Source organism: Thermobia domestica, chromosome 3, assembly GCF_964235325.1.
Source record: "Thermobia domestica chromosome 3, izTheDome1.hap1.1, whole genome shotgun sequence".
Classification (NCBI taxonomy): Eukaryota; Metazoa; Arthropoda; class Insecta; order Zygentoma; family Lepismatidae; genus Thermobia; species Thermobia domestica.
In genome coordinates, this window is record NC_137456.1 from 310722845 (window position 1) to 310867023 (window position 144179).

Below are 144179 nucleotides of genomic sequence, written 5' to 3' on the forward strand. Positions count from 1 at the left end.
TGACATGCACGTAAAAAAAAAAAACACTGTAGGACTGGAAGGGGATGGCGTGTAAAAATAATCGAAAACGATTGAAGCTTTGTCCAATCCATAGTTTTCGATATTGCTAAGATGAATAGTGGCACTCTCAATGCCGTTCAAGTCTAAGATCATCCCCCATCGGCATAATGGGGGTAAGATAGGGTGGAAAATGAAATGTCCAAAATGATCGGGATTTGTGTCGAATCCATACTTTTCGGAGTCGCTAAGCTGATTGGTGAAAGTCCAAGTAATATTTAAGTCTAAGTTTTGAGAAAGTGTAATCAAATAACACAATCACTCTTCTCACCAACGATTGCAAATCTGTTATTGTACGCAGCATACCCCAAAACTCGCCGTGCCATTTTTAACAACATTATATAAATATTAGAAAGTTCATACATTTATTTTTAATTGTGCACGAACTATTCTTATGTTATGATATATTAATATTTGAAAAATAACAATCGATTGATTCGTGCGTAGCTCTAATTAAAAACAGTGGACCTTCTGCAGAGTCGTTCTGATGCGTGATTAGTGCAATAATAAAGATTTGACTAATATTTTCCCGCCTTATGCAGAATCGTTTCGAAGTATGATTAGAGTCATACTAAACAACTGACTACTGCAGGAGACTTACGTTAGTCGAACTCTTTAGTATGGCACTAATCGCGCTTCAAAACGACTCTGCATAAGCAGTGGTGCCCACCCCCTCTTGTCCATGACGCACCCCCCCTCAATTGTCTATCCGTAGGTGTTCTTCCATGAAAAAAAATCTTTTCGATTAATTTTTACACATCCTCAAACATATTTATATAGATTTTTAACCCCCCAAATATTTCAATGACGCAGTTTGCGTCATAGCCCCCCCTTGTGGGCACCCCTGGCATAAGGCCCTTTATGTTTCTTGCAGTAGTTAGGCCTTTAGTATGACGCTAATTATACTTCAAAAGGACTCTGCATAACGCGGAGTAAGTCTAAGCCCGGGATGCAAAATAGCCGTCTGTGCTTCTAAGGCAACTGAGCTACTACTTCAGTGATAAAGAATACGTAAGGATACACTGAGAAAAAAATGTAGATGGCGTACTTACAAAGCAGTGGCGGCGTAAGGCAAACTGGGGCCCGGGGCCAGCGAAGTAGGTTGGGGCCCTTTTTCAAACAATCGTGATTTATACACTTCTATTTTTGATATTCATTTACATAATCATTCTTTCTATTTGCTCCTCCCCCTTTCCCGTTGGTGTGTGTGTTTAGATCATTATAATCTGGAATATATTAAACAAATAGGGCTGACATTCAGCATCCCTGTCTATTTTTTAAATGCTTAGAATCGCCTTCAGTCTGGTATCTACAAATAAAACTGCACCACGATTATCATTGCATATATTTTTTTTTATTATTCATTTTTAAACAAAGGACACGATAGAAAAAGGATTAGGGATACAAGTGTAACGGAAACTACAACCCACAACAGAAATAACCAGTGGCGAAGGGTAATAGTTTCAAGAGGGTAGGCCCAATGTTCTACTACTACTAATAATAATAATAGCGATAATAATGATTATGATAAATAATAACAATAGTAAAATGAAACAGATTAGACATAAATATTTTACTACAGAAATACAAGATGACGAATTCACATATATTTAATGCAATTGTAGTTCATCGACAGCACTTATTCGATCCGGATCTCAATTTTCATAATGAAATTGACGTATGTGACTCATAGATTACCTTAATTCACCATAATGCAATTTAATTGTTTTAATTGGCGTGATTTGGTGGGGAAGATGGACTATCACAATATCTGCGCATCACAAGAAACGAAACACATGACAAGCATTCAATCAAGATATTTTGTGTGTCACTTAATTCCCCTTTGAAAACAGAATCAGACTTAAATATTTTTATACGCTGCTCTTTATTTCAATAGCTATAAATATATACAACTACAAATGCATGCAGAACTCTCTTGTCCTCTGTTTGTTGTATTTTCAACACAGACGTTAATCTTCGTTCCTTAATAACACATTAATTTTCAAAAGACCACTGACATAGAAGGTTCTTTAATAGGAATTATATTGCGCATATTCATATTCTCCACTTACTGACATTTTCTCTCATTCGCTTTTGCAAATGTAAGAAAAAAAATCATTCACAATATCTTAAAAAACACACACTCTTTCTAATGAACTCAACGAGTCTGATTTCGTACAGGTTTGCGCCAACGCAATGGAATAAAGGGGCATTAGTTTGCGATAATAGGCTTAGCGCCTTTAGAATTTCTTGTTCCAGTTTTTGCGTTGCGTTAGAGCCCGCAAAATTAAGCAAAGTTGGAACGGAATGAAGCCCACGTTACCTTGCTCTTTATTTGTTTGATACATCGAATCGAAATCGAAGGTCTCGAGAGAAACTAGTAGGTAGAAACGGAAGTCGATAAGCGCTGAGGCCGGTCTCTTTCGAAGGTTATACGCTGGTGAAGAAAACGTCAGTTCCAACACGTTCTCTCGCGGGATTTTCTGAGTAGCTTGGCGGTAGTTCTACTGCCGCCTGAGACACTGCTCGGTGAGCCTCCCAGCAGAGGTGCCAACCACGATTTCTTTATCGAACTTTTTTTTTCAACATAGAAAATATCATGCATTCTGTGCAAGGAAAATGAATTAATTATAAATTATAATTTCTGAAAGTAAATGGGTAGGCCGGGCCTCAGGGCCTCTTACCACCCTTCGCCACTGGAAATAACAATCCAAAACGTAACAATCAAGAATCCAGAATTTATCCTACACCTATATTATCGTCGTATCAACGCGTACTGTTATTAGATGGAATAGTGGAAGTAATGCTCCTAATAATACAGTTAGAGACAAATTTACGTACAAAACGTAACAATGAGCTGATATTGCAAAAATTGCAAATAATAACATAACCGATGCGATTTTTAAATGTAATCTCTATGTTTTCTAGAATATTTTTGTTCGGTTCTCGCCTTTGGTGTTTCTCCTGCGCGATTTCTCATATGGTTAAGTTTATTCATAGTTTCTCACCTGTCTGAATTTACATTAGATAGGTTTTGTTTGATTAGATTTTTCTTCCTAAAATTAGCCCCATTCACTTTAACATTCGGTTTCTCTCCAATGATAATGTACGATCTATTCAGTCCCGGTGCTTTTGCCGAAATATCAATGAATAGTTAAGCACTAGAATATTTTTCTCCTGCTTGTCTTTTTTACTATTGTTTCCAGATTTCGAACTTGTTTTATGGTTATATTATTTTGTATTTAATAATTCAGTCATGTTTATATTCTGTCACTTATGACTATTTTTGGGGAAATATTATAGATTAAATATGTGAGCACAGAATTCTACTACGGGCTATACAATCCTACTTTTCATTACCACCTATCACCAGTCAATTGACAAATCTTGACAGTTTTTTATTACTCTTTTGGGGGCGCGGGGGCTCAGTGGTAGAGCGTTCACCTTTGATGCTTGGGATCCTTGGTTCGATTCCAGCTCGCACCTTGTGGACTTTGTGGTGGGCAAACACCGTGTTCGCAGGTTTTCTCGGGGTTCTCTCGTCTCCTTCCACTTTCTTCATTCCACCTCTTCATTCATTTTTCATTATCACCGTCCCCTTTAGCCTAACTGGCATAATCGTGGGATGTAAAACAAAGATTTCATTTTCTTTTGGTACTTTTGTATTTTTATTGCCTTTACTTGAAACATGAAATTACTTTCAACAGTGGTTCCACTACCATATTAGCCTATGCTCCACCAACATTCAGAATGATACCTTCCTTGCTTTGGTAGCAGCGAAAGTCGCAACTATATTATCAGAATCCAGTGGATGCTATTTCATTGTCGATAGAAAGAATGGCTAGATTCGTGAATCTGCCCTGACTCATTGTGGAACGCAAGTATGATTTTATCAATTTCATTTTGGTGAAAAACCTTTCACATGATGCGACAGATACGGGCAGTGTTATCAAAATCTGAAGAGCGGTTGCCAAACTTTAGTAAATGTCAAACCCCATTGAAGATATACATATATTTCAGGATACCTTGTGGTGAAAAGTCAAGTTGTTCTTTAGCTTTCTGAGCACACCTTAGTGAACAGATTAAATCCTTACAATCCTGGCCATCCAGGTCTTTCGGGTAGAACAAAGCCAAATCAGAGCAACATTCTTTTAGCCTTTCCTCGCTCTCATCATTTAGCTGCTGCACAAAGTTGGCCATAGATCACAGGAATCCAAATCTATCGTTCAGGTCATGCATCTGAGTAAAATGATCATTTGTTGTCTCATCTCATCTCGAATTTCATTGATAAAGAGCGCTTCACTTCGGCCTGTGCAGTCAGGTTTCATTCTTTGTTTCTCCAAGCATGCATCTCCTTCTACTGTGTGTACCCACAGTTATGTCCCATGCCCTGCAAATTCTTTCAGCTGTGGATATGATTTCCTTGTCCAGCTCAAGTCTCCAGATATTAATGGTGTTAACTAGACTCTGTAATTGAAGAAGAGTTTGATTGAAACTCATATCCTAAGATTGAAGTCATTTTTGGATCCGATCAATATATGAGATATCTGCAGACCAGAAATATAGTAAAGTGATGAAGTTAAATGACTGGATGCTTGCAAGAAGAAGACGAGCATCTCCTGTAGTATCAAGCGTTTCAATCGAAGTGTCACGCAGATCTTTCAACGGATCAATAACTTCATCCAATTGACTAGAAAGTGCCTTTAAAGCTTCTGCTTTTGATCTCCATCTAGTGTCATTTTCACGATTCAGACCAATCTTTACGTGATTTTGCAGCACATTCCATCGGTGAATAGATCTAGAGAAGAATACCACAAACGTTCCATTGCTTCCAACAAAGTCACCACCAGAACGTTAGCGTGCGCAGCATGTAAGCTACAAGGTTCAATGAATTATTGTTACAAGGAACGAAAATGGCCAAAGGACTTATATTCCGTATGAAAGTTTGAACTCCAGAATATTGCCCGGCCATTGTAGCCTGATTATCACAAGACTGGCCTCTGGAATCTTAATACCAAGCCTATCACATTGAAGTTCCTTCAGTATTTCAGCAGAAATACTCTCAGCAGTCTTTCCTTCGACAGAGATGAAATCAATAAATGCTTCCCGAACTTGAACAGAATCACGTTGTATGTCAACAAATCAAATGATTTGTGACAAGTGTTCTATATGAGAACAATCAAGAGTTGAATTAAATATAATGCTGAAGTATTTTGATTATTTGAACACTTGTTTTCTTATTGAACATTTTCTTCACTCTAAGTTTGTGGGCTGAAATGTAAATTCATACGCGAAAAAACAAGAGCAGAAATGGGGAAACCAGCTAAGCAAAAGGGTCTCGCTCGCTGAAAATTCGACTTGTAAAGGACAAAAAAATATAAAGACAGAAGGAAAACAAGTGAATCAGCGACTATAGCGTCTGCACCAAAGAGCTTTTAATTAGGAACAGAATGCTAGTACTCTAATAAAGCATTATATACGTTGATCCCTTCTTTCTACCCTTCTCTTAACTGATATATGAATAAATAAATAAATAAATAAACAGTGATAGTTTAGGAAGCAGGCTAGCAGACGGGTTCCCATTACTTGCATCATAAGACCTTAGAAGGTAAATAACACAATATACTTCGACTTTTCTTTTATTATATTTTAATCTACACTCAGCTTTTCCTTTAAATTTCTCTGAGGTTATTGAACAGAGTGACATTTTTATTTTATTCATATTTTAATCCACATACATTTTTTTTTCTTTAAATTTCTTTGGGACCCTAAGAGAGTAAAACTTTTATTTTACTTATTTTTCACCTACATTCAACTATTTTAAAAATTTTTCTTGTTTGCCCCAAGAAAGTGAAACGTCTGTTTTATTTTTTCGCCTGCATTCAGCCTTTTTCTTTAAAATTCTTTGGGGGGCCCCAAGAGTATGAAACATTTACTTATTTTTCACCTATATTCAGAGCTTTTTTCTTTAAATTTCTTTGGGAGCCTCCAAGATAATGAAACTTTTATTTTATTTATTTTTAATCTACATTCAGTATTTTCTTTTATTTTTTTTCGGGTCCCCAAGAGAGTGAGGCCCGAAGCTTATAATTTGTTTAGCTTGTACGGAAATCCAGCACTGATTAGCTTTATCAGGCAGATATTTCTGTTGTTTCATCCGTTATTTGGTGTAATATTGATTGACAATTAATTGCGTTTACATTTAGGGAAGGTGTGGATTATAAAACTTGACGGCCCTTGTACGGCTCATGCTAACAAGGTTCCTTAGTAATTATTTTTTACCTACCGTCGGGGGCCCCCACAAAGTGGGGCCCGGGGCGGTGGCACCGCTCGCCCCGCCCTTACGCCGCCACTGTTACAAAGATAGGTTACATGCGTAATTCCTGTAGTTTTTGGACTTAACATACAGCAGACGTATAACTGAAAACGCATGTTTTATAACACTTTCTGTATAAGTGTTCCATTTATACATACTTTCCGTATAAAGCAATGTAGGCGGTCAGGATCTCACATACAAATGGACGTATATAACATATAGCTGACGAAGCAAGAGGATACCGTATATTTGTACAATATACCGCTGTCTGAAGAACGGACTTTTTTGTGTCATTATGAGATTTCGTGACACTTGTTATCCCTCAAAGAACAAACAAATCAGGGAAAAGAATTATCTCATTCATGAATAGACACAACAAGGAAAATCTATAGCCATAATTAGAATATCGTCAATGTAGATAAAATAATCAAAATGAAATCGGAAGTTCCTCATAGTACAGAGATGCAGAGGAAAGGAAGTGGATGTAAAATCTCATGATTTTATATTTAGACCACACAAATATACTGAACAACAAGGAAATTTACTCATTTTATGCACTTGATATTTAGTGCCATATCGCTTTCTTTTTATAATTCATGCACTGTGACACTCAGTGGTGTACGCAAGGAGGGTGTCGGGATTTAACAAGATAGTATAGAAAAGTACATATTTATTATACAGGGTGTTTTAAAACAACACCGACAACGTTTGGGAGGTGATTTCTGACACCAAGATAAGACAAAAAGTATAGTCCAACTTGGGTGCACAAATGCTTCCTTTCGGAGTTACAGGCTGACGAAAATATGAAAAAATGAAATTTAAAAGTCCATATCTCCAAAACTATGATACCTACCGTAGTCGGGTCAAGACCACTTAGGAACTAGTATGTGCCCTATCTAAATATCCATGTTTTAGGATCATGCGGTACTTCGGCAACAATTTTCATAGAGGTAGTTGGTGAGTACTTCAGATTATATCCCCGTAGCCAAACTTCCTCCATAAAAATGTTGCGTCAGTACCTTAGGATTCTGAAACACGTAGGGCCTAGTTTTGGATAGCACACATATTAGTTCCTAAGTGAAGTCTTGAACCGGCTACGGTAGACCCCCATAGTTTTGGAGCTATGAAACTTTAAAGTTCATTATTTTTTTCATGTCTTCGGCGGCCTATAACTCCGAAAGGAAGCGTTTGTGCACCCAGGTTGGTCTATACTTTTTGTCTTATCTTGGTGTCAGAAACCACGTCCCAGACGTTGTCGGTGTTGTTTTGAAACACCCAGTATAAGACATAAAAAAAAAAAAAAAAAAAAATCACACTTATTCTGAAAGGATGTAAAACTGAGTACTTGAACACATCCACCTTAACACTTGTTCAGAAGGAAGGAATACAGGTGTTGCTAATCCCATTTGCGTGCATATTCCTTAAGTATTGTAAAGTACCTCCTTCTGTCTCTTAATTAGCAAGAGTGATCACCAGAGACAATGACAGCTTTAATTTCTTGGGGGAGGGGGGACAAACGGAGGGACAGGGAAATTTGAGGAGCAATATTTCCTTTTTAATACCGAAAAGGATAGTTTTCAAAGCGAAGCTCCTCTGTACTCGACTTGGGCGTTCGTTTATCCGGCATTAGGCCGGGACCGGGACAAAACACGAAACCAGCCGGAAATACAGTATATATGGCTATCCCCACAGTGGGTGGGGGGAGTAAAACCCACCCATTCTAGAAAATATGGTAAAGTTTGGGAAATTTAGACTTTGTAGGAACAACTCACTTTTTTATACTATTAAAAAAGACTAAATGAATATTGACAACTCAAACATGCAATATCTATGAATTATCAGGGATCATCAGCGACGGCCTTTACATAGGTAAAATCAGGCACTTGCCTGCGGCACCGCATTTCAGAGTATCCTTTTTGCCCCCTGTTGCGGGCGCCCATGAATGCAGTGTAATTGGAAACACTCACTGACACACAAAAAAAAAAGACCTCGCCATAATCACCTCCCTTCTTATCACAATAGTGGTTTCCTTTCTGGTTACAAATAAACATGCAGGGAAAAGAATTGAGTAGCCTATATAACGACACCTAAAAAATTGTACGATACATATGTACAACGAAAATGAGTATGTATACTATATGAGCTGACCTGGCTCCAATGCTGTACGACCTCCCATTGGTCTAGTGCAGCGTTTCCCAACCTTTTTCAACTTGCGGCACATTACGGGTGTAACTTGAATTCTCGCGGCACACTCATAGATATTATTATTATTATTTGCAAATATAAAATACCATGGTGATTTTTTTTTCTGTGATTACCGATCTCCTCCTCCACAGAGATGAAAGGTCGATTACTGGTTTTCCCCTATGCTAATTCATTGTGCTTATTTTTTATTCTAATTTTAAAACAGAAAACAAATGCAATGAAATACAGAACGCAGATTTCTAAAAATACGCTTTCTTTTTCGAAAACGGTATCCAACCTTTCACTAAGAACGAAGATCACTAAATAACGAACGAACAAACAAACAAATGTCTTGTACTTTTAACTTTGCTGTTTTAACCCAAACCAGTGCATATTATTGCAACCACACAGCTTGCGATACGTCGAAGTCAAAACACAGCTGTTGAACAAAGTATTCTTCTGTCATTCACGTGCCAAAGTGTGTTCTACGAGCGTTCACTTGACGCGTACCGTACAAGTCCTTCTATTTCTCGGTGTTAGTATGACTCTCAATTGAAGCATAACATAGCAGCTAAACGTGGAAATGTGTACGAGCCGAAATACTGTCTGCTACACAGTAATAGATGTAGAATAATATATTACAATTACAGTAATTTTTTCCATGGTAGAAATTCATAGTAATGTGAAATACTACAATGTACATTTTTTCCCTATGTTTTGCAATTTGGTTGCTGTAGAATTAATAATTTTGTTTCGATTTCCTCGCGGCACACCAGCGGTCCATTCGCGGCACACCAGTGTGCCGCGGCACATCGGTTGGGAAACGCTGGTCTAGTGGCTAGCGCGTACACCTTTGGTGTATGTATTTCTGGGTTTCATTTCCACTGGAAGGACTTTTGGAATTTTAAATGTCCTAGATATATTTGAGTCCCTGTCCACTTTGGTAAAGGTTGAGAAAGTCTGTACGAGGAAAACTCGGGTGTTCAGGAAACTGAGGAATAATCGGTTGATCTTTTCTTTTCTCCCTTTTTTTTAAGTACGTAGCACGTGTGACTTTGATGCACGTGGTCTCGGGTTCGATTTTTGGTGCAAGAACATAAAAATTTAATTTTGCACGATTCACTTTCATTAATCATCTGTTTCCTTTATCCTAAAGGACATAACCTTGGTATATTAAACTAAAAAATGATTTCATTTTCGAACGTAGTACAGAAAATCTGCTCCACAACACAGATTGCAGTTCTGTCGTGACAGGAGCAGCACCAGGAAACCCAATTATAGCTAGCCGAAGTCTATGGATTCTCTTTCGACTTTTCACTTTGTATGGTTGACTTGGGAGAGGACATTTCATTTGGACCAACCTAATATTAATGGGTTATCAATCATTGTCATTGATATGAATGAAGTCAAGGTTGGCGCAAATAATTTATTTTTGTCCCAGGCTCCCAAATTGTCTTTAAAGCCTTGACGTTTAATGCATTCATGGCTGTGTGCTATAGACTGCAAAGATTCAGATGCGCTTATTATATGTAGATGACGTCATGAGGAAAACCAACAACGCTCCGTACAAAGCTGTTGACTCACTATGTTCGAAGCAAAAGTTAAAGGATAATCAACGGAGGAAACGACGCAAGAGTTGCCAGTTGTAATCTCCTTACCGTGCATGTACGCTAACTGCAGTCTCCTTACGGATATGTCCAAGTTTAAGAATGCACGCAAAATATGTGGTCCTGAAGAAAATCGGAGAAAATAACTTCTTAACAACATTTTGAAACGATTTCCCGGCGCTCCAAATTTTATTGAGTTGACTTTAACTTCCCGTTCAGCAGCGAGGCTATATAAGACGGGACTTACTGAGTAATGTGGTATCCGAACCACATGAGCTTCCGCCGGGAATCGAACCCAGGTCCCCCAAGCCCAAGGCACGTACGCTAACCGCTTAGCCACGGAGAAGCTCTATCCAAATTTTATTTATTTATTAAACGTGCTCTATACTTACAGCAAATGAAGAATATTTTTAACCCTTTGGTGTTTTAGTACCTGTTTTTAGGTACTAAAGTAGTGCCTTCATTATTCGATTAAAAAGAACCAATAAAACTTTTTGCTTTTATTTTATTTTATTTTTATTTATTATTATTATTATTATTACTATTATTATTATTATTATTATTATTATTATTATTATTATTATTATTATTATTATTATTAGTATTAGTATTATTATTTTGTTAAGACTCTAAATGCATTGTACCAGGTAGAACATGTAACGTATGGTTTCACGCCTTTCTTCAAGACATAGGAAGTGATGACGTCATAACTTTTAAAAACATTTTTTGTTAGGCCTATTTTTATTATTTTATGACGGGCTTACTTTTGCAATAGAAGATTGAAATTTTGCGCAAACATTCAGTCCACCGACTAGTATTTTTTCAGGTCTGTGCGTTAACACAAAGGGAGTCCAGAGGGGCTAAAATGTTAAGAAAAGGGATATTTTAATCAAAAAATTCCTTTTTTTCGCGATTTTTCCCACCTCACGTAGATGATGGGGACATATGAATGATACCGTTTGAAAGGCTGTTTTATTCGGAAGAGAATGAGATACAGAACATGACCTTAGGATAAATAGGGATGTCTCAGGACATTTTTTGCCCGAGATCAGGATCTTTTGTGGTAATCTTTGGCATTGTGGGGATTATTGGTAAACATTTTTTTCCACCCTTACTATTCAAGATAGAAGCTTGAAATTTGGTACACACATTTATTACACCCATTAGTATTTTTCTTTTTTCAGATCTCTGCGTTAACAGAGGGGGATCCAGAGGGGCTCAAAATTTGAAAAAAGAATTTCAGACAAAATCTCAATCTCTCAAAATTTCCCGCTTCAGTGACATGATAGGGAAATGGGAATAGTGCCATTTGAAAGGTTGCTCTATTGTGAAAAGCGAGGTATAAACCATGATCCTACGATACATAGTCTTGACGCAATAGCTGATTGAGTGAAAATCTACAAAATGCCTCAAAACCCCAAAAATTTAAAAGGGTTAATGGAAAATTATGTATATAAGATTTTAAACCACCTTAGTACAGTGGTGGAACTAACCCAGAATCGGGGGCTAGGCCCCCGTGTTTTTTGAGTGAGCAATTATTATTTAAGCAATTATTTATATATTTTTGAAAGTTTATAGTTAACTCATGATATACTTATCATAGTCTGAGTTCTGGCTGCCCCCTCCCAGTTTTTAACTTCTAGATTGACCGCCATTGCCTCAATACTCGTTATACTTTGTAGTCTGCACAACTGATGTTTGGTACTTCCCTTTCAACATTGACACACACGCTCACGCCACATGCAGTAAATGTTTTCATGTTACACTGACAGAAGACGAACTTAACTCTATTTGGATCTGAAAACGAAATATTGCAAAATATTTGTTCGAGTTAAATTTCTGGAAACAATTCTGTGGCAAATGGCACGTTCGGTGCACAAGGGAATCAAGTTCTTTTTTTGGGGGGGGGGTTATTTTGGACATATGTAGGTTAGAAGATTTAGTCCAGATTAGGGACGTCATTTGAGAATGGCATGGGAGTAAATGCTACCTGAGTTTAAGATACGTGCTTTTTAATAAATAAAAAAGTGAAACTTTTATGTCGGTGGATAATCTTTCTGCCCCCCCCCCCCGGGCAAAACTTGAAATGATACTACTGGTTCAGGTATTGCAAATAACTCGTATAACGCTTCGATACCTGGTGGGGACAATCGGTCGAAAAAGTGGAAAAGCTTTTTCAGGAAAGCCATTCTGATTGAGATTTTCCTCATTCACACCAGGCAAATGCCGAGATTGTACCTAACATATAGGTCCCAGACCGCTTCCTTCCTTCCCTTTCCTCGGATAGTGTGATTGCCGAGGGACGTCATCCCTCATACGTGACGGGCTAACTGGTCATAGATGCCGCAAGTCCAGACATCAAATTCCTAATCCTAATTCTAGCGACGGGCTAACATGGTCATTGATGCCAAAAGCCCAGAAATCTAATTCCTAATTCTAATCCTAGTGACGGTCTAATATGGTCATAGATGCCGAAAGCCCAGAAATCTAATTCCTAATCCTAATCCTAGTGACGGGCTAACATGGCCATAGATGCCGAAAGCCCAGAAATCTAATTCCTAATCCTAATCCTAGTGACGGGCTAACATGGCCATAAATGCCAAAAGCCCAGAAATCTAATTCCTAATCCTAATCCTAGCGACGGGCTAACATGGCCATAGATGCCAAAAGCCCAGAAATCTAATTCCTAATTCTAATCCTAGTGACGGTCTAATATGGTCATAGATGCCGAAAGCCCAGAAATCTAATTTCTAATCCTAATCCTAGTGACGGGCTAACATGGCCATAGATGCCGAAAGCCCAGAAATCTAAATTCTAATCCTAATCCTAGTGACGGGCTAACATGGCCAGAGATCCCGAAAGCCCAGAAATCTAATTCCTAATCCTAATCCTAGTGACGGGCTAACATGGCCATAGATGCCGAAAGCCCAGAAATCTAAATCCTAATCCTAATCCTAGTGACGGGCTAACATGGCCATAGATGCCGAAAGCCCAGAAATCTAATTCCTAATCCTAATCCTAGTGACGGGCTAACATGGCCATAGATGCTGAAAGCCCAGAAATCTAAATCCTAATCCTAATCCTAGTGACGGGCTAACATGGCCATAGATGCCGAAAGCCCAGCAATCTAAATCCTAATCCTAATCCTAGTGACGGGCTAACATGGCCATAGATGCCGAAAGCCCAGAAATCTAATTCCTAATCTTAATCCTAGTAATGGGCTAACATGGCCAGAGATCCCGAAAGCCCAGAAATCTAATTCCTAATCCTAATCCTAGTGACGGGCTAACATGGCCATAGATGCCGAAAGCCCAGAAATCTAGTTCCTAATCCTAATCCTAGTGACGGGCTAACATGGCCATAGATGCCGAAAGCCCAGAAATTAATTCGTAATCCTAATCCTAGTGACGGGCTAACATGGCCATAGATCCCGAAAGCCCAGAAATCTAATTCCTAAATCCTCTTATAATGTAAAAAAAAAAAAAGAAAAGAAAAAGAAAGTTAACTTTTCCCTCGTACTTTAAGTATCTTTTTCTCATTATTTTGGTAATTATATTTTGTTCCCTTCTGCTCTAAATGCACCTAATGAAGAAAACAACTATTTTGAATAAGAGAAAAAAAGAAAAAAAACTGTTCGAACTTTCCAACCAAATAATTTGTTCAATACTGCAGAGATGAAGTGGGTCAATGAAAACTTGATTCACGACCCACTGACACTACCACTCACCGTGACCCATGACCCACTGTCCTACCATCCACGGTGACCCACTCTGACACACAACCCACTATGACCCATTACCTATAGTAACCCACTCCTGAGATACTAAATTCTTCGCAAAAATGCGACCCTGTCTCCCCCCTTAGGATATGTATTATAATGAAAGCGATATGATAACATCACAGTTGGGATTAGAACCTAGCGACGAGTAAATACCAAATATCATTTCATTTCCCATTTGGCCGTGATGATCATGCACACATAGTTACATTCAATTTTTATGTGATAATTCATATATTAGAGGTGTTTCAAAAATATATTTTTTCCAGTAGTCAGTTTCTCTAAAGTCGCACAGGCTGTATCTCGAAAGCCAAAGGGATTTAGGATTTAGATTTCTGAGCTTTCGGCATCTAAGGCCATTTAGCCCTTCACGATTTGAGGGATGACGTTTCTCAGCGAGCACACAATCCGGGGAAAGGGAAGGAAGGAAGCGGCCTGGGACCTATAAGTTAGGTACCACCCCGGCATTTGCCTGGTGTGAATGAGGAAAACCCAGGAAAACCTCATTCAGGGTGCCTGGCCTGAAAAAGCGTGTTACACTTTTTCGACTGAGGGACACCAGCGGGAATCGAACCCGAGACTGCTCGTACCGAATCTCGAAAGTCAAGTAGTAAGTCCTATCGCTTATTACAATTACAAATATCAATCTCCAGAAGTGCCTGAAGTTCTTTTTTCACTTACACCATACATACTTATTTCAGGCAAGTAAATAGAAACAAATGAAAAAGGAATAAAAATGGAGGCCTTAAAAATAAAACGTACACAAATTCACCAGTGTTCAGAAGATGCTGTCTACAATGCACTGAGCAGAGTGGGTCGGTAGTACTTATGTGTACCAAAAACGATCAAATTGTTATACCGGTCTAGGATGAGATAAATGTCCATTATTACATTCATTTATACAGTATACTATATGCAAATTCATTTCGAAATAGCAAGGTACATTTAAAAGTTTTGAAGAAGAAATCAGTAGAAACAAATAATTCAAATTGCAGTCAATTTCAGAGAAATTCTTGATAAATAATTCTCTATAAAATCAAATGGGTAAAAGTAAAGATGGCAGAGTATGGAAGCTATTTCATTTTTATTTTTATTTACTTTTTAAAGCTGATTAATCTACTGTATTTACATTTAGTTCACCAAATACGATCAAACTTTGGGAATTTCCTTTTTAACAATATGGCGGTCATAATAATTTTTACGAATCGAACTTAAAGCTTAAGATTATGAGTAATCTTTCAACACTCCATTCATGAATTCTATCACGTAGTTTGGGTTCCGCGAAAAAAATAATTTAAAAACTAGTACACATACACACACGTACATGTACACTCATGTCCAAAATTATTGTCGCATGTCTATAAATATGTTGTTGTTGGAATATAAGTTGATAACAAATTCGTCCGGTATTTCTTATAATGTTAGTAGGTGTATAATCGGCAAAGGCATGTATATGGAAAATTTCATGTGAAACGAGCAGTAAATAAGAACAATAAAACGAAAACAAAACTTTCTTGTCCATTTAACAACATTTTGTTTTACTTATTCTAATTTTTGTATTTATAATTCTTTTCCTATGAACTTTACCACAAATATACATTTCCCGATTATACATATAGTATCAGTATTAAAAGTACCCTGCAAAATCATTATCAAATTATATTCTTACAAGAAGACATAGATATGCGACAATCATTTTGGACATGAGTGTACATTTCTACACCTTTGTTTATAGAAGCGTCACATAAGTGGCGCAAAAGAACGTTGCCACTGTCTTGAAAAAGACTTATATTTCTACACCTTACACCTACGTATGAACATTATACTCTCATTTTCGCCGCAGTAGAGCAGTGTTGCCACAGTCCTCGCTCTGAAGTGGGCTGAAGAATAGTACCAAATTGAAACAAAAAGGCCTGGATTCATTATTTTAAGCCAGTGTAATACATCGCTCTATAACACGAAACTAAAAGAGGTAAAGTTCTATACCCCTCCCACCCCCTCTTCCAAGAGTCCAAATCAAGAAAGTGCTCTTTTTAAACATTGATTTTTAAAAAAACATCCAAATAGGAGGACCCTGAAAGGAAGTAAATGAAACTCTTCTCACACGTAGGAAGTATAACAGAGGCCGTAAATTCATAGGGAAAACAGTTATGATGATCGGTATGTATTGTAAGGAAACGAAATGCGCCTCTATTTCAAGGTGACCAAAAAACCAAAACGGTATTATGGCCATATATGAAAAATATATAGAACGAGGAACAAATCGATCATCTCTGTGTGTAAACATTTATGTTATAATAAAATATTAAAATATACATTATTGCACCTTATTCTCGCGTATTTCACGACCGAAGGAGCACAATAGACGCACAAAGTTTGTAGCGTTATGCGATGCAACGTCAGAATGTTCAACAGCATTTTTTATAAGTCCAAGACACAAGTAACGTGAAATATATGAAATGTGACAACTATTTGTTAAGTTGTGCTGAATTATGGGGCGTTTACACTTAGTCGATTTGCGTTCGATTCAGTTGAATTGACGTCACTTTCAACTTAATCGACCGTGTAAACGGGACTTCAACTAAATCGCTTATTGATCGAAGGCGACTAATCGACTGGCAACTGAATTGAAGGATGTTCTATTTTCTGTGGTTGAAATAATTGAACACATCCATCGATCTGATTCGGCCTAGTTGCTTCGATTTTGTGGCAAATGCAGCGAGTCGATTTAGTCGTGCGACTAAATCGATTTAGCCGTGCTACTAAATCGACCAAGTGTAAACGCCCCATTAGGTAGAATTGTACCAACTTTTTCACAAAAGTGGCTGAAAGTACCAGCGTGCCGATGAATGACAAAAAGAGCTGAATTTGGTACAATTGTACCAAGTGTGGCAACAGTGCAGTAGAGTAAAAACAAAACAAAAAACAACAGCATATTGCATTTGCAATATGCTAGACACTGTTGCCAACGACTGAAAGAAATTTTCCTCAAGAACTATCCCTTAAGACTGACCAAACTCCAAAACAAATTTAAACTATAAAAAAATGAAAACATTGCTCTTACACATTCTCATTTTTCTCCTAGTCATACTTCCCCTATGGCATTGGCTTACTAAAGAGGGCGGTCAACTATGGATGAATGGATAAATATATTTACTAGATTAAGATAGGCTACATATGCAAAAATCAAGTATATACTGAAAGGATATCAGCTTGAGTGTTGAATTCCCCATGATGAAATTCTGTGTTCGGCACGGTCCCAAGGATTACAACCCTCAACCACCCCCGTCGGAACTAAGATAATGTCATGTAACTATTGTGCAGGGCAATGGCGGATCTAGCGCGGGATCGGGGGTCCTAGGCTCCCTCAGTTTTTGAGTGACAAAAATAATTGATTTATATATTTTGGTTAAATCAGATCTCAGAGGGATATCGTTCTTTTTTTTCTTCATACCTACCAAGCAAGTGTTTCTTCAAGCTCGAGTCAGCTCCGCCCCTCATTCCCGAGCAGCATCTCTGATGTTATCTGATCTTGCCCTAGGAGGTAAGACTAACACGTTCCGATTTCAGGGGGGACATCAAAATCAACATATGACATTCAGAAGATGATAATATGAAACTTTAAAACAATATTGAGAAAGTAAACGCATAAAAAAAAAAAAAAAAAACTTTTCACAGCTTTCCTTCACACTTTATTCAGGCTTAGGAATGACAATGTAGTAATTATTTCTACATTGGCGTGTTTAAAAGCTGTGGAGTACTTCTGAGTCTCCTTGTCATATGACTTATATGTACAGTATATACGTACAAAAGCTGCGGATCAGTTTAGTCTCCTTGTCAAAGTCTTTTACAGAAACATATGAAATATATAAAATAGCTGAATAGTTTCCATTGTCATACTTTAGGCCGTCTATGTATGGCCACAGTCGAATTAATGAGGGTAGAAATGCTCAATAGCTCGAAGAAAGTCTTCAAAAAGTTCTTAGTTTGTACTAAATCTGCTACGACATACGTACTCACACAGGAACGATTCTGTTCTAATTAGGCTCATTCTCCCAATTCGCCGTCGCATATCACGCTTTACTCAACTTCAATATCCTTCTATATTCTGGGTATGTGATGTCCTGTCATTAGGGTTTACAAAATATAAACTGTGGTTAACTATCGTGCTGATATCCTAAACGCGCCAACATATTATACCCTCTTCAACAATCAATTTTTATAGTAGTTCCTGGCAAGACATTGTCGGCAATTCGTTTTCCAAAGTTGCAGCATCTCTTCTTTCAACTAATACCATGAAAGTTTGCCGCGTTTCCCTGTCAATACCTCCAACTACCCATCGAGTCTGTGTTATTCGACCTCTGTTATATTTCCGCTTTCCAAAAACACTCGTCTATTTCAATTGTGTGTCATAAGACTCCAATTTTTTGGCTAGTTTCTAACAACCACATTGAAAGAATCTGTCTGAACTCATTCAGCAGTTTGAAGACAGTGTTTTTGTCCAATTGTGTCTCACAACGTAAAATTCACACAAGAAGTACTTCTAAAAATGTGTGAATTTTAACCCGTGTTATTACGAAGAAAGTATCTTGTCGAATAGAATATTTTTTCTGCATCTATATTGGCTCCCTACCTACAAGGTAAATAAAAAAATTTTCATTGGCAGGGTGACTAAATACGGATTTCTTTTTTTCATCAACTTTAAAAATTGAAGCAAGGATAATGTTTCAGAACTAGGTATCCCAGATGTCCCGGTTTATCCTGGACAATCCCGGATTTAATAGTCTGACCCCCAAAAGTTTTTCAAAACTCCAATTGTTCTGATTTTCTTCCAAAACATAAGTTAATATAGTTCGTGAGAAATTTTTAAAAGTCCCGTTTTAATTAATCATCAACATTTACCTAATACGAATAATCAACTTTTTGTCACTCTCTTTGGTGAGTGTTAATCTTGTATTCAATTACATCTGAATAATAAAGAAGTGTATAACTATGAATATTCTTTAAATTTTTTTTTTTTAAATGTCCCATTTTTCTAGTCTTGAAATTTGGGAGGCCTATTCAAAACAGGCTTTAAACTGAACAATTTGTCTTTAAAAATAAGCTGTGAGAGTAAAACTTCTGTATATTTAAGAAAAGCCTACATTTACTTCAGATGTGGCAATTACTTAATACGTGGAGAATAATCAATCAAGAAAACAGAAAGATCAGAGACCTCATTCCGTTTTGGTTTTCGCAAAATTTGTGGATTGCAACGCAGAATAGATAATGCAACAATCAATTATAATCGCTGTGCCAATTATCACTAACTAATACGGAAAATCCCGTCGCTATTGAACATCTGTAGCTTCTCAGCGCAAGAATTTCCCTGGATTTTCACGTTTTATCGAAAATATCCGTTTTTCTCCTTTTGCTAAATTTACTTTGGAAATTTCCATGGATTAGGGAAATTTCCCTCAGACTACGAACACTGCTTAATGTGAGATTCGAGCAACATGAACTCCCTCTAGGGAATCGGAACTGAACCTTCTGCGCCGGAGACTAGTATGCTAACCATATAGCCACGAGCAGTGATAATTTTAGACCCCAGGGGGGTGGGGGTGATTTCAATGTACTAGGGACAGTACCGGATCTAGAAATTTTGGGCCCCCCGCAAGAAAAACTGAAAAGGCCCCCTCTATATTCATTATTTTTTAAATAGTAGATATTAATGACATATTCCTAGTCAGTGTTCAGAGTGGAAAAAAAACAGAGGTGTGTTTTATTACGATTTTGACGACTACCGGGTACCTAAATGTTAAAATACAGTGAGGGTATTTTGCCTAAAAGACTGCATTTCTATTTACATAATGACTGAAAACCATTGGAAAGCTTCTCTGCAGTAACGCGGAGGGGGTGGAAGGGGAGAGACTTTGATACCCTCCAACTTTCTGGAAAAAAAATATCCCCTTATGTTGTATTATAGAGAATTATACGAGTACAAGAAAATGCTCAAAAACCGAATAAGGATATTAATAATTTCCTGCAGGAAAACTCCCGGTCCCCCACTCGACTGTGGGGTATTCCAAACACCCGGAAGGTATACTCCCACAGCAGACAACTTCTAAACCCACAGTGGAGAAGACCCCACAGTTTCAAAACACAGCATTTATATGCATTAAGACAAGATGACACACACATACAAACATATATAATAAAGAAACAATTCAATGCAGCACATCAAAATATAAACTAGGTGAACTTCTTTGCAGACACCTCATTTTAAAAACAAAAGATAGGAAAAAGGTAAGAAAATGTCGGTGTTGTCACGTTAGAAATTATTTCTACATAAGAAATAAAACCTTTTACATGCAAAGTTATTCGTCAATTACTGTGTATGGAAATTGATTTATTAAAGGTATTTGGCATCTGTTTTCCGGTGACGGTATGTTTCAATCATTGGAAAACCAGGGACGGTATGCCTTCATCACTGAAAAACCAGAGGCGGTATGGCATACCACCGCATACCGTCTCACTTCGGCCACTATTCTTAGTATTTTATTTGGTATGGAATATTCAAATATTTACGTTTTACAAGAAATCCTTCCTCCTCGACTTCATTTCTGTAAACTCCCGTATAAGATCTGCCTTTTCAATGTTCGAAGCCCTCTCATGGTTAATTGCCAACATTCGCAAGTCGTTCATTCTCTACTGTGTCAGTGAACACCTTAAATAGCACTTGATCCTCTTTAAAATTGAGAATGACCTCTCAGTGGAAGCCATAGTCACGGGTAAAGTCAGGAATAAAGCACGAGCACTCAAAACTTCACCGGTAATATAATTAGAGAACAGTGTTAATCTTTGAAATATGGTTTCTAAGTTCAGTATGAAAGGAAATTAATTCCAATGGTAGCGATGGGCCAATGTCTTGCTGGTAGTTCCTTTGTAGCTTTCATCCTTAACTAAACTTTCTTCTTCTGAAAGGTTCACAAACTTTTCGGAATATATCAAGAATTGTCTGTAACGATGTAAAACGGCATTGTACGCAATGGCAAATGTCTATTATAAACATTATCGCTGAAGCAAGCCTGTGTGTTCGAAAACTGATGATCTTTTACCAGTTCATCAAAGGTTTTTTTTTTTTTTTTTTTTTTTTTTTTTTTAAACTTTGGGCTGTCTTCTTTTCTACGAACACAGGTTTGACTTTCCACTTCTCAGCAACTGCTGTGGCCTCTTGTTTTATTTGATGGTATTCTTCTCTCATTTTCTTCAATTCCTCTCGGCTCTCTTCAAGAGTGCTTAAAGCTTTCTTAAGGTCAATTTGTTTAGTTTGGAGAAATTGCAATACGATGTTCAGTTGTGACAGTAGCGTAGCCAGGATGTGTTTTTTTTTGGGGGGGGGGGGCAGTTGCTGTTATAGGTACATATAGAAAAATTACAAACAATAAATATATAAACATAAAAATATATAAAAAAAATTACAAACATCAAAGTACATTGTCGGATCTCTTTGGGGGGCCCGGCCCATCTGGGCCCCCTTTCCCTACGCCACTGAGTTGTGAAAATATTTTTGACATCGCCACAGTCAAAAACACAAAGTCGAAGGAATCCATGATTTTCGCTAATCACTCTGCTTCTGCTACCTCGTTAGCCTTCTTACTTGTCAGTGAAACTTTTCGGAGAGTTTTCATTACGCCTGCATACTTCAACCTGATAGCTACAATGGACTGATATCTTGAGGCCCGTCTGATTGGATTGAGCTTTTTCAAAGTGAAATCTGATTCTCCTGCCAACGATAACAGAAAATCCAACCTATTAATACTTTGGCCAAAAAATATACACAAATTCTCGAGCGTTGTGGAGTAACTGGCAACTTCTTTTACACAACCGCGCAGTGAATACCTATAGCTTGTTCCTCAATTTCCTGAAGTTTCTTCTGAACACCTGAGTAAGCAGACTAAGCACCGTTCATCATATCCGTGTCCTCTGCAATTTTTTTCACAGACAATCCCAATTTCTCCCAATGACTTTAGAGTTCAGGTTCAGGTTCAAGATATTTTCCTTCCTTCTCTTCGGAAGTTTGGTTCCTGAAAATAATAATAATAATAATAATAATAATAATAATAATAATAATAATAATAATAATAATAATAATAATAATAATAATAATAAATAGTGAAGAAAATGTACTGCTCTATTTTTCATTTAACGTTTTCCATTTTCTTTTTCCACCATAATTCAAGAAGTTCTTTGGCTTTCCTCATTTCTTTCTCAGTTAGTTCCTTTCTATTTACATTAAAGCCTAGCCTCCAAGCTAACTTAACAAAATTCCCTTCCTTTTTCATGTCATCGTTCTATTTCCATGTTTCCCTTATTTTTAGGGTTTCATCACATTTTAACAATAAGTGTTCTAGTGTTTCATTTTCTTTAAAACATAGTTGACATTTTTCGTTCACTTCTTTAAATTTTTTCAATCTTACCCCTGTTTCAAGGCTCCCTGACCTGGCTTTGAAAAGTAAAAGTAAAAAGCAAGTCCGGATGCAGTTGGATTTCCTACGGGTAAAAATCCTAAGAACATTTCAACAGTGTTGCAACTCTTGCAAAGAGTCATAATGTGTGGATAAGTTTATTTTTAAACCCCTTGAAAGTAAGAGGCATCTCGTGTGTCGTTGTCAGTCCTGGTAGCTCATTAACTTGGTTCAAGTAATTAAACTATTGTAAAAATATCATTCTTTTTCAAGTGTTTTAAAAATTAATATTTAGAGACAAGGTGCAAAGGTACCTTTAAAAGTCCTTGGGCCCCTTAGGGTCCGCCCCTCCAACGCGACTAGGGATGAATAATGTTGCGAAAATACTGGGAATCTTCATTGAGCACTAAAGGATATATGTGGTTATCAGGGAGGTATTTTGTGGATCCTGGGGGAAATTCCCCCTAGCCACCACAAGAGATCGTAACCGGCGCAGGCCGGTAGCCAGCCCAAAAATGTAGGGGGGGGGGGCGGCTGAAGTTGGGGGGGCGGCTGAAGTTAGGGGGGCCCGATCCAACCATATTATAGTTCATTTGCAAGCCTACCGTGAAAATTTTAGGGGGGCAGCAAACATTTAGGGGGCCCGGTCCCCCTAAACCCCTCTTGGATACGGGCCTGAGCCGGCGATCCCTGGAAACATCACTGGTCACGAAAGAGCACAAATGTGGGACGTTAAACTAAATATTTCTTTTTTCTTTCTGTTCTTTTCATGTTTTTTTTTTTTTTTCAAACCAGGCCTCGGAAACAAAGACTTGTTCCAGGTACGTACGCAGGAATTTAGTTCGAGAGGAGTCCAAAGCTTTTGTGTGAATCCAAATTCATTATGGGTATAAATAGGCCTATTAAAATTTATAAAATCCCTCTGAAATTGGCTTAAATTTACAAGGAAGTCTGAATTTTGGGCAGTCCGAATCCCCAGGACCCACCCTCTGTGTACGTCCCTGACTGGTTCGTATCCTCTTATGCAGTATCAATTCTGAAAAGGCTCGTTAAATCCAATTAATCAATCAATAATAAGTCCCGATCTGAAAAGTTCTTAACATCGTCAATCTTAATAGTAACGACAACAAATACTCAGTGAGAATTAAGTGTAAATTGCATGAATTTAATTATCAACCTTCAGTTCTATAGTTCATTAGTAGCTTAATTTGATCTCAAGCTTTGTGTGCAATAGCAAAAGTGTTCCATTTTACCAAAAGCACTATATTTAGTGGAAAAGTAATGAATTTGCAACATTGATTGTAACAGAAACCCTTGGTAAAAGAGAGAGAGGGGTGTCATACACTTTAATCCAGCAACTACAGCTAATTTTCAACTCAAGAACAATGCAAACACAGACAAAGCCTTTCGACTGTAAAACAACAGCAAATTTCAGCGAAGGCCAATGAGATGGAAATGTCTTTGTTGCATGTCTCTAGCGTTGCTTTACTTGATTGGTTGATTTCAAGCAAATAGCATTAAATCTTTGTTTTTTCACCAATAACAACCAGGCATCTTCACTTATCTAATCGCCATTGTTCTTCGATAGTTGGAAAGGTAAGGATGCTGAAGTGTATACGTGGTGTGAAATTTTAAATAATATCTTACTTTATGGGGGTCCGCGTGCTTGATCATTGTTGAAATATATCTAGTTAGTGTAGTTAATAAAAATGTAAAACGTATAGGTGTGACACATGAGAAATGTTATGAAATAAATTGAGAAATTGTTTAGTCTAGTTGCACGTGGTGGCTGGTGGCATATTTGATGCTAATAGAATAAGTACTTGAATATTAGGCATAATATTCTTCGTAATTATTTGAAGGTGTGAAGGTTATTTGAATATACTTTCTTTTACCAGCATTTTAATCTTAGGCTAAAGTAGGATGGGAAGTATAGGTCGGAAAATGACGTAAATTACTGAAAATTATTTGACCTTGGAAAATTGCCGCCATATTTGCAACCTGGAAGAATTTAGAAAATTCAGATTTTTTTTGGATTCGTGTGCAAAGCTTTCAGTTGTTCTATAAAGTATCTGTTTTATTTGATATGTTTCAAACGATTGAGATATTTTTTTTCAATAATCTATTATTCTAGTAATAAAAGCATGGGTAAGGGTTCGGCTCTTGGGTCTAAACTAGGACTTGAGCGATAGGACTGAAATTTGTAGGATTCATAGCTCTTCAGCCTACGATAAAAATGCAAAAGAAATTTTCCATTGGCACATGCAAAGGGGGGACGGGGGTATGACCAAAAGAAAATGTCCAAATGGAACAAAACTTTCAAATTTTAATCTGCGTAACGTCCTGAGAACAGAAGTAACTTAATTTTAATTTTTTTCTATTCCTATTTGGAAGAAAAAAGAAATGTTTGAGTTTTACGTCCCACGGTTATGCCGGCTAGGCTAAAGGAGACGGTGATCATGAGAAATGAATGAAATGGAATGAAGAAGTGGGAGGAAACGGGAGAACCCCGAGGAAACCCACGCACACGGTGTCTATTTTGAAGGAGCATAAGGAGGGGGAGGTATATTTGCTCATAAAATACTATGGTTAAGCTCTTGGGTCCAGCCTAGGAGTTGAGTAATCGAAACGAAATTTGCAGGATTCATGGCTCTAGTCTACAATAAAAATATTGGAAAAATAAATTTTCCATTGAAAAATACAAAATTTTAGCATTTTCATCGTAGGCTGAAGAGCTATGAATCCTGTAAGTTTGGTTCCAAGTACTCAACTTCTAGGCTAGACCCAAGAGCTGTATTTTATGGGGGAATATGCCCCTATGTCCCTTCAAATAGGAATAGAAAAATTTAAAAATTATTTCTGTGCTCAAGACGTTACACAGATTAAAATTAGTAAGTTTTGTTCCATTTGGTCAATTTTTTGAGGTCATGCCCCACCCTCTCTTTCTTTGTATGTGCCAGTAGAATTTTTGTTAGTATTTTTTATCGTAGGCTGAAGACCTATGAATCTACAAGTTTCGTTCCAATCGCTTAGCTCCTAGGGTAGACCCAAGAGAGCTGACCAGAGCGTGTTCATCTTATATTTACTAATGTGTAAAAGAACACGTGTGTTTGTGTGAATATGCATCTGTGGTCAGATTTAAAAAAAAAAAAAAAAAAAAAAAAAAAAAAAAAAAAAAAAAAAAAACTAGATTTTAAACATAGGCAGATCTTCAACATATATAATTGCGTACGTTTGTCGATTTTCACTCGAGGTGATATTGGTGGAGAATGGCAATACGTTCTGAAGATTCAAAAGTGTAAGAGTAACTAAGAAGCCATTCGAGTCAAGCAAAACTACTCTACGATGTTGTAGGTTACATAGTGTTGGGAAGGTTGTAAAATGCTGGTCCGCACATACAGGTAAAGGTGAGTTATTAGTCAGGTTGGTTCCTTTCTTCTTCATCAAAGCTCAATACTCAATTTAAGTGGTAATGCCGAGCGAGCGATAGTGAGTGAAGGTGGGTTAATAGCCAGGTTGATTACTTTACTTTATTTGCTCAATGAATGTGGACCAGGTTATAGAATCCTACCCATAGGGTTCAATCCGTGTGAACGTCCCATGTTATGCTGTACAGGCTAAAGGTGATACGAATAAATGAAATGGGGGAATTAAGAAAGTGGGAGGAAATGGGAGAGCCGCAACAACCCACACAAAGGCCACTTAGGGCGAGTTGGAATCGAACCAGAGACCTCACACACTACAGATGAGCGTTCTATTACTGAGCTACCGCAACTCAAGTCCGTACAGCACTTCTGATTAGTAAATTTAAAAAAAAGATAGAGTAACAATATTACCGGTACGGTAGTTGTGATAGAAATAAGCATTACACAGGAGAACCGGTCGAAATTATGGTATCTGAAATTACTTTAAAAAAAATTTGGTCAACCCATGTTGCGAGTTCTATTGGCGTGGGAGACCCGGGTTGGATTCCCGGCGGGTGTTCATGCGGTTCGGATTCCACGTTAATCAGTAGGACCACGTCTCATAGCCTCGCTGCTGAAAGGGACGCTAAACTAAAATCAACTCATTCTATTATAGCCTTGTGTTCTCATACATCTATATCGAAATGTATAGACGATTTGATTTTGTGTTGGGTGGGGATAAGAAGGATTTGATTGGCTAGCTGAACAAATGAGTTCTTGTTAAGATATATTTAAAAATAGTGCACTTAGTAAAAATACAATGTCATAGATATTGTGATTGTAAAATTGATTTTATTGGAGGGTAAGTGGTTACTTGCAAAGAGATTTTTAGTAGATAATTATTTAATTGAGAAATGGCCAAAATACATTGACATGGTTGACGAAGCACTGTAGGGAAAAGTAGGCTGTCAGTTAAATTTTTATATACATGAAAGCTTGGAATTGATGTTTGGAATTGAGAACTTCATTAGAGCATTTCTGAAGCCCATTTTTATCTAACATCAATGTATCCAATACGAAAATGAGAAAATATGGCACTAAAGATGTTTTCCTTTCAATTACATAGCCTATTTTACATAACAGTATTTTCCTCCTTTTTTTCGGTGGGATCTGTTTGATATTATCGTTCTTTATTTTGTTTTCCGTTATCTTTGGTTTATAGTTCGCCTTTTTCATTTCTCCCACCGATATTTCCCTTAAAGTTTTTTTTTTTTCCCCTGAAGTCCGTTTTCTCACTAATGTGTTGAGAATTTTTTCTTTGAGTATCCCGATGGCAGAACTCTCTTTGACTTTCTGCAATGAGCTTGTAAGTCAGAAATTTTCTGCAGGAATTCTGTAAAAAATTTCTGCAGAAGAAACACTTGTGATTGTTAAAAATACGCTTTACGCGACGTAGAAAACAGTTTAAAATATATTTATGCGAGTCGTCCGTGCATTTAAGACCTATGTATTGCAGGCATGTTTTTATACTTTTCTGTTGGCTTTTTATTATTTATTTTTTAGCTCTGACAAATTTTCTGCGATCACATCGCAGATCGCGGCATGTTCTGCTATATGATTGAGTATAATTTTTTTATCTACTAATTGTTAACATATATTGCAGAAACACGATCAGAGTTTTATATCTTCCACATAATTTTCACGGAGATAGACTGTATTTATTTATTTACTTATTTCTATATTCCATACGTGTTTTATTTTAACTTACTTTTGAAACCCACTGACTGCGTTCTTCTTCAAGAGTTTAGTAATTCGTGGAATTGTACAATTATTGTAATATGATTTTAATTGTTAGATTTTTGTAATTTTACATTTCAATATGAAACAATCAAATTACGATTTACGATTTCATTCAAATTAATAATAATACAACTGTTTATTTCGGTCATTGTTAAATTAATAATTACGGACTGTTTATTTAATTATTATATTTAGCTACATTATTTATTATTTTTTAAAATCTTTTTTTTTCTTATTAGTGTAAAAGATTGCAAATATTACTTATTTCAAATCTTCCTCTGATAGACATTGAACAATGAGGATGGTTGGAAATTAAATTATATTTGCAATGCTATACACTAATAATAAAAAAGAATATAACGAAAATAATAATAAATAATAATTAAGAAAACTTATATTATTATAAATTTGGATGAAACCGTAAATAGGAACAATATTTGATTGTTTCATATTGAAATGTAAAATCATAAAAATATAACAACTAAGATTAAATATTTATTCCGAAATTGGTCGTCCGTTTGATTTTCGACAGAAAGCGTAAATAACAGCTTCGAAAATTTAAAAATAAATTTTTAAAACCGCTTTAAAAGAATGTAAGGGAGTAGGATAAGGTAGAGTCGGACTAGTTTAGGGTCAGGAAAGTTTGAGCCGATTTTGTTCAAATTAATGATGTAATTTCTTGTTTCTGTGTAAGGATACCAAATGCGTCTCTGTACTCCTGCAGCCATGTTCAGAATACAAATACTCGTTCTCGTTACTTTCCCACAATCCAACCCTTACGCGAAGTAGTTTCCGCTTCTTGTCGAATGTTTATAACCGCTTATATTTAAAAAAAATAAATACAATTTCCACTCTCCGTATATATTATTAAGCACACAACGAGCAAATTATCCTTTTCTTCCTAGTAAATTTCCAAAATTTTACTGGCAACGGAACACCAACTTTGGAACTTAACCCTAAGATTATACTACAATAATTGTAATAAAAGCAGTCAGTGCATTAAAAACGCGTGTTAAAACAAAATAAATTAAAGTTGAAATTAAAAAATGATCATGTATTTATTTATTTCCTCGTTGTTTAAAGATAACAAACTTTATTCATAGAGTAGGGACCGTTTTCTTGATAACACATCATGCAAATAATTTGATGAAGAAGTAAAATACGGTCATTGTTAAATTAATAATTATGGACGTTACATTACTATAAATGAAATATTATCGATCAGTTGTTGGTTGTTTCAGGTAATGAAGTTAAAGCAAGATCTCACATAAACTACGTGACACATGCATAGCTTTTTTTTATTTAATATTTTTTATTTATTGTTTAGGGTTTCGATACTATGACAAATTACTCTTACTAATTGTTCCTGAGTCAATTGAAAGAAAAATTGGTTTGAACATTAGTAAGTGAGTATTCCGTTATACTTTTATAATCTGTTCCATACGCTCGACAATTCGATAATTAATTAAAATATCGATGCTATATTAGATACGGTAATTAGATATCGCAGATGATCGCAAATTTCAAATTCAGGTTAGTTATTCTTAAGTGAACCAAAAAATTTGGTGGTAGTTAATAATTTCAGATACAGAAGAAATATTCTTTTTCTGGACATGTTCAGAAAAGGTTCTTGCGACAAGTTCTATTTTCTGAACCATAATGAATGCTACAAAACGCTTAAGTCACAAAATCCCTTGATGGACAATGAACGTTGTAAAAATGGTAAGTGACAAAACTTTTGTGTGCAATTTACTGTATTAATCCAAAGTCTCGTTGTTGACGAGGCATCTTCAATATATCCATGTATTCACAAATACGTTTTTGTTACATTACGGTAATCGTCAGAAGTGAATGTGCTTAAAAGAAAACAATTTTGTAACTACTATACTCACATAATGATGTTCGTTCCAATGTTTTCTCTTTTTAATATTTCAAATAGAATGATTGGGCATTTTTCATCAGGGCCACACAAAGGCTTAACTCGTTTTTATAAGCCAGTCTTGACATTATACGTTTATTACATGGTGAAAATTATGAATATTGCGTAATATTTTCGATACTTTCGGGGCTCCTACTGTCAGGGAAGTCAGGGAAAATTCAGGGAAAATGGTGCAGGTCACGGAAGCTTAGGGAAAAAGACTGGAAATCAGGAAAATTTTATAAAATATATTTTTTCTAACATTAATTGTACACCAATTTCAGCTTAGCCAACCATTAAAAATCACAGTATGGAACGTTGCTCAGATTTTTATGAGTGGTAAGTGAAATGTACGTATGAGCAATTGATTATTATTTGTCTCTATAGAATAAATGTTCACCGTCCGACACCTGTCATAAAAGTCAGAATTTCCTGCCAAAGGTAAGAAAAAGTCAGCGAGAAGTCAGGGAAATAGATTTTTCTGGATCAGTAGAAACCCTGTACTAGTAGTTTTTTTCCTAACACAGAAACTCTATTTCTTAGCTACGTAACGAATTTATGTATATAGATTTTTACATTAGTGCTGCACTAACTTAATTTCTAAGAATATGTTAATTTACGTTTTTCTAGGAATCCTTTTCAATGAATCTTCATATTCATGAATTTCATCATGTCCATACAAATTGAATTAAATTGTAATTTGTGATACAGTGAACTAAATTGGACTAAATTAAATGCTTTAGTCTTCTTATAATTATCCGTTTATTTTCAAAATGTGTATAACTCTGTGCAGTGATTTCACTTGCGCAGTTGTGTATCTTTTTGTCTCTTAAACACATCGAACTCCAGTTATTAGACAGTTTCTCAGCTTAGTTCTCTTCACTCGTTTTGATTTTATTTTGTGTCGTTGCAGATTTTTTTCTTCTAATTAAGTTTCATGCTACGTAAAATATATTTCAGTACCGTTAGTAAGACTATTCATTGCTTTGGATTAATTGTTTTAACAAAAGAGACACTGACCAAAGCTTAAAACTTTACTTTATTTTAAATTATAATTTGTAACTGTTTCGGATATCTAGCATATCCTTCTTCAGACACGAGGTTAAAGAATTTAAACTCTGTTATAACAACATTTATATATATGTCTGTATTTTCATTAATTTCGATCGTGTCGGAAGAAGGATATGCTAGATATCCGAAACAGTTACAAATTATAATTTAAAATAAAGTAAAGTTTTAAGCTTTGGTCAGTGTCTCTTTTGTTAATTCAGTACCATATATTGTAATTTCACTAATTTTGTTTTAGATCCTATATTGGTTATCTGAAGATGGCAGATCAGCCGAAACCCACTTCCCGTGCGAGAGGACGCGTACGTGCTAAACCACAGAGCACTGAAGTGCGCCGTCCGGGTGAAGTATCTTCTCGGGAAGCCGCACAGGCCGCAACTGTTGCGAAACCAGTTGGTGCAAAACCAGTAAGTAAACATATTTTCAATTCAAATTTTCATGAATGATTTAATTTAGATGCTAGTTTGTAATTCAAATTTTGTGTTTAAAAAATTACTTCGAAAGAAATGTTTTTATAATAATAATTGTGGAGATATTTTACAACCAATACCATTTTCTACTAAATGTTGTGCATTAGGATTTTTTAATATTGCACCATTTTGATTTATGGATCTTTATAGTGATGTATTAAATATTTAGAAAATTCAGCTAAACCAATATTCAGTTAACTCAAGTAAGAGATCTTACCTTATATCCGGGGAATTGAAAAATAATCTTATAAATTGCTGATATATTTATCAATGATATCTATTGGCTACAAACTGGTAAAATATGATTAGATTCCCACCTTTCTCTGGAACTCCTCTAAAAACTAAGTGTGTGATAATGTTAATAAACCTCTCTATTTTAAGGTTAATGTATATTTACTGATAGTGCTGTTGGGTGCATATTCGTAAGAAAGTAGCTAGCTTGTGCCTTCATATTTGTTTCTTTGATTATTTTCGTATTGGGATCGTCATCAGGAATTTTTATCTTTTTACTGCTTTACAAGATCCTGTACTTCGAATATTCCGTACACTTAATTTCGATTTTTAATTCTCCTAATTATGACCACTGTATTTAACAGTCCACTTATTATTATTTTTTTTTAATGAAAAGATTATTCTCAGGGTTCTAACAAATCTGGGAATCAGGAAAATCCTGGAAAAGTCGGAAAACGAAATAATATGAACAGGGAAAATTGTAACCTAACCTGGTAATCAGGGAAAATTAGAGATTGTGCTTAAGAAATAGTTTCGGTTATATACTGAGACAAGTCGATAATTCATACACTGGAACCAATCAAGCAGATAATGCAAGTCTGAATCAGTCAATGTAAACAATTATGTCACTTAGTAATATTTAATGTTTCATTTACATTCTAATATTTTATAGTTTTTTTTTTTTTACATTGAATAAATTTGCAAGAAAATTATTCTAATAATTTTAAAACCATAAGTATATAAACATACTTGTTATTGTTAGTAGCTTTCATATAGTGCTACTTAGCTACTGCTGGTATCATTTGTCTTTTTTTTTTAAACATTTTGTATAAAATAAGTTTTTGTACATTTAACATAATTTTTTTTTTTTGGTCAAAAATTGAACAAAAAATGGAGGTTTAGAGAATTTGACAACGGTAATATCCCTTCCCCCAAATCTTTATTATGTCAAACCTTTAAATACTACTTGCATATGCAAAAGTAAAACATTCTTTCAATATCCTATTTTAATGGAATTTGAAGGAAAATTGAAATATCTCATTAAGGTCATTATTTGTGTTTTACTTTATTTACTAAATTTTTCGGATTCTTTGTTTTTCAACTGAAGCAATATCTTGAAACTTTCCTGAAAATCCTAACGTTACATCTACTCATTGGGGAGAAGGGTGGCCAATTTCTGTTTAAAAGAAATGTATTCATTAGCTTATAATGCTGTTCCATAAAATTTATTTAATAACGCAAATAGTAATTCTTTGTTTAGCTCACGTGTTTGCTTACCAATTGTTATTAAACAAGTCCTTATTTAGCTCTTACAAGTATTGTCAATAGTGCACCTTTATCTCATTAAATGCCGCAAGTCTGGGAAAATGGTTGATCTGGCACCTTGAGATCAGTGAAAAGTCGGGGGAAAAGATCAGAATTATTTTGTTAAGAATCATGTATTCTTCAAAGTAACAGGTTATGTAAACATCCACATTAAAGAGAAAAAAATAAAAGACATATTGTGGAATTCCCCATAAATTGTTAATTTGAAGTATAGTTAGTGAGTGAATTCTAAATACAGTGGCAAAAATTAAAGGGAATTAAAAATCGAAATCAAGTGTACGGAATACTCTGTGTAAATTGTACTTTATAAGAGGATCCGATGACGCAGTAAAAAAGCTGTTACTGCCGGCGTTCTCAGCGAGAAGTGAAATATTCAATTAAAGGAACAAATATGAAGGCACAAGCTAACTCACTTTTCTTGATATATATACTTTCTGTTCGTAGAGAAGTTGGTACAAATATCTTGAATTTAAACTCAAGATTTTATGAGTTTAAACTGATTATTTCCTTTACAACAGGCAAAAAAGTGAATGAATGTTACCAAGACAATTGCATCGAATTTTTTACGAACAGGAAGAATATGTATATCAACCTTCGAAAGTGCGAAAAATTTAACAACTTTGTAACTTATTTTGTCAAGATGTAAAGTTTATCACAGCTTGAGAAGTGAGGGTTTTCACTTCTTGTAGAAGGGTTCCAGAGGAAGTTAACGATAAGTTTAGTACCCAATAGTAGTCATCGATAAAATGTCAGTGAACATTCAAACAGTTTGAAAGAATTCTTAATTTCGTGGGTACACCTTTAAGAACGGGTACAATAAGGTTTTGGTAATGCAGTAATAAAAATAATTCTGATGTTCCCAGATTGGAAGGAAATGTTCAATTAAAGTAATGACATTGAGGCTCAAAGCAAGCCATTTTTCTTGAGCATTGTGTTCTATAGCTTCCATAAGTACACAATTCCTGTTATATGTGGGTTATTCAATGTATATCCTATAGCAACAATTAGCAATTATTATTTTAATATACAAAATAAAGTATTGAAGATTTTTGATATATAAGGTAGATAAAGTTTGACACATTTTTGTTAAGGATTAACAACCACTATCCCTTGTCATGTGTCCTGGGTATCTTAATCGGATGATTGACTCCCTAATATAATTTAGGCAATTAATCCTGTTACCAACCACCAGACACTAATTGAAGGAAGTAGATTTGACAAAGATTTTTACATGTTTTCATTACTATTGTCCATAAAAATTTTTGAAATCTGTGCCAAGCTAAACAAATAAACGCCTCAGAAAATTACCATCCAAACTAATTTTATATTAGACATTAATTTGTTTGGCTCGGCACAAACTTATTTCTTAGATATATATAGTAGCTATATAAATATAAAATAGTAATAAATTATTTTCTGCTTTTAAGCGCTTTATTATACAGAGCGTTCAAAAAGTCTATACACCTGAATCGTGGGGGTGGGGGACATTTGGAGGCTCATGGGACATTTCCAACATTTGCTGTGAAAAATGTGTGTTAAAATGTGTGTGTATATGCTACGCCCTGTACATAGTGCTTTTTTTGCCATAAAATATAATAAATTTTGAGTAAAGTAATTTTCTCGTTGCTTTGAATATGTGACAATTCAGGTGTAGACCCATTATTGGCTAACAGAGTCAGAGGAAGGTAGCAGTTCTGATCTCCGAAAATTGAGCTAGCACATAGCAATAAAAGGACACTTGAAAAAGTAACTTCTAAAGTCTGTTTTGTAATACAATACTATAGCATTTTATTGTGTTTTACCGCTAGGATGGCTTTTTTTTTTTTTTTTTTTATTTATAATTTTGAAAGTAATGAATTTTAGTAGCAAGTTAGCAGATTTTATAGGTATGGTTTATGGTTATGTATGGTTATGTTATCAGGATCTAATGACGCCTTAGGAGTTGGACCGTGAAACTGCTCAACAGCTGATAATCTTAATAGCGTGTGTATGTTCATATATAATTGTTTATTGCGTAGACTGATTTAAATTTATATGTTTCCTAGGCTGATCCATTTTATATCTTTAGTGTAGGTCTCTAACAAAACTAATAGGGTTGCGAAAAAGTGGAGAAATTAAACGAACTCTTTGTCAGAGACGTAGGTAAAAGTGCATTACGTCTTTTTTCTGTAAAACTCATCAATTACTAATTCCTTCTAACTTTGTTTTCACAGCCTACATTAGTTATTTCCTGAGTGTTTGTAAGCGGTTTCTAATCTAATATAAATTTCTATTATAGATTACACAGAAGGAGCCACCTCATGCTGTTGCACGTGGAGCTCCTGTCCGTGGAAGCGGACGTGGAGAACCAGCTGAAAGTGAATTGCCAGCAAGTCTTGCTAAAATGAGCATGAGTACGTATTTTCTTATATTAAATGTTCTTATCTTCGGCTTACTTATATCCTACAGAAATCATATATTACAAATAAAAACTAGTTATTATAAGAAAGGGTTCAATTAATTCCGTATTAACCCAACTTTAATGTTGTCTAAGTCATGTGTGAGATAAGAAATGGGAAAATATTGACGTAGGAATATTTTTTATTTATTTGCGTTTTATTTGAATAAAATAATCTACAGAAAATGCAAACTGGAAATATTCCTTGAATATTAGTAAATTTTTTAGTATTAGTAATATTTTAGTATACTATATTTTTTGGGTTGTAGCTTTTTGGGTTGGGAGTATTTTTTGGGTTGAAGCTTTTCTTGTTCCGCGAAACACTGTTAGGATATACATGTACCCACGTAGTGTGATCTGAACTGAGTAAAAGAAATTTCACAGAATAAAGTCATGACTATCCTAATCTTTTCGGGCGAACAAAACTATTCTAAAGAGAAACTTACAATGATAATTAATGTTGTAGTTATGCATAATTTTCTGTTCGTTTTGTCGTTTCTTAATATAATGAAAGTTCAGGTCTGGTATTTACAGAAAATGCAAACTAGAAATATTCCTTGAATATTAGTGAATTTTTTAGTATTAGTAATATTTTAGTGTAATATTTTATGAGTATTAGGTTGTTGCTTTCCTTGTTCCGTGAAGTTGCTTTTCAGAACTTTTTTCAAAGTACTCCATGTTGAACTAAATTAATGAACACTCCAATGATATACAGCTAGTTTTAGCTAATGTTGTCACCTAGATATAACGGAAATAACTGAAAATTACCGGTGTCTGTTTTTCTAGCTTGACAAAATACTTTTAGAGGTTTGATACATTTTTGAAAACAGTATTAAAGTGCTTATTCATTGGTGATTCTATGAATTTTGGAAAACCGAAAGCTGTAAAATTGATTTTCAGTTGGAAATTTAAAGATGAGAACTTCAGATTTATCAGTAAAGATAAAAGTTTAAGTTCAATAGTGAATTTAAAAACTTCTTTTCCGATAACTCGAGGCACTCCTAGAGCTAAAATCCATTTATTTTTTAATTTCTAAACAATTTCGAATATTTAATCTAATATTGGGTTTAGTTGTACAGGTTGACATTAAGAAATTAGGCCTTCGGTAATCTGGTCCTTCAGATTTCCGGAATGGATTTAGAATAGCTTTTGCAAATTTACCACATTGGTGTGTCACTGTTTTATTTAGTTAAATCAAAATTCTACAGAACTATTTTATTAAACTAAACTAAAATTCTTGAGGACTATTTTATTTAGTTAATGAACATCAAAATTTAATTTGCTTTACATTTAGTACTTAAGTTTCTTTCTTTAAAGAACTGTACATGTTGTCACTTTCTATTAAATATATAGAACCCGGATTCTATATGTATCTCTATATAATCGAAAATCCAGCCTCTCCTCAGGTCCAGGCATTGCTGGATTTTTGAATGCAAACCTGTAGTTTCAAATTTAGGGAGTTCAAATTGTATTTTGCGTGTTGTACCTTACCACAATTAGTAATACTGTTTATTATATTAATAAAACAATTGTAACTAATTTCACTTAGTATTGATTGAGAGATAATTCTACTTTTTTTTAAAAAAAAAATTAGTTTTTTTAACGACTTACATAGCAGTGTAGGATGATGTTCCTCCCTCAAAGGATAAATTTTGCATTTAGAAAACTGTTAAGTTTGCTATTTTGTAAGATGTAAAATTAGTAGTAGAAAACTAATCTGGTTCATTATATCATGAAAATAAGTAAGCAGTTGAAGGGCATTGTGGTGATAATGAATAATTCAAATGAACTTTTTTAATGTCTTTGAGGTGATATAAAGTTTTCACTGCAATTAATTTTCGGTAATTTTATTATCTCCCTATAGTTTTTAATACAGTAGTAAGAAATAAACTAAGGGGGAAAAATACTTAAATTACTTTAGTAATTTCACTTTAATACTTAAAAATTCAAATAATTATACGTAGATCGAAAGTTCGACACGTTCATGATATATGCTAACTCGATTGGGTAATACATTTGGGGTTTATAGATGTACAGGATTTGTTCGGAAAGTAGTAGGACATTTTTTCCCGCCAAAACGTGGTGAAGGAGGAGATGCTACTGCGCTGGGTGATGGTGGGTCTTAGCTACCAGTTACCAGTCGTCTCCAAGCCTTCACGGAGTGTAGATCGAGTTTAAGGTGAACGCCTTTCAAGGTGCCTTGTCATCTCCACAATAAATCGTTTGTTAGAGTAGCGTTACGCGGTGAAGTTTTGCGTCAAACTGGGTAAAACTGCGAGTGAGACCCATGTCATGATCAAGACTGCTTATGGGAGTGATGCCATGGGTCGATCAAAGCTCGCATGAACAAGTTGAAAATGAAATTTATGTTAATCATCTTTTTTGACTGCAAAGGAATGGTTCACAGAGAGTTTGTACCACCTGGTCAGACTGTGAATGCTGCATTCTACGTAGAAGCACTTGAAATACTCAGGAAATGAGTCCTCTGCGTCCGTCCAGCAATTGTTGCTCATGGAAGCTTCACCATGATAATGCACCGAGCCACACTGCCTTTGTTGTCATGGACTTCCTGACTAAACATGGCATTACATAGCTTCTCAAGCCACCCTACAGTCCAGATAAGGCTCCAGCAGACTTCTTCCTCTTCCCCCTGAAAAGGGTCATGCAAGAACGGCACCACGGCTCGTTCCAGGGAGCCTCCAGTGATTGGCAGAGTCGCTGGAAACGTTGTGTTGATGCAGAAGGGACATATTTTGAAAACTATTAAGTCGATGTATCAAAATTGTGAATACATTAAAAAAAAATCAGTCCTACTACTTTCTGGATAAACCCTGTATATCTCAGGGGCGGATTCGGGGGGGGGCAGGAAACTTTCTTATTTTATATATATAAATAAAACCCATCCCAGAGTTTGGAGCCCTTAAAAGTAACAGTATGACAACCCACCGCTCCCCCCCAGAAGTCGGTCCAGGATCCGCCCCTGGTATATCTATACCGTAATTCTCCCTCCTCCACAACGAAATCGCCAGGAATAAAGTGCACTATCAATTTTGTTGAAGAATCTCAGTACCGGAGGTATTTTAAAGATTAATTTTTCCTTTTAAAAAATTACGAAAAGAGAAGTACTGAAATGTAGAGAAGGAAAGAATCATGCAAAAATAAATTACATGTTTCATAATGCACGTTCTAATATTAAATTGGCTGTGTAAAGTGATTGATTGATCTCTTGCTTTGTGGAATTGATTCTTATTGATTGATTGGATTCTCAGAACAGGTTTCAATGGCGTAATCAACGGAGGATAAACAATCCAATGATTCTTTTTGACTGTCTAATAATACAGTCGAAACCAGTTGTACAACATCACGTTTAACAACGTATTGCGTATAACGGTGAAATCTAACGGACCCGTCTAAACCCTATGTAAAAAGTATTTAAAAATCGCTTAGTACGACATTGCTTATTACGACATGTCGTATAAAACGACTTGTTTTTATCACGTTGTCGAAGAAATGGGGCGTTCAATGTTGATTTTTGTTACATGTTTTGGGATTGCTGACAACAATGTAAAGTTTAATTTCAAACTTGTTTTGCTTATCCTATACAACATATACAGTAAGTTTAAAACATGCTCATTCATTAACTAAAACTGTGTACAAGATTATTGAACAATTTACACTGTTGTTACCTTTTCCTTACTTATAAGTCTTAATACAGGATTCCTACTCGTCAGGAAATCAGGAAAGTCAGGAAAAATAGTACAGTTCAGGGAAACTCTGTGAAGAAGGCTGGAGATCAGGGAAAGTCAGGGAAATTGTATAAAATATATTTTTCTAACATTAACTGTACACCAATTTCAGCTTAGCCAACCATTAAAATACCTATTTGGTTTCTGTTGCTATTTTTTTTTATTGCTGTACGTATGAACAATTGATTACTAGTTGGATCCCCCTCGTAAAAAGTTGGATGAGTCTTGCAGAGATGCTTTATAACAATCCAGATAGAATTGATCTGGAATGAATGGGATCCACTGGTAGGGTTTCTGCGGAAATGAACCTCGAGTTTGATAACCTATAATTTTATTGAAATATAATAATAGTTATATTTTCCTGCCATTTCCACAATAACAGATGAGAGTTTTATTTTCCTGCCATTTCCACAATAACAGATGAGTAATACATTGTTGGCGGGAAATTTTAAAGAAAAAATTTATTTGTCTTCACTCAAGATGTTCATACATAAAATGCAGACAGGAATCTACGTAAAATGATTATAGTTGGTATCTTTCATTTTCTAAGTTATTGCAAATTATTTTCTCCTTGGTCAGAGAAAATTGTTTTGAGAAGTTTGGAATCTAAGGAAGTTAGAGTTTCAATTCTAAGGTATATTCTATTCTTTAAACCAATTCTCTTTCGTTTCAGAGGAGGAAGGTGCTGTTGGAGGTCGTGGTGCAGGAGCACCAGTGCGAAGAGAAATGCGAGATACCGTGTTGACGAAGCCTGCACAGCTACTAAGTAAACAAGGTAAATTCTGTTCGTTTTGGATCGTAAGTAATAATCCAAGTAAATCATAGTAAAATATTATCACCCTACAAAACAAATTCAGCAATAGCAACTATCTGATTTTCACAGAAAAGTTTACCATAATTTTCATACTTGCAACATTGAGATAGTACAAACGTAAATGTGAGAGTATGAAAAATTACATCTTTCTTGGATTTAATTTCTGTCTACTTTGATAACTTAATTTAAGAAAGTCGGTTAGATGGTTCTTTTTTTATTATGTTCTCATCTTCCAATTAAGTAAATCGCCTAGTTGAAGAAAGAAAGGAAACTTACAGAAATATATATATATATGTTTGTGTAAATATACGCTAATTTAGTGAAACGTATATATACCCATACACAATGTTAGTAAAAAGTATTAATAAGGCACGTTACCTGGCGTCATTTCTACAATTCACGTGTTTAGAGATGTTCTTTCGTGAATTGCAGATTTTAGCGTAGTTTCTAAATGTTTTGTATGGTGGTATATTTGACGTTCAATATTTTCGATTCATGATATATTTTCTTCCACTGAGATATTTTTTTAAAGAATTCAAGGCCGAAAAAAAAAATTGGATTCATACTTACATAGAACTAGCAGAATAGTCTACCTGTACTTCGCACGGGGAGAATATGTTTCATTTTGGACATAAATGGGTACATTTGGATTTAAATAGCATCGGGGGCCGCGGTGGCTCAGTGGTAGAGCGTTCACCTCTGGTGTTAGGGGTCTCGGGTTCAAACCCTGCTCCCGCCAAGTGAACTTTGTGGTGGACAAACACCGTGTGCGTGGGTTTTCTCGGGGTTCTCCCGTTTCCTCCCACTTTCTTCATTCCACCATTTCATTCATTATTCATAATCACCGTCTCCTTTAGTCTAACCGGCATAACCGTGGGACGTAAAATTAAAGATTTCATTTCATTTTAAATAGCATCGGCAGTGTCACTATTCATCTCGACGACCCCGAAAACCATAGATTTGACACTAATATCAGTAATTTTCAATCATTTTAAAATATCTCCCACTCCCGTAAGTTGCACCGTCAAAGTGAAATGATAAAAACCATCCCAGGCTAGAACCTCATCTATATTGAAAATTTGATCGAGATCGATCGGGTGGTTCAAGACGTATGAAGTTACAAGCATAGTCACTTTCATTTTTATATAATCGTCGATCTGATGCCAAAACCGCGAATGTGCTAAATTTGACTTGCATCAACTTACCCCGAAAAATCAGTATATGGACTTAGGTACATGTTTTAAGAATTGACGATAATTTCAAATAAGCTCATATTTCACAAATGGGATTTTGGTATTGAAATCTGTATGCTCCAAATAACATGAAAATGCACTTAGGTGAAAATAGCAAAATTTGCACATTCGCGGTTTTGGCATTGGACCGACGAAGATTTTTTTTACGAGATATGTAATATATTTTTCTAATGATTATATACCCTATTTGTTTGTTAAAAGTTACTTTTGAGGATTCAATTAATATTATTTAAAATTATTTTTCAGGATCGTCTGGTCAGCAGGTGATTTTGACCTCAAATTATTTTCGTTTGCTAACACACACTAATTGGTGCTTGTACCAATACAGAGTTGATTTCGCTCCAGAAGAAGATAGAACAGCTGTAAAGCGAGCACTGCTAAAAGACCACAGTAGTGCAATAGGCGGTGGATATATATTTGATGGGACGGTGATGTTTACTTCCCACAGAATCAAGCCAGATGTAAGTTTTACTGTTTTTTTTATTTATTTTTATTTTTTAGATTTAGTAAATGGAATATCGTAAAATTGTATTGATTATAGGTTGATGTGTAACTTCATAATAATTTAATAGGTTTTGAAATAATGTTTCTTATAGCATTTGGAAGATATTTACGAGAAGTGATCGGAAAGTAAGGTTACATGTTTAATAGGCTTCAATGAAACGTGTATATATTGTTTCATACAACCAATACATCCAACAAATAGTACATACATTAGGTTATTTTTAGACATAGCCTCCATATTGGCTGAGGCACTTAACCACATTGTGGGATGAGTTTGAAGATTACGTCCTGGTAAAAATTCTGTCATTGCATGTTCAACCAGGTTGTCACGAAGTGTTTCACCTCCTCGTCTGAAGCGAAACGATGACCTCCTAGTTGCTCCTTCCAAGTGCGGGAACAGGTGAAAGTCGCTTGATGTACGGGCTATAGGGAGAATGGTCGATAATGTCTCAGGGAAACTGTTTCAACAGCATGGGGGTCTTCTGGGCTCGGTTTTCTCTTATCAGTCGCAAACTTTCGATACCATTGTGCGATATGCTGACGAGACATTACACTCTCTATAAAGCTCTACCAGCTGTCTGTGAATTTTAGCCGCGGTTACATGTTTCGACCACAGAAATCGAATAACAGCGGATTTCTTTGCGAAACCAGTTTTCCAAAGGAGTCGTCATAGTGTTTACTTGAAACTAGCGCCAGAAGTGGCGGATGTCTGAAACTGCACAGTTGCCAACTCCGTGTATTAAAATTACCACACATTCCTCATTCCTGTATAAAACGAAACTGCAGAAATATATCGACCTTGTAACAGTTTCTGATCCTCCCTCATAGGATAAATTCTGCATTTAGAAAACTGTTAATAGTTCGGTTCGATGTTTGCTGTTTTGTAAGATGTAAAATTCGTAGTAGAAAACTAATAATCTGGTTCATTATATCATGCAAATAAGTAAGCAGTTGAAGGGCAGTGTAACTTTATTGTGGCGATAATGAATAATTTTAATGTCTTTAAAATGAATTAATGGTGAATTGTTTTAGTAAAACTGCTGCATAGAATTCTATAAAGTAATCACTTCAGTTTGTGTTGGTTCTAAGCAATTTACCTACGATATACAAGTCCATGATGTATATGTCAGATTTAAAACAGCCTACTTCTCTTTATTAGGCACTACGGTTAGATAAATTATCTCAAAATAGGTATACCAAATAGATATTATTGCTCTTCACCAAAAAAGCTTGGAATTCAAAAAATTCAACACTCTCTTACTGCCGGCTAAATTAATATGTACTTTAGGAAACATAACATCCGTGAACCAGAATCGTGGATTTGGATTTGGTGTGTAAAAGTAAGTTTAAATCGGTTCTTTCCTCCTGCAGGGTGTCGATCGGTCACGAAAGTCATGAAAAAGTCACGAAATCAGAAAACAGTCATGAAAGTCAAGAAATTTAGCTTCTGGGTCACAATTTTTTTTTTTTTTCATCTGTACAAATATAAGTATAGACTGAAAAATTTTGTTTTATAAAGCGTCAAAATTCAGCACCAGAAATGTTTATAGTCGGCTTTAGACGCCACCAAATCGCAAGCAAAAATTTTGTTTTATAAGGCGTCAAAATTCAGCACCAAAAATGTCTATAGTCGGCTTTAGACGCCACCAAATCGCAAGCAAAGCACGCTTCTATCGCATGCATGAAAATTCGGCTCAATTCGCACCCAAATTTGCTCTCGAGGATGTTGCTAAATTTTATGGTTTGGGGAAGAAAAAGTCACGGAATTTCATTTTGGAATTTTAGTAGACACCCTGTTCTGTCATTAATGTATAAAATCTCAACTGTCAAAAGGTGTTCTCAATATATGGACCATGGATTGTCCAAGCGTAGCAGCTAGCTAGGCTGTCGTACAAGCTATGTGGTCTGAGTGGAGAGCACAGACTACAGAAGTGAGAGGGTGTTTGGCTGTTTTCGGAAGTGGACTAAGTGGCGTAGTGGTTAACGTATCAGCACGGTATACTGGAGATCTCGGGTTCGAGTTCCGGTCCAATCAATCACTTTTTTATTCTTTGTATGTTACTGAATTCGCACCTACAGATGATTTGGTGTGTAGAATTAAGTTTAAATCGGTTGTTTTCTCCTTTCATCTGTGAAGCATGTTGACAAACCATCCCTTACTGTGAGATAACCCATTTCAGTGTTCACACTGTCTTTGAATGTTATGAAATGTCAGTGAAACGGAATTTGAGTAATGCTTCTAACATATGCCGAAAGTCAGGGAAATAGCTATATTACATAGAAGAGCCAAAGATATATATATAGCTGCCTACAGAAGATATCATCGGCGTTCAGGCAGAAGTCACTAACTCGAAAAACATACCAATAGAGTTAGGTACTTCTTCCAGTACGAAGAAGATATTCAAGGTGAAATATATGACGTTCTGATACATACTACGAGCCTAGATGTAGCAGATGGCATTGTTAAGTTAAGGATAATCACGCTTAGCATCACAATTTAATCTGCTACATCTAGCCTGACAGTGTTAGAACAGCGTGTATTTCACCTTGTATATAGTCCTCGTACTGGAAAAAGTACCTAACTCTATTCCTATGTTTTTGGAGTTATTGACTTCTCGTATGTTTTTGGAGTTCGTGACTTCTGCCTGAACGCCGATGGTATGTAGAACACCTCAAAGAATCAAAACAAATTCAAAAAGACGATAAGAAAAAGGTTGAAAATAGAAAATTATCTTTAGAAATAAAGATAATTTTCTTTTTTTCAGTCATAGAAATAAGAATGCTTGAGGAGCCCCGAAAACTATCAAAATATCAAACTTAAAAAAAAAAAAAAAAAAAGTCAAATGCAACAGAAAAATATAAGTTAGGTTTGTAAGTGTATTCAGAATGCAAAAAGATTAAAGTTTCCGTTAGTGTACTAGTGTTTTATTGTATTCCAAATATAGGAAGTTTTATTTATAATAAGTATTTACAGTATGAAAGTAAACTTATACTGTATTTAAATAATAAAAAAGGAGAGCATTGGACGGCTGTGGGGATAATGAAAGTCGACTAAGATTTTTTTTTTTTAACCTAACCATAAATTATAGTGTTCACGGTGTCGCGACACAGAGAAATTTTATTAGTTCAGTAATGGAAATTCAGGGAGATCAATACCAGAATTTCAGTGTGAACCTTGTATGTAATTTAACGAATCTAAACTTTTATGAAACAGATAACTAAATAATCGTTAAGCTACATAAGAAGCGATTGGAATGAACTGACACTTTTAAATAAATAAACATGTGATAAAATTCAAGTTCCGATTTTTAGCACTTTCAGATCCCTTTTGTCTTCCTTTGGAATACAGTTGAATTATTATATTGCACTACCTCTCGAAAGTTGCATAATTGTATCAATTCAGAAAGAGTTGACAAATTTAACCATTCTGTATCGGTTTGTTTATGACAGACTGCCGAAAAAATATACAGGGTGGTAGGTAAATCCACCGAAAAACTTTAGGAGGTGATTACTTATACGAAAAATCGCTTTTCAAAACTCCCTAACTTAGAAACTATAGGACCTATCCCAAGCGGTTTAAGGAATTACACAGGAACTAGTATGTGTTCTATCTAAATATCCATGTTTTACCATCCTCCGTTATCGGTGAAAGGAACTGTAAAAAGGAAGACATAATGGTGCGTTCGTTTCGCTGGTACCGGTGAATTCTGAAACATGGATATTTAGATAAAGCGTACCAGTTCCTGTGTAATTCCTTAAACCGCTTGGGATAGGCCCTATGGTTTCTAAACCAGGGCGTTTTGAAACGTGATATTTCGAATTTTCGGTAGTTCATAACTGAAAGATGTTTTTCGACCCATGTTTATTAGAACTTTTTTCTTTCATCTCGTATAAGGAACCGCCTCCCAAAGTTTTTCAGTGGAGTTATCTACCACCCTGTATACTAAAATTGGCCTTCGTCTTATGATATATTTTTGACACAAAGACTTCTAAAATAATACCTTGAATGGGAAATAGAATATGCGCCTTTGCTGCAATTCTATAGTTTATTTCTTCAATAGATGTACAGTTTGTATGTAAAGGGTGCCGCATTATACGAGTGGTGGCTAATGCCATAAATAAATAATCGTCTGCGGGAACTTGTGAAAAACACCTCCGATAGCTAAATGGCCAACCAGAACCCTCATATCCAGCATTTGACAGCCGCTTGTCAAATCCACGTGAACACTTAGTTGCCACAGTTCCAAACACTGTCCTGTGATTAGAAGATTGCTGTTTAACAAATGTATAGTTTTCTTATATACTCTATTGTAGCAAAATGCGGAGGCCTGACATCTGTTTCACATTTGCGATAGTATTGGGAGAGAGAGTGAGAGACAGACACAGTAAGTGTTGAGACATTGCAGCCCCACAAATACAGTCGAAAAAGAGATGGAGAAAGGAAGGGATATTGTTATAAAATCTAGCAGGGGAAGATCAAAGAATTTGCCGACCTGCACATCTATTGAAGAAATAAATTATACTTGTAGATAGGAATATAAAGCTTCTGAATAAGAAACGGTGTTCTAATCTTTTTAAGTAGGCAATTTAACTTTCTCTGTCATTGATTACATGTATAATTTCTTTCTATCATTTATTTTAATGCGTTCTAAAAACTAAAATGAGGATTTAACTATAATTCTGAAATAGAAAGCTTAAAAGTAAATTGTTTATTTCAGCCTTTGCAATTGATTGCAACAAAACAGTCGGACAACTCGAAGATACGAATCACCATTCGATTGGTCGGTGATCTTGCTCCAGGAGACCATCACTATTTACAGTTTTTTAACATTCTTCTCAGAAGATGCTTAGATCACCTGAATTTGCAGTTGGTTGGCAGACACTTCTTTGATCCTCGCACAAGAGTAGACGTCAGTGATTATAAACTTGAATTATGGCCTGGCTACATCACAAGTATCCGCCAGCACGAGCATGAAGTCTTGCTGTGTGCAGAAATTACTCACAAAGTGATGCGTCAAGATACTGTTCTCGACCAACTGACAGAATGTATGCAGAGAAGCTCTGAGAACTATCAGGTAATGTGCACAGTTTGAGTAAGGTGTTACTTTAATAACAGTTTTTAATCTACACACATTTCCTCTATTTTTCTTAGGTTACTCTTACTAATCCTGGATATTACTTTTTTTAATATATGTAGAAACAAATGTTGAAATAGAGAAATCTTTGAATATCAAGTGTATTAGAACTTAGCAGCTACTTATTCATAGCAAAGTAAAATGAAATTTACTAAAATGTTATTTACAGCTGAGAAATAGTTAATAAATAAATTAAGACAACATCAAGTAAGGTGTCGAAATCTCATAATCATTCTGTTCCATAGAATTTAACTAAAATCTATGAATTCGTATTTTTCAAATTAAACCTTTTGTTTGTTTGAGAAAAATGGTAATCTTAAATTGGAATGACTTAATAAACAAAGTCAACGAAAGAAAATGGATAATATAAATTCTAACAAACAAACAAACGTAAAGTAAAAATGAAAATGAAATCTTTGACGTTTCACAATTGTGTCTCTTATGGTAAAGTATACGTATGATCAATGAAAGTGAATGAGTGAAAGAATTGGTGTAATGAGAAAGTAAGAGAACAAGAAAATTCACAAACATAATGTCTACTAAAAATTTAAAATGGCCACGGATCGAATCAGGGACCCCTCGTAACAAACGATCGTTCTAGCATTTGGACACGTATACCCAATAGAGTTTGTATTTTCAAGACTTAACAGGAATTTCCAGTCCCATCAACGACTGCAAGCTATTTATTATTTGTATATATATTGTGCATTGAAGTACGGAGGAAAATATGACACAAAAGTACCTTTATTGTCACCTAATAAAAGTCATAAGTAAAAACAGAGATACCCAAGTGATATGAAACACTGGGTACTTTTAACATTGATCTTCTAAAATTGCCAAACTATATTTTGATACAAACAAAGACTTCTTAAAAAAATATAATAGCTTGAATGAAAAAGAAATGTGCCTTTGTTGCAATTCTACTTGTAGATAAGAATATAAATCTTCTGAATGAGAAGGTGTATTCTAATCAAGCTATCTAGAAAATATGACATAAAAGTACCTTTATTGTCTTCTAATAAAACTGAAAAGTAAAAACAGGGACAGCAAAGAATAAGGAAAAATAATGTATTAAGAAAATTTCGATTTCATATTAAGCCTTGAAACTGGTATTGTATTAGTGTCGTAAAGACAGCAAAGCGTAAGGGGAAGATTTTAATAAGACCTTGAAACCTCAAACCTGTTTGCCTAAAAGTAAAAACAGGGACAGCAAAGAATAAGGAAAAATAATGTATTAAGAAAATTTCGATTTCATATTAAGCCTTGAAACTGGTACTGTATTAGTGTCGTAAAGACAGCAAAGCGTAAGGGGAAGATTTTAATAAGACCTTGAAACCTCAAACCTGTTTGCCTTTCTCTTTGTGTTAGTAGCATTCCTATGATGGTATAAGCACTTGTGATTGATTTATTTGAATTACTAGTATAAATTATTTGAATTGGATGAATGAAATTGAACGTACGACGTAGATATTACCTACTTACGACTTTATTTAAGATTAGTTTAAAGATTAGTAAGATTTTAGTTTAAAAAAATAAGTACCTAAGATCGCGTTTTCAATATCAGTACCAAGCTTATCAAGCAATACCACGAGTAACGAAATGTCAATTAGGCACAATTTCACTGCTTTCTCTGCCGATTCATAAAACTTGTACTGTGTCAAACTCGTTCACTGTCACAGTGAAATTGTGGAATGACCTTCCAGAAGATACTCGAAAGTCATCCTCGATAGCTATGTTTAAAAATCAACTCAAAAGTTTCTTGTCTCAGACTTACAGCACGACTAACTAAATCAATACTTATTCCGGTTTGTATTTTATCTAGGATAGGGTCATTACTGTTGTTATTATTATTTTTATTTTGTATTTTCAATTGTATTTTTAAATGTGTTCTCTTTTCAATGTTCTTGCCATATTCGGTAATTTTCTTTTTTCTATTTTATTCTTCATTTGTTATTGTTGACAATTAATTATGTAGTAGACCAAGTGGAAGATAAGGCCCAAGCCTTAACTCAGTCTTTAATAAATTGGAATTGAAATTGAAATTATGCTACTTAACTTCTTTATTTACTTAATTACTAAGTTGATTCTATATATGTCGCAATTTCTAATAATTTCTCTTGTTTGAAGTGAGAAGATTTAGGGGTGTTGAATATGGATTAACTTTATTGTTGTTCAACAGAGTGCCTATCTGTCACGAAAGTCACGAAATCAGAAAGCGGTCATGAAAATCACGAAAAAATCACGAAATTTAGCTTTTGGGTCACAATTTTTGTAACTGTGCAAATGTAAGTACAGATTGGAAAATTTTGTTCTATAAAACGTCAAAATTCACCACCAAAAATGTTTATGGTTGACCTTAGACGCTACCAAATCGCAAGCAAAGTACGTTTTTATCACATGGATGAAAATTCGGTCCAATTCGCACCCAAATTCGCTCTTGAAAATGTTAGGAAATTTTATGATTGGTTAAAGAAAAAGTCAGGAAATTTCATTTTGGAATCTTAGTAGACGCCCTGTTCAATTAGGCTAATCACAACAGATCAGTAAAGAGTTTTACATTATAAGAAAACTCTTGGTGCTTTCTCGTGGCTATAAGGTTAGCGTACGCGTCTTTGGCGCGGGAGACCCGGGTTCAATTCCCGGGTTTGGAAGCTCATGTGTCTCGTGGCTATAAGGTTAGCGTACGCGTCTTTGGTGCGGGAGACCCGGTTTCGATTCCCGGGTTTGGAAGCTCATGTGGTTCGGATCCCACGGTAAGGTGTAGGCACAGTTTCATTTAGTCTCGCAGCAGAGAGGAATCCATCTCAGGTACGACGGGTCCATGGTTCGATCCTAGTCCGTGTGAGTTGTCAGCAACAGTGTTTGTTAATGTTGAGTGGTTGAGATGATCGTAAGCAGTTACTTCTCCCGTGCAATTGACTCTTGGCCTTACAACGGTGTTTACTTTATTGCTGTGCATTGTGTTCGTAGGTTTTCTCGGATATCTCCAACATTCTCATTCCATCAATTTTTTACGATTATTAGTTCGTCTCTTTCAGCCTATAGGGCATAAATGTAGGACGTTAAATGAGATTTCATTTCGGGTATCAAAGGAAAAAAATACTAAATGAGAAAACGATTAATATATTGTTCTCACAGTTTATTTTTATTTTTTAAAAATAATTTTATTCCTAATATAAAAATTAAATTCTGCATTTAACAACATTATATTGCACCTTAACTAGGAATTTGAATCATGGTAATTAAAAATTATTAAAGAAGATAAGTACAACTTAAAAATGAGCACCTACTGCAAAACTAATTCAGTACAGATAAAAACATTTCTACTGTCCGTTCCGTTAAAAAAAAAAAAAAAAAGTCTATTGGAAAGTGTTACGTAATTTCAACTTACCTGTATATTATACTAACCTAATCAATTTTTTATTATTTCATAAATGGATAGTATATGTTTTCAATTAAATCAAGTATTCCAAAAAGAAATATTTTATTTTTCCAGAAAATTTTCAAGCAATCCATACTCGGGGCAATAGTTCTGGCAGAATATAGCAACAAGACCTACCGTGTGGATGACGTTGACTTCTCAGTAACTCCGTGCTCTAAATTTGATATGAAAGATGGAGAAGATACCACATACAAGGCGTATTATAAGAAAGTAAGTTTTATATTGTTATTATGTCTAAGAAAAATATAAAATTATCAAAAGGTTGTATCAATTCCTATTAATAAAAATGAATACAATCTTGTTTGCAATCGGATGATGATCGAATGGCTTAACCAATCATGAACTTTTGAATACAGTTAGTACTTACCTTGAATTGAATTTTTATTACCAATTTCATTAAATTGCTTATAGTAAAAGGGTAGCGGGCAGTGTTCGAAGTGGAGGAAAAGCAGAAGTGGTATGTTTTATTACGATTTTGATCCGACATACCGGCTATCTAAATGTTGAAATACAGTGAAAGTATGCTACCTAAAAGATGGCATTTCTATTTATATAATGACAAAATCATGGGAGATCTCCGCAGTTATGTGGAGGGGGACAGAAAGAGGCTTTGCCCCAGTCCCAACTCTGAGATTTTTAAAAAATAATCCCTTATGTTGTATTATAGATAATTACGTAGATATACACGAAAATGATCAGAAACTGAGCTTTTATATTAATGATTTTTAAACAATTTCTCGCAGAACTCCCGAACACCCTTCCCGACTAAGTTGATTCCAAATCCCCAGAAGGTCCTCCTCCCCCCACAGCAATCTCTAAATCCACTCATGCTCAAAACATGTCTTTTATATGCATTGAAGTAAGACACACACACATACATAAGAAAGAAGCAATTAAATATGGCACAACAAAATATAAACTAGGTGAACTTCTTTGTAGACACCTCATTTTTAAAACAAAGGTAGGGAAAAGATAACAAAAATGTCGGTGTTGGCATCTTCGAAATTATTTCTACATGGAAATAAAATATTTTTACATGCGAAGATATTAGACAATTACTGTGTATAAAAATGGATTTATTAAACGTAGCTATATTAGCATCCACTTTCCAGTGACGGTATGTCTTGGTCACTGAAAAAGCAGAGGCGGTATGTCTTCATTACCGAAAAACCAGAGACGGTATGGTATACCACCGCATACCGTCTCACTTCGACCACTGATAGCGGGAGTTCAAAATTTCACGCTGCAGTAATAAATTTATTATTACATTTCAATAATGTTTTTTTTTTTTCTTTCTTTTTCTGTCAATGTCATAAGATATTTTCTGTTGTTTCTAACGTACTAGGACAGTCAATATGCTCCCGGAGTATTGCTGTAGTTTTGGTATATATGAAGCAATCACAATGACTCTTTTACAGTAGTCTTTAGGTTGTTTAATTATGAATTTGACAAGTGTGAACAAGTCATAACAGGCAGTATACGAGTAGTGTAGCTGAACGGAAGAGTGTGTGGTGGTCACTTGGCACAATGTCGCAGTTCAAGCAATGCTCCAACATGATAGTCATGTGTAAATTGGGGAAATTTGCTTCAAAGACTTTGATAGCCTTAAAAAAGTTTACGGTGATAATGCTTTAAGGAAAAACTGGCCTCGCTACTGTAGAAGACGATCAAAACCAACATAACGGCTGAAGTTCGGAAAATACCAAAAGAGGACGTTCATTTATTTTTCCAGCAATGCAGGAGCAGTGGGGTAAATGTGTGTGTTCCGAAGATGCCTACTTTGAAGGCGATTAGTAAATGTGTACATATATTGTGGGAATAAACAACATTCCGGGAACTTTTTTACTGCCCTGGTAGATTTCCAACATAACTACACAATGCCAGGGAGGAAACGAATAAACTTAGGAAAGAAAACTAGGTATGCTATGTCAGGGTGTCTATCGGTCACGAAAGTCACGAATGTCACGAAAAAGTCACGAAATCAAAAAACGGTCACGAAATTTAGCTTTTGGGTCACAATTTTTTTTTAACAGTGCAAATGGAAGTACATATTGGAAAATTTCGTTTTATAAAACGTCAAAATTCACCACCAAAAATGTCTATGGTTGGCTTTAGACGCCACCAAATCCCTAGTAAAGTAAGTTTCTATCGCATGCATGAAAATTCGCTCTTGAGAATGTTAGGAAATTGTGAAATTTGGTAGAGAAAAGTTTACGAAAAAGTCACGAAATTTCATTTTGGAATTTTAGTAGACACCCTGTATGTCCAACGTCAGAATTAGAGCAGAAGAGGAAGAAGAAATCACTTGGAACCAGTTCGACAACGAGTGAACATATTTACCACTTAGGTTGAGCATCTCACCATTCCATTATGATTGAAATATGCATTCTAAGGGAGGGAGGAGTTTAATGCATCTTTCAAATGAAATCAATTTCTCATAAACCTATTTCACCCGTGTGAAGAACGTACATTCAGCTAGTACAATATATTTGTAAGAAAAATTAATTATTGATAGATTAAAAAAAAACGTGTATGACATTATTTTTTAAAATAGTACAGTAGAGCGTCGATTATCCGAAGTAATTGGGGACATGGGTGTTCGGAAAACTGGTTTGTTCGGATAATCGAACTGTACATGTTTATTTGCCAAAAAGAAGTACTGTACAGTAAATTTATTCATAAAAACAGGCATCTCTTTACGTATTACAAAGTAACGTACAAAGGCAACGCCTTATGAAGGCCCCATTAGAAGCAATGTTCCGCCAGCGGTGGCTCAGTGCGGCGACTACTGTGGGAAACTTGGTTTGGGAGTGAGGGGAATGATGGACGGTAGGGTGGGAGAGTAACAGGTGCGAGCGAGTACACAGTTCGGTTAAGCGGTCGTTCGGTTGACCGACGTTCGGATAACCGACGCTCTACTGTACATACAAGTTTTGCAATATTAACCAATGTAGCCTCTCTAATTCATTTTACCACCAAATTATCTCACACAATGCAATTATGTGAGGGGGAAAGAATAACCGAATAATATTGTTGAAGTTCGTACTCACTTAAGTACGTGTATTGTTAACTTTTACCGTAGACATTTCAGCAGCTGGTTTGTCACTTTCTGAAGTACGAAGAATCACATTATTACCGGTAATATTCCAGTAAATAATTATCAAAGTTATCTTCGTACTCACTCTGATTTTTCACCTTATTAAGAACACACTGAAGGGTTAATGATGCAATAAACCTGGTTTTCTTGTTCTCTTTTAGGTTAGGCTTACTTAATAAATAAACTGGGTTCCCACGGACCTGGAAAATCTGGGAAATTATTGAGAAGTTCTTTAATTTCAGGGGAACAAAGTAGTCGTTCTCGATAGTGAGGTGCTTTGAAGTAATAAAATTATAGGTGTGTTGAGCCGTTGTGCCGTGATTTGTGGTTAGTTCTTACCTCTGAAATCAGTTGAGTTACAGCATCTTGAATCCCTTAATGTAGACAGTGTGTGGTGTAGTCTCTGACCTGAACTGGCACACATACGTCTTTGTAACCGACTTCAAAAAAAGGACAAGGTTCTCAGTTCGACCCGTTTATATATCTATGTTGTGTGTATGTTCAAGCATAAGTCATCGATGCAGGTGCTTCGATTTTAATTGTTCCTTTTAATTTTTGTTTGTTTGAAAGAGTATTCTTTTCCGTTTGTTCCACATAATTCCATGAGGATCGAACCGTAGTCTTTCGAACAAGACCATGAAACTTCTCAATGGCTGACAATGTTCATATCATAATTGTGAGTATGATCACGCATAATTTCGACATTGCACCAATGTTGTTGATTAACTTTTTTGTTTGAAAAAGTATGTTCTCGCTTTGGCGTCATATAAATTTCATTAGGATCTGATTATTATAGTTACCAGACCTAGACCATGAAGCTTCTCAATGGTTAATAGTGTTGATATCGTAATTAATCGACTGCATTGTGTGCATGCTCACACATAACTTCAACACAGATATGTACTGATTTTGATTATTCTTTTGTAGTTTCAAAAAGTATTTCGCAAGTTTCGTTTATATCTGATGACAGTTGGACCGTAAAACTCCTCAACAGCTGATAGTCTTAATACCATATGTATGTTCGTCTATAATTCTGTATCGTGTAGACCGATTAAATGGATCGGCTTGAAAAACGCGTTACCAAATGTGTGTGTATATATATATATACAGGTTGTGTAGAGTCTCGTAACATAGGGTAACTGTTGTTATCAAAGTTACAACAAAATGTAAAAGGAAAACCCATCTCCAAGTATGTTTCCAATCTAAAGTGAAGGATTTTTTTTTTTTTAAATCGGATGAACCGTTCGGGCTCTACACTCTTTATGTACTCAATGTTAAATGAAAATGCAACGTTGTCATTTACCTGGACCCACAATATAAGTGGATGAAGTTACTGTTTGAAATGGGGGGTGGCCATCGACATTTTAGTGTAACTTTATTTATGTTGTGGGTCCAAGTAAATGGCAGCGTGAAGCTTCATTTTCATTTAACATTGAGCACATAAAGAGTGTAGAGCCCAAACAGCTCGTCCGATTAAAAAATTCCTTCACTTTAGATTAAAAACATTATATTTGGAGATGGTTTCCTCTCTTACATTTTGTTGTAACTCTGATAATAACAGTTATCTTGTCAGGAGACTTTTGGGACACCCTGTAAGTATATATACATACATACATTTGGTCACGCATGTTTTCTAGGCCGACCCATTAGTGCTCTACATTTAGTTTAGGTATGTAACTAAGTTAATGAGGTTACGAAAAAGTGGAAAAATTAAACTTTTGTCAGGGAAAATCCAGAGGATCAGGAAAAACAGTTCACAAAAATCTGAAAACTGATATCCTCTTCTTAGGATATGTAGAGATTAACACCAATATCGAAAACTGTCAGTATTACATATTTAGATATTGTAAGTACATATTCTTTAGATTACTGGCAAAAAATATACTATTGGTTGTCTTTTTTTCTGTCTCAGAAATACGACATAGAAATAAGCCAGGACCATCAACCTATGTTGGTCTCCATGCCTAAAGAAAGAGACAGACGTCGTGGAGTGAAACAGCCTATCTATCTGGTGCCGGAACTTTGCAGAATGACTGGCCTTAATGATGACATGAGGTAAGGCATTGTTCAAATTATCTCATTGAGTATTCTTGTAATTTCATTGTGTTGACTAATAGATCATCTTAACAGTACAAATACTGCAATTTATTTCATGTACTTGTTAATAATTGAGTGATGGTGTCTATCCTTGCTATAACTTATTTTTTGACAATAATTTGAGTAGAGATAGAGAAAACTATTTTTTGTTCTTTCTTTCTTTTTTACAGAAGTGAGAAACCAATATTTCAGTTTTCTCCTAAAACTTTTTTTTTTTTTTTTTCGAAACCGGCTTCGATTTTCTCTAGAAGAGTTTTGGGTTTTCACTGTGTAACGTCGTTACAGAAAATAAAGTCATTTGAGCTGATTCTCTTGATTGAATATTAATCAGTGCTACTAGTGGAAATTTTGAGAACTAAACGTTGGGTGTGTATAATGCGTGTGAGAGTGCTTCATACTGAAGTTGATAATAGCAAGGGTAGAACCTCATAACAGATAATGGTGTTTATAATCGATGAATTGTATCATATCCGAATTTGTTATTAATAAGGATGTGAAGAAATGGAAATATAAACGATTTTCTCAGGAATTAAGGAATTGTGACATAGTATTGCAACGAGCTGTAAACCTTGTAGAAGAAGGTTAAGGTGTAAAACGGAACTTTGGTTGTTAAATGGAAGTCGTTAAGTCCGAACATTTTCATACACTTTTATGCGATAAGAATTATGTTAATTATAGTTTGTTAAAGAACTGTATCTGTATTAGTTGGAATATTCATAGAAAGCTCTTGTTCTTTTTCTTTTTTCTTAAAATAATTTTATTTAACCTGGAAGGAAAATTTAGCAAGATTTCGATGTATTAGTAATTCTCATTATTTAGTGAACTTGGCGAACCTAGAAATGGAAATTCAATGGTGTCAGTTCCGAAATATTGCTTTTGAATTAGATAACATTCGACTCGTGTCTCACTACTTCCAAAACGCAAATTCAATCAATTACAACGTAGTGTGATTTCTTCATGATCGGGGTCACCTTACCCATACGACTGTCCATGCATGTTTACTTTGGTAGGTTTCATGTGCACAACGTATCAGCTGAAAACAATAGATTTTTCATCGAAGCCGGTGTCTATTCTTGTTGCATTGCTCATTTCTAAACAAGTTTACTAAGATGTAAGAAGAAATGAAATGAAATGAAATCTTTAAGTTTAACGTCCCACGGTTATGCCGGTTAGGCTAAAGGAGACGATGATAATGAGAAATGAGTGAAAAATGGTGGAATGAAGAAAGTGGGAGGAAACGGGAGAACCCGAGAAAACCTACGAGCACGGTGTTTGTCCACCACAAAGTCCACACGAAGATGTAAAAAGGTTTTGCTAAGAAATCGAGCCAGTTCTGAAAAATAAACTTTTTTCTTTTTTTTTTGGTTTTAAGAACCCCGTTTCTCTAAACACCGAAAAACCGTCTTTTGCGCCCACCACTAAATTTAAGGTAACTTTAAATCTCACGTCTTGCATTAGATATCAGAAATACGGCAGAATCAGGGCCGGCCCTAGACAATTTGCCGTCCTGTGCAACGGCATCATTTTCCGCCTCCCTCCTCCACTTTATCCAGAGAAAACAGATCTTTAAAGCCACAATTTTAATTATGCTACCTCATCATAAACAACGAAGGGGAGGGAAGTGCACTCGCACTCAGAAAGGCCTGAACACTACAGATACAATCTCGTGTCTGTTTTTCCTTTAAATAATAATTATTATGTTAGCGAAAAATTAAGCAAACACATCTGCAGAGGAAAGATTCTATAGAATTCAATATCGAGCTTCTATCTCAATATATCATTTTGCAATTCCAGTGCAACTAGCTCTTTTATTTCTTGATTTTTTCTTCTTCATCTGTTGAAAAATTAAAAAAGAAACTTGTTTCCACCTTCAATGATAACAAAATTGTTTGTAGCAAAGATAAGAGTAGTTTCCATATCAAAACTGTGATAACTAAATGTAGCGGGTGTTCGCTATTGTTCGAGAATTGAGTTCTTCTAATTTAGAACAATCAAGCAATTCATGCTGGGCTTTGTTTCACCATTTGCTTTAGCACTGTCCATGTGACCTTAAACTAATGCGACCTAATCATGATTTATGAATGTAGTATTCAATTAGCTTAATAAATTCAATGAGCTCAATTAGCTTAACTACTGTCATCGTAAAGCCTGTTTCCAACAAGAAATGTTTATTTTACGTAATATAGGTATAACAGGTTTTGCCACCCCTCGAAACTTGCAGCCTCGTGCAAATGTATGTGTTACACTTGGTGGAGCCGGCCCTGGGGCAGAATGTATTGACAAGTTGTTTGATTCTTTATTTGCTTCTAGTATTCTTACTTTCTCTTGTGCGGACGAAATAATGATGGGAAAATTTTCAGTAATCCTTCTATATAATTGTGAGAGCTTTTACTCACTCTTTTTCCTAAAATAAAGAAAGTAGTCTTCATCAAAATAACTAATGTTTTCAAACAAAATCAAAGATATTCTCTCTAATAATTCTAGTTTCAACTTCGGAAGCAAACCAGAAGTTGAATTTTTAGGTTGTGCTAATTTTAAGTCAAATCCTTACTGTACACAGAAAAATAGTTTCTTGCTTCATACTTTTTCCTCGAATTCCTATGTTGTCCTGGAAATCACAGAATTGTAATGAAAAAGTTTCATACGTATCACCTAATCACCCACTTCCAAAATTAAGGAAAATAGATGTTATCAAAATATTCAATCTAAATCGCTATACTCTTAAGTTGGAATAAAATTTGACCATAACCTATTAGTGCACGTGATCCAAAAGACTGAATGTCGTGTTTATTATTTTTAAATTCATAATAACCACACATCCACAACGTTTACGACACAGAATATTGTGCGATCCTATAATAATCTTGACAGGGTGTTGTTATTCTTGAGTGTAGAGGGTAATAGTGGCTCAGTGGTAGAAAAGCTACATCTTGTGCGTGGGGTCCTTGGTTCAATTCCCAGCCAAGTGAGCTTATGATGAACATCTTGTTCGTGGGTTTTCTCGGGTACTCCCCGTTTCCTCCGACATCTCATTCCAGAGGCCCAGTGGCTTAGTGGTAGAGCGTTCACCTCTAATGCATGGGATTCCTGGTTCGATCCCAGCTCACGCCAAAACATATGTGCGTGGGTTTTCTCGGGGTTCTCCCGTTTTCTCCCACTTTATTCATTCCACCTTTGCCTTCATTTATCATCATCACCGTCTCCTTCAGCCTAACAGCATAACCGTGGGACGTAAAACTAAAAGATTTCATTTTTCATTATCATTCCATCAATTCTTCTATCATCATTCACTTGGCTTAATCCGTCTGCCTTAGCTTAAAGGTAATAATCGTGGGACGTTAAACAAAAATATTTCATTGTTCTCGAGAAGATGGCAGTTCTACTACCACAAAAAAGTTACTAGAGTAATCAGTGGTGCATCATATAAAGAACACTGTAAACCTTTGTTCTGTAAGTTGAAAATTATGACTGTTGTCAATTTGTATATATAAGGTTTTAGTATATGTAAAACAAAATATGTCAGACATGCAGCGTAGACAAGATATTTACCCATATAATATGACAGGGTGTCTATCGATCACGAAAGTCACGAATGTCACAAAAAAGTCACGAAATCAGAAAACTGTCATAAGTCACGAAAAAGTCACGAAATTTAGCTTTTAGGTCACGATTTTTTAAAACTACAGTCCGCAGCAAAAAACCTGCAACATGAGTATGTAAGTTTATTGTGAAACAACGAAGTCTTTTGCTCCAAAATGAGTGTGCAGTTGACGACGCTGAGGTTTCTCTTGGCGTGATTCGTGCCACTTAGCGTTATGTTGATTCCTTGCTCTGTTAAGTGTAGTTTCGCAATAAAGTTACATGCTCATGTTGCAGGTTTTTTTTCTGCGGACTGTACAAATGTAAGTACAGATTGGAAAATTTTGTTCTGTGAAACGTTAAAATTCACCACCAAAAGTGTGTATGGCCGGCTTCTAGACGCTACCAAATCGCAAGCAAAGTACGTTTCTATCGCATAGATGAAAATTCGGCCTAATTCGCACGCAAATTCGCTCTTGAAAATGTTAGGAAATTTTATGATTTGGTCAAGAAAAGATCATGAAAAAGTCACGAAATTTCATTTTGAAATTTTAGTAGACACCCTGTGCTATTAAAGAGGTTGCTATATCGTAGAGCAGACCACACACAAGGTATAAAATTCATGAACATGTTACCAATACATACGCAAAATTATTCAATTACTCAATTTAAAAGCAAAGTGTATGAATGGTTAGTTGCTGTGCCCTATTATAAAGTTACGGAGTATGAGGAAGATAAACGTATATTGGTATGGGTAAAAAAGGAATTCGCTTGTATATCTTCATTTGACGTTGTCTATTGTCTGTATACAGAATTAATAACAATAAAAATATTCTATTCTATTCTATTCTATTCTATTCTTACAGGACAAATGCTTCAAAGAATATCATTATTATTGAAAGGACAGAAGCATTTCAAATACATGACTGGTAAAGAAATGTCAATTTGTAGTTAACTAAAACTGTTAACCAAAGTAACCAAGTATTAATTTTGTGTGAAGAATATTTTTATTATAAAAATATTTGTTCCTGTGCATGTGATTCGATTTTTTGGATGACTCCTCCCACCTATGACAATCAAAATTTCAGGTAAAATCTGTTACAGACATAAAAAAGTTTTAAACCTAGCCTAAAATAATAAATTACTCAAAAGTTACCTTTAGGAAAATTCATGCAATATTGAGATAAGTTGTTTATTTGAATATGATTCTATACGTACTGATGTAAAAATTGTAAATAAACAAACATTATTTGCAAACTTATTATTTTTTTTCCAGAGGCAATTTCTCTCTGATGAGAGCTTTAGCAGATCATACACGACTAAGTCCTGAAATGCGAATTGAGAGATTAAACCAATTCAGTCGGCGGCTGTTGGGTGAACCAAATGTAAGTTGTATTTGCTGTTATGCTGTTTTTAGATTATATGTAAAATTACTTATACTACGTTTATAACCATTATTCATTTGAGAATTAGTTACGTCATTTGTGGGTTAATCACAATGATGCGTTATTTTGCTTGCTAATCTCTCTAACTAGTGAATAAAAAGTTATGACTAGAGACCGGATGTTCAGGCACTAAAAACCTGGAAAATAGGCAGGCAAATAGGCACTTAAAGTTTTAAAAAATAGGCAGTTAAATAGGCACTGAAATGTAACTCAAAATAATAAAGATAAATACTCAATAAATTAAAAAAATGAAATCAAGTCACAGATAATGTTCAACGAATATAGAAACATGACCCTTACGTGTTTGTTAATATTTTCTTTTACTATATATATGGGTAGCGTTTATATATAAACGAAACTTGACATGTATTCCATATATATTTGATAAATAATTCTCCACAGCACTTTATCACTTCACACAACAGTCCAAATTTTATACACTTTATAAGTACACACAGCAGTCCACAGCACCTTGCCAGTACACTTTGTAGTCCAAAATTTTACGATATCTTATCACTACAAACAGCACTTATATTTTTTCGGAAGAAGGAGAATCCTTTATTGAAGTACTAAATTATATATTTTTTCCCAATAAAGCCCTATTTTGAAGAAAATACTTAGAATAGGCAATATTAGGCACTAAAGCAATTATTTAGGCAGAATGGGCGAAATAGGCAAAATAGGCAAAATAAAATTGGCTTAAATTGAAACTATAACCCGCCATATAAACTTTAAAATATTCTTTTTGATCATAACTTTAATATTAAAGAATAGGCACTTTGCCTAACATCCGGTCTCTAGTTATGACCATCCAGATAGCACTTCGTTAAATGGGAGGTTCTTGTCAGCGAATTTGTTAAGTATTCGTTTTAAATTAAGTGTGCAATAGCAAGTACAGGGTGTTCAGAAAATAACTGCAGTTCACCTGGATCACAATGATGTCACACAAGACGTTGGTCTTCAATCAAACCAGACCTGTGAACAAATACATATACCTGGTCAAATAGGGTTCAGATATGGTTTAAATATGTTAAACAACGGAAAATGTTGTATTACTAATTGACAATCATATCAGTCCGCACTGCATAGTTACTTTCTGAACACACGGTATAATATTCATTTATAGTATGACAACTAATAAGAGCCTGACATACTAAAAATAATACAAAATTTACCACTTTTCTTTTGCTTGTTTTTCATAAGTGTAAGGAGATAATGAAATGCAACTTACCACAATCATAGATAATATTATTCTATAACAAAATATGAACCTGAAGAATGTTCAGTGTTGCCTCCATAGAAATTAGTGTTGCCAGAATAACATTTACTCCAAAATCTAAGTTAAGACAGCGACAGAGGAACGAACTCAGTTGCATTTGATTACGTATCATGTTGTCTTGGAGCTCATCCGTGGCTAAGCGGTTAGCGTACGCGCCTTTGGTGTGGGAGTCCCGGGTTCGATTCCCGGCGGGAGCTCATGTGGTTCGGATTCCACGTTAATCAGTAGGTCCACGTCTCATATAGCCTCGCTGCTGAACGGGACGTTAAACTCAAGATCAACTCAACTCATGTTGTATTGGTATTCTGTGAACTACTTTTTAAATAATAATTGTGTTTAGTTTGAAATGAAATGAAATGAAATCTTTTGAGTTTCAAATCCAACGGTTATTGTAATAAACAATATAGTTTTAACATATCCAGTTATTAAAATTAAATAATAAATGTTATTTAAAAAGTAGTTCACAGGATTCCAAAATAATCTGATATGTAATCAGATGCAGTTGAGTTCGTTCCTCTAATCGCTGCCGTAACTTAGATTTTAGGAGAATTGTTATTCTGGCAACACTGAAATTCTTCAGGTTCATATTTTCTGTTGTAGAATAACATTATATATGATTGTGGTAAGTTGCATTTCATTATTTCCTTTCACTTATGAATAAACAAACAAAAGAAAAATTGTATATTTTGTATTATTTTTAGTATTGCAGATCCTTAATGTATATCGTTGAGAAGACTTATTTATTTAATTATTCGTTTTAGAAAGATTTGAACGTGGAAACTAATTCTTAAAGATCAATCCCTAAGTTAGCATCTGCAGAAGACGCTCTAAAGGGAAAATCAATGATGGGAAAAGTAATTCGAATGTAAGCAGTCATAAGTGTAAAAAAAAAATAATATACGAAATCAATCATGTAATTTCTTTCCTTTTTTTTAACTGTTTTTACTGTATAATATACTGGTGTTTTTACCATTCCGGGAATTCAAAGCAAAGTTACCAAATTCAGGGTTCCTACCTAGTGTTCGAAGTGTAAAGAAAGCAAAGGTGGTACGTTTTATTGCGATTTTGACTCAGCATACCGGGTATCTACATGTTGAAATGCAGCGAGGGTATGCTACTTAAACGATTACATTTCTGTTTACATAAAGACTGAAAACCATTGGAGAACTTCTCCGTAAGGGAGAACGGATATGGAGAAACTGATTAACCGCCATCAACTTTCTGGAAGAAAGAAAGAAAAAAAACTCATGCTGTATTATAGAGAATTATACACTAAAATATTCAAAAACCGAGTTTTTATATTAACAATTTCCTGCGAGAAAACTCCCGGATCCCCACTCGACTGAGGGGTATTCCAAAGCCCCGAGAGATCCACCCCCACAACAGAAAACCCCTAAATCCATCCATGCTCAAAACGACATTTAAATGCATTAAGGCAAGAAGATACATACATACATAAGGAAGAAACAATTCAGTATGGCACATCAAAATATAAACTAGTTGAACTTCGTTGAAGACACGTCATTTCTGAAAACAAAAGGTAGGGAAAAGATAACAAAAAAAATGTCGGTGTTACCAACTTAGAAATTATTTCTACATAAGAAATAATATCTTCTTACGTGCAAAGCTACTCGTCAAATACTGTATATAAAAATGGATTTATTAAATGTATTTAGCATCTACTCTCCAGTGACGGTTTGTCTTGATCACTGGAAAACCAGAGGCAGTATGGCATACCACTGCATACCATCTCACTTCGACCACGATCTGGAAAACCTGGAAAAGTTCTCCAGGTAAAAGTAAAAAGAGGACGCCTAATCTTAAGTATTGATATTTGAAACAAAATGCTTTAAGATTTAATAAATGTTTAATATCTTGACACGTCAATAAAACTACAAATTTAGTGGTTCAATAAATAAATTTGTTTCTACACAAAAAATAAATAACTTGTCTAGTTTTCATTTTTTGATGCTCCTGCTGATAACCATAGATATTTCTCAGTTGATCCAATAGTTTCATTCAGAACTATGAAGATTAAGGAATTCTATCAAGTTATTTGTTTTGTGGAAAAAACATTAATAGGGCCAATTAACTTTCACCGTTGCAATTGTGTTACAGGTTGTGGAAGATCTGAAACAATGGAACATGCAGCTGAGCAAGGATTTGGTACAATTCAAAGCCCGAATTCTGCCTCAGGAGAAGATCATACAAGGTGGACGTCCAGGCCAGGAGATAAAATATGATGCCGGACCGAATACAGACTGGACAAGAGAACTAAGAAGTAAGTATAGTACTTTATATGAATATATTGATAAGTGTTCCCTGGTTTCGAATGACAATTGTTGAATCAAACTTTAGGGTAGAGACCTGCACGGGCCGAATTTTTCGGCCCGAGCCCAATCCAGCCCGAATGTACCTAGGCCCGGCCCGAGCCCGGCCCGGCCCGATAAGTTTTTTAAAATTCTTGGCCCAAGCCCGGCCCGGGCCCGATAAAATTTAAAAGTTTCATTTTGTAACATTTTTCACGGGCACACTTCTTCAACGTTTGCCTTTATTCTAATTATCGTTTAACGAAAGCCAATAATTATTTAAAGAATTCGGTCCTAGCCTGGCCCGACCTGAAGAGAAATCAGTGTCGGCCCGCCCGGCCCGTGCAGGTCTCTACTTTAGGGAGCTATAAGTAGCCTGAATTCTTGAATCGAACTTTGGGGGTTATAGTAGCTTGAATCTAAGAACATAACTTGGTAGAAAAAGATCTGTTTTTTCAAAATGAGTGTTGGAATTTTTCTTATTTAGGGAGAGATCTTATAGTACATAAACATCTCGAAATTTCTAAAATCAACGTAAACTATTATTAAATATGATTTGAAATTTCAACGATTTGCATCATATAGTATTTGACGAGAAATAACGGATGTTTTGGTATTGATTTATTTAAGTAAGGGAGCAGTGTATGTAATAAAGACGTTTTGTTCTTCTTGATTCGGAAATTGAAATTTGCTAGTATATCTTCGTACACTATTGGTACAATATTTTCGTTATTGAAATTGGCTTGTACAATAAATTCGTTATTGAAATTGTCTCGTTCAATAATAATTCCTTATTGAAATTAGATTGTCCCACAATTATGCCGGTTAGGCTAAAGGAGACGGTGATGATGAGAAATGAATGAAATAATGGAATGAAGAAAGTGGGAGGAAACGGGAGAACCCCGAGAAAACCTACGAGCACGGTGTTTGTCCACCACAAAGTTCACACGGCGCGAGTTGGAATCGAACCAGAGACCCCAAGTACCGGAGGCGAACGCTCTACTACTGAGCCACCACGCTTGTGGACTTAAATATCCATTAAATGTTCTAGAAAGCAATAATTAATGCACTTTTGTGTCAAGTAATTGCTGAGGAAAATACACGGACAAGAGACAGTTTGAAATAAGTGGGAATGAACAGGACGTTTTGCTTCGAAACTTTATTCTTGTAAGGTGTCCGCCATTTTGCAGTGGACAAGAGACGTTTTGAATAAAAGTGCATATTTCAATTCCATTTTTCTCTGCGTTCTGGGACGTTTTGACCAGAAATAAAAGTGCAAAGATGTAAATAATTATTCGATGATTCCGTGTATATTGATACCTCGATAAAAAAAAAAAAAAAAAAAAAAAAAAAAAAAAAAAAAAAAAAAAAACTCCACATATGAAAAATACCTAACTGCCTTACTATCAAGTAGTACTGAAGCTGTTTTGGGTTGTTTTCATTTTTTTTCTAGTTGACTGTTGAATACGTTACAATAAAATTTTATCATAAAATGATGTTTCATAAATTAGGTTACGATTATAACATTTTCTCTCTTTGTCTACTAGTTTAATAACTTGTCCAGAAAAACTGCATGTTCTGACCTTTTATTTCAGACAATCAGATGCTTGTGCTCGCCTCTTTGAAGAGTTGGGCAGTCATAACCCCAAGTAAGAACATGCGTGATGTACAGAGTTTTATGAGTGCTGTGCAGCGTTCAGGAGGGTCAATGAAGTTCAGTATGCCTACTCCACACTAGTGAGTAGCATTTCAATTTTTTTTTTTTTTTTTTTTTTTTTTTTAAATATAAAAACAAGTTAGTTATAAGTAGAGGCACGAGTTTTTCGCAATGTGCGATAAAACGAAATGCGTCAGATTACAGTCATTTTCAGTTTCTTGACGTTTTATGATATTCTGTGTGTATTGTCATTGGTTCCGTTGCGCAACAAAATGCGAAATTGGCAGTTTTGCGCGACGCGAAATAACGCGAGATTTTAAAAATACGTTTTCATTAATTTAAAAACGCCAGTTTTCCGCTGACGGAACGGTAGAACATGGCATGAATGGTGCATTTTGGGTGATTAAGACACGGCTATAGAGAACATGTTGCACGTTAGCTATCACCATCGCAGCGTGATGGGCAGAAGCCGTTTTAATTAGCTAGCCAGTGGCATAAACTGGTAATAAGTAACAAACGTACGACAATGAAGGAGGAAAATATTGTAAAGTACCCAAAATCCTTACATGTGTTTGTCTAATTTATGTTGTTTATTATAAAACAAGGAAGTTATAGTCATACTGCTTAGAAAAAAAAAATAAAAACAGATAACGTCGGCATCACACCACAATTATAGGAAGTTTTCCTATACGGAAATAAGGAAGTAAGAGATTGCAGAAAGAGACCTGAGCTAAGCTCTTCGCCACAACCAGGAAGCACCTGAATCCCGGAAAGGGGTTGTGCTGGTTGAGGACGAAGACTAGAATCGGGAGTTGTAATTAAGATTGGAGAGTGGAAGGACATCGTTTGGAGTTGAACTGAGCTGAACAACCTGTGAGTACTACATCTATTTGCGATGTTAGATAACCATAATGGTTAAGTTTCTGTGCCATTACGATGTAGTAGGTTTCTATAGTTAAGACCATTTCGAATCCTAATAGCTTGTGGTGTGATGTCGAAAATATCCAAAAGTAATTGAGTATTTCATCTCTTATCCTAAGACGATTTGTTAAATTCATCCTCGAGTTGTCTAAATACACGGTGTTACAAATTTCAGATGAGCTACGCTCTGCCCCCAAATATCCAAAAGTTTCTAAGATACTAAATCATTCCGGTTAGAAATTTGTAGCACACGTTAATATGGAGACGTAACATGCTTATGTTTAATGCTTAAATGTAACTTGGGCCCACATTTTTTTCAGAAAACAACAAAACTTTCCTATTCATAGTAATTAATAATTTTCCTTCAGTTTGATTTTTTTTTTTAAATGTAATTTTCTGTAAGTTAAATTTACAATGCCAAGTGAAATATTCAGTGAATTTTGTTTTTAGGTAATTAGTGGTTTATTTCTATAGTGATCTATGAATAAAATGAACAATTGTAAAAATGCCAGGGAATGTTTTTTCCACAAGAGATACAAAATGCGACATAACGCGAAATATAAAAAACGAAACGCGAAATTTTCAAATTCTTAGTGCGAAAAACTCGTGCCCCTAGTTATAAGTATCATTTCATTAACAGATTTCTGTGATTCCTGAACATTATTTGTACTTCTGAGATTTAGACTCTCCCCTGAAGTCTTGGCCACGGAGGATAAAAAAAGGAAAAAGAAAATTAAAAACATCGGGGAATAAATTGGAATAGACTTACCAAGGGAAGAGCGGTACTGAAACACACTTTGTCAAGTTCAACGATCACACATCAAATGATGGCGATGTAACTTGCACTCTCTTTCATTCCTGGCCCCAAATAAAATTTTCGAATCTTCTGTCTTGTGTTGTGTTCCTTTAAGTCTTCATCCCGGCGAAATAAAAATACCGCTAATTTTACAGTAATTGTGTGGTATCTTCAAATAGATAAAAAATAATCGAAATGTGGAACAAGAGCGCCCTAGACAATATTATTTTACATGAGAAACCGTTATCACGACTCACTTATCTGCTTTCGATTTCGAGCCATCTTGAAAATCGGCATTTATTTTCGCGTTTCTAAACAGCTGAAAACGGAAAGCCGCTAGGTGACTTGTGATAACGGTACCTCACGCAAAATAATATTGTCTAGAGCGCTCTTGTTCCACATTTCAATTATCTTTTATCTATTTGAAGATACCACATAATTACTGTAAAATTAGCGGTATTTTAATTTCGCCGGGATGAAGACTTAAGATGCTTCAAAAGACCTGACACCAGGCTTTCCGCCTTTGAATCACTAATATGGTTCTTTACAAGAATCTTTACAGACAATTTACAGAAATATGTAAGTAGAATGATAGATTTCCTGGGCGTGGTTTTACTTTGTCTGTAATTATAAGTAGTTAAGTACTTTGCTTAAAATAGCGTTTTGTCAATGTAAATAAAATATTGTAATTAAAAATAACATTAATTTTATTCTTCTTTGTGTAGTAATGGTATAGTTCCACGTAGTACTATTATGCCCACCAATTTTCCGAAGGTTAGAATTTTTGGAAACAAAATTGGAACTACACGTATCAAAGGCAGGGCATACTACCGGTTGGCTAGTTAATTGTCTAATTCACTCATTCGTGTGTCCCTGGAGAGCTAAGATAGATTATTTCTTTCTTTTAAATATTAACCCTATGTACACCAAGGGATTACGCGTAACACCGCACACAAGGAAGGGTTAAAAAAGTCTTATATTGTGCCTTCAGTTGTCTTAGTTTATAGTTAATACAAAATAAAGAAGAATATTACATTTTCTGGGGTAGGTGAACATCTTTAACTCTTCCTTGGTGTACGGTGTTACGCGTGACCCCTTGTTAATGATCCACTTTTAAAATCATCACTCTAAAACCAGCAAGTCTTTTCCCTTTAGATGTACGACGCTTTGCGTCAGCTGTACCTGTAGCGACGCCTAGTGTCAGAATCTTCAACTTTAACTGAGAATAACTTCATGCACATTGTAGGTTACACCAAGAGAGGGTACTTTATGCCCACTACGAAAAGTTTTTTTTTTTAATGATTATTTTCTACAAATTAATAATATTAAAGGACAGAAAATAAAATTATTATGTTATTTTTGACACAAAACCTGAGTTATGATATGATACTAAAGAAACATCCATAAAAATTCTTATCCTAACACAAGTGTGGACAAATTTTTAATCCACCTTGGTGTACGTAGGGTTAAAGACTTAGAAAGCAATAAAAATATATAGTTTCAATATATATCTGCAATGTAAGTCGACATATTTCAATAGCACCTGTTCCCTTCGTCAGTTACGTCATAGAAATAAAAGTCAATGGATTTACAATTTTACACAGATCTGCTCTCTTCCAACGATAATCTTGTCAGACATTTAATATTTATTTTAAAAAAATAACAAAATTATGCAAATGGTAATTCAAAAGTATAAAACTAATATACAGTGTGTCCCGGGAGAAAGTACCAATATTTTGGAAAATGGTAGTGTGGGTGATTGTAGGCCAAAAAAAAAAAAAAAAAAAAAAATCATATGAACATGAATCCGATTTTAAACGATAACAGATATGACAAAAAAAAAAAAAAGTAAACGAAAACAGTAACACGTAAAACATGGAAATGTAAGAGTACTTGTGTAAGTAAATACTGAAACTAATTGTTATTGCATTAATTTGTGGTGTAGCAGTAATTAGTGTAAGTAATTAATGGTGAAAAATACAATAGTAAGTGTGCTAGTGCTAATGTGCTAGTTAGTGCTGACATGTACGATTGTAAGAAGTGGAAAGGCGCCACATAGTAGATTCTCAAAAATGCCGCCATCAACAACAATGCACTTCCGAGCGCATCGGGGGATATGTGTTGCATACTAAGCTCCCAGTGATGTTCGAAGATTCATTCTTAGGTTGGTAGTAACTTATGTTAATCCTACATAGTGGCTTTAACTCCGTTTATGCTCAGAGGAGCCATACGGAAGATTTTTCTGTGTGTTTGAGATCGCTGACATTTTAAGACTTAATAGTATTACGTAATTCTACGTAATCTCAAGTACAGTAAAATGTCACTGTAATGAACACCAATATTGTGAAATGTTCAGAATTGCGAAACTATATTTTGCTTACTTCCTTTTTCTTATTTCATGTGTGTGTTAAAACGTTTCGTTTTAACGAATTTCGAACTTTTAAATACCAACGAATGAAAATTTGTTTTTGCCTGTATTTAACTTAACTTGCAATAGTCGTTGAAGATGGGGTCTCTCGACGAAGGAAAAGGTTTTCATAGTTGTATTATTTTCGCTCATACGGAAATGATAAAGAGGGACCTAGTTTGAAAACGGTGGTGGAACAATTGGAAGAACTCGGAGAGAGATCTTTAAGTAGGTACCAAGTAACACACTTATGTTATCAATTATTACAAAATTTCGCCATTCAGATTTACCATGAACTGTGCCTGCTTACGCGAGAAAATCTTTAGCCGGAGACTGCAACAACCTTTTTTCCAGGATATATTTGAGAATCTTCGAAAATGACACTCTGTCTACAGCAAGACGGTGCACATCTGAAGTATTAACATTATTTTACATTATACTATTTTTTGAGGTGGATCACTAGGAGTTGTCGGTACTATCCTAAACATTGCTTGAGTAGTGCGGCGTTGCCAGGCAGTGTCGAGTGTTTACTGGTGCCAGATAATAAAGGAAGTAATCATGAAATTCTGCTTGGATACTTACTGGAGAAATTAGTTTTCGACCCTTACCGCAATTCACAGCTAAGTTCTGCTTGTTGAACTGCAACGCTAGAATCCAGGAATTAAACGTACAAATTTGGCAACGACGCCTTATGGAGTTCTGCGCAAGTTTCTTCTCAAAATCTACTTCCTTAAATGTAAATTAATATTTAAATAAAATGTGAAGCATAACACGGAAAACGATCAAACAATATGTCTATTTTGTGATAAGATTGTTACTTTAAAATACTTTACACATTCAAATAAACATTTCATGAAACAGCACTTCTAGTAAGATCTAACAGCAAGTACCATCTTGTGTGCTCATTGTAAAACGAATCAAATATTTTCTTTTATTTTTACCTTTTTCGATATCAAAAGACACAACCAAATGAATCAGTGTCTTGTGTTGTAGCTGAAACATAACTCTATCTTATAGTACAATATTTATATGTAACGTTTCATTGCGCAGTAGTTAAGGGAGTGAGCTAAAATATGCACTGACTTCCGGGTGGTGATCCACCTTAATAAAGTAATTTAGCGTTTTTCTTTTCTGAATATTTCTTTTACTAGTCTTTTCCGAGATCCCCATGTTAATACATTATCAAATCTTCTTATCATTATTCATTCTTACACTACAACTTTTTATATATATATTGTTTGTTTCGTGCATTATTCAATAAAAAGATTTATTAGCAGTGATATAATTTATAATCATTTTTTTTTCCAGCACTGAATTAAGGGATGATCGTTTGGGCAGTTACATAGATGCCATTGAGAGCTTGATATGCAGTGTGAATCCTCAGCTGATTGTTTGTGTGCTCCCCAACAATCGTTTGGATCGTTATGCCTCCATTAAGAAGAAGTGCTGCGTTGATAGAGCTGGTAAGTCAAAACCGATTTTGTGTGTAAATGGAAAGAACTTAATGTATATGTTGATTGAATTATGGAAGTCAAGAAAGAAAATAAAGGAAAATAACTAGTAGTAAGTGAAAGATATTTTGAACAGATAAGCCTTAATTTATCGTATTGCAGGGTGTCTATGGGTCAGGAATCAGAAAACGGTCATGGAAGTCAAGAAAAAGTCATTCAATTTAGCTTATGTGTCACTTTTTTTTTTTTTTAATTTTTTATTATCTGTACAAATATAAGTAAAGACTGGAGAATTTTGTCGTATGAAACTTCAAACTTCACCACCAAAAATGTCTATTATCGGCTTTAGACTCTAGCAAATTGCAATTAAACTGTGGTTCTGTCGCATGCATGAAAATTCGGCCTAATTTGCACCCAAATTCGCTCTTGAGAAATATGTCATGAAATTTTGTTTTGGTAAAGCAGTCACGAAAAACTCACGAAATTTTATTTTGGCATTTTAGTAGATACCCTGTATTGGTTTTAAACATTTGTATTTTCACAAGCATAAATAGATTATTGCAAAACCATGCTCAGGAATTCCAACTATCTTTTTATTTAAAAGATTTCAGTAATTTCTGAATGTTTATAGTTCCAAGCTTTCGACTTTACCTGGAGTCTTGGTCACGGAGGTTAAAAATAGGAAGACAAAGAATAGAAACAAAAGGAATAAAAAGAAACGGACTTGCCAAGGGAAGGAAGAATTGTGTTAAAAAAAAAAAAAAAAAAGTTGTACATTGGAAGATTGCCGACGTACTGGACAACATGTTTTTTGTACAACACAGTTCTTTCCTTGGTAAGTTCGTTCTTTTTTACTGCTTGATGTTTCTATTCTTTCTTCCTATTTTTAACCACCGTGACCAAGACTCCAGGGGAGAGTCGAAAGCTTAGAGCTCTAAATATTCAGGAATTACAGAAATTTGTAAGTAGAATGATAAATAGATTATTTTTACAGTAACGTGCTTCTCAATCGTTTACCATTCTATTCAGTTCACATAGCACTCTTCCCTAGTTTTTCTTTTTCTTTTTCTTTTTTAATTTGTAAAAGATTTATACTTACAGTTGGAAGTTCCTTACAAGGAAAAGTATAACTTAAAATTTTAGTTCTATAACAATCAACCAATTAAAACTTGAGTTTTGAACATTTTTACAGGTTTTGTATCGTAGTATAGTGGGTCCGGGGCTATATTCATGAAATAATTTTAATTACAATGTACATTAGAAATTATCTTTATGGATTATCTTTAAATCATAGCCTCTTACTTAAGATATTCTTTTCTAGTGCCAACACAAATGATTCTGGCTAAGAACTTGACAAGCAAAGGAGTAATGTCAATTGCAACAAAAGTGGCCATTCAAATTAATTGCAAGATTGGCGGAGCCCCTTGGACTATTGAGATGCCTCTTGCGGTAAGAATTTTATATAATTAAACGCTAACACGTGAATATTATTGAAATTCCATGTTGCGGGAGGATGTGTTTTTTCTTTTTTAAAGCTCCGGTTCGTAAAGAAGTCATGCTGCATAAACTAAACGCCCGGAATACGACACTTTTCGATCTGAGCGTTCCGTGTAATTGCTCACTTTTAAAATTGTTATAAGTATGAATTACCTAGCTAATATTCAAACATTTACTAATAATGGCTATAGAATACATAGTGATAAGTTAAGACAGGACTTATTTTTTTATCCGAGAAAACGAAAACATTTACAGACCTATTAGTTTCTCTCTGGTAATTTTCTCGTTGGCTGTACTGAGTTGCTAAACTGGTCTGGGCGTGACTACGTAACTGGTAGAAGGATTCTTTCCTTTTCTGCGGGATCCTTGTAATGGAGAAAAGAGATGCGTTTCGTCTTGATGTTGATTCATATTCCCTTCTGTATTCAACAGTTCAAACTAATTTTGAAAGTCACAGAAATTAAAAAAGTCAGAGAAAGTCAGGGAAATACTTCAAAATATATTGAAAGTCAGGGAAATTAATTGCTATATTTCATAGAATAGTTTTTTTTTTTTTTTTTTTTTTAATAAGCTGATCACAAGATGATGCTTCTTTCCATCCCCTTTTCTTTCTTCCTTCCCAATTCCACGGGTACTGTAATCACCGAGGGACGTCATCTCTCATACATGGCGGGCTAAAGATCCTCCGCTTAGTCTAGTGGCTAGCACGCTTGTATCCCTACCGGGTTCGATTCCCAGTGGGGGTACAGTTGAACGACCAAAGTGGTTCGGATTCCGCTCTAATCAGTAGGATCACGTCTCCTTTAACCTAGCAGTCATAACCGTCATAAACTAAATCAAACCAAAATGACGACCATAAAAGCTAACATGGCTAACATGGCCATAAAAGCTAAAAGCCCAGAAATCTAATTTTCATGAAGAATACCACAAGAAACCAAAACATTCCGAAAGAAGATAATAAAGGCTCATGAGAAAGTAAAATTACTTTCAGAAATAAAGAAGCTTGAAACGTTGAAAAGTATTAAAACTTCAAGATTTAAAGAAGACGAACAATTAAATCAGAAACTCAAATGCTACAGAAGAAACAAAAAAAGTAACGGCTTTCTGATTGTAGATAATCAGAAGCACGAAGTGTATATGCTTAACTTGCGTATGTAAGTGTATTCAGAATACCGAACATAAACGATATCATCATCATCATCATAGGTATTTTGCCCTTATTAGCAGGTCACTTGCCGCAGCTGAGAAGCTTCCATGCTTCACGGTCCTGCGCTAACCTCTTCGTCTTTACGTATGGTCTTTCTGCTTTTATATCGTCCATTAATTGTCGCCTCCTTCGCCCCCTCCCTCTCTTTCCTGCCACCATACTTTCTAGCACGCTTCTCACGATATAATTTCTTAGGCAATGTCCCAACCAGTTTCTCTTCCTCTTCTCAATAATAGCTAAAAGTGTCCTTTTTTCTTCTACCATTTCTAACACCTCTTTCGTCTTCCGCTCGACCCGACTGATTCGTTTCATTCTCCTCCACACCCACACTGAAAGCTTCCAGTCGTTTTTCATAACTTTTGCGCAATGTTCATGTTTCCGCTCCATACAGTACAATACTCCACACGAAGCATTTTATGAGTCTTTTTCTCAACTCTTTATTCAAGGTCCCACAATACAGACTTTTCTTCCTCCTAAAGGCTTCTTTTGATATCGATATCGGTAGTTCGTAATTATTTTTGGATTGAATTCTAATATGTGCTATGAAGCTTATGCTGTATTTAAAATATAAACAGGAGAATGTTGGTTGGCTGTGGGAATGATGGAGGCCGATTGAAAGAAATTATTTTTATTCTAATTGTAACGATAAATGATAGTGTTTGCAATATTGAGGGTCAGCGAAAATTTATTTAATCATGGAAATTCATGGAAATCAATACCAGAATTTTAGTGTAAATCTTGTTCAACACAGCATTCATCATTTATGTCTGAACAAGAAGAGAAAGTGCTCTGTTTCACGAACATGTGGAAAATTACAAAGTCAATATCAAGAAAGCGAAATGGATCTCACTTTTTTTTTTTTTTTTTTTTTCAAGAGGCCCTTTTTTAACGCAATTTTTGAAACAAGGATAAAATTTACATATTTCTCTTACAACGACTCCACAGAAAAGAAGAAATTCTTCTAGATGTTAACCAGTATAGCCATTGAGCAAGTTGCTAGAGAGCAACTAAATTGTCTGGAAGTCTTTGTTCCCTAATACAAGATAAGATCTATTTATTTCTAAGTCAGTTTTCAAATATAATTACTAATAGAAGCTATAAAGTAATATTATATAAGAAATACCACAGTCTCACCTGTGTACTGCTGTGTTTCCCTTGTTTATAAATCAACATCAATTTTCAATCTGTATGGGATTCTTCTTCGGGACCAATTCACTCTGTTTCACAGGAAACCTATTAACTCACATTCTTCGAGTTTGCTTGTATCCTTAGTTTGATTTATGTCTGTCCACGAACAAGTATTACCGAAGAGAACAACAGTTCATAAACAACGGTTTTGTATTTTTCACTTTTGTGAATCTTGGATCCAGATATTATAAGTATGTACAAACACTAACTTTTCCTTCTTGATTCTTTATTCCTTTACAAAAGTTTTTATTGAGAATATTCCTTATATGTATCATTTTCTAATAATCATTTTGGAAAGGAAATATTAGTTAATTGATCTAGGAAAATCCCCACGAGGGTTGAAATATTGATGTTAATGCATAAACAAGAAAAACATCAGTACAAAGGTGGGTCCAGTATTCAAATAGTTCTGAGAGATTTTTGTCAATGATAGTTGTTAAATGTTGCTTTTCCAGAAAAGTTGATAAAATGAAATATTTATTTTTACTTAACCATGAACTTAGAAAAATTATTCAAACAGAATACATCTTAAAAGCAGTACCTCTGCCCTTAACAACGACAATGGTTTCCCTTGATTGTTAAGCGAGAATAGCTTTTCATTCTAAGAAGATGAAAACAGTTCCTTTGACTTATGTTTTGGATTGTTCTTGAACATAATTCACCTCTGCCCTCAGATTACCCCTGGCTCAAGTATTGCCTTAAAAAATTCATTAAATTCTGGTTGGTTGGAGATTAGCGCCCCTTTTCAGTACTGAGACTATATGAGATGTGTACTTAACAGTTAAGATGGAATCCGAATTAATGCATTGAAACTTCAAAACTTTCCCTCCAATAATCGAACCTGGGACCCCATGTACAAAAGGCGAGCGCGCGCTAGCCACTATACCAGCGAGGAGAGATGTTCAAGGAAAGTTTTTAATTTCAGTTGATTAACTTTTCATAAACCTTAGACACTTTTCGTAAATTACATACAAAAGTATAATTCAAAGAATCTTCGTAAACAGTTTTAGAGTAAAGATACACCCTGGAAAGTAGAGCACAGGAACTATTAATTTGGGAAGAAGGTGTCAAGAAATGTAACAAGAATTTTAAGAAATCAAACAGAAATACGCACTCACTATCCTAACTTAAGGAGGGGAGAGATGTAATATACTATTTGTTCGTGCGCTTTTGGTTGTTGTTGCCTTGCAAGAGAAGAAATAGTGAAACAGGACAATTTCAGTGCCAACAAGAATGAACTTCTTTCTATAATAATAAAACAGTAAATATCAACAGTAGGGAAAGTGGAAATATTTGAGCTTAATTATTGTAAATTACAAGGATATTGAAATATTTAGAAGAATTAGAGCAGTTTTTACTGTTATGTCGTACCTACTTACGTATCAAGGGAAAGAGATTTTATCTAATGACAATACCAGATGTAATTGTGCCTGATTGTTTTCAACAACTAATTTATTTGTTACAAAATAAACTATAAAAACAAATAACAGTAAGCATAATCTGCTTCCTCTTTCTTATTGCAATTGTAATTTTTGTTTTGTAAAGTACTTCAAAAACAAGGATCACAGTATATGTATAATTTATTAAAGCAATAATAATGCATTTTTTAAAGATGATTTGCTGAAAGGCCATGCAATGAATAATGCCATCTTGATTTTAAACTTAAATATATTCGTAAAATCAAACAAAGAACATTACATGCAAAATAGCGTTCCTTGGAAACGGTAAGAGCGGTAAATAACGGACATTGTCCCTAGGTACAACCATCGCCCTATTCATAGACAAAATTCAGTTCTTAAAAGAAGTGAATAATAAAATTATTTAAATACAGAATTCTTAAATATAATGCAGCGTTTCACTAAAGTACAGCAAGAAAAGTAGTTACAAATATTAAATTCAAAAATTACTTTTATGCACGCGAACAAGAATGGCCTTTTCTCTAACTTGTTTCATCGCCGTATGCAATTACTTCATGGTAGGCATATCACTCTTGAAGAAATAGCTTTAAAAAAAAAAAAAAAAAAAAAAAAAAAAAAAAAAAAAACTTAGAAAATTTAGGAGGACTGTAGATGCTATATTTCCTGGTCCATGCTTATGTTAAGCACCTTCCCCTACTGTAAATTTTGCTTAGCTTGGTTGTTCTTTCAGGGTCTAATGGTGGTTGGCTTCGACGTTTACCATGACACTAGCCAACGTGGAATGTCCATCGGTGCTCTGATAGCATCTCTTGACAAACCGATGAGCAGATATTTCAGCACTGTAAGCTATCATCGAACAGGAGAAGAGCTGTCCAATGAACTGACTGTGAACATCTGCAGTAAGTATTGATCTTACTTTTGTGTAAAAGACGAGGTGCATATTAGTACTTAATGGATCAGTATTGTTTCCATACAAAAGTTAAGAAAGTATTGGCTCTTGTTATATATACACCATAAGAAAACAATACAGCACGTTAGAACTAGAATCAATGCTACTCTTAGGCATATTACGGGATAACTGTTAATCTTCTTGTAATAATAGAATCAAAACCTGAACTAGATCTTGAATTTTAGTTTCTCATCCTTAGAGAGAGAGAGAGAGAGAGAGAGAGAGAGATTAGAATTAGATATGGAGAGAGAACCTAAAATTACTAGGCTTTACTGTTTCTTTGCATTATTTTACTACTATCGAAATGAAATTTCAATCAACAGGTCTTAACATTTTTAAAGAAGTATTTTACTTACATTTATGGTTAAATTGACACGATTATAGTTATTCTAACACCCTCCCTTCATCCCAATACTCGTTGTCACTTCAGTAGTATCTGTAGTGTGTTAATCTCATACAATCTTATCTTACATTGTACGTTGACAAATGAAATATTTCTGGTCTATTCCTCGTAAAAGATAGGTATACAGAGTGTCTATCGGTCACGAAAGTCACCGAAATCAGAAAACGGTCATGAAAATCAAGAAAGTCATAAAATTTAGGTTTTGGGTCACGATTTTTTTTTTATCTTACAAATATAAGTAAAGACTCAACAACCACCGCTAAAAATGTCTATGGTCGGCGTTAGACGCTACCAAATAACAAGCAAAGCACGCTTCTATCGCATACATGAAAATTCGGCCTAAAAAAGGGTAAAACAATACTAGCGAACTTAAAAGAGAGATAGAATCCATCAGTACAACTGTTTACAATCAGTATGACATTTTTAAAGGATTGCTAAGGATTTGTCCATATACGTATATCATGTGTATTTAGATATGTAATTTTAACATTAGTGGATTTGTGAATGTTTGTTATTAGTTACCGAAAAAAAAAATATATATGTACAGTGAATATACTGAAAGTACTGTGAGAAGACACCAAGTTTTTATCGCTTCAGGGAACAGCCTTTGAAAGTAGAGATAACTGCTAAAGAATATACGTACTTAGTTATTAGTTTTTGAATGATACGAAATTTTAAAGTTTGGTAAAGAAAAGGTTACGAAAAAGTCACGAAATTTCATTTTGAAATTTTAGTAGATACCCTAGTATATTATCAAGAAAGACATTAACTCACATAAAAAAAAAAAAATCTTAGTACAGTCTTAATTTTAAAATGAAGTTCATATATGAAATCGTGTTTTAAGCATCTTTTACAGCTTGATTCTTAATAACAGTAGACTATAAGTTTAGAAAGAAGAGTTCTTCAAAATTGGTTTTTTTCTTTGTTCTTTTTCTTGGTACCACTGTATTGTTTACTATTTTAATTGTTCCTAAGACAGTTCGTACGTCGCATCAAACTACTTCATAACAGAAACTACTGTGATACAGGTATTCTGTCGTAGAACCTTGTCTGGAAATAGTAGAGAATATCCAGATAAAAGTTTTCCTTTTTGTGACTCACGTGATAGCTTCTCTTTACCGTTGTTGCTAGAATGTAAGAACAGAGAAATTAACGTTAGTCAACACTATTGAGAAGTCTTGCAAATTCCGAAGCACTCTAATAAATACAACCAGAAAAACATCGCTATTACCGTATTTACTAGAGTATATTAGACGGTTTTAGAAGAAAATTGAAGATCATGTGGCGTATACATCAAGATTTTTTTTTTTTTCAGATTCCTACAAATGTAGGAAAATATTGTCTTTATATAGGTTTCCTGTTTTTAAATCCTGTATAATGGATATAATAGTTAAAACTACGTAATATGACATCTTCAGTAAATTCGTAACTTGTGATTACTAGATAATATACGTACGTATGCAAGTCAATAATATACCCGACCACAAATAAGTTCTTCATTATTCAAAGTTACAAATATCAGTTCCATTCTCTATCATAATTTTGGTTGAAATTGTTTCAGACACAAATCATATGCCTAGGTATCATTGTATTTTTCATAACGGAAACTTAAATGTCGAAATCGTAGAACATGATTTGTATCTCCTAACCTTTACATTCTACGGCTCTACTTAATAATTTCGAAACTTGCTTTCATTTTAATACGAATACGGTGAAAAACAATTTCCCTGTACGACAGTACAGCGGTAGAAAGGCAGGTGATCGCATCGATCACTTGGAAGAATAATTAATTCAATACATTTCCATTTCATATAAACTTAATTGTTTCTCCGGTTTTACTAAATAGATCAACATAAAGCATTGCGATTAGAATGGGCTTGGTCTTCCTTGATGACATAGTTGCTAATGACCGGAAAACTTCAAAAATGGCGGACTTTTTTTTTTGTATAGGAAACTAATAAATGGCATGGTTACTTTTTCTTTTCGTGCCTACTACAGACATACAGAGTGTTTCAAAACAACACCGACAACGTCTGGGTGATTCCTGAAACCAAGATAAAAAGTATAGACCATCCTGGGTGCACAAATGCTTCCTTTCGGAGTTATAGGCTGCCGAAAATAAGGAACTAGTATGTGCCTTATCCAAATATCCAAGTTTCAGAATCCTGTGGTACTTCCGCAACAATTTTTATAGAGGTAGTTAGTACTTCAAATTATATGCCCGTAGCCAAATATTGCTTCGTGAGTACCTTAGGATTCTGAAACATATTATTGGATAGCGTACATATTAGTTTTTAAGTGAAGTTTTGACCTAACTACGATAGGTCCCATAGTTATGGAGCTATAGACCTTTAAACTTCATTTTTTCATGTTTTCGGCAGTCTATAACTCCGAAAGGAAGCATTTGTACACCCAGGTTGGTCTATACTTTTTGTTCTTACATTGGTGTCAGGAATCACCTCCCAAACGTTGTCGGTGTTGTTTTGAAACACTCTGCATATGTTATATCGTCTGGAAGCTCACTCAGTTGCGATTTGAATCATCAAAGAAGCTGTTAGTATTTCACTTGAAGATTTTGGCGGAAGAACGTATAAAATAATAGTTCGAGATAAAACTAAATCAACAAGTACGATTTTATATTACCGTCAAAGTTTAAAGCACCATATGGCAATATTTAAGGGTATGAATTGATGCAATTCATGATTTTTATAGCAATAACAATTTCAAAAGGATAGTATGAGGAATGTGTGTTACCATGCAGAGTCTGCCAGAAAAATGTATACACTCTTTTTATCCTGTATCAGAATACTGCCATTGTCAATTGTTCTGAAATTTTCAGTTGGGACGCTCTAAGAACCTTCGCCAAAGATTACAGAGGCATGTGCATCGGTTTCCATTTATGCACCAGGGTGTCTATCGGTCACGAAAAAATCACGAAATCAGAAAATGGTCATGAAAGTCAAGAAAAAGTCACGAAATTGTTTTTGGCTCACGATTTTTTGTTATCTGTACTAATATAATTACAGACTGGAAAATTTTGTTCAATAAAACATAAAAATTCACCACCAAAATTGTTTATAGTTGGCTTTGGACGCTTCCAAATCGCTAGCAAAGCATGCTTCTATCGCAAGCATGAAAATTCGGCCTAATTCGTACCCAAATTTCCTCTTGAGAATGTTGCGAATTTTTATGGTTTGGTAAAGAAAAGGTCACGAAAAAGTCACGAAATTTCATTTTGAAATTTTAGTAGACACCTTGTACACGTACATTGACCAATCTAGCTGCAGCGACAGCTTGTCGTTCCATGCGCCTAAAACTTGTCAACAATGCGTTTGATTGTTTAGACGGGTTGGTGGTTCAGTACCAAACTCCGCTCTCCACTGACGCTGCACTTCGATGGTATTCCCAATCCTAATAAAACACTTCAAAACGTACTTAACACTGCTTGAACATCAAGCGTGCTCCTGTCATTTTCTTATCTCACTAACCGTACTGACAGTACCGACATCTGTTGAGCGAAAAACCGTACTACAACATAATTTTAACATAAAACAGTTTACAATACCGACATCTGTTGAGCGAAAAACCATTTTAGAACAATTTTGTCAGTGCCAGTATCCTAATATAGGATGATAAAGAGTATATATATTTTTCTGACAGACTCTGTATTAACAAAACGTGCAAGAGGAAATTGTGAGAAGTAAGATGGATTGCTAGTGAGTACCTGATGTGTTGAGGAACACCAAAACAGTACAGTCAGCAATACATTAAATATTAGATGCAGTAAATAAAAGAGTATATTTATAAGTTATATGGGAATATTGCTTAACTTTGCACTTAAATATTACTTTTTGTCTTTTTTTTTTTTTCCAAACAGAAGCGTTGCATAAATTTAAGGAATACAATAACGGCTGTCTCCCTCAGCGAATTGTTCTTTACCGTGATGGAGTAGGAGAAGGGCAAATTACCTATGTATTTGAGCATGAGGTGAAGCTTCTTCAGGTAAGACAATGTTTGTCATTTTGTGGGTATATTTTGCAGTGCTCTTCACTTAAAATTTGTTTGTGAAATTTTGTTCTGCATATTATACATTGCCAAAGATTCAAATTTCTTTCTTCTGTTCTTAAAACACAGCGAAAATATATCTAAATAGGGAAAATAAATTCATATATCTAAATTTACTTGCCTAAAAGAAACCATAACTTAGTAGTAGTGCTGCGAGACTTTATAACATCATTCAATTATTTACCAAAATTCATTAAGGTACAGACTGTATAATGACCAATTTGTATATAGCATAGTCGCGAAAATCCAAGGCCTCCAAGTGCGGCATTGTTGGATGTGTCTCGACTGGTTCGGACGATGGCGCGACGATGTAGTTCCCATTGCAGAAGAGTCCGTTGGAGAACTACGAAAGGTATTCCCATTCCTCTTTCACAGCTTTCCAGAGTCCACTTAGAACTGTACACCTCTTACCCAAAGCTCTTTTAAGAAGTTCAAATCCGCAAGTCTATTGGACTTACACCTGGAGACTTTATAGGTATCTGCTTGAAATATATACCATGTATTCTGATAGTCGTCTTTATATATATATATATATATATATTGGTAGAATGTGACGGTCTTGTGGCGTAAGATGAAACTTTGTCTTAATCGATGCAGGCCATGTTGGTCTCGTTCTCGCACATTTCTGGTAGCCTCTGCGCGTAGATTGGCTTCAGGATCTCCTCCTAGTGGTACTGCGAGTTTATTTTCAGTTATTCACCGTGCGAATCTTCAGTTTGTCTCATTGACAGTAGGCACCACGAACTCTTACGGGAAAGCCTTGTTGCTTTCTCGGTCCTGCTTTGTGAAGTTCTTCAGGGCTTTTGTCTCTGCACATGATTGTTGTTGATTTGCGAATCGAATTTACCAATCGGATCCACGCCTCATCCAATATAGCGGCGTACACCATCTCCGGTTTGCCAGATGCTACTCATGGCCTCCGAGCATCCCCATGGGTGCGCATCAATAAAGTGATGACCTTGATCATCTTTTCAACTTTAAATCGTTGGCGCAAGGTACTGTTGACATTTCAAAGACACATGTCTTGGGGAGTCAGGAGATTCTCTTACATGGTCATTCTGCAAAGTTTCGCCTGCATGCTGCTGGGGGCTAGTGTGCATGGTCGTTTTCTCGGCCCCTTTGTTGAAGGGGCCACGGAATCCTTATATCAGTACTTGGCGGCCACATTCTTGATTTAAAGTTAAATTAATCTCACTACCCTTGCTCTTACACTACTTCCTGATCATTAAAACAAACTTTGTGTCGTAAAAGGTTACAATATTACCCTTAGAAAGCGACCCAGTTTGGGCGGCGTTCTCGATCCAACAAGAAACCACAAACGCTTCAAAAAGTAATACAACTTACTCCTCCAAGCGGCTCAGTTTGGGCGGCATTTTCGGCCCACCGAGAAAACAACATTCTTATAGCTCACACTACACCGACAGACGCGCTGATCAAGATTGAGTAAGTTCATTCTGGAAACAGGAAAAGAAATCACGTTTTGGGAAACACGTAGAACAGCCTTTTGTGTTGAGCTCATAATTAAAATCGAAATGCAGGTAATCAAACTAATAAAAAATAGATGGCATACTTGACAAGCTTTCGGAAATCAAATTTCCACATACTGTATTTCCGAAAGATTGCGACGCTATGTAATTTTTTACCAACCTAGTAAAACTTTTCAAAGATCGGAAAAGAAGTCTAGGCAGATAGTTAGAGGCATGAGTTTTTCGCAATGCGCGATCAAACGAAATGTGTCAGAATTAAGTAGTTTTCAGTTTCTTGACGTTTTATGATATCTGCATTTTTATTAGTTTCCCTGCGCAATAAAACGCGAAATTGTAAGCTTTGCGCGAAATTTCTAATAATACGCGATATAACGCGAAATTCGTTTTCATTAATTTAAAAACGTCAGTTTTCCGCCGATGGAACGGTAGAGAGTGGCATGAACGGTGCATTTTGGGTGATTTAGACACGGCTATAGAGAATATGTTGCGCATTAGCTTTCACCATCACAGCTGGATGGGAAGGAGCCGTTTTAATTAGCTAGCCAGAGAGCCCTTTCGTGGAGGGAAAATGTGACAGTAAAGTGCGATGAGACCACTGACCGCAAAGGAAGAGTAGTAGTTTTGTCTTTGTAGTTTTGTCCGTACAATGGAGGGAACATTGGACAGGGTTCCTACTGGTCATGGAAGTCAAGGAAAATGGTGCAGGTCAGGGAAACTCAGGAAAAAGACTGGAAATCAGGGAAAGTCAGGGAAATTTTATTTTTCTAACAGCAATTGTACACCAATTTCAGCTTAGACAGTATGGAACGTTGCTCAGATATTTATGGGTGATGAGTGGAATGTACGTATAAGCAATTGATTATTATTTGTCTCTATAGAATAGATGTTCTCATATATAAATATTCACCGTTATTTATTCCTTACTTATATGACAACGTCATCCGACACTCATAAAAGTCAGGGAATTTCCTGCCAAAGGTAAGGGAGAAGTCAGGTAAATAAATTTCTCCAGGGCAGTAGGAACCCTGTTGGAGCAAGGGTGTTTTTTGCTTAGTGTTACTTTTCTGGATGCAGTTAATGCAACCACATGTTCTCAAGTGATAGTAGACACACTGCACCGCTACAGCATTGAGTATGAGAATATTCTTAGTTTTATCTCGAACAGTGTACGTTATATGCGCAAGTGCTTCGACACGTTGTTTGTGATAATTGGCACGCATATGGTTCATGTGCAGTACAGTGTTGGTCACACAAAGTGAGCTTGATTGGAGATATCTGGTAGAATACTTGAAAGAACTTAATAATTTTATGTGCAAAGTGAAAAATGCATTTTTGAACGCAAGGAAACTTAAAAGCAAGTACCAGAGTTTTCTTAAAGAGAAGTATCCTGATCTTGAACCCAAATTGTTTCCCGAGCCTGTTCTGACTCGGTGGAATAGTTGGTTCCATATTGTTGCGTATTTAGACAAATACGTAGAACCACTAGATCAGTTAGTTTCAAGATGCGACAATCTAAATTCTCAAGCTAAAACGCTCAAAGGTTGTTTGAAAGACAACAAGCTAATTTGGAAAGCTCAGTTAAGTTTTGTTAGTGATCATTCTAATAACCTTGTCGATTTTATAACTCACTGAGACGGACAAATTTCCTACAGCACATCTGTTGAGTAGTCATCTTGGACTCAGTACTCAATTGGACGGTTTTCTGCAGGGCCTCTTTGGTGAAAGAAACTAAAGCACACACGTTCGTTATCAAGTGAAAAGAGGGCTAATGTTGAATGCGACTTTAAAAAATGTGCAGAAAGATCATTCTTGAAGCTTTCTTCTCAAAGAAAAGACTCCCAAACTACAGAAATATATGATGCTTCGGGAAAGCTGTTTGATCCTTCTGTAATTGCATGCAGTAATGAATCAGAGTTAAGGAAGTTTTTTTTTTTTTTTTTTTTTTTTTTTGTAAAGCTTTACCTTCATTTAATAAACGCAAGCATCTGATTATGAAGCACCGTATTTGGAGTTTTACAAAGTGACTTATGAACTCTTAAGTGATTCGTCTGGAAAGTGCAGTGTAGTGAATGTTTTGAATGGATATAAGTTCCGAAGTGATGATTGTTTGAATTTTGTTGTAAATACACTTACATACGTATGTGTGGCTTCTAACAAACAATGCCAATTGTGAAAGGTTTTCTTCTAAATATGTTTATGTTTAATGCTTAACTGTAACTTTTGCCTAGGTGTTTTCAGAAGACTTTCCTCCTCATAGTAAGTTTATTGATTTTCCTTCAGTTTGGTTAAAAATAATAATAAAATAAAATAAATAAATAAATAAAATTTTCTGTGAGTGAAGTTTACAATGTCAAGTGAAATATTCAGAATATTCAGTGACACAGTTTATTTCTGTAGTGAACTGTGAATAAAAGAAACAATTGTAAAAAATGTCAGGGAATATCTTTTCCGCAAGAGCTACAAAATGCGAAACTTTATTTGGAAAATCTGACAAAACGTGAAATATGATAAACGAAACGCGAAATTTTCAAATTCTTAGTGCGAAAAACTCTTGCCCCTACAAATAATTTACCAGATTTTGTGCAAATTCTAACTTAAATTAATTAACTTTTTTGATATATATATTTATTCCAGTATTATGTTCTTTTTTTATTATAGGAAAAGCTGTATGACATTTATGGAGGGCCTAACTTCAAATTAGCATTCATTATTGTTACGAAGCGTATCAACTCTCGTTTCTTCCTAGACAAGAGGAACCCTCTGCCTGGAACTGTTGTTGACGACTGCATAACTTTGCCTGAAAGGTAGATATTTCAGTGACTTAATTAGTTCACATTGTCTGTTAGTCATTGGAAATAGTGCGTGTACAGTTTGACGTTCAATATATTGATAGTACACTTGAGCTGGATGTAGATACGGAAATAGGTGATTTGATTTATGCAAGCCACACAACACATTGAGCTTTCTTTTAAGAGGAAGCCATTTTTACGATATAGTTCACACAGCACTCCTTGTGGCGAAAGTGTTGAATGCAACACACTATATACCCTATACAGAAACTTCATGGATTCCTAAGTAGACCTGTAATAATAATAATAAATAATAATAATAATAATAATAATAATAATAATAATAATAATAATAATAATAAAACATTATAATCATAAATATAATTGTTATAAAATCCTGAAATCAGGGTAAATATTTATGGACACCGGTGTTTTTTGTGATTAAAGCACGAGTTTTAAGAAATTGTTACCATTTTTTTTTTAAACAAAATAAAAAATATATTTAAAAAAAAATTGATAGAAAATTTAAAAGTAAAAATACAACAAATTATGTGAATCTTTTTTCATACATTACAAACCCGGAAAGATGAATATAAGTGATTTATTGAAAACAAAAGTATTGTCTGCATATATGTGTACAAATAGTTCAGAGCTTGAGTGGACTCGAATGATTTGTATCTTTATTCATTTCTTTTATTACTATGCAAATTAAAATAGACCTGTATTTCTGGCTCAGTGAATTAAGCCTAAGTTAGATCTTCTGTACTCTAGTCTTTTGAAAAATTGTCCACTTACTTTAACGATGTGTATAACTCTGTACAATGATTTCACTTGTGTGGTTGTGTACTTTTGTCCTAGTGAAGTGATTTTTAAAATATTTACACAAGTATGTAAGACTGGTATAACGTATTTTTATCAGATGTTCTCCATAAATGAGTCGGTACACTCACCGATTTTGTAATCAAAGGGTCTCATATTTGAATCCAAGTAAAGGACAATTTCTCTTAGGTGCAAACCGAGTACTGTGACTGTCCGCTTGCCACGAGATAATATGTGATATATAGTTGTATCATGTATCCGTGCTGTCGATTTCACTTGTACGGCTGAGACTGTTTCATTGGAGCACAATAAATCGTGTAATGAACATGTTCTCAAGGCAGATTTAACAGATTGTGCCACGTTTTTAAAAGAAAACTGATAACTAGCAAATAATGCATTCAACAAAATCAATAACAAAACACGACAGACAAAACATAAACTATGGTTTATTCAAAGAACTTCATGTTAAGTACCTCATGTAAACAAATACCTATACGTGGATATTTTGTTTCATTTTATTGGTTATAAAGAGCCTTGGAACATCCACGTGGCAGAAGAAAATAGTTCATTGCCAACTAAGCTGTTTTTCAATGCTTTTGTTGCTTTTAAGGCTCATTACCAGAAATGCAATTTCCTTACAATTAATTAACAGAAACAATAGTGTATCTAAGAACTAAAGTGAATTAATGCAATAAAAGAGAATGCGCATGCGTAGAAAGTGGCTTTGACCCACCTTACGCGCGAATCACGGTCTACAATATGACCGTGTGCGGGGAATATAAAACATCAACAGGGTACAAGCACGTGCTTCTCAAAAGAAGCGCTGACCAATATCCAATCATCCGATGAATGGTGGAGTAATAACATTCTGCAATGTTTACATCAGGATCAGAAGGTTCATTGAATGAACTTTAGAATAATTCCGAAACTGATACAAGCACTAAATGAGCTAAAATGTTGATCTGATAACCTGCGATATTAAATAGATACTAAATTTCTAATCTGACTGAGAGTAAAAACCCTTCTTAAAATGTAAGTCTGACCCAGGCCCGTATTTATACGAGGAGAAGTCAAAAATTATTTACACTTTTCATTCTACAGCTTATTTACATGAAGCTAGGGCTATACTATGCACATAATTTTTTTACGTAATTTCCCTCCTTATCAATGCACTTGGCCCAATGGTCAACGAGCTTACGTATTCCTTCCAAATAAAAGATTTTTGGTTGGTTGTGAAGCCACTTTTGCACCGCATTTTGCATGTCTAAATCAGGCAAATCGGCGACCACGCAAAGCATTCTTGAGTGGACCAAACAAGTGAAAGTCTAGATGGTAGGTCTGGGCTGTAGGGAGGGTGTTCCAATAACTCAAATTTCAGCTTATTGATGGTTTCAATAGTGTGATGAGTCGTGTGTGGCCGCGCATTGTCATGCAACAAGAAAACTTTCTTCGACAACAAACCTCGGCGTTTGTTGCGAATTGCCGGCTTCAGATTCTTTTCCAACATTTGACTATAACTCGCGCTGTTGTCTTTCTTTTCCATGAACTCCGCCATTATGAGCCCCTGTGAGTCCCAAAACACAGTTAACAGAACCTTTCCTGCGGATGACTCAGTCTTGAATTTTTTCTTCGTCGAAGATCTTTGTTTCCACTGCATACTCTGGCGCTTTCATTCTGGCTTGTAGTGATGAATCCATATTTCATCGTCGGTGACTATTCTGCTTTAAAATGCAGCACTTTCGTTGTTGAAGCGAGTGAGTAAGCGTTGACAGACCCTAACACGAGTGAGCTTGTGTTCTGCAGTAAGCTTTCTTGGTATCCACCGTGCGCAGACTTCATGAAAACCGAGCTCGTCGTGGATGATTTGATGGGCAGAGCCATGACTGATGTTCAAAGCAGCTGCTACCTCATCGATAGTGATTCGCCTATTCGCCAGAACCATCTCTCGAGCTTGCTGAATGTTGTCATCTGTAGTGGAGGTTGATGGCCGTCCAGTTCTCTCTTCATTCGTTACACTTGTTCAACCACTTTTAAACTTCTCGAACCACGAAAACACAGTTTTACGTGATAGTGTACTTTTTCCATATTGCGATGATAGTCTGCGATGAATGTCTGACCCTTTGACACCCTCCGACCAGAGGAATCGGATTACTGCTCGTTGTTCTTCTTTGGTGCAAACTTCTAATGGAGCAGCCATGATATATCTAACAGAAGGAAGAAAAATGGAGGAATTACGATCACACTTTCACAGCATTACCACAACAGTATAACAATAAAATACGCGAGGAGAGAAGACAAAGTGCGCAATGTAAGAAAAGTTATGACAAAAGTGTAGATAATTTTTGACCTGCTCTCGTATATTGTGCGCCCCTGTGCTCTAAATAATTTGCTGCACCCGCACAAAATTCTCCCCCCTCCCCAAAAACGACCAATATTAGAGTTGAATTCATAGTTTTTGGGGTCGCTGAGATGAATGGTGACAGTTTTAATCCAATTCAACTTCAAGGTTATACTCCACTCCACAGGAAGGGGGAGAGATTTTAAAAGTAATCGAAAATGACAGATATTATTGTTGAATTCATAGTTTTCGAGGTCGATCAGTTTTCATGATGTTCAAGTTCATCCTCACCCCTTTGGGTAGGGATAGGAGAGAATGACCTTTTAAAAATAATCAGATAAGCTAGCTAATTAGTAACTACTGTAATTAGAGCGAATTAAACACATTAACATATTTTCTCGCGTTTGTGCGGGATTCTGCGGGTTGCTAGTTTTAAATATTGCTTTATTATGAATCTTGAAAAAATTCTGAGGGCCGCAGTGGCCCAGTGGTAGAGCGTTCAGCTCTGGTGCATAGGGTCCTTGGTTCGATCCCAGATTGCGCCAAGTGAGCTTTATGGTGGACAAACGCCGTATTTGGAGTTCTCCAGTTTTCACCCATTTTCTTCATTCCACCATTTCATTTATACTTATAATCACTGTCTCCTTTAGCCTCGCCGGCATAATCGTGGGACGTAAAACACAATTTCATTTCATTTCCTTTAAAAAATCCAAAATGTTGCCGCCCTGTGCTCGAGCACAGAATAGCACTTACCTATACGGGCCTGGTCTGACCACTATTGAAGCTTGCCATCGTTGGAAATCAGTAGCGTGAATTTAGTGTATCGGATTACTTTTTTTCAACAATTTGTTTCAACTACTATGATTCAGTAACGTCATTTCAGGTTTGGCTTTAGAGGGAGGGAGGTGGAGGGTAACACTATCTACCAATACAAGTAGAGTTCCAAGTACTATATTATTGATTACCATATATGTCTCAAACTCAGGGAGATAGTTGACCCCCTAAATAACCCTACTATGTTCATGTACTTCAATTATACATCGTTTCTGAATTGCATTAATAAGTAACACTATACACAAAAATGCAATACTTTATTATTTGAGAATATTATGGTTTCCAATTGGTAATTTCCTCTTTCAAAGTATTGAAGGTCAGTCTACTATAAATTCACTGCTACATGCTGGCAACCCTTAATACTTCACCTTTCCCACACAGAAAGTCTAAGTGTAAAGCATTTTCCATTCCCAAAATTGACCTTCTTTCTTCTCTGTACATTTCCTTGAAATGGAAATTAAATCTTTGTTTTACGTCCCACGGCTATGCCAGCTAGGGTAAAGGAGACGATGATGATGAATGAATGAAATGGTGGAATGAAGAAAGTGGGAGGAAACGGGAGGACCCCAAGAAAACCCACGCACACGGTGTTTATCCACCACAAAGTTCACTTGACATGATTAGGGATCGAACCAGAGACTCCACACACCAGAGGTGACACTGAGCCATTGCGTCCATCCTGTACACTTCCTTATCACAAGTGCGGTATAGTGGTTCGGATCCAACTCTAAACTGTAGGTTACGTCCTCCATAACGCCGTTGTTGCAAAACGATGTTAAGGTCAAGCAAACTTACTCTTATCCATATGTAATCTAAATAACTAAAATGGATATATAACTTGGTTTAAACCAAGAAACCTTTAAGAATTTTTGCCAACCTGGATTCGAGTCAATACAGAAAATAGCTTTCTAGCGAAGTGCATATTGCATTTAATGAATAAAAGTTGTCACCAGTTGGTAAACTCGGCTTTACGAAAGAAAATATCAACCTTTATGTCGTAATAAGCAAGTTTTGTTGTATTGAATATTTCAAGAACAAAAATTAATTATTAACCGATGTGAATAGGACTGTTTCATGGTAGGGGAGGATGGAATATCGACCATTCCCAGCATTTCACAGTGCTCGTTTTATTCCGTATATGTGAAATTGCATTTTGTAAATCGTTTGTAGAAAAAAAATATATAATTATTAAGTTCTTTGAAATTTATTTTATTTAATGTGCTTTTCTTTTACTCTATGAATTATATTTTAAAATATATTAACCTATTTGATAATCAGGAAGACCACAACACCGACTTTTAACCGTCCCCGCTGGTCTAGTGGCTAGTGGATACACCTCTGGTGCATATGATCTGGGTTTGTTTCCCGGTGGAAGAACTTAAAATATTTAGTTTCACAATCACTCACATTCATTAATCATTCGTCTCTTTTAGCCTAAAGGATATCACCGTGAATGTTAATTAAAAAAATCTTAATCTCATTTCATAACACCGACTTTTGACAATAACAATGCGTAATCATTTAGAATGTAAAGGAATGTTTTTAAATCCCTTAGAAGAAGTCTTTTCTACACAAATATATTTAGAATTTTTTAAAATTTGTTTATATTGTATAATTAAAAATCGAATTCTCTTTTCTTAAAATCTTATTTTGATGACACCAAAAGCTGACTATTATTTATGGTTCTGTTGTGATTTCATATATATTTATTTCAAGTGTTTTAAAATATGATGTTTGCGAATTATATGTTATAACTGGTCACTCCTTTTCTTGGTATATTCAGTTCAAAGATACATTCCTAGCACGAGTTTTGAACATTTTGTTTATACTCTTATGTAAAATTACACAGATGGAGGCAATTCATTGTCTCTCTCAGTCCGTAACCCTTGCTCTCCGTTAAAAATGAAGGCAGAAGATTTGAAGTAGAAATATTTTATTAATACGATTATTATTTTATTAATATTCACATTACGGAAGAAAATTGCTTGTGTTATATGCTAAACACAACTAATACTTTTATGGTAATTTGCTTAATTCATGAAAGATTTATTTCGGTGGTACTTTATTTGAATGTACAATTAAGTATAATTTTATCTATTAATCTTGTGCAAGCAAATAATTTTTCATGAACAGGTGTCTACTGACCTGGAAAACCTGGAATTAGCCTGGAGTTTATTTTTTTATCTGGAAAACCTGGAAAAAGCCTGGAATTTAACAACAAATCTAGAGTTTTCTCAATCTTAACTTTTTCACTACATATAATAGAAAATTCTCACTTTTCTTATGTTTTGTGAGTATGTTGATGGCTACCAGGGTGATGTCTGAGCTGAGTTCTGTCACTGCTTACACTTGCTTGTGACAGACTTCTTTTTCATTTTATTTTTTACTCTTTCTGTGGCAGGACAGAATTCCCATAGACCTAGAAAGTCTTCAGATGGAATTTCTATCCATATTTTATATGGTAGTTCGAAAACATTTTTTGCTACATTACAAATCCAGAAATGAGAAATACTGGAAAAGGAAATTTTACGAAAAAGTAAAGAACCAGTCAGAGAAAATGATACTTGAACTGGAAATCAAGGAAAATTGGGGATTTTTGCTGAGGAAGTAAACTTTTTTTTTTTTCGTTTTGCCTATTGTTAAGATAAGCCGATAATTGAAACGCGAGAGGGATATTATCAAGAGATATGAAACACACGTTAGTTAAAGATGAGAACTCATTGCTTTTTTCAGTTACTGCACATTTTTCTCAACTGGCCTTCTGGTAGGGGATATTAATAGGAACAATCTTTTTTATGCAAAAAATAGAAACCTGGAAAATAATATAAATTGAATTGATTAAAACCCAAACAAAAACCCAAATCTGGAATTTAAAAACAAACATCTAGTACACACCCTGATGAAGATATAGAAAGGAAACAAGTATAATTTGAATTTTGTGTAGTTAAACTATACGTAAAGCTACTATTTATTCCAAAGAAAATGTAATAAAAGTTTGTTCCTGAAACAACTTCAGATACATAACTTTTTATTTATGTGAGCAGATCAGTTTTTCTCTTTTAATTGCTGTTTCCCTAGAAATCTAAATGTTAGATTGAAACATTAATCTATTCATGTTATTCCTGGTAAGCTTTGAGTACAAATCAAAGTAATGGTTTGGATCCCATGTTATAGGTTTTTTCTGGCCTTCATGATTTACATGTAAGATTCAGTAAAATAAGATTAATACGTTGCTAACGTGTTATTTAGATCGGTTTTGTTTCGACAGGTATGATTTCTATCTGGTATCTCAATGTGTGCGCCAGGGAACAGTGAGTCCAACATCATACAATGTGATCGCAGATAACGTGGGTCTTGATCCCGACAAGATTCAGAGGCTTACCTACAAACTTACCCATCTCTACTACAACTGGTCGGTAAGTTGCACCCTAACTAATGATGTAATTCATAATTAATTTCTTACAGGGTGAAATCTGGTACAGGAGAGATATATTAGAATGTTTTTTTGCAGTTTTGCTATTATTTACTGTTCAACAGACCATACTAACATCGTTTTAACTCAAAATTGGTGAGGTAAAATTGCCAGTCGAAAGCTATTTACAAATAAATAATTCATCTCAATGATTCTTCGCTCTGTACCCTTACTATTGATTTCAAATTATGATAGTTTTGGGAGTTGTGCCTAAAACACATTCTTACAGCAGTTGGATTGATATAATCTTATTCTCACCAAATTTAGACCTAATGAATGGAAGATCACGCAAAAGGCAAGAAATTAGGTCACCCAAGTCAAAAGCACTAATTTATCCCTTGGTTCACAAATGTTTCACTTGTACTGCAGAATATAAATGAATGGATTTGATTTCATATCGATAGAAGACTGGTGATAATGTACATTTAAAACTCTTAAATTATTTCGGAGGATTTGTTAAAAGCGCAGCTAGAGATAACGAATCTGGAATTAGTTCTCAATAGATATTTAGTTGCTACAGAACCGTACATAGAAAAGCTGAGAAACTTATTAACTGTTCCTTGAAAAATTTTTCTTCCAGGTGTAGATCTTGTCTCATAGGGTCCCTGTATTTCCTCTAGACATTTTGTTCAGTTAGTAGAAAATAGAAACGTTATTCAAAGAGCGATATAGAGTTTACGGGCCTCATTTAAGCTTAGTCACTAGAACACAAAAAATACGCATAACATATTAACCTTGGTGAAATGCATTTTCTGTCATGCAAACAAAACCAACTGGCGCACAAAATCTTAAATATTCTACAGAATGTTCAGCGGATAGCCTTCTATAAGCGAAACTTATACCCACATGAATAACATTAAATATAGGAAATTCGTTGCAGTTTTAATGTGACAAACCTCTTTTACTATTCCTGTTTGAAGATAACTTCAAATGTGAGCTACTTTCTCCCTCCCTCAACATTCTTTGACCACCAAATGGATATAAATTAATAAGATTGCAGTTTAAATCTAATACAAATGTTAACATTTTTCAAATAGGTCAGCAAGAGCAACTAAAGACAGGAATATTTTTATCGTTATACTATAGATTCTGAATATCAGGAAGAGAAAAGTACGAAGAATGTCCACAAGGTTCGCTAACTTACCACTATGTGCTTGTGGCAGAACTACACAGAAACCTTAGTATTTTATCTATTTAGACAATTTAATTTTATTGAGTTTATACAAAGGAGTAATGTAAATGAAGTAATGTTATGTTTGAAAGTACCAGATAGGAATATCGATGGTAAATTTGACATGTAAAGGGCAGTGCAGTGTCAGAAGTTTTGAAATCCGCTGTATTAACGTGTTACTTTAATTGTTTTATTTTAGTAAATTTACTGTCGACAACGTAAAATATACGTTTACTGTTTATAACATATATATTTCTTACACTAATGTAAAACATATTTAATTTAATTTTTTTTTTTTTTTTTAATCTAATAGGGAACAGTGCGTGTACCAGCTCCCTGTCAGTATGCTCATAAGTTGGCTTATTTGGTAGGGCAAGCCCTTCACCGTAATCCAAGTACGATGTTGGAAGAGCTGTTGTATTTCCTCTAAGAAGTGGAGATCATCAGGCATCGACAATTGAACTATATTCCCTTAATGTCGGAAGTTTCACTTTTTTTCTTCAGTGATATGATATAAAACAAACATTAAAGATCACCGAAGTGTGAGGAAGTTGAGATAACATGATAACAGATACTATTAAATAATTTTGTCTAACTTGAGTTCATAACACATTTCATATACATATTGTAGTTTTAAATATATAGATATAATATCTATAATTTTGTTATAGAGTATTGATAATACATGGATAGTGTTTATTAATATATTTTCAAACATGCATAACAAAGGTATATCATATAGTTATCGAATAGTTACAATTTTCTCAAATATGTTATTTATCCAATTTGCATTTTAGCTATTTACTCATAGAATTATTCGAAATATTAAAGTTTCTCTTTGTCATATATGGAAAAATAAACATTTTTCAACAGAAGCAATTTATATAGGTTGAATTGTATGCAGAATGCATAAAGGTGTTTTGCCTTTTTAAGTTAAAAAAATAATTTACTGATATCCAAAATGTAACAGAAGTCGATAAAATATGATAACTTCTATATAATTTTGACTCATCTGAGTTCATATTATCTTCTATGTTTATATATGGATATTAATAGATGTATAATGTTTTGAGTACAAACTTATGTGCAGGTATTCATATTTGCTTAATAATAAATATTTTCAACTTATATACTCAAGAAGATTGAGAGTATATACTCAAGAAGATTGAGAGTATTCGGTTTGTAACATTTTGATAAAGATATGTGTGCGTTTATTCTCTTTTAATTATTTTATTTTACTATATTTTTATTATTATTGTTGTTGTATTTTTATATTTTATCTTGCTACTTCAATACTGATAGCCTAGTATACGTATGCAAAGTTCTTCCTACTGAAGGAAGATAAAAGTGTAGTTGGGCTTCGTGATAATTTTGGATAGTCACTTATGATTATTATAAACTTTTAGTCAGAAAGTGAACTGGGCATCACAGTTTCTAGCAAACTGATGCGGTAACTAAGATATTCGACTTTGCTTACAGATTCAGTCGCACTTTATCACCAAATTTTAATTCTTTTTTGAGAGAGAAATTAACAGAATTTTTTAAATATTAGAAACTTGTAAGAACATATGAGCCTTTGTGGTTTAACTGAAAACTTTTATAGTTCATATGTCAGAAGAAAGATGTAGAGATATTTTGCAGTATTTGTAATAACTTTTTAATATAAAAGGCTGTGACTTTTTAATATGCGTATTAAAAGTATTTAATAATTTAGTGCAGTATTGTTGCTTGAATGTATGTTTTTTATTTTTTCAGATAACAGCAAAATGTTTATGTACGGGTTATACTAGCTTTATAAAGAATAAATACTGTGATATCGGAAGTACAGCGATACTATAAAAATATATGTATAAATATATGGCATTGAATAAAATTTACGTATCTAATATATGTACTATTTTTTAATCCTAAAATTCCAAATATAATTAAGATATTATTGTGTAGTCAGTGTTACGTTACTTGTAAAAATACGCTTTCGGATTTTCAACTAAATTATTGTGAAGTCAGTTATTTCAGATTTTTTAAAAAGTTTTGCAAAAATCTGATTTCCTCTACAAGTTAGCACTTAAAGGTGTTAAATATTTGCACCATTTTTTCTTTTTCTTTTTAGGCCATTGATTTATATGGAGAATTATTTTTTCTGCTTTACTTGAAACGATCTGGGATTTTAATGGGTATTTAAATTACGAGCGGCGTCCAATAAGTTATCTACCTAGACAAGAAGGGAAGAGTAGAGCATGACGCGTGGCACGCACGCCAAGACCACTGTTGGGAACCACCCTGCGTAATTTGAAGTCAGTCGGAGCAACACAGTATTCGCGAGCAGTGTTTTGCGCTGCGAACAATGGATTTGCAGAAGTTGGAGCACTGCTCGGTCATCAAGTTTCTCACTAAAGGAAGGAAGGGATGGGCTCAACTGGTGACAGGGGATGAAATCTGGATCCACCATTGGGGTCCTAAGAGGAAGCAGGAGTCCATGCAATGGAAACGCCATGATTCCCTGTCCCCGAAGAAGTTCTGCACACAGCTTCTTTTTCTGGGATTTCTTCGGTGCCCACCAAGTGACTGGCGACGATGCATAGACCTCTATGGGGACCACATCAAAACTATCTGCATCAAAACTTCTTGTCTAGGTAGATAACTTATTAAACGCTCCTCGTAATTCATGAATATGAACTTTCTTGCATGTAATTTTATTAGTTAATAATCAATTTTAACTAATATTGAATTTATATTTAATGTAAATTCATTTTGGAAAAGTAAGAGACACTTAACTAGAGTTGAAGAATAACTCAGTAAAATCAATTCTTTAAAATTCCGGTTCATTTTAACGAAAGCAGCAAATTAACTCTGTAGGCTCAAATACAAAGATAGCTTAAATAATGTTAATAGATGTCGGCAAAATTTAAAAGATGAATAATGAAGCTAGCTTTCCACTCTACCGTGGAGTCTTGGTCACGGAGGTTAAAAACAGGAAGAAAAAGAACAGAAACATTAGGGAATAAAAAGGAAAAATGAAATGAAGTTTTTGAGTTTAACGCACGACGGTTATGCCGGTTAGGTTAAAGGAGACGGTGATGATGAGAGATGAATGAAATGGTGGAATGAAGAAAGTGGGAGAACCCTGAGAAAACCCACGCACACGGTGTTTGTCCACCACAAAGTTCACTTGGCAGGAGCAGGGTTTGAAGACGGAACCCCAAGCACCAGAGGTGAACGCTCTACCACTGAGCCACCGCGGCCCCAGGAATAAAAAGGAATGGACTTACCAAGGGATGGCTGAGTGACAAATGGGAAGCGGGTATTACAAAATTTTCACAGCATTGGCATTGCAATAAAAATAACATGAATTGGCAACCTTCTAACAAAAAACAGAAAAGGCGCACAAATTGACTCCGCCATATTTTAGTATGCTTCAACATCATCTGCAGATCGCTGACGCACCTGACAACGTGCTTTTTTCTACAATACAGCTCTTTCACTTTGTAAGTGCGTTTCCTTGATGTTTCTGTTCTTTTTCTGACTGTTTTTAACCTCCGTGACCAAGACTCCAGGAGAAAGTCGAAAGCTTGGAACCCTAAAGATTCAGGAATTACTGAAATCTGTAAGTAGAAAGATAGTTAACAATTCCTGAGCATGGTTTTGCAATAATCGAAACAAATTATTTCTTTTCATTGTTGTAAGTGCTTTATTATATATAATTATATGCAACATGTTTCCAATAATTAACTTTCCTCAATAGGATTCAAACTATATTAAGTTCAATTTGTCCTTGGATAAAAATTCAAGATCTATCTCTGTAGTTGCCAGAATTGTTGGCACATTACACCAAAATCCAAAGAATAAGTGGAATTCCCTCGAATTTGAACGAAGTTGCGTAGAAATTTAGGTTTCAGGCTAGTAGCATATCACCTATAGATATTGAAAACCACTTTTAGGATTACAACAATTATTTCACGAATAACATTGTACATATGTGTCTATCAGATCATTTATCAATGCGGCAGTTCTTACATTCAGAGTTTGAAAAAACTCGGGTTTTTCACAAAAAAAAGGCCCATATGGGTTTTTTCGGGTTTAATTTTTTTTCCCGAAATATTTCAATGTATTTATGGTAAAAGTGTTAAAATGTGATTTCCTTTTCAAGACTCATTGTCACAACTTGCAACAATTTTCTGTTCACTGTTATTTTGAAAAAATGCCCGTCAGTTTGAAATTTTACATTGGATCGCCGAGAAAATCTTTAGCAAATTTAGTGTGTCTCGTGCTTCTACCCTCAAAATTTAACTTAAAAGTCCAAAAATTGTACCGCGTAGCGTGAATACCCGCTATTTTGAAAAATAACCGCCATTAAAATTTACGTTGGATTGCCGCCAAAATATATGCAGCTAATTTAGTGTCTCATGCTTCTACTCTGAAAATTTCAACTTAAAAGACCAAAAATTGCGCTTTGTAGCGTCGATACCCGCTATTTTTTTAAAAGGGGCCGCCACTTTGAAAATTTATGTTGGTATGCCGCCAAAATCTATACAGGAAATTTAGACTGTCTCGCACTTGTACCCTGAAAATTTTAAATTTGAAAGACCGAAAGTTGTACCTTGTAGTGTGTGTGGTACAGGCAGACAAACGAACAAATGTAGAGCGAGTCATCCCAGGAGCCTCCGTGACGTTCGCCAAGTATGAATACCAAATATGTTAATTTAAAACAAAGGTATAATTCATGTTTTATGAAATGAATGTTTCAAAATGTCTTATATGAAATAAACCAGTGTAAAATGAATGGTTTTATTGAAGTTCACTTCCGATACTTTGTGCGTTCATTACGGGAATTTCCCGAGCACTTGTTGCAAGACGGTTCTTTCCCGAAAATTAATTTAAAACAATTAACAAAGATATAATTCATATTTTATAAAATAAATGTTTCAAAATGTCTTAAACGAAATTAAATATCTTCTAGTGTAAAATAGATAGTTTTATTGTTGAAGTATTCACTCGATGCTTTGTGCGTTCAAATACGGGAATTTCCCGAGCACTTCTTTCACGACGGGGTTTTCCCGAAAATGCAGCTTTCTTTACTGTACATTGAAACTTCCACTAGTGCGGAAGTTCGAATTCAGCATTTGAAATAGTAAGCGTTACGTAATCTCCAGAACTCCGAGCATTCAGCCTCTTAAATTTGACGAGAATTTTTGCGCTGTTCCTGGTGTTGATTCTACAGAATACACTAAGAAAAAAATATAGGTGGCGTACTTAGAAAGGTAGGTTACATGCATAATTCCTGTAATTTTTGGACTTAACGTACAGCAGACATATAACTGAAAATGCATATTTCACAATACTTTCCGTGTAAGTGTTCCATCTATAATTTCTTTCCGTATGAAACAATATAGGCGGTCAGGATCTCAAATACAAATGGACGTATATAACATATAGCTGAGAAATGTAACGTAAGTATGTGCATGTGATATACGGAAAACTGTTAGATGTCAGACATGTAACACCTAAGGGCAGTGCGTATGTAGCATGTGGATAACGTACTCCGTACTGATTTCTGTAGTAAACAAGAGGATTTGGTATATTTGTACAATATACTGCTGTCCGGAGAACGGATTTTCCTCAGTGTACTTATTTGAAGAGTAGCAACAAATGTCTGAACTATATTGTTGTTGGTAAACCAAATTTTGAGCCCCTTTGTGGCTACGCGGTTAGCGTACGTGCCTTTGGCGTGGGAATCTTGGGTTCGATTCCAGGTGAGATCATGTGCCTCGGATTCCACGTTAATCAATAGGTCCTCGTCTCATATAGCCTCGCTGCTGAAAGGGACGTTAAACTCAAAATCAACTCTACTCAAAACCAAATTTTACTGAAGAACACTTGTGTCACCATCAAAGGTAAGAAATAATACTAATAGTTTTACTAATACATTTACATATTTACTGGTGGTATCGGCATCTATGTCCTTAAACCCGTCAAACATATGAAGGATAACGTCTCTCGGCGTCGCCAAGTCGGCGAGTACACTATTCACAGAAAGTATCTTCTAAAATATAAAATTGCATATTTTACTTCAAATAGACTATAAGCATAATCCATATATTTATTGAATAAATTCCCAGATACAGCATAATTTTGTCATTTTACACGGGGAAATCTTTTGTTCTATAATTATTTCAAGCAAAGGTAATTTGGCTTTTAAGAAAATTCGTTCAGTGCATTCAGAACTTTTATAAAGGTCTTATGTTGAATGTTGTTTTATACCTTAACATGAAAGCATCTAATTCGCCCAAGGAAAGTACCAATAATATACTAACAAGAAACTCAAAAACCCAGCTGGGCTTCGGGCTGGGCCCACTTGGGCAAATCCTGCTTACATTGGAATAATTTTCACAAGACAGAACTTACAAGAGATGAGAAAAAAAATTAGGATTTTCCTGTTTTTGACTTACCAAAACACGTAGGGTTCAACAGGGTTCCTACTGATCAGGAAAATCAGGGAAGTCAGGTGAAACTCAGGGAAAATGACGCAAGTCAGCGAAGCTCAGGGAAAAAGACTGGAAATCAGGGAAATTTTATAAAATATATTTTTTTAAATATTAACTGCACATTTATTTCAGCTTAGCCAACCATTATAATACCTATTCGGTAAGGTAAGTGGAATGTACGTATGAGCAATTGATTACTATTTGTCTCTATAAAATAAACGTTCTCATATATAAATATTCACAGTTATTTATTCCTTATTTATGTGTAAACGTCATCCTATACCTGTCATGAAAGAGGGAATTTCCTGCCAAAGATCATGGAGAAGTCAGGGAAATAGATTTCTCCAGCTAAGTAGGAACCCTGATCTATACACAACTTCAAAGGATACTAAACATTTTGATGAAACTCATTACCAGTAGGAAGACGTGAACGTCTTTAAATTGTGTAGGTACCACAAGGCTACAAGTGAAGCAATTTGTCTACTGATTAAATATAAATAATGAAAAAAAGGGAAGTAACATATTAAAAATTGTAAATGTCTCAATTGTAAATTGTTCTTATGTATTAATTGTTACCTCCAAATATTGATCCAGTTTGTGTGGGTGTGTGTACATGATAATCAATAGTTAAAAAAGCAATTGTTAACAATATTGTTTCCTTTGAAAAGGAGTGAGTTAAATAATATGTAATAACCTTCGTGAAGCCTACATTCTTCAATCAATATCAGGCAAGCGATGGTAGAAGGATTGGTTGCCGAAATCAATCACACAAACGTAATCATCCAATAAGGTTAGCAATTGTTAATGTTAGCCGAAACAATGTTTTGTACGAATTGCAAACATCTCCAGTTAACAATGAGTCTCAGATAAGAGTTCATTTGGTACGACAGTTCGGACAAGGAATTTTCGATTTCTAGTAATTGTTCAAAGTTCTAAGTAAAGAACAAGAATTTTAGAAAAGATCCAAAAAATTGGATCAAAAGATTGCGATCTTAGCAAAGAATTTAAGGAATGATCCAAAAATTGGATCAAAAGATTGCGATCTTGGCCAATAATTAGTTTTTGGATCAGGGGTCACAAAAGTTTGGAACGGCCCCTAAATCGGGATTTCGTATTTTTTTATGGAATAAGCACAGCATACTGAGTAAATTGCTGGTATTGGTTTGGCTACACTATTTGTAGTTCTCAAAATATGGGGCGTACAAGAAAATGTTTGATTCTATGAAATATATTGAATTTTTTGGATCAGGGGCCACGAAATTTTTGAACGGTCCTTAAATCGAGTTTTCGTATTTTTTACGGAATAAGCATATCATACTGAGTAAATTGTTGGTATTGATTTGGATACACTTTTTGTAGTTCTCAAAATATGGGGCGTACAAGAAAATGTTTGACTTATGAAATATATTGAATTTTTTGGATCAGGGGCCACAAAATTTTTGAACGGTCCTTAAATCGAGTTTTCATTTTTTTTTTTTTTTTTTTTTTTTTTAACGGAATAAGCACATTATACTGAGTAAATTGTTGGTATTGGTTTGGCTACACTATATGTGGTTCTCGAGTTTGGCTACACTATATATATCACAACTGTCACAAAGGTGTCCTTAATATATGGTAACTGGATTGTCCAAGCACAGCAACTAGGCTGTGGTACAAGCCATGTGGTCTGAGTGTAGAGCGCCGACTGCAGAAGCGGGAGACTGGCTGTTCTGGGAAGCGGATTGGGTGGTGTTGTGGTTAACGAATCGGCACGTATGCCGGAGATTCCGGGTTTGAGTCCCGGTCCAGTCAAATCACTTTTTCACCTTTTGTAAGTTACGGTGAGTGTTGTTTTTTCGGGGTTCTCCCATTTACTTCCACCTTCTTCATTCCACCATTTCATTCATTTTGATCATCACCGTCTTCCGTAGCCTCGGTGCATAATCATGGAACATAAAAGTAGAAATACCACTTCATTACATTTGGAAATGATAAGATATACGTAAATGAAGCAATATAAAGTGCAATTACACACACTTTACAGAGTTTTGCTTAGGACAGCAGAGCGAGCAGACATGTTTCAGAACGCTCTGACATCCACTCTTGTCACAATGGACGATATATTCCATTCTTAACACAATGGAATGCGAGTATTGGTCATTGTGCTTGGTTGAAATTGAAAACGTCAGCAACTAAAGGAGAGATCAGTGCATTGAAAGAGACCAGCATCGGGATAGTGGGATTAAGTATTGTATTAGTATTATTGTGAATTAGGAATATGAAGAATAATCTCGGCCTTTCCTTGATGAGAGAAGGCTGGAAAATGAAGGGAGAAGAAATACTACGGAAACTCAACAAGATGGAACCGGCAGTGGCATGAATCACAAATACAGACAATAAAATAGAAACATCAGTGCAGGAGCTAACATCCCAAATGAAGGAGTTAAAGAGACGAAAGTAAGTTTCTTATTAGAGGAAAATGAAAGTTTACGAAGAAAGTTGAACGAAATCGAAGACAAACCGGACTATTTAGAAAATCAAAGCAAATGGTCAAATTTAATGTTTTGCAATGCGAAAACAAAATGTAATAGTGCAAGTGAGAGCAGTTGGGAAGAGTGTGAAAAGATTGTGATAGAGGTGATAGGAAACAATATGGGCGTGGAAATACACAATCAAGATATAGAAAAAGTACATACTATTTCAAGGACGAAGAAGAATAAGGATATAATAGTAAAATTTCAATGTTTAAGAAGAAAACAGAAATGTTGAACACGAAAAGAGGACGAACATTGTAGTGAGTGGATATGAGTATAAAAGCAGGCGAATAGTAACATAAAATACGTATATGATGCAAGGAAAGCGGAGAAGTTCACATTCTTTGATAAGCTTAAAATAGACGATGATACGTACAAAGCCAACACAGAAAAAAACAGCAAAGTGAGTGGATTCAATACAGTGATAAATGACAAAGCAGAGAGGAAGAATGAAGAGGCCTAAGGCCAAAGGATACCGCTAAGCGGGGGTACTTTGACACTGGGGGTTACTTTGACATAGAGCGGGGCTACTTTGACGAGTGATTCTTCTTTTCTGTGAGCGTTGTTGCATCTTGACGCATCTGCTCCAGCCACTGGACGTGAGTGTGTTTGGAAAACTAAAGAAGTGGAGAGCCGTACTGAGCTCATGGCGGTAGGAGACCCGACGAAGCGGATCGTTTCCCAAGGAACAGTTTGCTGGTCTACTGTCCCGACTCATGTATATCCTGACTCCCGCCGTAGGCGAGAACCTGAAGGCAGGATTTCGCGCTGCAGATTTGGTTCCCCTAAACGTTGAAGCTCCCCTCTCAAAGTTACCCAAAGAGCCCGACAGCACACAGGTCGAGAAAGACAGATACAAGTCTCCTGCATTTCTTTACAATTCCAGAGCGGGGCGAACCACCAGAGCGATGACGAGTGGAGAAAAGCGAGGGAAAAATATCTTGGTTTCTGGGAAACAGTTGCTCCCATGGGAAGAAGAACCGGAAATTGGGACCAGATATGAGGGTGCAGGAGGGAGACATCGGAGAGTCTTTGGTGACGGAAGACGTGGTCGTCGAGGAACCCCTGATAGAACTGGAAACCAGACAACCACGACAACTCTAAAAGAAACCCCGCCAGGGAAAGAAGGCGAACTAAATAAAAGGGTATGACGAAAACAGGTGTGCCATCTATATGAGTGACTTTCGAAACTATACTAGCGGAAAAGAATGGATTTAGTGTGTCAGGTGCGAAAAATGGCTGTGTTGGTTTTGCAATATTGGATCAAAAAATTCACAGTATGCTAGTTACGATTATAATGTTGACGATTAAGGTTTTCATTCCGTCGTTACATGTAAAAGTACGTTAAAAGTAAAGCATTAAGAAAAATTTGTATAATGATGTAAAACAATCAAGATTTCCTGGTTATAAAGCATACAGCATATATTACGCATGACCAAAACAGTGTTTTACACTAGATTTACATTAATTCCATGTTAAAGTAACCCTATAGGTCGGACAACTTTGACCTTTCGCAGCAAATACATAAGGTGTCAAAGTAGCCCCACCCCGGTGGCTACTTTGACAGGTAATTCTTTAATTTTTTCCCGCCAAACCTTACTTTCAGAAACTTAAGTTCAGTAGTGGATATGATAAGCTAGATATCTATTGTTATGATGAGAATAGTATCATTGACAGGTTACAGCCAGTGTCCCCTGTACACATTTAAAATAGTACAAAACCTGTCAAAGTAGTCCCGTTTTACGGTACTGAAGAGTGACAAAGATCGCCGCCCCTTCCCCGCTGCGGCGAATCCATAGGCAATGGGAGCAGGTAACGCAAAAGCAAGTCAGTAATCAAGAGTGTAAAAATATTTGTGCAATGAATCAATTAAAATATTCTTTTTGAACATAGAAATGTTAGCAAGTGAATTGACATCGGACAGGGGGGACAGATTAACACAACTTCTTTATCAAACAACAAAACATTTTACAAAATCAAAGTGGAACGTAGTAAATTTGGGAGAGCACCATCTGAAATCAATGTTTGTTTATTTAAAAAAAAAAAAAAAAAGCGCCTAACAATTTTAAAGAAATAGTAACAGAATGTGAAGACATTTTTTGGCTAAAATTCTCTGATGACAGGCAGCGAACGTGTTAGGGGGTAATATACAATCACTCAGAAAACTCTAAATTTGAAAATAATATTGTCTTCAATGATCTTGAGGAGGAAATAATCAACATTGGAGGAGAAATTGATTATGGGAACTTCAACGGGTGTAGTGGAATATTAACAGATAACAGAAGAAATAATTAGTAGTATGATACATTAAGAATACGAGAATGAAAATGTAGGAAAGAGAAATAACCACGATAAGGCAGTTAATAAAGCTGGTAGGGAGCTAATCCAACTTTGTGAAACATTCTTAGTTATGTAAATGGCAGGACAAATGGTGGTAGAGGGAAAACTTATTTTTTTAATTGACAGAGGCTATATTACGATAGTTTATTGTTTATGGTGGGAAAAGCTTTTCGACACATTTCGCAACTTTTGCATAAGAGACCTAATTGAGTCAAACTACAACCGCTCATAAGAATTAAATCCCAAATGAAATACGTACAAAGAACATTATACTGCAACATACACACACACACACACAAAAAAAAAAAAAAAAAAAAAAAGAAAAGAAAAGAAAAGAAAAAACTACTTACTTCCAAAATTCACATGGAAGGAAGATAAAACACAATCTTTAACGGGTTAGAAGATAAAATACAATTGTTTTCTCATTGGAACAAGTACATGCAAAACTAGTGGAGACATGGTAAACGCGTATAAAATTTTCAATTCATTATACAGGGTGTCTATTAGTCTGGAAAACATGGAAAACCTGGAAAAGCTAGGGAATTTTATAACTAGGAATGCAATGGATATACCCGATTGCAATGAAATGAGCTGAGCGAGCTTAAACTACGTAATCAGGAAGCGTTTTTCGGTGATTATTCCTCGATGGTACATCGGATTTTTGATTTCGACATATGTTGTCACTCAGCACGACATACTCTATCAGCGTGCTAAGTTTGGTTGAGATCGGCCAAACGGTCTAGGAGTAAGCGTTTTTCGGTGATTATTCCTCGATGGTACATCGGATTTTTGATTTCGACCTATGTTGTCACTCAGCACGACATACTCTATCAGCGTGCTAAGTTTGGTTGAGATCGGCCAAACGGTCTAGGAGGAGTTCGCGGACAACCAAACGGCTAACCCGAGTATAAGAGCTTCGCTTCGCTCAGCTCAATTACTGGAAACGTCAGTGAAAAGCCATGGAATTTTCTGTATATTCTGGAAATTTTTGGTAAAGTCAGGTTTATTTCATTGCGTTTACATTTTATTTGCACAATATTTTGAAAGCAACTTTTCGCTACACCAGAAATCATACAATGAAGGACTTCTGAAAGGAGTTGGAAACTCTTGCGTCTTGAGCTCTTGGTACTTGATCTTCACGTTAGAAAATAATTCTCATGTCTAGGGGTGTAGCTGGGCTATTGCAACTGGTGACCATCAATAAAGTCCTAAATAAGACTTATTCTGATCTTGATAATTTTAATGTAGCGATAAGTGAGAGCCTAACTATGTATGGTTAACTCTAATATATAATATAATGCGTACCTACATTATTTAGATTTAAAACTCCTATTGCATTTTCTCCATATTCCATTTTCAGTGCAGTTTGGCATTCCGCGTTTCTTTTGTGATGTTTATTTAATATTTGCAGGTAATTTCTGTGAATATTTTTGGTATACTTGTAATATTTTAACAAGATATTTCTTCTAGCAAGTGTTCATATTTTTTCCTTTAGAGCTGTAACTCTGGCAAAGAAATCTGTGTTTAACAAGATATGGTTGGAAAAAGAAATTCACCCGTGATAGTCGAAATGGTTCCGAGAAGTGCCAGATTTTAGGCTTACATTATTTTATGTAAACAAAATTTGCTTGAAGTAATATGGGAAAGCAAGCTCACGAAAGTGGAAAAAGGCATCGTTAGTTATCAGACTCAGAAGAGAAGTGTAGCAGTCTTAACATGTGGTTAATCAAATCCAGAAATCAAAAAGAATTGAACTCCGAGAGTTGTATTGCGAGCGCTTTACATACAGATACCGTTTCTGAAAAATCTTCTGTCCCACATTGCAATCAAAATGATGTTAATGATCGAAGTATGTGTCCTTCAAGTGATATGAAAGACCGAAGTGTGCGCACATTTCTTTGTAAAGACGAAGTTACTCGTATTGAAATTTTGTCGTGTTTAATTCAGTTATAACACATCAGTGTTTAGGAGAAGAAGCCAGTTATTTTATTTGGCCATACGCTTCCGGGTAATGAAATCGCTAGTAGTATGAAACTCCAGAAAGACAAAATAGCGTATATTATTGCTTTTGGATAAGGTTCTTTCTTCCTGAACGAAGTCCTAAAAGTCTTACAAAGAGAACAAAGATCTGGTTATATGTTGTGATGGAAGCTTAAAGAGTCTCAAAAAAGCAACAGATACTCAACCAAAATAACGTGGTTACTAGATACTTAATGTAACGTTACTAGATACTATACGCATGTTGTGTGCTTTATAACCAGGAAATCTTGATTGTTTATTCGTTTTAGGATATCAACCAAAATAACGTGGTTACTAGATACTTAAATTCACTAGTTCAGTATTCCAAGGACATACGACAGGTGAAGATTTGCGTTATGCATTTGAAGAAGATATTAAAAACATCCAATCCGAAAACATCATTCAGATATCGATGGACGGACCAGCAGTTAATTGGAAATTCTTCAATACGATAAAGGAAACTTTGAAAAATAATGACCCTGAAAGTAAAACATTACCGTACTTGAAATTGGTAGTTGCGGTCTTCTTGTTATTCACGGTACCTTCAAAATATCCTTCCAAAGTTGTGATTGGAATTTAGCTGTTCCTAAGAGCTACCTACAATTTGTTCAAAAATATTCCAGCGCTAGGGACAAATTTTGTGGCAATTACTGAATCATCTGTTTCCTAAAAAGCAGGGTTGGCTGGTTCAAACCTTGGTTTAAACCAGCTCGTTATAATAATAATAATAATAATAATAATAATAATAATAATAATAATAATAATAATAATAATAATAATAATAATAATAATAATAATAATAAAACTGGTTTAAACCAAACGAAAAATACTTTAAATCGTGTGAACTTCATAGTGACGTCTCCACATACGAAACCATCTGCATTACGTTTATGTACTTTTCACCTTTTAATCAAGGGGTCCCGTGTTCAATTCTCGGTCGAACCACAACCCATCTTTCAAGTGTAAACCAAGTAGCGATTCGAGGTGTCCCTTTAAGCGAAAGTCTTCTCCGTGATAACCTTGGTATTTCATAAGGATGTTAAGCCCAAACATACGAAACGAAACTAAATTATATATTTCTACTTGCCTGAATGCCTGTTGTTTTATAAAGAAGCCAAGGTTGCTTAAATATGTTGATAGAAATTGGCAAAATTTATCAACTTCCTACGCAGCTTCCAACATCAGCTTGGATTTGACTTTGTTTTAATTTTATTGAATGATATCTACATACCAAATTTGTAATTTAATACCTCAGTTTTAGCGTAGTGATTATGATACGTTGACCTTAAAATTTTATATACAAATACATTTAAAGTAATAACAGGATTTTCCCAATGGCTAAGACGGGAGTTTCCCGATTTATATATAATTGTATAATATTTTTACTTGAGTAACTGTTTATCTTTTTGTTCTACTAAAATGACTCTTGACAATTATATTAACAACTAGGCTTATGTAAAGATCAGTACAACGTATTTTTATCAGGAGTCCTTCGTGAGTGAGTCGGCAATCGCATTTGTGACCGATTAGTCCCGGTTTTGTGTTGAAATGGACAATTTTTCTTGGATGAAGCCGAGAAGCGGTTTGGATTCCGCTTTAAGCTTATGTGACCCCTTCCAACATAACCTTGTTGTTGCATAATAACACCAAGGCGAAACAAACTAATTTCTGTCCATATCTAATATAAATACATAGAGTAAATTATTTAAACCAGAACAACCGGGTTTAAACCAATAAAACCGGGTTTAAACAAAAAAAAACTGTTTTTTTTGGTTTAAACCAATAAAGCCGGGTTTAAACAAAAAAAAAAACTGTTTTTTTCAATAAAAACCATGGTTTTTGCCAACCCTGCTAAAAAGTTTTGTCCGATTCGATGGATAGAAAACGTGAATGTAGTAGACAGAGCTAAGCGATAAGCGATTATTACCACACTTGAAGAAGTATGTCGATTCAGTTTCAGGTAGTAATCGAGAATCATCTTGTGACAGCTTTAAAAAATTGTTAAATCATGTCTGATAGATTTTTTTTTACTTAGAGAGCTAAATTAGCTTTCTTCCAAACCGTTACTTCAGCCACTCAACCTTTTTTTACGAAATTTCAGTCAGACTCACCAATGTTTTCTTTCCCTTATGGTGAAATACTTAAACTTCTGAAGTTTCTTATAATGAAATTTGTTAAAAAAAAAAAAAAAAAAAAAAAAAAAAAAAAAAAAAAAAAACTGTGATTGAGGCAGCAAGTTCTGAAGATCTGATGAAAGGTTGCCTAGCAGATGGTAGTAAGGATCTGTGTTCCGCTAAGCAGGTTGATGTCGGATATGCAACACGTACAGCATTAAAATCAGAAAAGTTATCTGAACTGGATATCCTTCGTTTTCGGAGGGATTGTTTGCATATTTGTAAGAAGATTCTGTGTAAATCCATATATTTGTGTGTATTGTCGTGTATGTATTAGCCCTACTTCATGTCCTGGAATAATAAAAATGTACAGAAGTAAATCACTTGTATAGTCCAGTTTATGTAACTGAGTGTACTTCATAAGTACATGGTATGGAATGTAAAATCTTTATACGCATTTTTGTGTATTATTATGTGTTTCGTCATTCACATATTTTGTATTTACAGCAAATATATATAATACAAGAAGCGGAAAGGTATAGTTATAAGGGGAGATCATAAAAAAAAAAAAAGTTATATTTAACAATATAGCTCTTGCTAGGAATAAATAGGTACTTATTTTAACGTTGTTCGTATTTTTATAACAGCTGTCGCAATTAAGAGAATAGATATATAAAACTACAACTGTTTAGAGAATTGCGATTACTTAACTTCAGTAAAATATAGTCTGGAAAATTTTCTGTTTTGGTCTGGAAAACCTGGAAAAGTCCGGGAATTTTATTTGTCTGAAATAGTATACACCCTGTTATACTGTACTACTCACTGGAAAGAGAAAATGAAATCACAACCAGCGGGATACGGAAAAAAACGTATACAACAGTGGCATGATGATTCACTGTGCCGAAATTCGAATAGAATGACAAGTGGGTATATAAACTAGATTTTATAGGGAATAGAACAATAGGGAAGCATGGTGTATAATACAACGAATGGGGAAACAGAAATTCTCAAAACAAGAAATAACTATAGAGGAGTAGGAACAACATATGGACTGTGGGTGCAAGAATTCCGTTAGTATTAAAAGTTGGAGAGAGGTACAATAGATTCGCCAATGTTAAAGGTTGGACAGTGGGTGCAAGAAATTCACCAATATTAAAGGATGGACAGTGAATGCAAGAAATTCAGCAATGTTAAAGATTAAACAGTGGATGCAAAAGTTTCGTCAATATTAAAGGTCGGACAGTGGGTGCAAAGGATTCGCCAATATTAAAGATTGAACAGTGGATACAAGAATTTCGTTAGTATTAAAGGTTGGAGAGCGGTACAATAGATTTGCCAATGTTAAAGATTGGACAGTGGGTGCAAGAAATTCGCCAATATTAAAGGATGGACAGTGAATGGAAGAAATTCACCAATGCTAAAGATTGAACAGTGCATGCAAGAGTTTCGCCGATATTAAAGGTCGGACAGTGGGTGGATTTAAGGGTAAAAAGTAGCTTGGAAGAATTGGCAACTACCGGAATGGTAGGAAGTAGATGTTATCTTTATAATAAGGTCTTGAGAAATCAAACCGACATCGAGTATCGAACCGGTTTTACAGCTTGGTTTCTGGCATTTCTTTGGTTGAGGTTTGAGGTCTTTCGAGCTGCCAGTTTTCGTAATGATGTTGTTCATGTTGGAGGACAGGATTTTGTTAACTATTTTAAGATTAATCGAGAACGTGTTTATCATTTCAGGTGAACTGAGTATGGAATAAGTAAGATTCATTGGTCTGTAGAGAATGGAAGGTAGAGTAGTATTGTATAAAAAAATCGCGAGTAGAGATATCTACAGAGTCTCCGAGAAGTCTCTGCCTACCAAGTTGAAACATCATAGATGACAATACCAGAGTAATTTTAGTACTATAGTTGAGTACTAACATATACGAATTATGTATCCATTGTATCTGTATGTACTCCATCATGCTGCATGCACAGATGTATGCGATAGCATGTCTTTTTTACGTCAACAATGTAGCCTGTCTGACACATCCTGAACACTTTTCTCCGACTAAAGCAGGGAGATGAATCCTTGCTAACGCAATCTCTAAATGCAGTCATTAACTGTGCCATTGTTTCCCTGTGTGCGGTTGGTCGTGTCTCCACGTCTGCCACTAACCGTTTTTCAACCATTTAACCGAAATCACTCACATCATCCATGGCTTCACAACTGAAATATTCCATGTAACTCTGAACGCAGGGATACCAGACAGTATTGTCTGTAACCGTAAAAGTAGAGTTATCAGTGCCACAATTAAAATGATACATTATTCTTTGTGGTACTCAAATGTAGGGATACGGGAACTTCTGAACAGCGGAGTTTTCCTTTTCTTGTTTTCCATGGGCTTTTTGCACGACTAATTGTTTGCTTATAAAGATATTTGATGGCTTGGCCATTCAGGAAACCTGTATCTGTTCCACTACATCGTCCCTCAGTACTGTTTCAAGCTGCTCTCATCAGCACTCTCCAACCAGAAATTCCCCTCCAATCTTATCATCAAATACCTCTGCTCCAAGACTTCGCTTCCCAACGATATCCCAACCTCAATCTCTTACAGAGATTAATGAAACGCAAAATAGCAAGTAAAAGATAACTTTCACATTCACCGCTATAAATCACAAAACAGTAGCAGTTTCGGGAGACAGCCCTCATCCTCAGCTGACTTGAGTTTGATAAAAAGGTAAAAACATGTGGGTAGGTGAAATTATAAAAATGGTTATTTCAAGTAAACATACTACTTCAAGTCCACGAACATTATGGCGAATGAACCTACGTTAAACACTATTAAGATATTCACTGTTCACTGTTATTGTTCGTCTTTCTCTCCAACCGGCGGCAGTATGTAGTGAAAAGATTACTCCATATTAGATTAATTATCCTTTGTCCAGATTGAGTTCAAGATTAAATTTATATGTGTAAAAAGACCGCTCAGTCGTAATTGTTGCTTTACCCATTACGCGCACATTAAGAACTTCATGTTTATTTTCTTCAAGTTTCAGTTTCGGATAATTGTTGCGAGTTGAGAATTCTATTAGATGAACATGTTCAGCTATTCTCGTACGAATGTTTCTTTTGGTTTGACCTACCGGTATATACAGTTTACCACAATGGCAAGTGATATTGTACTAGATAGTTCATAGTTGAGAATGGATTAAATAAGATTTGAAGTTAGTTAGATATTTTGCAATTGATTTTGTGGGAACTTCTAAAGAGTATACTACATTTTTCTAAATTTTCTTTAACTCTGTAGAAGCATACGTAACTAAGGGAATGTCAATCCATTTCTCCGTGGTAATCCTGGTTGTTGTTAAGTGCAAGGCTTATACTTTTTTTTTTTGTTGTTGTTGAATATGTTTGTATCATTTGATTAATGACTTGAAAATCATTTTCCTGTGTTATTCATATGAAGTATTCTATTTCCCGATTATCTCAGGAAATCCTCAGGAAGGTGTGAGAGTTAAAAAAAAAATCTTCGAGAGGAAAGAGTTTGAGGATCTAAATTTAACATATTTGGTCCCGGCAGAAGATTTACTGAGATGATAAAATATATGTTCATGTTTTTTTTTTTTTTTTTTATAGGGATATCTAGAAAATTAAGCATACCATTTTCTTCATATTCTATGGTAAACCTAATTCTAGGGTGTATCTGGTTGAACTTGTCGAACAAGTTTTGTTATTTTCTTTTTTAAAAGCAGAGTCAGTTTTGTACAAAATTAGGTTATTATCCGCATAGCAAGAAGATCTAATGTAGAGAAATTTACGTAGAACACCAGTTTCTAACATACCCAAAACCATTATGGAAAGTAATGTAGAAAGAATGTACCCATAATCAGACCATCATCTTGCCGGAAAACCGATTCTTCAAATTGAAAGATGTTCCTAAGTCAAAGAAGAATTAATTGTGAAATCAATTGAATTTCATACGAGTTCACTTTTGGTTTGTGTAGAGAAAGTTACAAAACGTGTAGTGCTAATCTACTGATATTGAGGGATACATCTGCACAACATCAAACGAAGCCAATTGTATTGAATTAGCAGCTACAAAAGAGTTCAAAATGGATTATAGTTCGAAGCTGATTTTGGTAGTAGTATATTTAAACTGCAAGTCGAATGATTCAAGCTTATGGTACGTCCATTTTGACAGCAGATACGTGGCATTGTGAAAGCAGCTATCATAGGTTTTAATGGTATATCAGGTTTATGTATATTAGGAGGACCATACATAATAGATAAGTCTAAACACCAAATTTTGTGTCTCTAATCGTGAGAAATTTCGAGATATGACCATCTTATTTTAACAATTCCAGCCCCCATCTTTTTCTCTTTCCCCTCTTTTTTTTCACTTGTAAAGCAAATATCAAGAAATGTTGAAACACATCTTTAATTATTTTAAATGAAAAGCCAAATTACTAAATTTAATGTCCTAACCTTAAGAAATGGACATGTTATTATAATAATTATAATTTTCACCCCTTTTTCTTTCTCATTCCTTTCGTTTCCTTCTGGGTCAAACATCAAAAAACACTGAAAAATGTCTAATTATTTTAAATGAGAAGTCCATATACCAAATTTCATATCTCTAATCTTCAGAGATTCCGAGATATGGACGTAATATAAAAATTACTATCTTTATTTCCTCTCTTCCTCATCGAATTTATAAAAAAAATCTTCCTATTGGCACCTTACTCAGAAATCCTATGTCCTGTTAAAATTTCACTTTCCTAGCTTAAGCGATTTGGCCTAAGTGTTCATTAGTCAGTCAGTCATTTACTCACTCAGGACTTCTTCTTTGATATAATTATTTTTTGATATTTTTTTAACCTTTTAATCATTATTTATTTATTTGCTATTCCTTATTAACCTCTCAATTTTCGTTTTTTAATGTTTTTCTTTTAGTTTTACACTTCCTTCCATTCAACTCCATCTACTTACAGCCTGGTATACTAACTACAACGTGATCTGAATTCCGCACTTGGATACGTCTAGCTTCTTTTTAGCTCTTTAATTTTGCTTTTTTGTTCTCTACTTCTTCCGCTCCCTGTCATTTTATAAACGTTTCAGCGAAAGTGCACATACTATATATATTTTTCGTGTTATGACTGTGTTTTTAATATTTTCTAATATCATATAAATACACTAAAAATGAATTACCTATTAGAAAATTATGAAAGCATGGTCGTACTCACAATAAACTATCATTACTTCGGACGAAGCAAACACACGACATTTGACAGCATTCAGAAACATTTCAACGAATGTAAAAGAACTTTCATCAACTTATTGGAATTAAACTATACTGGTCAGAGTTATTGACACTGAGGAAAATTGAAAGCCAAAAGACGAAAGCTGATGCAATATGCTATAATGTCTCCTGCTCAGAATAAGAAAGAAATTAATTCTTTCAGTTTTACGTTCCACATTTCTGCTCTGTAGACTTAAGGAGACGGATGGAAAATTAAAAAATATATATATAATGAGGGAATTAGTGAATGCGAATGTCAAGAAAACGGGAGAACTCCAGAAAACCCGCGGGTATAATGTTGTCCACAACTTCTACCTGCTCAGGAAAGAAAAGCCACCTTGAAGCATGGGCGGAGTTAGGAATTGTCTGCTGGGGGGGAAGGGGAGTAGACCTTTTGTCTGTTGGGGAGGGCACGATAAACACAAATGAGAATTGAAGGATCTTATAAGTGGCATTTTTATTTTTTGTCAATGCCCCCCATAACTCCGCCCATGCCTTGAAGTTTGTAAAAATAAACGAAAAATCAATATCTTCACAAGAACAGAAAACAAAGAATACTCGATAATTGTCAACCTATTATTACGAGGGAAAATCAAAAAGTAAGGTTACAAAGCCTGCAGTGAAACGTATATACTGTATATGATTTCATACAACCAATTTAACCAACAGATAGTACATATATTTGGTTATTTTCCGACATTGTCTCCATATCGGTTGAGGAACTTGTCGCATCGTGGGATTAGTTTGAGTTGTTGAGTTGATTTCAGTTTAGCGTCCCTTTCAGCAGCGAGGCTATATGAGACGTGGACCTACTGATTAACGTGGAATCCGAACCACATGAGCTCCCGCCGGGAATCGAACCCGGGTCTCCCACGCCATGAGATTAGTTTGAATATTCTCTGCTGGTAAAAATCCTGTCCCTGCGTGTTAAGCCACGTTGTCATGAAGTGTTTCACCTCCTCGTCTGAAGCGAAGCGACGGGATCCTAGGTGCTTCTTCAAGTGCGGGAACAAATGAAAGTCGCTTGAAACGAGATCTGGGTTGTAGGGAGGGTGGTCGATGATGTCCCAGCGAAACTAAGTCGGCCATTGCACTGCTCGTCGGTGACGTTTTCTCTACCAGCGCCGCAAACTTTCGACACTGCTGACGAGACATTACAGTCTCCCCGTAAACTTCTACCAGCTGCCGGTGAATTTTAGTTGCAGTTACACATTTCGCAGAACAGAAATCGAATAACTGAGCGGCCTTCTTCGCGAGACCAGCTTTACAAACGAGTTACCATTTTCGTTTACCTACAACGAGTACCGTAGGTAGCGAGTGGCTGAAACTCTGCACAGTTGCCAACTACATGTATTAAAATTACCGCACACTACTCATTCTTCTATAACAGACGAAACTCCAGAAATATCACCCTTGTAACTTTAGTTTCTGATCCTCCCTCGTACGTACAGAATCGATTTATGTTCAGTTTGAAGAGAAAGTAGAAGGTGAGTGGATCAAGCAACCTCTCGAATAAATCAATGGAGCATTGAAAAGGAAAATCATGTCAATAAGAGAAAAAAAAATCACATGAGACAAGGAGTCTATAAGTGGGAGAGGGGGCAACCCTGACAAATGTCGGGGACAATATATATATTTTTCCAATTCTGATTTTTTTTTTCAAGTTTGAAAAGTTCCAACAATGACAAAATAATAATAACTGTTCTAGAGATATTAAATAAATAAAATAAAATAATGTTAAAAAAGAAAACATGGATTTATCGACTTTCTAAATATACTTTGGTGACACGAATAAAGTTTAGCCCATTGATAATACAGGTATTTAGTTACTTTTGAGTTGTTACTTTTCATAAAAAACGAAGTTGGCACCAGTGTTGATGGCGACCATTGTAGGAGGTGGGGGGAGGCTCACAGAAAACTTGTCTGGGACCCATGAAATCTATGAGAGGTCCTGAATGAAGGCGGGAGCTTGGAACCATCACGTATTCCATCAAACAAAAGGTTAAAAAAAAGATAATAATAACTAATTGATTGATTTTATTTAGTTTTTTTTTTATTTTGTCAGCAGCGAGGCTATACAGAGCAATACCTACAGTTTAATGTAAGATCTAATCCCCTCCAGTGAGGAAATCTAATCCAAGACCTCTAGCACCGAAGTTACGCCCGTTAACCAATGGACCAGGGATGAGAGCTCAACTATTATTGAATCGTTGAGTTATTTGTAATAAGACTAGGCGCTATTGTGTGATTAAAGAAAGCTTCCGTCTTACAGATAGCTGGTTGTATTGCAAACAAAACGAAGAGGAAAGTTGTTTGCCAAGCACTGTAGCATTCTTTCACACTGTTTCAAGGCAACCAAAGATATTGATCATGAATGTACATGAATGTTGAATCTTCTATCAAAAATTCCAAGTCCTGACAGTTTAGTTCTTTGGAAATCATATTACGTTATAAATCAACCTGTCATTTTATTACGATCATAGAATTGTGACTTAAGATGCCTCATTACGGCGAAATGAAAATACCGCTAATTTTACAGTAATTATGTGATATCTTCAATTAGATAAAAGATAATCGAAAAGTGGAACAAGAGCTCGCTAGACAATATTATTTTAGATAAGGCACCGTTATCACGACTCACTTATCTGCTTTCGATTTCCAGCCATTTAGAAAATGGACATTTATTTTTGCGTTTTTAAATGGCTGACAACGGAAAGCTACTAGGTGACTCGTGATAACGGTACTTCATGCAAAATAATACTGTCTAGCACACTCTTGTTCCACGTTTCGATTTTCTTTTATCTAATTAAAAAATATCACATAATTACTGTAAAATTAGTGGTATTTTAATTTCGCAGTGATTAGACCTCTTAAGAGTGTCAGGGGAGCTGCTGTCTCAATTGTTGCATAGCCTTTGGCGCCGGCATGTCTGTCCAACTGAGAAGTCAGTTTTCCTTAACTGCACAGAACTTTTGGTGCCAAGTCTTTCTTTCAACACATAACAGTGCTTGTGAGAGATACTAGTTGATATTGTCAAAATATAAGTTGTATTTACAAAGATTCCTGAAACAACTGAGAAAATCCGTAAAAAGGCAAGTACTTATCACGCGTATTCTGATTGTTAGGTGAATTTGAGTGAGTGTTGTTCTGTACTGTAACAAGTGCTTGTGGTTTATGTTTCCAGGAAGAAATGGATGTGAAGGAAGAGCAGAAGTGCGGCATTAAATTTTGTTGTCTATTTAAGAAAGCTGTAGAAAAAGTTTCTATCTTTTGCAGGAAGATCACATAGATGAATGCCTGGAAAACTTATCAGTATACAAAGAGTTTATGGACAATCGTGAATTCCCCAGTTTAATCCCACTCTAAAAAGCATCCAATGATTGTAATTATTCAATATTCGAAGCGCTATAACACGGTACGGTGCACACTTAACAATTACAGGACGATAAAACGTGCTGAAGACATTAAGGAAATATATGACAGTTCGGAAACAAACATGAAAACCAATTGGCTGTTGCACCAAGATGACACCAGACCACATACGGATAAGTGGTTATTTCTTAGTAACAGGAAATGAATGTCACAATAATACCACAAGCTTCATATAGTACAAATTCGTCACCATGTGACTTGACTATTTACCAAAAAAAAAAAAAAAAAAAAAAAAACTGTAACGTGAATCAAAATTTGAGGCTGATCAACAACTTGTCTAGGGTTGTTGTTAAGGCAGCATATTCCACAAAAACAATTCCAGAAGACGTTTAAAAAAAAGACAGGAATGTTGGGACAAGAATACGATTCAATTGACAGTACTTCGAAAAACATGATAATTTCTTTGATGATTACGGTACGTACCTTTTTAATTTCAGCACTTGTTTTGGTATACTCTTAGTTGTTTTGGTATACTCTTTGTAGTTACCAAAGTATCACTGTGTAGTGATCCGGTAAGGTACCCCTACTAAAAGTGAATACTCAAAATAGTTTCCGGTCATTTTCATTTTGATTGCTAAAGAAAATATTCATTAACCATTGCTACTCTTACCAAAATGAACAGGAATAATATCTTAATCTAGGATCCTTAGAAATAAATATACAACACAATTATAGAATAAATATTCTTTATTTCATTCTTCAACTTGCTTCCAAAGTTCTGCCGAAACTTTTACACCAAACTACTAGTTCGGGCCATCTATCAAAGATATGCACACATTCCTCAAGTAAGGAAGTGTTTCACCGGTAAAGAATGACCTTGACAAAGAAAACAAAATCTACACAACAAAATACAAATAATACACATTAGGTTGACTTAGGTGGTTCACAGCCCATATACTGGCATTCTGTGGAATACACACAAAAGTAGTACAAGGTCAAGAAGGTCTTTAACAAGACGGTACACATTTTCTAAACTGTATATTTATGAACAAAAATATTTAATATATATAATATTGAATAATGAAAATGGATTAAACCGAAGAACTGTCAGAAAAGTAATGTATGAACTTTATTAGGCCTATGTAGTCTAGCGTCAATCTATGAAATTTATCTAACAATACATATATATATATTTCAAAGAAAATAATAATTATAAATGATTTTAAGTCTCGATTCTATGGTGTTTTTTTTTTTGTTTTGTTTTTTGTTTTACTTGGTGTAACTGAACATTTACACAAACACGTAACTTTATTAGCAATATATATATATATGTAGATAATATGTATGTATATACATATTCTCATAACAAATGTATATAAAGTTCAACACTTTATAATATATATATATATTTAATTATGAATATTGAAACAACTTTCACTCATTGTTTTTTTTTTTACATTTGTGCTTAAATCAGAGCTGAACCAGTTTAAAATACTGCAAATAATTTTTTTCATGTAATTAATTGGAATCATTCATAATATGAATTTGAGTAATATTATAAATAAAACAAAAACAAAGAAATATAAACAGAATCATAATACATTGTAAATATTGGCATATGCTAATAATTTTTTACCCGAATATGAATATGGCAAAGCTAAGCGAAGATTGTAGCTTCATGCAAGTCATGCAAGTGAAATTGTGAAGGTTGTAACTTCTTTTTATTTTCAACAAACTTAAAAAGTTCGTTACTGAATTCTCTAAGTTTCTCTCTCTCTCTTTCTCTGTGTGTGTGTGCGTGTGTGTGTGTGTGTGTCATTTGCGAATTTTTCAATTTTGAGGTCTCCATTCGATAGAGCATCAAAAACTATCTGAGAAAGGATGTTTTTTTTTTTTGAGTCATTCTTACCGTTCCGAAGATATTGATCAAAAACAGTTCCGATTTCGGGAGAGTTAAGGAGCCGTAAAGTCATAGAGACATCATATTGGTGTTGATCAATACCTAAGAGGATGGTAAACATTTTAGTACCAAATAGAAACCACTGGTCACTGTCCAACTGGCCACTGGTTTGGCGAGTGGCCACAGGTTTCTATTTGTACCAAAATGTTTTGCATCCTCTTAGGTATTGATCAATATCAATATCATCTCTCTATGATTGATTCCCGAGATATTGGCCAAATAAGTTCCGATTTAAGGAGCCATATCTCGGGAACCGTAAGTCATAGAGAGATAATATTGGTGCTGATCAATACCTAAGAGAATGGTAAACATTTTAGTACTAAATAGTAACCGGTGGCCACTGGTTTGGCTAGCGGCCAGAGATTACTATTGGTACCAAAATGTTTCGCATCCTCTTAGGTATTGATTAACACCAATATCATTTCTCTATGACTTACCGTTCTCGAGATATTAGCCAAAAAAGTTCCGATTTCGGCAGATTTAAGGAACATATCTCGGGACCCGTAAGTCATAGAGAAATCACATTGGTGTTGATCAATACCTAAGAGAATGGAAAATATTTTTGTACCAAATAGTAACCGGTTGTCACTGGCTAACTGGCCACCTTTCCCCAGATATTGGGCAAAAAAAGTTCGGATTTCGGGAGATTTAAGGAGCCATATCTCGGGAACCGTAAGTCATAGAGAGATTATATTTTGCGAATTTTTCAATTTTGAGCCCTTCGTTTTGAACATGTGTCTTCGTAAAACAACATATCGTAGAACGTTTAAACAGAACTCTTAAACAAAACGTGTGGAAAAAATTTAGTATTCAATAAATTATAAATAGTATAATTATAAATAGAATAGGAAATTATAGATTATAATTACCTTAAGAGTATACTTATTATACTCTTATAGGATATTATAGGACTATAATAATAAAGTAATAGAACAATTTGTATAAAGCGTGTAGAAGTTAATAGGAAAAAATTTATTCTTCTGGCAATACCTTTGGAGCATCCTCAACTGGCTTAATTATTAAATCCATTGTTAGTGCGAACGCATTGGTAACACGCCCTTTTAACTTGTGAACTCCAAAGGAAATTTATTCAGGATAAACGAAATATCGGTGACCAATCTGTTTAAGTTTCTAGGCTCATGGTGAAAGAGTGGCAATAGAGACAGAGAAGGAGAGAGAGAGAGAGAGAGAGAGAGAGAGAAAGTATCTAAGTACTCTGAATGTCATCCCAAACCAGCAAGAGTCACATTTATTAAAGATCCCAAAGTAAATCCGTAAGCGGAGTAACCAGCAACGCCCTCTAATTCGAAGAATTTAATATTACATCGAAGGAATATGGTGTAAATATTGACAATCTCGTTCTTTTGACTGAAATATTGCATGAGAAAAGGGTCTGTATTCCTCTAGAGTCTGATAGAAATAATAAATAAATAAATAAATAAAATTTTAAAAAATGCAATAATTTCTGTCAGATGAAAAGTATTTCAAATTGGACGCATCTTTGAGGGTAATTTACTAAGGAACTGAGAACATGCATATCTGGGATAGTAATGACTTGTAAATTGATTTAGGGACATCTATTTTAAATGTGTAGTGGTAACTAACGAAGGGAACTGAAAGTGATATACATCATACCGTATATCATATACTATGTACTGTATATATATAGTGTCATGTACTCAGTATGATATATACTATATATATCTGAGTTATAAGTTCGCGACATGATGTAAGAAGATTCTCTTGACCGAATTATAACAATAGTGACTGACATTGATCATCAGCACTGTAGTTTATGAAGTGCAAGCAAGTCCAGGAAGGTGAAAAACCGTTATCAGATAGAAGTTCTGCAATTTACATGTCCAAGTAAGTATGACATGGCTTATTACTTCCTTGTGGATTGGCTTGGATGTGACGTTTTTGGATAACTTAGAGATAACTCGTCGAGTTATGGGCGACACGTGCAATTATAGTACAAGCTCAGTGAGGAACTTCGGATTTTCTTTATCGACTAAAGAAAAGGATGAAGAACAAAGTAGAAATTATATAACTGGAGTATTTATTTAAAGTTCTTTGATTATTTTAAGGCTTGCATGCTATCCATTAGCTTTGCTATTCCAATATTTCCTGTTATATTCGGTAAGAAGGTTATTAATATATATATATATATATATATATATATATATATATATATATATTTAAATTGGAATACCAAGCAGTTTACTATTCAAATATTTTGACCATCGGCACTTCATTTCTTACATTTTTTGTCAGCATTTATAATATGAGTAATAATTGAATGATTTTTTTTGTTCTTGGTCATCTTTATATTATTAAGGATACATTCTAACATAATATACGACGGGGAGTCCGAAAATAAATTTCCCCTTTCGTTTTCCCCAGGAAAGCGAACATCAATAGGAAAACAAGACAGCGGTTGCACGTGCAACACACCTCGACACAAGTGGGTATCGTTCGCCTGCGATCCTGCAGATGGTGTTGTCGTATCGCCTGCGCAAAACTGAGACGAGTCTCTCAGCCTGAGTCTGGTAGCTTATGGAGAGAAGACGCGTAGCTAAGGAGAAACGGTCAAAGGAGGAAGTGCGAGCGGTTTTTCCTCTACAGATAAACATGTCAGGATGTTGGGATACCATGATTAAAGCGAACCGGTTTTGAACAAAACTCTCGCTGGCAGGCGCTTTGGAAGCCATGCTGAAGCCACAGAAGCTGTTCGACATTTCTTCCGTATGCAGAGCCCTGAATTTTTCCTGGAAGGATTTTTGAAACTTATAGAACGGTATGACAAATATCTCAAAAATAAAGGCACGTCTGATCTTTAATGTCACATGCTATTTTTGGTCTTGCATCCCCACCTCTGTCCACAGTCGCCTGAGAAAACTTATTTTCGGACTCCTCCTTGTAGTAATTTATTCCAAACTTCATTGGATAATAAAAATAAACAGTAAATAAATAATAAAAATAAGTAAAAATAAAAACTTGCTATTGGAAGAATAAATTAACGAAGAATTAACGAAACCATGTTACTAGAAGACATAAATATTTACCAACAATAATCAAATTTTAGTTTGTTACTACTAAACAGATACTAAAATCAAAGACTTATCGAAAATAACAGAAATTAAATAATCATTTAAACACTTCTGTATCGTTTCAAGAAAAATGCTCTATATACATACCTATTTAAAACATACCTGCCATAGTGCTAAATATGCAAACTCAAGCTGTAAGATTATGAACTGACAATTATAATGGTGCACATAATCCTGAATTAGGAACTGGGTAAGTGAAAACGGAAAATTTGGTCCAGCTCTGTTAGCAGAACATAATTATCATCTACGGCAAAAGACAGCCATCTTGTTTTTCTCTGCACAATATGGAGAGAAAACCTGGCACTGAACACAAAGAGTATCTCCTCGCATGTTCCTAAATTTTGGCACTAGATAAGAAGCTATAAATATTATAACTTGTGTATACTCTTATTTACAATATACGTATTTTAATAATATGCATCATCTTATATATATATATAGATTTATATAATATGTGTATATCAATACAAGTAAAACACTTTTGTGTAACATTATAAGGCCTCTGGAAAGTATATACATTATCTCGTCTTTAAGTGTGATTAGTAGAATCACACTATTACTATTTACAAAGCGTTTTGTGGTCCCCTACATGAACTACTCAACATATTGGTGAAATCGAGGAGTTCAGCTCATGACGTACGTAGGTTTCACATAGTATAAAAAAGACAAGTATACCACTACGTAGTTCAGTGGAATCTTTTTCTAGACTAGATACTAGCCAACTAAAGGTAATACTCCGGCTACAGTCTATCGCTGATTGCTGGAATTAAAAAAAAATACATTATATCATCTACTAGCAATTTCAAGAAACGGTATATAATGTAATCAATGGCGACTTTGCAGGGAAGTCACAATAGTAAAATATGTACCTTACTCAATTTTATACTGCCTTTTTACTTTTCATTTTTAAACATTTGTTACTGAAGTATATGATCAGTAGGAATTGGAAGTTAGGCCTGCTATACACTATAGGATAAATCCTAGGAAACCTCTTACGATTTTTCCTAGAGTCAAAATCTCAACGTGTATGGCATCAGATTGCATGTCATTTCCTATGTTCTGAACGATCCTATGAGATTTCTCTTGTTTAGAGCACGCTCTATTTCGGAAAGAAAATTCGTAAAGTTTCGATTTAAGCGATATCAGGTGATAGAAAGTGAAAACAAATGTGTGGGTGGAAGAGCCGGCTGTATGTGGGTGAAAGAGCAAAAATAATGGAGAAAATGAAGAGTGGTGCAGGGACTGATGAGGTATGTTTTGCTAATTTATCTTCTGATTTTTATGCTTTTTTTGAAATGTGCAGTTTAACAATATTGCACCTGGTATAAATATCAATAGGATGTACAGTGTAGTTACTTGTATGGCACAAAAGGGTAGGATTTGCTACGAGATATGTCGTAACACTTTTCCTCAGATAAATCCTAAGATAGTTCCTAGGACTTATCTCATAGTATATATAGCAGGCCTTAATCTCTAAAACAGTGAATGGAAAACTAGTAAGGAAAATTATTTACAATTTTAATTGGCTGCTTTTCTGTTACTCAAGAAATATGAAACATTCTAGAAGAATGAATGTTAAAATTGGTAATTTGTACAATGGAGATATAATATTCTACTACCATTCCTTAAATGAGGATCTCTTACGAATTTTGACATTCGTTATGCAGAGAATGTTACATATTTCACAGAAACTATTATTGATAGCCAACTGTGTTTTTAGTGTAACACACTACGAGATCTCTCTCTCTCTCGGTAATGTCGAATTAATACATGTATGGACTATTAGACTATCAAACCTACACAGTAAGTCCTGATTCTTGAAACTTTCATTTTACAAAGTGCAAACCCGGTTTGCTATATCCTTTTTAATTATATTTTAGTTAAAAAGAAAGTCCACCAAAAGAGATGGAAAACGTGTGTTTAGAGACTCTGGTGACTGGAAGAATTTTTAAAACCCCATAGATTCGTAATACCTCATAATATGTATTCGTTGTAACAGAAGAGATATCTCCGATAATTACAATGAATTGTTGTGTCTTTGAATAGAATGCTTACTCAGAAGAAACTACTGCATAAGAAATTACCCCGCACAATCCTCATGGAAATTGGATTTCGGTGGAATTGCTTGAAACCGTGATATGTTGTAGATATTGTGATCCTGAGAAAAAAGTCTTAATGGATAAAACCACCCATCACTGACCGTTTGGTCACTACAGGATCGTCCCTTCTTTGAAAACAGCCGAAGATAATAATATTCTGGATTTCGGTAACAGGACTGAAACTGTGATACTGAGATCCTGAGAAAAAGTCTCAATGGACACAACTACCCATCATTGACCGTTTGGCCACTACGGCTACTAGCCGTTTTCAAAAAAGTGGCCCTATAGTTGTCAAATGGTCAATGATTTGTGGTTGTGCCCATTGAGACTTTTTCTCAGAAACACAACATCTACAACATATCACGGTTTCAGTCATTTTCACCGAAATCCAGAGTATCGTTATCTTCGGCTGTTTTCAAGAAAGAGGCCTTGTAGTGGCCAAACGGTTAGTGATTGGTGGCTATGCCTATTGAGACTTTTTATCAGAAACACAACATCTACAACATATCACGGTTTCAAGGAAATCCACCTAAATCCAATTTCCATAAGGATCGTGCGGGGTCCTTTACAACAGCAAGTTACCCGAAGGATGTTAATCAAATACCTCACAATGAAACTCAAATTATCTGCTGTTGTTTTATGTGTACAATCCTAGACAAAATATTAAATATAACAACGTATTATACAAATGAAGTACTATACTTCTGAAGAAATGCAATAAAAAAAAACAAACAAAAAAAACTTAAAAGTATTTACCTTGTTTTTCTATATATTGCTGAGGATTCATTAAAAACAATCGTAGGGTTTTTATTGATTTCTCTCAGCATTGTCAAAACAGTAATAAAAAAGGGATTTAGGGAGGATAGAATAGATTAGTATTAATTCCGTTCGTAACACTATACAGGTGAGCAAGGTGAATACATTTAAGTTTACTTAGAAGACATCTTTTCAAGCGGTTTACATTAATAATCAATAAAACCCAATTCAATCAATTATCTACACTTCGCTTATTACCAAAATAACACTTGAAAGAAGGATATTATTTTCGTTTTTCCTTATAATAATTTCCTGAAAATATCAAGAATGTTAGGGAATTCAAGGTTGATAGATAAAGAAAAACTATCCTGTACATTTGAGATTTTAGGGTTTTGTGGAGGTTTCAAAATACTTCAGTAGGAAAACAGAGTGAAATGTAAGAATGACTCAATTAAGTCAGGGAAATACACAATTAAGTCATGACATATAAACTTGATTGAGGATTAGAATGATGTTAATAAGACTGAATAAAATGGAGAGCCTTCATCCAAAATTTGATGGAAATGAGTTTAAATTTGTATAATATAGATGAGAAGGAACTCTCTTGGCTTATATACATTTAAGTTTAAAGTGAATGAAGTAATTTTCGGTGAATCCAAAAAGATCATAATTTGTCTATTAATTTAGGTTTCGGTGTCTAGTTGCCGAATCATAAAATTAATAATTTTCGAAAACGTTAAAAAGGAAAAGAAAAAAGAAAACTATTAGTATGTGTTAAATGTTTCCTATGCATTATTGGGGATCCTTCAGAACAGTTCTTCATACCATTCTAAAAACAAAAGAACTGAATGATGTGTGGATTGCTTAATGAATTTATCCTAATTCCTACTTACAGAATAAACAGTTGCATTTTAAATTTTCGTATTAGTAGTGAGCAGTAACGAGATACCCTTTGCAGACGTTCTACCACTTATTGAATATTAACAAAATGCTGTTCTTATGTGTCTAGTAACTTTTGATATCCCTTTTCCTTCGTATAGCAGAATATTTATATATTAGGTACAAGTTGTCATTATATCATTATTAGCTTTAATTACCCGCTTCACTGGATTAAAATAAGAAAAAATAGTAATATGTTTCGTTACTTGGTCAGTTTTTACTATGATTGAAGCAGTTTCTGATATTGATAATTTTAGATAATTTTTATCTCCCCCTCCCCTCCCCCCAAGTTTCGGGGCTGAATTTGATTGTACAATGTGTTTATTAAATTCGGGTGTACAATTATAACGTTGTATGTTATATATTTAATATGGTAATCAGGGCAGCAGTGCTATATTTACAAGAATTTGCCACAAAATAGAAGAAGAAGAAGAAGGAAATAATGTAAGTAATATATATATATATATATATATGTTAGTGCGTTGCTATGGTGATGATATTTGCTGTTAAGGAAATGTTTATAAGATATAAGCGTGTGAGTCGACAATTGTTAGACGTACAATTTTGAATTGTGAAGTAAAGTGAGCTACTATCGTCAAATATAGTGTTCTGAGAGTTTGAGCGTGGTGTATGCTTCTTTACGTTATCTTTAATGTGCATATAATAGCTAAAATATAACAATTATTGTGACTCACACAGTTACATCTTATAAACATTTCCTTGACAACAAATACCATCACCATAGCAGCACACTAACAAATATATATATATATATATACAAATATTACTTACATTATTTCTTTCTTTCTTCTTCTTCTTCTTCTATTTTGTGGCAAGTGCTTGAGCACTGCTGCCCTGATTACTATATTAAATATATAACATACAACGTTATCGTTGTTAGATGTTAATAATTGCGTTTCGTTTAATCTATATATGAGGAGGCACATTTTTATCCGTGTTACCTTACCATTGAAGACGGAGCTAGCTTGTTGTACTGATACGTTTGGAGAATATTTAGTTTTCCCACGGGAGAATGTGTTGGTAAGCAACCAATTTTTTGGTAAATTAAAATGTTCTACGTATTCAACTTACAGTGAAGAGGTTAAGCATGACGTGTTTTCGTCAATACTTTCGATATAATTTGTTTCCGGTGGGTTCCAAAGAAATATTGGACAGGTTGAGCATGACGTGTTTTCGTCAATACTTTCGATATAATTTGTTTCCAGCGGGTTCCAAAGAAATATGCTATATATTGGATTTTATGGTACTTATTTTTTGTGTTGACCCATAAATATTATAACAAAAGAGAGAATTCTGATTTTTGTCTAAATCTTATAAACGATACATTTTAAAGTATAATATACTAGAGGAAAGCAAAGGTAATATATGTAAAAATAAATGTGAATTATATGCAGGCATATGATTTCTTTACATAGCATCCATACTTTTTTGGAGTCGAAGATGCACCTTGCACTTTTTAGAACCTTGCACTTTTGTAGTCACCGTAAGTGACAAAATTACTTGATTCGTTTGTATAATTTTCTTCTGATTACTGAGATTCGAGGCTTGAATGATAGAGAAATCACTATTTTTTCTAGATTCATAGGATCAAAATCTTTCAATTAGTTCAAACTTTAATAGGGGTATTAGTTCAAACTAGAGGGCATTAGTTCAAACTTTAATATCTGTAACATCATCCATCTTGACTCTGGAACTATTACGTAAATAATTAATATTTTTCTGACGAGAGTATGTGCTTATTTATTAAAATTAAAATACGTCGTAACAGAGAAAAAAAGCAGAACAGAAGAGAAAAGAAGGAGAAAATAGAAAAGAAAGAGGAGGAGAGTAAATAGCACGAAATAGAGAGCATTGGAGAAAAGACAGAGATACTGAAGACCTTATTAAGAAAAGGAGGTGTGAACACATACAGAAAAGGAGGACGTAGAATTCTGGAAGTGGTTAAGAAAACGAGAAATAGGAAGCAAGACATAAGTGAAGAAGATGAAGGAGTAATGTACGAAATGAAGTGTAAAAATTGTAATATGATATACATTGGAGAAACAGGGAAAAAGCTTAAAGAGTAAAACAACATAGGGACGATGAGAGATTTAAAAGAGAAAATAACGCTACATACAAACATGTAAAAGAAACATAACATGGTATAGATTGAGAAGGGCTCCAAGGTATAGAAAAAGAGAATAGAACAATAATATGAAAATGGAAAGAAGTGAGAAGGATTAAGAGAGAATGATGGGAAAGATTAATAAACTGGACAAATGGACTTCAAATACATGAATTATGAGATGGATTGTTAGAAAGAATGGAACGATAATAATTAAGGATATGAAAACTTATTAAGAGAAGCAGTAAAAAATAAAATTATATGATAGAACATTGAATTGAGAGGAAACTTTAAAATGAACTGATATTTAAAATAATTAGTTAAAATAATAATAATAATAATAATAATAATAATAATAATAATAATAATAATAATAATAATAATAATAATAATAATAATAATAATAATAATAGAGAAAAGTGAAAATAGTAATGGTTATAAAAAAATCAGTTCTAGTAAAAATTTAATATGAAACAGTAAATTATAATTGTAATTTTTTCTCGAAAGCCATGTGAAATGAATCTTTTTATAAAGCATATATAAATATGATAAATTAATTTAATGTATAAAAAGTGTAAATTATAACAATACCTGATTGTTACATACTAAACTTTTAACATTTATAAAATGAAACAATTGAAATTATACAACAATATTAATTTAATGTTATGAAGATATTTCTGCTAGTTTACGTCTGATGAAGATAACATTAAGTTATTGAAAGTTATAAGTTGTTACGACTAATTTTAATTTTAATATTTTAAGATATAAGTATATACTCTGGTCAGAAAAGAATTATTTATTTATTAAATATCTGATATAGCCAAAGACCTATCATAGAAAAATCTAAAACATTTCATTTTGTGTACTCTAGATAATCATACCTTACCTGGAACTCAGCTCATTGGTTAAGCATCTCCATATTCCCCCATTCTTCTTGTGTTGCTTGCTTCACATCTACTTCCTGTGGTTGACCTAACGACTCAAACAAAGAATGTTAAACACAACCTTTATCTTATTCTCACTTTTTCTTGGTTTGTTGGAACTGCATCACAGTTATCTATGGGGGTTACTTTTAAATGAAAAAAAGAACCAATAAGAAGGGCGATGATCAGAGCCACCCAGCTGACATTTGGTGGCCACCAACGGGTTGAATCCCAGGCAAATTAGGAATAACGGCAGAGCCATTTTTCGATTTGTGAGGTTCTTGTTCTTGTTGTTGTTGTTGTTCTTGTGACGTTGATGTTGAAGCAGGTACAGATGGTGTTGCAAGTAATGGATCGCGAGACGAACTGGGTAGCACGTAAGCGGAACTTTCACCACTACTCGGAGAAGTTGCAGCGGGTGGTACTTGCTGTGAAGATCCTGTCGTTGCAGCTACGTTTTCTGGTGTTGTAGTTGTGGTACTGGCGATTGTTGCTGGTACAGGGTGTGGAGGAGGTGGTGGTGTTTGTTCTTGAGATTGTTCTCGTGGAATTGATTTTCTGGGTTTTGTCGAAACCTCAGGAACTGTCGTAGTCTTTACATTATCCGTTCTCACTGGGACACTTGCTGTTCGTTTGAGCTTCTTAGAGCCCCCAGACTTAAGGCTACCACTCCCCAAACCGGAATCACCATCTGCTGAATTTTGACGTCTGTCTGACGATAAGCGAAGCTTTATAGGATTAAGTGGAATGGGGTTTCTAGTTCTGGTGAACTTACTGTCCTTTTTCTTTAGGCTGCGGCCAAATCGGAGCCCGCCGAGAGCCGCGAAAGGTCCACTAATACCACTTTGCACCGAACCACCTGCTTCACTAGGAATGCTCTGGTTGGAGTCACTTGGGGAAGAATCGTTATCAACATCCAATGGGGGACTATTACGACTACTATTGCTACACATTGAGTCTTCGGATCTACTTCGGCTGATAAGTTTCTTTACTCGTCCTGATTTTGCTGCTTCGATGATGGTGCCCCATCGTTTCTTGGAAGAATCACGCTTCTGTCCAGTGAAACGCGCAAGCCTTGCCAGACGAGTTCCAGGAGATTTTTTCCCTCCATTTGTCCCATCAAGACTAGCAATAAGCTCTACGGCTGCCACCGCCGCTGCTGTTGGCTGGAATTGAGATGAACCTTGCGGAGGAGCAATGTTGAAGCCTTTCATTAACCTTCGCTCCTTTTGACGGTTCTTCTTACCACCGGATCCTGGAAAGATAAAGTTGCAAAATTAGCTTTCAAAAACATCCTAGAATTGTATATCTAAGCATTCTTTATAAAATGTGGGTCAAAACTTCAAAAAAATATCTTTATTTTTACTTCCTTCTCAATATCTCCTTAAACGTACAGTATATTTGCAAAACAATAAACAAATGAAAGTGTATGTGTAATAGTAATACGAAAAATAAACTAATCTTACTTTTGAATAACATAGATGTATTGTATCACCTTTATACGAGAAGACTTTTTTTTATCGTACCAAACTTTATATAAAAGAAGCTGTAAATAAACAAAACCTTATAAAAAGGGTTGTAAATAAACCAAATTTTATATAAAAGAAGCTGTAAATACAAAACTTTATATAAAAAGTATTGTAAATATACCAAACGTTGTATAAAAGAAGCTTTAAATATATCAAACTTTATATAAAAGGAGCTGTAAATATACCAAACTTTATATAAAAAGTATTGTAAATATACCAAACGTTGTATAAAAGAAGCTGTAAATATATATCAAACTTTATATAAAAGGAGCTGTAAATATACCAAACTTTATATAAAAAGAGCTGTAAATATACCAAACTTTATATAAGAAGAGCTGTAAATATACCAAACTTTATATAAAAGTAGTTGTAAATATATCACACTTTATATAAACGAGCAGTAAATACAGAGTATTTAAAATAAACTTCTTTACTACACATAGCTTTAGAATTCTGTAAATAGATTAAACAAAAAGAATTACAAGTTTTTTGTTATAGGCAATGCCAAAGAAATGTCAACTTTCAACAGGAACTTGATTAAAGACAGTTTTAAAAATGTGTTTAAGATAACAGTTCAACATTTATCATTACTTTTCCACCATTAAAACTATAATTCAAGCAATTACATTTTGATATTTACAAACAACAAATTTGTACAGTGATTTGTTTGAAGAAATGATACAACCCTTACTAGATTTTTGAAAAATATTTAATTGCTGAAAGTAAATAAAATTCAAATTATTATGTCTTATCAGAAATATTTTCTTACGTACTGAATACCTAATACTTATATTTGAAATTTGTCGTTTCAAAAGGTTTATGAAAAGCAATTCTACAACGGTATATTGTATACATTTAAATATTACCCAGTATCAATGAGATGATTTGGGTCAAAAGGTAAGTAACTCTGTTCTGGTAAGTCAAAAAAGTCAATCCCACTTCATTTTGGAGTATAATAAAGAAAACAATATCATTTTAATTCATTGTAATAATGTCATTGTAATCAGTTTTCTTCAAGATGATGAAAAATTACTTCTTTGTTCACTAATCTTTTTTACCATAAAAAATAAACTGTTTTCGTTATTGATGTTTTAATAGACCATGACATTATTTAGTGTATTCATACGTGTTTTTCTGAGATTTCTCTGCTTTTATTAAATGTATGATGGTTCAGTGGCAGATTGTTCACCTCCAGCGTGGGAGATCTTTGGTTCGATTCCAGGCCAATGAGTTTTCATTAAAATTCTCATTTTATCAATTCTTCCAAAAGAGGCGGCCATTTTGAAATCGGTTAGCCCGAAACCAAAACAAATTTTGTACTAAGCTGATTGGTTTTCCACGATCTATCTATTCGACCTATATTCCCATTTGAAATTTTCAAGTTGGTTCCTGGGGACACCGCAACACCATTCCACGTTGCCTATGTTTTTTACTTTTTCTTTCTTTTTTTGTTTCATCTTTTTCTACTCAACCGTTTTTGATTTATAAGTAAGTACTGGAAATTTTATCTGATACAGGATCATTTTGGAGGGGCCATCTTGAAAACGGCGCCCCATATCAAAAATTGTTTCCCACAAAAATTGTTCAATTTTCCAAGCTCTTTCGAACGAGGTATTACTCGACCTATGTTCTCATTCGAAAATTTTACATACACCCCCTCCCCCCGAAGTGGGGAGCGGGGAACCTCGCATTTGACTCATATTTTAGGCCCCTCTGTATTGTATATTGACTCTTAACATTTTTCTTATTTGATGTATAGTTCGCGAAATATTGGCTTATATCACTTATTTTTGACACACCCTGTATATGTTTCTTTTCTGGCGGTACGTAACGGTACGACTTACAAGCATCTTTTTAATGAGAACGGAATATTTTCTCTTCTGTTTAAGAGGTTGATGAAAAACTTCGAAAATACCAAATAGTAAATTGCAACTCAGAGTTTTTACTGTTTTCCTTTTCCTTTTTTTTTCTTTCTAGAGAAAGAGTAAATTTTTGTTGCAGTAGAGTGAAATTGAAAAGGAAATTTCATTTTTATTAGATGTTTATTGTGAGCGAAATGGAGTTAAGAAATTTTGTTATTGTTGCGTAAAAGAGAGTACAAAATTTCATATATTTTTCTTTAAATGTTTGATACTGGGTAAAATAGAAAAAAAAATGTTTTTTGATGCAGTTAAGTGAAATAGAATATAAAATTTCACACTTTTATTTAAACGTTTTTACTGAGTGAAATAGAAAATAAATTTATGTTGCAGTTGAATGAAATAGAGTAGAAAACGTCATATATTTACTTGTTTCTAAGAAGAACTTCATTGTACCAAAAATTCAACAAAATCAAAGATGTTTAAATTGTAATTTTCCACTTCAATTGAATAGAATTTTACAAAGATTATTATTGTTATTATATTTAATCAATGGCATGATTTTAAAATGGTTATTCCTATAAGTATATGTATAAAAAAACTTGTTAGATCCAAACTTGAAATTGGTTCAGTCGTGTGGAATAGTTTATCTAGTACACTTGTAATCAAAATTGAAGAAGAACAAAAAATGGTTTATAAGGCTACTATGTTATAAAACGACAAAAGATTACTTAAAATCTGATTTCAACTACTCGCTGAGAAAACAATACGTTTATTGTGAAAAAATATTAACGTGTAACAGTTTCGCCAACTATCCACTTTGGCTTCATCAGACACTATCACAAAGCCAAAGTGGATAGTTGGCGAAACTGTTACTCGCTGAGAAAACAATACGTTTATTGTGAAAAAATATTAACGTGTAACAGTTTCGACAACTATCCACTTCGGCTTCATCAGACACTATCACAAAGCCAAAGTGGATAGTTGGCGAAACTGTTACTCGCTGAGAAAACAATACGTTTATTGTGAAAAAATATTAACGTGTAACAGTTTCGCCAACTATCCACTTTGGCTTCATCAGACACTATCACAAAGCCAAAGTGGATAGTTGGCGAAACTGTTACTCGCTGAGAAAACAATACGGTTATTGTGAAAAAAATATTAACGTGTAACAGTTTCGCCAACTATCCACTTTGGCTTCATCAGACACTATCACAAAGCCAAAGTGGATAGTTGGCGAAACTGTTACTCGCTGAGAAAACAATACGGTTATTGTGAAAAAAATATTAACGTGTAACAGTTTCGCCAACTATCCACTTTGGCTTCATCAGACACTATCACAAAGCCAAAGTGGATAGTTGTCGAAACTGTTACACGTTAATATTTTTTTCACAATAAACGAATTGTTTTGCTCAGAGAGTAGTTTAAATCAGACTTAAGTCTGTTAAAAGCAAAACTTGTACAATGGAAAGGATTACTATTTACATGACTATGAATATTGATTAACTTATTGGTGACTTCAATCTCTATTGGAAAAAAGGAAATTTATTGATAAATCCATTATTCAAATGGCATTGAATAACAAATATAGTGCCGAATATTGCTTTACCGAATATAGGGAATAAAAGTACTGAATTATAATATAAGGAATCGTTCTACATTGGTTATATTAAATTCGAAATGTGAAATACTGAGAAGAGTGACAGAATCTTACAATTTAAAATGAATATTTGTTACGAAAAAAATAACAGAGCATTCGTTACATCGATTAAACTGTTTTAACTTTATGACACGGGATCTAACTGCCAACCTTAATTTTATTGTTATGTATCTTCTATATTTCTTAATCTTTTATGCTAGAAATATAACAACAAAGTGACTAAGAAGGTACATTCGCGAAATGTCCCCGCGGAATTCGTGTAAAATTGATTCAAATGCAAAGTTCTCAGCTGCACAATGTGTATTGTACTAATTTTAACAGCCTATACCGGTAATTTGCATATTTATGGGCCTTCATATATCCGGAATTCAATCATACACTACTATAACGCTCGGACACAAAATTGATTTTAGTTTCTTTAGATGTAACTGGACATGAATGTGGACATATGCAAATCAAATTGGATCAAGTACTGCTTCTCTGACACAGGTTACTCACCCCGGTCACCATCTTGAATCTGCCATATTGAATTCAACTTTCGGTTTTTCAAAAAGGAATAGGTGCAAGTGACACGTCAAATTCATGTACACTTTTCTCGGAAATTCATTGGTGTAGTGAGTTTTATCGTAGCTTGTACCGTTTGCAAGGTATTGCACATTAAATATCAGCCACTTCAAGAATACTGAACCGAATGGAAAGTTGAGCAGGGACCCGTGTGTATATGTAATCTTTTATGTGATTATCGTTGGCGAAATATTATCTGAACATACATCCGGAACATACAGATACACACAGACGTTAATACGAAAATGGTAGAGCTTCCCCCAAATTTGGTCGTATCTGGATTACTTACTCATTTTGACCGTAATACAATACTTCCTTGCTATAGTAACTAACTAGCTCTATGACTTATGGAACGCGGAGGTTCAATACCGCGTTCACAAAAGCTCTCCACTGATTTCTATCCTTAGCCAACTGGATCCAGTTTCTACTTTGTATTCCTATTTCTGCGAGATCCATTTTAATATTGTCCTCCCATCTGCGCCTAGGTCTTCCTAATGGTCGTTTTCCGATTGGTCTTCCAGTCAAGACTTTGAAAGCGTTTCTACTTTCTTCCATCCTAGCTACATGACCTGCCCATATAAGCCTCCTAGACTCGATGACTCTAACAATGTTTGGTAAACCGTATAAATTATGTAGTTCGTCGTTATGAAGTTTCGACCATTCCCCATTCCCGTTCCTCTTGGGTCCGAATATTCGTCTCAGGATCTTGTTCTCAAATACTTTCAGTCTATGTTTTTCTCTCAGAGTAAGCGACCATGTTTCGCAACCATACAGAACAACAGGCATGATTATCGTTTCATATATTTTAAGCTTCAAATTCCTCGACAAAATTCGCGACGACAAGAGATTTTGAACTGAATAATAATACAAATTCCCTGCTTTTAGTCGACATTTAATTTCTTCGTGAATATGATTTTCGTCTGTTAATATTGATCCTAGATATTTGAAAGTAACCACTTTATCAAAAGTATATATTTTTTAACGCATCCATAATTTGCCGTATTACGGTCCCGACGCAAGTCCATGTATTTAGTTTTCTCTGCATTTACTTCTAAAGCCATGTCCCTGCAAGCGTTTAATAAGATCTCTGCATTTCTTGCTATTGTTCTCCTGTCATCCTCTATTAAATTTGCATCATCAGCATATGCCATAACCTCGTAAATACCGTTCAACTCTAGGCCCTGGTTGCTATCTTTGATTTTCTTTAAGCGTATTCCAGAACAAAATTGAATAATATTGGCGACAACGCATCTCCTTGTTTCAGGCCATTTTCGACATGAAAGCTCGTAGACAAAAATTTTCCTACCCGGACTTTACTTTGGGATTCATTTAAACGTATCTTAATTAATCTAATTAGCTTTCTGTATTCCAAATTCTATAAGAACGTTGTATAATGTTTCTCTTCTGAGTCGTAAGCCTTTCTAAAATCAATAAATAGTTGATGTACCTGGGTATTCTATTTCCATTTCTTTTCGAGTATTTGGCGAATGCGAATGCTAAACATTTGATCGATAGTTGATCGATTTCGTCTAAATCCGCACTGATAATATCCAATAATTTCATCTGCGTATGGGGTCAATCTTGCTAATAGAATATTTGAAAGGATTTTATAGGATGTTGACAGAAGAGAAATGCCTCGATAATTATTACAGTCAGTTTTGTCGCCTTTCTTGTAAATTGGAACAATGATTGAATTTTTCCACTCTTGTGGCAATTCTTCCTTGTTCCAAATAAGGAGAATGAGTTTGTGTATCTTGTTCCACAATTTTTCGCCTCCTATAGTATAACTTGGAAATAATAACATCACTCAAATACATGTTGTAAAGAGTTTGTTCATAGCTACAGTATTTTTTCCGGTTAGAAATTGTTTTGATTTGTCAACATCATAAACGTAAGCGTAACTGATATTACTCTGAAATGTCTACTCGCGAAGGGCCTGGAGGTATTTAACATGCAATACCTTGCAAACAGTACAAGCTACGGTAAAATTCACAATACTAGTGAATTTCCGAGAAAATTGTACATTAATTTGATGTATCACTTGCAGTCATTCCCATTTGAAACACCGAAAGTCGAATCCAATATGACAAACCCAAGATGGCGGCCGGGGTGAGTAACATGTGTCAAAGAAGCAGTACTTGATAAAATTTGTTTTGCATATGCCCACATTCATATTCAGTTACATCTAAAGAAACTAAAATCAAAGTGAATTTCCGAGAAAATTGTACATTAATTTGATGTATCACTTGCAGTCATTCCCATTTGAAAAAACAAAAGTCGAATCCAATATGACAAACCCAAGATGGCGGCCGGGGTGAGTAACATGTGTCAAAGAACCAGTACTTGATAAAATTTGTTTTGCATATGCCCACATTCATATCCAGTTATATCTAAAGAAACTAAAATCAATTTTAAGTCCAAGCGTTATAGTAGTGTATGATTGAATTCCAGATATATGAAGGTCCATAAATATGCATATTACCCGTATGGGTCGCTAGAATTTAGTACAATGCACATTGGTTCGCGGAGAACTTTGCATTTGAATCAATTTTACCCGAATCCCGAGGGGGCACTTCGCGAATGTACCTTGTAAGATCTTTTGCCTGGTGGATGTGTAAATTTAAGCAAGGTTAATTAATTCTTTTAAATTATAGTTAAATGAAACTTTAATTTGTATAGCACTGAAAATGGTATGCTATGAAATTCGCTCTTTTGATTTTAATCTTCTTTTATAAATCAGCTTGAAGCTTGTAATTTGAATACATCAACTTCTTAACATGCTGAGTTGACAACAATAATGATTTTAACAAAATGCCATAATTTTGCCTATGAGTTGTTCGCATCACTGAAAGAAAGTTATTATTATTATTATTGTTTTCAACAGGACGTTACTTACATATAACACCAAGTAGAAAGAAAACTTTTACATGAACAAATCAAATTTTAAAATTATTAAAACTGGTGCTAAATACAAGTAATATATTGTTTCTGAAAAGTTGAAAAATGTACGAAATAAAAGGGATATCTAAATAGTCCTGTAAACTGATGTTATTAATATTGCCTAATAAAGTAAAAAGTTCGAACAATCCTAGTAATTGTAAAAATGATAATGATAATCATTATCATTATCACTAGTAATGATAATGAAATAAAAATAAATCCACAATAAAATTGATAAAACAATGATCAAAGTTGAACAATTGGTTTAGAAAATCATATTTACAAAAAGTTATCCAGTCAGATAAATTCATCATATGATTTAAACCGAATATGTATATAGTATCTTTATTTTATGCATAAAAAAGTTTATTTAGCATATTAGATAATAAAGCCAAATAAAATATATACGCACGTTTGCTACAAAAGTGCCACACAACTCAAAAAAAGTTAGTTTTGAGAAAATCGCATTTGAAAGTGTTGGTAATACATTCACTTCAATGTTATTCAATAGTGAAACTAAAGATATACCGCATTGACTTGACACCTAGTCTTCCATTCCAAGCGCAGCTATCGGCTGAAGGAATTCCACTCTCTTTCGCTAAGCCTCTCTTGCTTAGGAACATAGCAACAACTGAACCCGTTATTGGATCAACGCGTGGGTGTGAAGCGGGTGTGAGCTTTAGTTCACATTTTTGCTACCGTTCAAGACATTTTGGCAGCACTATAGCGCTCTCACGCAGCTTCTAGTAAAGCTGGAGCGACTATTCTTATGTTGCCGGATAGAGGAGAGGCTCACAAATCCAAATATATACATAACTTAAAATCGACAATTTTTGAGTTGTGACACTTTTGTAGCAAGGGTGCGAATTATGTAAATCATCTGCAATAAGTTGCTTTTTATCTGGAGTTCAAAGTCTTTTTTTTCAGCAACGATACAATATGGATCGTAGATTTACAGCTTAATATGGGATAATATTTACGTGTTCTACCAGTGGATAGATATTACCAATCTTCACAATAAGCTATCAATATTTAGTTACGTGTTTAGGGTTTTTAATTTTGATATTAATGAAGAAAATTAACTATACTTCTTTTTCACATATGTAAGTAAAATACGAGGACCGTTCGGAAAGTAACCTCCAATTGTTTAAAAAAGAAACACCAAAGCAAATAGAAAAATTTATTATATACATTTGAGAACTACTGCTTTGCTCTATTTTCAATATAATTTTCATAAACATTCAAGCACTTATTATATTTCTGCACTAGCTTAGAAATTCCATCAGCATAAAAAATCTCCCGCCTGTGCCTTGAGCCAGCCTCTGACCGCATCTTTTAGCTCAGCATCAGCCTTAATTCCTCAGAACTTGTGGAAATTCATCGGAAAGCTCCGAGATTGTGAAATGTCGATTTTCATCAACTTTTCCATCAATTTTCTGAACGAATTCATCAGTGACCACTGATGGCCTGCCACTCCTCTCTTCGTCATGAATGTTCGTTCATCCATTTTTAAACGAACGAACCCATTCACGAACAACTAATTCACTCATCACACTTGGCCCATATATGGCACAAAGTTCCCGATCAATAGCTCTGTCGAATATTACTTTGCAGTAAGAAAACGTATAACTGCTGCAGCTTGGCGGAATTTTCTATTGCAGTACACATTTTAGACGCTGGTTGGTGGATTTCATCGAGTAGGTACAGGAGTCGCAGGGATGGTAAAGCGATAAAGATTAATGTAACTAGTGATCAGACAACCTTCACTCTACCACATGCAGACTGATCTACCGCTCACGTCTGTGCAAAGATGGTAGCGTTGCCCCAACTAGTTCACGCATAGTGACCAATCGGATGTTACTTTGCGAATGCACCTCGTATAATTGCTCATAAAGAATACCTAACAACTTGATAAAGTTAAAAGAAAGAATTACCAACTCTATTTATCTTTACAATTATCACTTCGCATATATATGAATGCGATATGACTTTACACATAGGAATCAAATTTACAATAAATTGCTTTCCGTAGCATTAGAAAAAAAAGATAGTTTTGGAACACTGTCAAGAAGTTTTAACAAACAAGGTTCTTATTTCTTGGTAAATATTTTAATGGGAATATAGAATATAGAGTACTTTATTGTAATTGTATCATAAAATCCGTTAGAAGGTTTTCCTCTTTTCAAATAATTTCTTTATATAACCACATGTAAACAAAATTCAATAAACAAAGGTTTTTATGTATTATTAATTACTTAAAATAGTTTTATTAATATCACGTTGTAGACTTACAATTCTATCGTAATATATAGGTGGTAAACAAATAATTGTATATATGGTGGTGGATACTAAAGATAACTAACACTTTTACTATTTATGTATCCCTTAATTTACTATTCCTTCTACGGTATATATGAAATTTGTTGCAAAGTCTTCTCTAATGTACCAATGTAAATATTTTCTGATGGAAGAGAGTTTTCTTATTTGAGGACAAATTAATCAAATAAATACGTAAATAATTGAATGTTAACAGTTGAGAAAATTAAGTAGCCGATGTTCGTTCAGTCTACAACTCCGAGGAGTGAGGTTCAAAGACCATCAACGACCAGAAACGAACAAAGGACGTCTGCAGTAGGAGTACTTTCCTGATCCACGCCGGAGCAGCAACACGTCAAGCATCAGAGGAAAGGAAGAAAAGATTCGTTTCCAAGGTTACGACGCTTGGATACGAGCTTGACGAAAAAAGGATCATCAAGGATTTAGTGCATGACTAATGTGATCGTTAAAGTGCAACCTTCAAGCCTCTAATCTGTGTTTTGCGTCCTACTATATATAAGTAAGCATCTAATCTGTGGTTTACGTCCTACTATATATAAGTAAGCATCTAATCTGTGGTTTGCGTCCTACTATATATAAGTAAGCATCTAATCTGTGGTTTGCGTCCTACTATATATAAGGAAGCATCTAATCTGTGGTTTGCATCCTACTATTTGTAAGTAAGCAATGTTATTTATGTTTACTCTTATTTGAGAATGAGGAGAAGGAATTTCAGGTGCTTTAACATTTCCGCACACATAACCTTGTGTTGGCATGTTCTTTCTACAAAATTTCCATATATTCAATTAAAGTTACTTGAATTCTGTTGAATCAGTAATAAGAATTAATTTATCATAACCTAGTCTGACCAGTAGAGTCTATGTGCAGATTACTGATTTCTCGTTATCATTCTAATTAAATCCGGTCTCTGAATTCAATACATCATCATTATTATTAGTTTTATAATAAGATGTCAAAAATTCTAATTTTTTATCTTTCATTTCTATTAAATGAATATTAAAGAGATGTAATTTCATATAGTGACAATTTGGGACGTCGATAGTGTAAAACTATACTGCTCTGAAGTAATTATTTATTCTTGTCTGCAATTAGAGAAATATATTATTGCGTTTCAAGCAAACGCTTATAAACATATTTTAAGACCCTGTGAGAAAAAAATGTCACATATAATGTTATAAATAAAATTCTACGCTGTTGTTTCTCATAGGTAATTTTTAAACCTGTGAAATCGTAATAGATAGAATTACTTTTATTTATAATTATAATGTTTCACAGATTTAATGATAGTTAAAATTAGCACTTTAAAGTTTATTAAATTATGTTTCTCTAAATGTATTAGTACTTTTGTATATACTATTATTTTCTAGAAACTTCATTAACCAGAAATGGTATATGTGTACACTAGTTTCATAGTCACAGCTAAATTTATTATATACTTCAACAAAATTTAACTTGTCCTTGTCATAAAATTCTTGTACCAAAAGGATTACGCAGCCATACACACATACACACACAAAAAAAATAAATAAAAATTAAAATAAAAATAAAATAAAAATAAAATAAAAATAAAAATAAAAATAAAATAAAAGTAAAAATAAAAATAAAAATAAAAATAAAAAAATAAAAAATAAAAGCACTATGCACACGACCCCATGGTATGGATTCGATGTATTTTGTTACACAGAATCCAAATTTCGAAACTCCAAGAAGATCGATCGTGTCAATTTTGTGCTAAGAGCGAAAAACTTGAGCGATTTTGGATGGGAAGGATACACGTAATAGAACTATGAAAAAAGCAAAAGTTCTGTGCACCGGACCCCGGGGTATGGATTCGATGTATTTTGTTACACAGAATCCAAATTTCGAAACCCTAAGAAGATCGATCGTGTCAATTTTGTGCTAAGGGCGAAAAACTTGAGCGATTTTGGATGGGAAATATACACGTAATACAACTATGAAAAAAGCAAAAGTTCTGTGCAGCAGACCCCAGGGTATGGATTCGATGTATTTTGTCACACAGAATCCAAATTTTGAAACCCCAAGAAGATTGATCGTTTCAATTTTTTGTTATGGGCAAAAACCTTGAGCGATTTTGGATAGGGAAGATACATGTAACACAGCCATATATATATATAAAAAAAAAGAAGTTATGGATTCGATGTATTTTGTTATACAAAATCCAAATTTCGAAACCCTAGGACAATTTGCCGTGTCAATTTTGTTTTATAGGCGAAAAACGTGTCTCTTTACTATCCAAAATCGCTCAAAATTTTCGTCCATAACAAGAAATTAACACGATCAGTCGTCCCAGTATTTCAAAATTTGGATTCTGTGTAGCAAAATACATCGACTCCATACCATGGGGACCAATGTACAAAACTTTTTTTTTTTTTTTTTTGTATTGCTGTGTTACGTACATTCTTCCTTACCAAAAATCACTCAAGTTCCTCGCCCATAAAAAAAAAAGACAAGGTCGATCTTCCTGGGGTTTCGAAATTTGGATTCTGTGTAACAAAATAGATCGAATTCATATCCTGAGCTCCAGTGCACAGAATTTTTTTTTGTGTGTGTATGGCTGTGTTACGTGTATCCTCCGTATCCAAAATCGTTCAAGTTTTCCGCCCATAAAATGGAATTGACAT

General features: G+C 34.8%; 2 protein-coding genes across 8 annotated transcripts in view; one reads left to right on the forward strand and one right to left on the reverse strand.

Annotated features, from left to right (window-relative positions):
• Positions 1-23771: 23771 nt before the first annotated feature.
• Positions 23772-96496, forward strand: LOC145681145 (piwi-like protein Siwi). Of its 3 annotated transcripts, none has more exons than XM_081752582.1 (18): positions 23772-23985; positions 30818-30986; positions 34885-34999; positions 39463-39564; positions 41103-41317; positions 46079-46435; positions 49992-50147; positions 54947-55089; positions 59987-60095; positions 63553-63715; positions 65339-65480; positions 70833-70987; positions 72297-72424; positions 77016-77184; positions 81515-81639; positions 85848-85993; positions 93238-93385; positions 94926-96496. In XM_081752582.1, the coding sequence occupies exons 2-18, from the start codon at positions 30840-30842 to the stop codon at positions 95040-95042; spliced, it is 2637 nt and encodes an 878-aa protein (XP_081608708.1). In that variant the 5' UTR covers positions 23772-23985; positions 30818-30839; the 3' UTR covers positions 95043-96496. The 3 variants fall into 3 exon arrangements, with proteins under 3 accessions (XP_081608708.1, XP_081608709.1, XP_081608707.1); XM_081752583.1 differs by lacking the exon at positions 23772-23985 and adding an exon at positions 25633-25796; XM_081752581.1 differs by lacking the exon at positions 23772-23985 and having other exon boundaries at positions 30787-30986.
• A 26380-nt stretch (positions 96497-122876) lies between these two features.
• Positions 122877-144179, reverse strand: part of Trpgamma (Transient receptor potential cation channel gamma) — a 1754629-nt gene continuing 1733326 nt past the window's right edge. For all 5 annotated transcript variants that reach the window (XM_081752586.1, XM_081752588.1, XM_081752585.1 and 2 more), the window contains 2 exons: positions 130612-131903; positions 122877-124563 (listed from right to left, as the gene is read on the reverse strand). In XM_081752586.1, the coding sequence (XP_081608712.1) occupies positions 130834-131903 (1070 nt within the window). In that variant the 3' untranslated portion in view covers positions 122877-124563; positions 130612-130833. The remainder of the gene's footprint in view (positions 124564-130611; positions 131904-144179) is intronic.

Coding starts and splice junctions, on each gene's coding strand:
- LOC145681145 (XM_081752582.1), top strand. CDS start 30,840: ATGGCAGATCAGCCGAAACCCACTTCCCGTGCGAGAGGACGCGTACGT. Junction 55,090..59,986: donor GGCCTTAATGATGACATGAG/GTAAGGCATTGT, acceptor TTTTTTTTCCAG/AGGCAATTTCTCTCTGATGA. Junction 60,096..63,552: donor GGCTGTTGGGTGAACCAAAT/GTAAGTTGTATT, acceptor ATTGTGTTACAG/GTTGTGGAAGATCTGAAACA.